This window comes from Heptranchias perlo, chromosome 11 (assembly GCF_035084215.1).
Source record: "Heptranchias perlo isolate sHepPer1 chromosome 11, sHepPer1.hap1, whole genome shotgun sequence".
Classification (NCBI taxonomy): Eukaryota; Metazoa; Chordata; class Chondrichthyes; order Hexanchiformes; family Hexanchidae; genus Heptranchias; species Heptranchias perlo.
In genome coordinates, this window is record NC_090335.1 from 75,624,234 (window position 1) to 75,767,917 (window position 143,684).

The window sequence follows — 143,684 nt, forward strand, 5'->3', positions numbered from 1 at the left end:
CCCCCATAAGTGGAAACATTTTCTCTACATCTACCCTATCGAACCCTTTCATTATCTTAAAGACCTCTATTGGGTCAACCCTCAACCTTCTCTTTTCTGGAGAAAAAAGCCTGTTCAGCCTTTCCTGATCCATATATCCTCTCAGTTCTGGTATCATCTTTGTAAATCTTTTTTGCACCTTCTCCAATGCCTCTATACCCTTTTTGTAATATGAGACCAGAACTGTGCAAGGTACTATTAAGTGTGATCTAACCAAGGTTTTATACAAGTTTAACATAACTTCACTGCTTTTCAATTCTATCCCTCTAGAAATGAACCTTGTGCTTGACTTGCCTTTTGTTATGGCTTTATTAACCTGCATTGCTAATTTTAGTGATTTGTGTATCTGTATCCTGAGATCTATTTGCTCCTCTATCCCATTTAAACTGTTATTATCTAAGCAATATGTGGTCTTCTTATTCTTCGTTCCAAAATGCACCACCTCACACTTATCTATATTGAAATTCATTTGCCAATTACACGCCCATTCTGCAAGTTTATTACTGTCTTCTTGCATTTTGACGCATTCTTCCTTTGTAATTTTGAAATTGTGCTCCCGATTCCCGAGTCCAAATCGTTAATGCAATTTTGACCAACAGTGGTCGCAACACCAATCTTTATTGATCACCACTTCCCACCTTTTGCCAGTCTGAGTAGCAACCCTATTCTCTGTTTTCTGTTTTGTAGCCAGCTTGCTATCCATTCTGCAACCTGTCCCTACTCCACATACTTTGACCTTAGTCATGAGTCTGCAACGCGGTACCTTATAAAAGGCCTTTTGAAAATCCAAATGTATTACATCTACTACATTCCCCTTGTCTACTCTTTCTGTTACTTCTTCAAAGAATTCAATAAGGTTGGTCAAGCATGATTTTCCCTTCTGAAATCCATGCTGACTATTCTTTATTATATTTTCATTTTCTAGATGTTTTCCTATTACATCTTTGAGTAAAGAATCCATTATCTTTCCTACCACCGACATTAGGCTAACTGGTCTATAGGTCCCTGGACTTGTTCTATCTCCCTTTTTAAATATAGGAATCACATCAGCTGTCCGCCAGTCCTCTGGCACTATTCCCTTTTCTAATGAATTTTTATATATATGTGACTCTACTATCTCTACACTAATTTCTTTTAATATACGCGGTTGCAATCCATCCAGACCACGGGTTTTATCCTCGAAGTTTAAGTAGCTCATCTCTTGCTCTAATGTCATGCCCACCTTGTTAGTCACCCTGGTAAATACGGAGGCAAAGTCACTGTAATATTTCTGCCATTTCACTGTCATTACATATGAGTTTATATTGTGTATCCTTTAGGGGTCTTATCCCTATTCTCATTTTTCTTCTGTTATTTATGTGTCTGTAGAATATTTTACTATTCCTTTTTATATTCCTTCATAATTTAATTTCATAGTTGTCTTTGCTTTCCTAATTGTTTTTTGGCTTCTTTCCTAACCCCTTTGCATTCCCTTTTGTCGTCCTCTCCTTTATTGTACTTAGCGTATGCCTTTTTCTTCAGTTTCAATTTTACCCTTATTTCTTTATTCATCCATGGTGTTTCATTATTGGTTAAATGGTTCTCTTCTGTCTAAACTGCAGTCCTGTGTCAGAAATGAACATACATCAGGCAGCTGGGTTGAATTGGAAGGATTTGCTGTGTGACCTAATTGAGGTCTTTAAAATTATGAAAGCATTTGATAAGATGTAAAGAAGATATTTCCACTTGTAGAGGAGACCAAAACTAAGGGCCATAAATAAAAGATAGTCACCAATAAATCCAACAGGGAATTCAAGAGAAACTTCTTTACCCAGAGAGTGGTTAGAATGTGGAACTCGCTACCTCAAGGAGTAGTTGGGACGAATAGCATAGATGCATTTAAAGGGAAGTTAGATAAACACATGAGGGAGAAAGGAATTGAAGGTTATGCTGATAGGGTGAGATGAAAAGGTATGGGAGGAGGCTCGTGTGGAGCATAAACACTAGCATAGACCAGTTGAACCATATGGTCTGTTTCTGTAAAGTAGACTCTATGTAATTCTATGTAAAACCCCTTTAAGATTTCAGTGTGAAAAAAAGGTTCAGTTTTAAATAGCAGGTTGTATTTGTCCCATGCTGCAGAATGGCATTATGGACCAGCATTAAGAGTTCCAGGTTACAAGGGACATTTTATGGCATGCCCGTCTGGGGAAAATACTCGACGTAGGACGCTGTTCTACAAACTTACCTGCAAGCTGCCTACAGACCTGCTGCCTGGTCAGTATTTGGATCTAGGTCTTCAGTTCCAGCATTGCATCATCTAATTTGCTGTCCCGTGGGTGACATGCCTCCATTTTGTGGGGATTTTGTAGTGTGATATTGTGGGTCAGAAGGCAGCTGTTTAAATGGCTGCCTGTGCCCCAACTGTTCAGATAGTGTGAACACTCAGTTTGCCGGCCTGCTGTGTGGGTGGGTGGGAGCTGGAACAAAGTATGCCTGCTGCACAAATTACGAATATCGGGGCGAACAGCTGTGAGAGTTGACTCGCAGTGCACCGCATAACCCCAATTCATGCTGGAACAGGAATTTCCAACCTATGGAGGCCTCGATTCTCCTCTTCCCACCAGAAGGGGGTCAGGGTGGGACTTTGACCCACCGCCCTGACCCCACCATGACTGTGACCCATTTTTCAAGTGTCAAAGGTCAATGTGTATGGACAGCCAGCTCGACCAGCAAACATAGAATTACATAGAATCTACTGCACAGAAACAGGCCATTCAGCCCAACAGGTCTATGCCGGTGTTTATGCTCCACATGGGCCATCTCCCTTCCTACTTCGTCTAACCCTATCAGCATATCCTTCTATTCCTTTCTCCCTCATGTCTTTATCTAACTTCCCCTTAAACCCGGGAGGAAAATTCCAGCAGGACAACGTCTGTGGCACCCGAAGAAGACGAGGCCAAGTTAAGAGGACCACATGGACCTGAAGATCGGAGGGACATTTAAGTATTAGGCCTCTGACTGAACTGAGGCCTAACAAAGGTAAGGGAACTTGGCCCAATGGGAGAGAAAGGTGCCCACAATTGAGCCCTCTGCTCCCCCAAAAAAACATAAGGGAGACTTTTTCCGCTGCCCCAGGGATTGCCACCCCCTTGTGGTCCCTGGGAGCAGCAGAAAGTTGACAAAGAAAGGGAAATAGTGTAGCCCATTGGACTGCTATCCAGGCAGATGTGAGGGCAGGGAAATTCAAGTCAGGGTGGGAAGGTGGCTGTTCTCCTCCCGTTTCCAACACTATCCCGCCAGATTTGGGGTGGAGGAAATTCCAGGTCAAAGTGTGGAAAGAGGGTAATCAGGGAGAGATCTCACTGAACTAAGTCATCCAAATTATAATTGGGGTTTTCTGCGAATGTTCTCGTCAGTGATTTCCCCCCCTCCCCCTCATGTGTGAGGACAACACAGTGTGCTGAGAGTTCGGTACGTGTGGGAGTTTGGTGAAGTGGGGGAAGGAGGTGCTGCTTTGCCTTGCTTTTCCTGCAGAGCGGTAGTGGACCTGAGAGCGGTGAGCGGCGGGAGAGAGCGAGACCAGAGCGGGGATAAAAACAGCGCGGAGAGAGCGAGAGTTCAGTCGGTGAGCGGCGGTAAAGAGCGAGACCAGAGCGGGGATAAAAACAGCGCGGAGAGAGCGAGAGTTCAGTCGGTGAGCGGCGGGAGAGAGCGAGACCAGAGCGGAGATATAAACAGCGCGGAGAGAGCGAGAGTCCAGTCGGTGAGCGGCGGGAGAGAGCGAGACCAGAGCGGAGATATAAACAGCGCGGAGAGAGCGAGACCAGAGCTTACTCTGAGAGCGAGACTCTGAGACCAGCGGCAGTTCGGGGTGACGTCACCAGTCAGAAAGTGACGCGGCACAGGGGAGGCAGCTGATTGGTGAGTAGGTTCAGGTGAGTATTTCTACCATTTTACTGTAAGTAAAGTAATAAGAAAGGGAAGATCTGCAGGTTTTATAGCAGATAGTGTTTTTTTTTAGTGAACCTAGGTCCCTAGTATAGTTAACATTTTCTAATTTCAACGTAATTTAAAAGGGGTAACTCAGCTAAGGCAAGTCATGGCAGCAGACCTCGCACCCGTGATATGCTCCTCCTGCAAGATGTGGGAAGTCATGGACACTACCAGTGTCCCTGCCGACCATGTGTGCGGGAAGTGTGTCCACCTGCAGCTACTGACCGATCGTATCTCGGAGCTGGAGCTGCGGGTGGACTCACTGTGGAGCATCCGCGATGCAGAGAAACTCATGGATAGCACGTTTAGCGAGTTGGTCACACCGCAGGTAAAGGGTATACAGGCAGGAAGTGAATGGGTGACCACCAGGAAGAGTAAGAGATGCAGGCAGGTAGTGCAGGGGTCCCCTGTGGCCATCCCCCTCTCAAACAGATATGCCACTGTGGATGCTGTTGGGGGGGATGACTTATCAGGGGAAGGCAGCAGCAGCCAACTTCCTGGCACCACGGGTAGCTCTGCTGCACAGGCTGGGAGGAAAAAGAGTGGCAGAGCTATAGTGATAGGGGACTCAATTGTAAGGGGAATAGACAGGCGTTTCTGCGGCCGCAACCGAGACTCCAGGATGGTGTGTTGCCTCCCTGGTGCAAGGATCAAGGATGTCTCGGAGCGGCTACAGAACATTTTGGAGGGGGAGGGCGAACAGCCAGCTGTCGTGGTGCACATAGGCACCAACGATATAGGTAAAAAAGGGGATGAGGTCCTAAAAGCAGAATATAGGGAGTTAGGAGGTAAATTAAAAAATAGGACCTCAAAGGTAGTAATCTCAGGATTGCTGCCAGTGCTAGTCAGAGTAGAAATAGGAGGATATTTCAAATGAATACGTGGCTAGAGGAATGGTGCAAGGGGGAGGGATTCAAATTCCTGGGACACTGGAAACGGTTCTGGGGGAGGTGGGACCAGTACAAACCGGATGGTCTGCACCTGGGCAGGGCCGGGACCGCTGTCCTAGGAGGAGTGTTTGCTAGTGCTGTTGGGGAGGGTTTAAACTAAAGTGGCAGGGGGTTGGGAACCTGAGCAGGGAGAGAGAGGAAAGCGTAACAGGAAGGGACAGAAGGTATGGAGTAATAGGTAAAGTGTTAAAAAAGGAAAAAGCAGGAACTAAGCGTCACAAAACAGATTTGAAAGTTCTTTATCTGAATGCACGTAGCATTCGTAATAAAATGGACGAGTTAACGGCACAAATAACTACGTATGGGTATGATCTTGTGGCCATTACAGAAACATGGCTGCAGGGTGACAACGACTGGGAATTAAATATGCCAGGGTATTTAACAATCAGGAAGGACAGGCAGGAAGGAAGGGGAGGTGGGGTGGCTATGTTAATAAAGGAAGGAATCACTGTAATACAGAGAAATGATATTGGGACAAAGCATCAAGATAATGAAACAGTTTGGGTGGAGATAAGGAATAATAAGGGAAAAAAAACATTAGTGGGCGTAGTATATAGGCCTCCTAATAGTTGCAACTCTGCTGGAAGAAGTATTAATCAGGAGATAGTCGGGGCATGTAATAAGGGAACAGCCATAATTATGTGGGATTTTAATTATCATATTAACTGGACAAATCAAATTGGGCAGAGCAGCCTTGAGGACGAGTTCATTGAATGCATCAGGGATGGATTTCTTGAGCAGTATGTAACTGATCCTACAAGGGGGCAGGCAACCTTGGACCTGGTCCTGTGTAATGAGTCAGGATTAATTAATAATGTCCTAGTTAAGGATCCCCTTGGAACGAGCGACCACAACATGGTTGAATTCCATATCCAATTAGAGGGTGAGAAGGTTGATTCTCAAACAAGCGTACTGAGCTTGAATAAAGGAGACTATGATGGTATGAGAGCGGAATTGATTAAAGTGGACTGGGAAAATAGATTAAAGGGTAAGACGGTACATGAGCAGTGGTGTTCATTTAGAGAGTTATTTTACAACTTTCAAAATAAATATATACCACAGAGGAAAAAAGGGTGTAAAAGAAATGACAGCCATCCGTGGCTAAGTAAAGAAATCAAGGATAGTATCCGACTAAAAACAAGGACATATAAGGTAGCCAAACTTAGTGGGAGGATAGAAGATTGGGAATTCTTCAAAAGACAGCAAAAAGTAACTAAAGGATTGATTAAGAAAGGGAAGTTAGATTATGAAAAGAAATTAGCAAAAAATATAAAAACAGATAGCAAGAGTTTCTATAGTTATATAAAAAGAAAAAGGGTGGCTAAGGCAAACATAGGTCCCTTAGAGGATGAGACCGGGAAATTAATGGTGGGAAACATGGAGATGGCAAAAATGCTGAACAAATATTTTGTTTCAGTCTTTACAGTAGAGGACACTAAGAATATCCCAACACTGGACAAACAGGGGACTCTCGGGGGGGAGGAGCTAAATACGATTAAAATCACTCAGGAGATGGTACTCAGTAAAATAATGGGACTCAAGGCGGATAAATCCCCTGGACCTGATGGCTTCCATCCTAGGGTCTTGAGGGAAGTGGCAGTAGGGATTGTGGATGCTTTGGTGATAGTTTTCCAAAATTCCCTGGACTCAGGAGAGGTCCCGGCAGATTGGAAAACTGCTAATGTAACATCGTTATTTAAAAAGGGTAGTAGGCAGAAGGCTGGAAATTATAGGCCAGTTAGCTTAACATCTGTGGTGGGTAAAATTTTGGAGTCTATTATTAAGGAGACAGTAACGGAACATTTAGATAAGCATAATTTAATAGGACAAAGTCAGCATGGCTTTATGAAGGGGAAGTCATGTCTGACAAATTTGCTTGAGTTCTTCGAGGATATAACGTATAGGGTGGATAAAGGGGAACCAGTGGACATAGTGTATTTAGACTTCCAGAAGGCATTCGACAAGGTGCCACATAAAAGATTATTACTTAAGATAAAAAATCACGGGATTGGGGGTAATATTCTGGCATGGGTGGAGGATTGGTTATCGAACAGGAAGCAGAGAGTTGGGATAAATGGTTCATTTTCGGACTGGCAACCAGTAACCAGTGGTGTTCCACAGGGGTCGGTGCTGGGTCCCCAACTCTTTACAATCTATATTAACGATTTGGAGGAGGGGACCGAGTGCAACATATCAAAATTTGCAGATGATACAAAGATGGGAGGGAAAGTAGAGAGTGAGGAGGACATAAAAAACCTGCAAGGGGATATAGACAGGCTGGGTGAGTGGGCGGAGATTTGGCAGATGCAATATAATATTGGAAAATGTGAGGTAATTCACTTTGGCAGGAAAAATCAGAGAGCAAGTTATTTTCTTAATGGCGAGAGACTGGAAAGTACTGCAGTACAAAGGGATCTGGGGGTCCTAGTGCAAGAAAATCAAAAAGTTGGTATGCAGGTGCAGCAGGTGATCAAGAAAGCCAACGGAATGTTGGCTTTTATTGCTAGGGGGATAGAATATAAAAACAAGGAGGTATTGCTGCAGTTATATAAGGTATTGGTGAGACCGCACCTGGAATACTGCATACAGTTTTGGTCTCCATACTTAAGAAAAGACATACTTGCTCTCGAGGCAGTACAAAGAAGGTTCACTCGGTTAATCCCGGGGATGAGGGGGCGGACATATGAGGAGAGGTTGAGTAGATTGGGACTCTACTCATTGGAGTTCAGAAGAATGAGAGTCGATCTTATTGAAACATATAAGATTGTGAAGGGTCTTGATCGGGTGGATGCGGTAAGGATGTTCCCAAAGATGGGTGAAACTAGAACTAGGGGGCATAATCTTAGAATAAGGGGCTGCTCTTTCAAAACTGAGATGAGGAGAAACTTCTTCACTCAGAGGGTGGTAGGTCTGTGGAATTTGCTGCCCCAGGAAGCTGTGGAAGCTACATCATTAGATAAATTTAAAACAGAAATAGACAGTTTCCTAGAAGTAAAGGGAATTAGGGGTTATGGGGAGCGGGCAGGAAATTGGACATGAAGCTGAGTTCGGATCGGTCAATGCCCTGTGGGTGGCGGAGAGGGCCCAGGGGCTATGTGGCCGGGTCCTGCTCCGACTTCTTGTGTTCTTTAGATTTGTGGTTGGGATCAGATCAGCCATGATCTTATTGAATGGCGGAGCAGGCTCGAGGGGCCGATTGGCCTACTCCTGCTCCAATTTCTTATGTTCTTATGTTCTTATGTTCTCATTTATTTTAAACAGACAGGAAAATGGTGGGCTGGCAATAGCAAACCTGGAAAGTCCCGGCCCAGTACTCCAATAAAAGAAGGAAAATTAGAATCACAGGGACCTAAATTAGTCAAAAGTAAGTTGATAAGTAGATATTGTGAAGGACTGAAGGAGAGTCTGCCAGAAGAAACAGTGGGTCAGAACAAGGTCCAGCGGGATGTTGTGTTGGGAGAGTTATGGCCTTAGGGACATGAGTTTCAATGGATTGAATGACATTTCCTTATCTGCTAATAACTAACCAGTCAGGATGTGCAACCGTTTTCTCAGAACAAAAAAGATATGGCAGATATCCTAGGCAAAACAGGGAGAAAAACAAGTTTTCTGAGAAATCACAAACAATCTCGATGAGCTGAGGCAATAAACTCCATGCACTAAGGTGCAAGTCAAAGTCAATTTTTTTCTTTACGAGAAAACAACCGTTTGCCGATCCGAAAAAAAAGCATGAAATACATTTAAAGAAATGAGAGACCAATGGGAGTGAAACTCGTCTCAGGCGGTTGTACTAAATCGGCGATAGTGAATCGGCAGCCCGTCTTACACCCGGTCCGATTTGATTTTTCATTCAATGGGATGTTCAAAGAGCTGCCGATTCGCTGTCGCGCGTTTTGCTCCACTGCCCAAGGAAAATTTCACCTCAAATTTTTTTTAATTAACTTATTTTGATAACGGCAGACATTGACTTTCATTGGATTTAAAAGGGGAAATAAAATCTACTTTTTCAAATGCAAGGACAACAAGTGGGGTGAGGAGGAGGAGGAGGACAGAGATCTTCCCCCCAGCGTGCGGGAGGAAGCAGCCTGTCTACGCCACCAAGAAGGCCTGGCTCAAGGTGGCAGAGGAGGTCACCAGCACCACCAACATATCGCCCACCTGCATACAGTGCAGGAGGCGCTTTAATCACCTAAGTAGGTCAGCCAAAGTGAGTACACTTACTCATTCCCCTCCCCTCCATCTGCCACATCACCGCCCCCACCTCACATCTCCTTCTGCACTGCCAACTCTACTCTATCGCATCACCCCTCACACCCACTCAAACCTCATCCTCATCTTACCTGCACTTACTCACCTCACCAGTAGTCATCCCGCCACTACCACTCAACCCAATCCTCATACAATCTCACGGCTCTATCTCATACTCACCCTCTCATGCATCTCTTTCACGGTCAGCCTCACTCAACCTGCCACTACCTGTGCTGCAGCCACAGGGCATGCATCACATATGTGCAGCGTAAGGCAAACGTGTCGTGCGCATGAAGGGGATGCACAAGGGTGTTTGTGGGTTTGTCATGGTGTTTACCTATATTTAATTTCTGATCAACTCACATAACATATATTGTCACCACTACTGCCACGTCCTTGCGAATCTTGTCTGGTTTGTGCAATAATGCCCTTTCCTGAGGATCACAATGAAGACCCACAACTGATGCCACCCCTTGTGTCACTGCAGAGTGGGTGTAGGTGTATTTGCAGGGCTCTTTTGTGCAGACGACTGAGAGACATCGGCGATGTCCCTAGTGATACCCTGGAAGATGCGGAGGAGAAGTTGTTGAGGGCAGTGGTGACTTTGACAGCGACAGGTAAGAAGATGGTGCTCGGGCCCAGCCGGGAGCGGCTCGGCATGAAGGAGGCTGCAGATGTCCACGACTACATGTCGAGCCTCCATGTGCACTGCTGCTCAGAAAGGTCCAGGAAGCTGAGCCTCGGTCTGTAGAACCTGTGGCGAGGGTAGTGCCCTCTGCGACGCATCTCTCTCTGCCGTTGCCCACCCTCCTGCTGTGCAGGTGGATGTGTCACAGCACTGTGTTGAGGAGCTCCACGCGTTAGAGGTGGCCGGCGAGGCTGGTGATGCTGTTCACCCTCTGAGGAGGTCATGACTGCAGCTACCGCGGCCCCCATCCGGAAGATGTACATCTGAGGGGGTCTGCAAGGTAGGTAAATGTGTCTGGACACTGGGGTAAGTGTGCAAGTTGGTGAATTTTATTGTTAGGAGGAGGGTGGTGGAGGCCAAACTTTGTCCAAAGTGACAGAGTGGCCTCCTGCAATGTGTGAGGGTCTCCCCCCCACCAGCTGTCAAATGGACCTTTGCAGCTGCCACAGGCTGGTGGCTGCAACACATCCATTTCAACTGGGAGTGTTTCCCCCAGTATGGGAAACAGTCTCAGTTCATTGCAAAATCCCAGCCCTCCTAAAATATCAGGTCAATCAGGTCTGTAAACAACTTGAAGTACCTGTTTAAGTACTTAAAGTGGCACCCCGCCGGCTTTAATTGCCGGCGGGAGTCCCACATGCGGGGGCTGCGCGCACATGTCAGCATGTCACTGGGGCACCCGGAAGTGGGCGGGTTGGAGCCGGGCTCCAGATCCGCTCCGGGAATCCCCGATTTTCGCAACCCCACCCCCCCGCCACGAACGCACCCGATCGCGGGTTCTAAAATCAAGCCCAAAAAGTCTGCAAAGGGATATAGACAGGTTAAGTGAGTGGGCGAGAAGGTAGCAGATGGTAGTAATATGGGGAAATGTGAGGATATTCACTTTGGTAGGAAAAATAGAAAAACAGAATATTTTTTAAATGGTGAGAAACTATTAAATGTTGGTATTCAGAGAGACTTGGGTGTCCTCGTACAAGAAACACAAAGGGCTCGAATTTAGCAGGCCTGCGGGTTCCCAGCGGGTGGTCCTCCGGGAGCGTCGAAAACGCGAACGGCGAAATTAGTGGGTTGCCCACGCGATCGTAGCAGGCAATCCACTAATAGGAATCAATTACCTGCTCCTCCGGGGTCCACGGCACTGGCCTGCGCGTCGGGCGGGCTGCGCATGCGCAGTACGATCTGTCAGCTGGAGGCTCTCTAGTTAAAGGGGCAGTCCTCCACTGACAGATGCTGCAACCAATGGGACAAATTGCAGCATGGAGCAGCCCAGGGGGAAGGCTGCTCCCAGTTTAATGATGCCTCACCCCAGGTATCATCAGATGGGGTGAGGAGGAGGGGGAGGACACAGATCTTCCCCCCGGCGGGCGGGAGGAAGCGGCCTGCCTCTGCCACCAAGAAGGCCTGGCTCGAGGTGGCAGAGGGGGTCACCTGCGCCACCAACATATCGCCCACCTGCATACAGTGCAGGAGGCGCTGCAATGACCGCAGTAGGTCAGCCACAGTGAGAACACGAAGTCTTTCCCCTACACTCCGTCTGCCACAACACTGCCCCCACCCCAAATCTCCTTCGGCACCGCCAACACTATTCTGTCACATCACCCTTAATGCCCACTCACACCCCATCCTCATCTTACCTCCACCTACTCACCTCGCCAGTACTCATCCTGCCACTAACACGCGACCCAATCCTCATACAATCTCATGGCTCCATCCCATACTTACCCTCTCGTGCATCTCCCTCACGGCCAGCCTCACTCAACCTGCCACCACCTGTGCTGCAGCCACAGGGCATGCATCACATATGTGCAGTAGGCAGGGTAAGGCAAACGTCTCGTCAGCATGAAGGGGGTGCACAAGGGTGTCTGAGGGTTTGTCATGGGTGTTACCCATATTGAATTTCAGAGCCACAAATAGCACACATTATATTGACACCACCACTGCCATGTCTCCGCGAATCCTGTCCATTGTGTCCAATAATGCCCGCTCCTGGGTATCACTATGAGGACCCACCACTGATGCCACCCATCGTGTTACTGCAGAGTAGGTGCAGGTGTATTTTCAGGGCTCGTCCGCGCAGACAACTGAGAGACATCGGCGGTGTTGCCGGCTGCACCCTGGAAGGATGCGGAGGAGAAGGTGTGGAGGACAGTGGTGACTTTGCCAGCGACAGGTAAGCAGTTGGTGCTGGGGCCAGCCAGGAGCAGCTCGGCATGAAAGAGGCTGCAGATCTCCACGACTACATGTCGAGCGAATCTGCGCCTCCGTGTGCACTGCTGCTCGGAGAGGTCCGGGGAGCTGCGCCTCGGTCTGTGGACCCTGTGGCGAGGGTAGTGCCCTCTGCGACGCGTCTCTCTCTGCGGTAGCCCTCCCTCCTGCTGTGCAGGTGGGCGTGCAACCACACCGTGTTGGGGGGATCCACGTCTCTGCGGCGGACGGCGTGGACTGCGAGGCTGCTGGTGGTGGTCATGCTCTTCGTCCTCCGAGGGTGTCCACACACCACCCAACTGGCAGGTGTTGGTCTGAGGGGTTGTGCAGGGTAGGTGTGTGGGTCCTCGGACTGGGGCTGCGGTTTCGTGTCGGTCTGTCCTCTGGCTTGGCCGGGGGGTGGTGGGGGGCAGGGGTTGCCCTATGTGACGCGGTGGCCTCCTGCGTGGGTGAGGGCGCTCCCCCGTGGAGCGCACCTTGGCACCTGCCACAGGCTGCTGGCTGCAACACGCCTGGTTTGAAGGGTCCTGTTTCCCCCAGTGTGGGAAACTGACTGCTTTGAACGTAAAATCCCACACTTCCTCTTTTGACAGCTGCTTCAGCTCATTAACTGACCACAACGAGCAAGTTAAGTACTCTCAAGTGGAACCCCGCTGGCTTTAATTGCCTGCGGGATTCCCACCAGCGGGGCTTGCGCGCGCAGCCCCGCACGTCAGCGCGGTACCCGGAAGTGGCCGGGATTTCGTCCGAATCCGGTCACGTGATCGGAGATCGGGATTTTCGGGGCCCCCCCGCTGGAAACCCGCCGGTAACCCGACCCTAAAATCGAGCCCAAAAAGTTAGTATGTAGGTACAGCAGGCAATCAGGAAAGCAAATGGCATGTTGGCCTTTATTGCAAGGGGGCTGGAGTACAAATGTAAGGAAGTCTCACCACAGTTGTACAGGGCTTTAGTGAGACCTCACCTGGAGTACTGCGTATAGTTTTGGTCTCCTTATCTAAGGAAGGATATACTTGCCTTGGAGACAGTACAACAAAAGTTCACTAGATTAATTCCTAGGATGAGAGGGTTGTCCTATGAGGAGAGGTTGAGTAGAATGGGCCTATTTTCTCTGGAGTTTAGAAGAATGAGAGGTGATCTGGCTAGACAGTCTAGAACTAGGGGGCATAGTCGCAGGATAAGGTGTCAGCCATTGAAGACTGAGATGTGGAGGAATTTCTTCACGCAGAGGGTTGTGAACCTTTAGGGCTGTGGATGCTGAGTCATTGAATATATTCAAGGCTGAGATGGATAGATTTTTGGATTCTAGGGGAATCAAGGGATATGGGAGTTGAGGTCGAAGATCAGCCATGATCTGATTGAATGGCGGAGCAGGCTTGAGGGGTTGTATGGCCTACTCCTGCTCCTATTTCTTATGTTCTTATGTAGTTGAGGGGCCAAAGCCAGAATCTATTTGATTAGAATTAAGAAACAATAGAGGAGTTATTGTGCTACTGGGTGTACACTATGTGAGGGGTGGATGGGGTGAGGGTGAGGGGACCACCTAGGGGTTCAAGGTGCAACTGAGGCCTTGACTCCCAAAAGGATTTGGCCAACATAATTTTTTTAAAAGTTTTATACCTGCTCCCTGTCTAAGGGGAGGCCGACTGTTTTCTTCTAGGGGGGGAATCTGGCACTGCCGGCCCACCCCATCCCTCCCCCAGCCCACGACTCTTACGCCCGATATTCAAACCCTTCAGCGGGGAGCAGAACACCCAGATGTGTCCCAAGCCCGTCAAAGACATTTACACCGCGCAACCTGCCCCTGACCCAACGACTTTGGTGGGGTCAGGGGCGGAGATCCGGGGCAGGCGTAACTGGGCACTGGTAGGGGAGGATTAACGCACGTGCCCTGAGGTTCCAGTTAAATATGGAGCCCATGGTAAAATTCACCAAAACGCAGAAGAACTGCATAGAAGCATCGCAGTGTGTAAATATCCTTAGGGCCTATTTCTGCAGGGCTATGGGGAAAGTGCAGGGAAGGGATGTGCGGGGGGAGTGCGGAGGGCCCCTGAGTGATCTTGGTGCTCAGGGCCCCAATTCGACTTTGACCACTGACACACCATCCGGATTATCAGGCAACAAAATACATTTAAATAAATCAGAGATTGATGCTGCTGCACCCACTCGCTGTCCTTGCATTTGAACAGGTAGATTTTTTTTTCCTTTTAAAACCAATGAAAGTCAGTGTCTGCCGTTATCAAAATATGTTGAAATTCATGTTGGGTGGTGGAGCAAAATGCGCAACAGTGAATCGGCAGCGCTTTGAACATCCCATTCAATGAATAATCAAATCGGACCGGGTGTAAGACAGGCTGCCGATTCACTATCGCCGATTTAGTACGACCGCCTGAGACGAGTTTCACACCCGTTGGTCTCTCGTTTCTTTAAATGTATTTCATGTGTTTTTTTTCAGATCGGCAAACGGTTGTTTTCTCGTAAAGAAGAAATTTGACTTTTGACTTGCACCTGAGTGCATGGAGTTTACTGGCTTCAGCTCATCGAATGTGTGATTTCTCAGAAAACTTGTTTCTCTCCCTGTCTTCTCTGGGATATATCTGCCATATCTTTTTTGTTCTGAGAAAACAGCTGCACATCCTGACTGGTTAGTTATCAGCAGATAAGGAAAGGTCATTCAACCTGTATACTATAGGCCACCAAATAGTGGGAAGGAGATAGAGGAGCAAATTTTCAGGCAAATTACAGAAAAATGCAAGAATATAGAGTAGTGATAATGAGGGGCTTCAATTTTCCCAATATAGACTGGGATAGTGACAGTGTCAAGGGCAAAGAGGGGGCGGAACTCCCGAAATGTGTACAAGAGAACTTTCTTAAACAGTATGTTTCCAGCCTAACAAGGAAGGAAGCAATGCTGGATCTAGTTCTGGGGAATGAAGTGGAGCATGTTTCAGTGGGGAAACATTTGGGGAACAGTGAACATAATATCATTAGATTTAGAATAGTTATGGTAAAGGAGAAGGAACAATCAAATATGAAAATACTTAACTGGAGGAGAGCAAATTTCAGTGAGTTAAAAAGGGATCTTGCCCAGGTGAATTAAAATCAAAAATTGGTAGGCAAAACAGTAATTGTACAATGGGAGGCCTTCAAAGAACAGATGGTTTGGGTGTAGAGTAGACACATTCTCACGAGGGGGAAAGGAAGGGCACCCAAGCTGGAGCTCCCTGGATGACTAAAGAAATAGACTGAGTGCAGCGGACACAGAGTGAAACAACTGAGAGTTTGGTGAGTGTGGGAGTTTAGGGGTTAATCTCTTTAAAATCTAATGTAAATTGCTATCAACTGTTTAAGTTCAATTGCTATCAACTGTTTAAGTTCAATTTTAAAGTTGAAATTTTTAAGTTTCTGTCAAGCTTCAGCAGAGAGCAGCTGCAGTTAGTTAATTGGTTAGCTGGATTAAACTGGTTCCTGAAAGAGGAGCAGGCCTGACTCATCTGACTCACAAACAGTAGAAATACAGGGGCCTGTAAGTGCAACCAGCACTGAGTGCAGCGGACACAGAGTGAGACAGCTAAGAGTTTGGTGAGTGTGGGAGTTCGTTGAGGTGGGGGAAGGAGGTGCTGCTTCGCCTTGCTTTTCCTAACTTTTTCCACAGAACGGCAGCGGACCTGAGCAGCAGAAGACTGAGAGTGGGGAATAAATGCAGCAGCAGACCTGCAACAAGAGAAAATTACTGTGCGACGTCACAGGTGAGGCATGAGAGTCCGAGAGGTGAGCGCAGTATAAAAGGAGAGACCGAGAGCAGGAGGAGAGTCTGAGAGGTGAACACAGTGTAAATCTAAGGCAAATCATGGCAGGAGAGCTCGCACCCGTAATATGCTCCTCCTCAACTATGTGGGAAGCCATGGACGCCACCGGTGTCCCTGGCGACCATGTGTGCAGGAAATGTATCCAGCTGCAGCTACTGGCTAACCGTATTTCGGAGCTGGAGCTGCGGGTGGATTCACTGTGGAGCATCCGCGATGCTGAGACTATCGTGGATAGTGAGGTGGTCACACCGCAGGTAAAGATTACGCAGGCAGAAAGGAAATGGGTGACCGCCAGGCAGAGTAAAAGGACCAGGCAGGTAGAGCAGGAGTCCCCTGGGGCCATCTCCCTCTCAAACAGATATACCGCTTTGGATACTGTTGGGGGAGATGGCTTATCAGGGAAAAGCAGCAAGAGCCAAGTTCATGGCACCACGGGTGGCTCTGTTGCACATGAGGGGAGGAAGAAGAGTGGCAGGGCTATAGTGATAGGGGATTCAATTGTAAGGGGAACAGATAGGCGTTTCTGCGGCCGCAAATGTGTCTCCCTGGTTTTGGGGTCAAGGATGTTGTGGAGCGGCTGCACGACATTCTAGAGGGGGAGGGTAAATAGCCAGTAGTCGTGGTCCATACTGGTACCAACGACATAGGTAAAAAAAGGGATGAGGTCCTGCAAGGTGAATTTAAGGAGTTAGGAGATAAATTAAAATGCAGGACTTCAAAGGTAGTGATCTCAGGATAGCGACCAGTGCCACGTGCTGGTGAGTATAGGAAAAGGAGAATAGACCGGATGAATGCATGGCTGCAGGGATGGTGCAGGAGGGAGGGATTTAGATTCCTGGGACATTGGGACCGGTTCTGGGGAAGGTGGGACCTGTACAAGCGGGACGGGTTACACCCCAGCAGGACCGGGACCGATGTCCTCGTGGGGGTGTTTGCTAGCGCTGTTGGGGAAGGTTTAAACTAGAGTGGTAGGGGGATGGGAACCTGAGCGGGGAGTCAGAAGGGAGTAAAGATGAGAATAGCAAGAGAGGGGAAGATCCAGGGGAAATTTACAATACAAATAGTACGAACAGTTGTTCAAGAACAAGTGAAAGGGAAAAGCGTAGAGCAGCAGAAAGAAAGTGTACTTTAGGCACTACAGATAAAGTGAAAACTAGAAGGCGTAAGGCGATTAACCCAGCATCAAAGCTGAAGGTCAGGCTAGGGTGTGTGGCCCAACTAAGAGTTCTATATACAAATGCACGGAGTATAAGGAATAAATTAAATGAACGACAGGTTCAAATTCAAATTGGAGGGTATGACATGATAGCTATTATTGAGACATGGCTGCAGGATGGTCAGGATTGGGAACTAAATATACCGGGTTATAAGGTCTTCAGGAGAGATACGGAAAATGGAAGAGGGGGAGGAGTAGCCTTAGTGATTAGAGATGAAATCACTTCAATGATAAAGGAGGATATAACGAGAGGTAAGCAGCCAACAGAGACCTTATGGGTTGAATTGAGAAATAGGAAAGGATCTAAGACTATAGCGGGAGTTGTATATAGGACCCCTGGCAGCAGCTGTGAAGTGCTAGATTGTATAAATGTAGAGATTAGACAAGCGTGTAACAAACGCATAGTGGTCTTAATGGGGGACTTTAACCTTCACATAGATTGGGGAAAGCAGATTAGCAACTGTCAGAAAGGTAGTGAATTTCTTGAGTGTGTCCGGGATAATTTTCTACAGCAGTATGTCCTAGAGGCAACAAGGGGCCAAGCCATACTAGATTTAGTTAGGAATAATGAACCAGATTTGGTTAACAGCTTAACTCTGCGTGAACATCTATCCAATAGCGATCATAACATGATCGAGTTCAGTGTAGTGTTTGAAAGGGAAAAAAGTGAATCAGCTGCTAAGATTCTAGACTTGGGTAAGGCCGACTTCAATGGGATGAGACAGAGACTGTCCATTGTAAACTGGGCGAATCTGTTAATGGGTAAAACGACAGATGATCAGTGGGAAATGTTTAAAGAAACATTTAACGTGATACAGAATCGGTTTATATCCCTGAGGGGCAAGAACTCTACTTGCCAAACAACTAAAGAGGTAAGGGACAGTATAAGACATAAGGAAAGGGCATAAAAAATGGCACAGATCCTGGCGAATGGGAAAGATACAAAGATCAACAAAGGGTCACAAAACAGATAGTAAGAGCTACAAAAAGAGAGTATGAAAAGAAACTTGCAAGGGATATCAAAACCAATACGAAGAACTTTTATAGTAACATTAGGAAAAAGAGGGTGGTCAGGAGCAGTGTTGGCCCCTTAAAAACTGAAAGTGGGGATATTGTCATTGACAATGGGGAAATGGCGGGCATGTTGAACAATTACTTTGTGTCAGTATTTACAGTAGAAAAAGAGGATAGCATGCCGGAAATCCCAAGAAAATTAACATTGAATCGGGGACAGGGACTCGATAAAATTAACATAAGTAAAGCAACAGTAATGAAGAAAATAATAGCACTAAAGAGTGACAAATTCCCAGGACCAGATGATTTCCATCCCAGGGTTTTAAAGGAAGTAGATGAGCAATTGCAGATGCCCTAACTATAATCTTTCAATGTTCTCTCAATTCAGGAACTGTCCCTCTAAATTGGAAAATTGCACATGTCACCCACATTTTAAGAAAGGAGAGAGAGGGAAACCAGGGAATTATGGACCAGTTAGCCTAACATCTGTTGTGGGGAAAATGTTGGAGTCTATAATTAAGGACAGGGTGACTGAACACCTCGAGAATTTTCAGTTAATCAGAGAGAGCCAGCATGGATTTGTGAAAGGGAGGTTGTGTCTGACAAACCTGATTGAATTTTTTGAAAAGGTGACTAAAGTAGTGGACAGGGGAATGTCAATGGATGTTATTTATATGGACTTCCAGAAGGCATTCGATAAGGTCCCACATAAGAGACTGTTAGCTAAGATGGAAACCCATGGAATCGAGGGAAAAGTATGGACTTGGTTAGGAAGTTGGCTGAGCGAAAGGCGACAGAGAGTAGGGATAATGGGTAGGTGCTCACATTGGCAGAATGTGACTAGTGGAGTCCCGCAGGGATCTGTCTTGGGGCCTCAATTATTCGCAATATTTATTAAGGACTTAGATGAAGGCATCGAAAGTCTCATATCTAAGTTTGCCAATGACACAATGATTGGTGGTATTGTAAGCAGTGTCGATGAAAACATAAAATTACAAAGCAATATTGATAGATTAGGTGAATGGGCAAAACTGTGGCAAATGGAATTCAATGTAGACAAATGTGAGGTCATCCACTTTGGATCAAAAAAGGATAGAACAGGGTACTTTATAAATGGTAAAAAGTTAAAAACAATGGATGTCCAAAGGGACTTAGGAGTTCAGGTACATTGATCATTGAAGTGTCATGAACAGGTGCAGAAAATAATCAATAAGGCTAATGGAATGCTGGCCTTTATATCTAGTGGACTAGAGTGCAAGGGGGCAGAAGTTATGCTGCAGCTATACAAAATCCTGGTTGCGCCGCACCTGGAGTACTGTGAGCAGTTCTGGGCACCGCACCTTCGGATGGACATATTGGCCTTGGAGGGAGTGCAGCGTAGGTTTACTAGAATGATACCCGGACTTCAAGGGTTAAGTTACGAGGAGAGATTGCACAAATTGGGGTTGTATTCTCTAGAGTTTAGAAGGTTAAGGGGTCATCTGATCGAAGTTTATAAGATATTAAGCAGAACAGATAGGGTGGATAGAGAGAAACTATTTCCGCTGGTTGGGGAGTCTAGGAGTAGGGGGCACAGTCTAAAAATTAGAGCCAGACTTTTCAGGAGTGAGATTGGAAAACATTTCTACACACAAAGGGTGGTAGAAGTTTGGAACTCTCTTCGGCAAATGGCAATTGATACTAACTCAATTGCTAAATTTAAATCTGAGATAGATAGCTTTTTGGCAACCAAAGGTATTAAGGGATATGGACCAAAGGCAGGTATATGGAGTTAGATCATAGATCAGCCATGATTTTATCAAATGGCAGAGCAGGCACGAGGGGCTGAATGGCCTACTCCTGTTCCTACGTTCCTGTGTTCCTATGATATAGACATTAAAATGAAACCAAAAATGGAGGCTTATGACAAATGTAAGGTTCATAAATACAGAAAGTGCACAGGAGATCTGAAAAGGGGAATGAGGGGCAAAGAGAATGTATGAGAATAGATTAGCGGCCAACATAAAAGGGAAGCCAAAATATTTTATACACATAGAAATAGTAAAAGGGTAGTCAAAGGAAGGTTGGGGCCAACTAGGGACAAAAATGGAGATCTTCTTGTGGAGGCAGAGGTAATGGCTGAGCGACTAAATGAATACTTCACATCTGTCTTGCTAGAGAAGAGAATGTAGCAGTAAAGGAAGAGGTATTAGCGATAGTGGATAGAATAAAGATAGATAAAGAGGAGGTACTTAAAAGATTGGTAGTGCTCAAAGTGGAAAAGTCACCCAGTCCAGATGGGATACATCCTCGGTTACTGAGGAAAGTAAGGGTGCAAATTGCGGAGGGTCTGGCGACAATCTTCCAATCCTCCTTAGATATGGGGATGGTGCCAGAGGACTGGAGGGTGGCAAATGTTACACCCCTGTTCAAAAAAGGAGAGAGGGATAAATCCGGCAATTATAGGCAACTCAGCCTAACGTCGGTGGTTGGGAAACTTTTAGAGACAATAATCCAGGACAAAATTAATTGGCACTTGGAAAAGTCTGGGTTAATAAATGAAAGCACTGATTTGTTAAAGGAAAATCGTGTTTGACTAACTTGATTGAGTTCTTTGATGAAGTAACGGAGAGGGTTGATGAGGCTCGTGTTGATGAGGTTGTGTATATGGACTTTCAAAAGGCATTTGATAAAGTACCACATAATAGACTTGTTAGCAAAATCAAAGCCCATGGGATTAAAGAGACAGTGGCAGCGTGGATACAAAATTGGCATAGGGAAAGAAAGTAGAGGGTAGTGGTGAACAGTTGTTTTTCAGATTGGAGGGAAGTATACAGTGGTGTTCCCCAGGGGTCAGTATTAGGACCACTGCTCTTTTTGATATATATTAATGACCTGGACTTGGGTATACACGGTATAATTTCAAAGTTTGAAGATGATACAAAACTCGGAAATGTAGTAAACAATGCGGGGAATAGTAACAGACTTCAGGAGGACATAGACAAACTGGTGAAATGGGCAGACACATGGCGGATGAAATTTAATGCAGAGAAGTGTGAAGTAATACGTTTTGGAAAGAAGAATGAGGAGAGGCAATATAGACTAAATAGTACAATTTTAAAGGGAGAGCAGGAACAGAGGGATCTGGGGGTGTATGGACGCAAATCTTTGAAGATGGCAGGAGAAGTTGAGAAGGCTGTTAAAAAAGCATTTGGGATCCTCGGCTTTATTAATAGAGGCACAGACAGCACTTAAACAGGCTATTCGGTCCAACAGGTCCATGCTGCTGTTTATCCTCCACACGAGCCTCCTCCCTCCCTACATCATCTAACCGTTTCAGCATATCATAGAATCATGAAATCATAGAAAATTTACAGCACAGAAGGAGGCCATTCGATCCATCGTATCTGAGCCACCCAGCCTAATCCCACTTTCCAGTACTTGGTCCGTAGCCTTGTAGGTTACGGCACTTTACGTGCATAAAAAGGTACTTTTTAAATGAGTTGAGGTTTTCCGCCTCTACCACCCTCTCAGGCAGTGAGTTCCAGATCCCCACCACCCTCTGGGTGAAAACATTTTTCCTCAGCTCTCCTCTAATCTTTCTACCAATCACTTTAAATCTATGCCCCCTGGTTATTGACCTCTCTGCTAAAGGAAATAGGTCCTTCCTATCCACTCTATATAGGCCCCTCATAATTTTATACACCTCAATTAAATCACCCCTCAGCCTCCTCTGTTCCAAAGAAAACATAGCCTATCCAACCTTCCTGCTCTTATATTCTATGCCTCGGCTAATAAAGGAATGAATCCCGTATGTCTTCTTAACCACCTTATCTACCTGTCCTGCTACATTCAGGGATCTGTGGACATGCACTCCAAGGTCCCTCACTTCCTCTACACGTCTCAGTATCCTCCCATTTATTGTTTATTCCCTTGCCTTGTTTGCCCTCCCCAAATGCATTACCTCACACTTCTCTGGATTGAATTCCATTTGCCACTTTTCTGCCCGCCTGACCAGTCCATTGATATCTTCCTGGAGTCTACAGCTTTCCTCCTCGCTATCAACCACACGGCCAATTTTTGTATCATCTGCAAATTTCTTAATCATGCTCCCGACATTTAAGTCCAAATCATGAATACATACCACAAAAAGCAAGGCTCTAGTACTGAACTCTGCGGCACCCCACTGGAAACAGCCTTCCAGTCACAAAAACACCCGTCGACCCTTACCCTTTGCTTCCTGTCACTGAGCCAATTGTGGATCCAACTTGCCACTTTCCCTTGGATCCCATGGGCTTGTACTTTTTTGACCAGTCTGCCAAGTCAAAAGCCTTGCCAAAATCCATATAGTCTACATCAAACACACTACCCTCATCGACCCTCCTTGTTACCCCCTCAAAAAATTCAATCAAATTAGTCAGACACAACCTTCTCTTAACAAATCCATGTTAACTGTCCTTGATTAGTCCATGCCTTTCCAAGTGACGGCTTATCCTGTCCCTCAGAATTGATTCCAATAATTTGCCCACCACCGAGGTTAAACTGACTGGCCTGTAATTACTCGGTCTATCCTTCTCTCCCTTTTTAAATGACGGTACAACGTTAGCAGTCCTCCAATCCTCCGGCACAATACCTGTATCCAGTGAGGATTGGAAAACGATGGTCAGAGCCTCCGCTATTTCCTCTCTTGCTTCTTTTAACAGCTTGGGATACATTTCATCCGGGCTTGGTGGTTTATTGACTTTCAAAGATGCTAATCTAGCCAAGCTGTTCCAGTACAGCTACAACACTGGCATCCACCCGACAATGTGGAAAATTGCCCAGGTATGTCCTGTCCACAAAAAGCAGGACAAATCCAATCCGGCCAATTACCGCCCCATCAGTCTACTCTCAATCATCAGCAAAGTGATGGAAGGTGTCGTCGACAGTGCTATCAAGCGGCACTTACTCACCAATAACCTGCTCACCGATGCTCAGTTTGGGTTCCGCCAGGACCACTCGGCTCCAGACCTCATTACAGCCTTGGTCCAAACATGGACAAAAGAGCTGAATTCCAGAGGTGAGGTGAGAGTGACTGTCCTTGACATCAAGGCAGCATTTGACCGAGTGTGGCACCAAGGAGCCCTAGTAAAATTGAAGTCAATGGGAATCAGGGGGAAAACTCTCCAGTGGCTGGAGTCATACCTAGCACAAAGGAAGATGGTAGTGGTTGTTGGAGGCCAAGCATCTCAGCCCCAGGGCATTGCTGCAGGAGTTCCTCAGGGCAGTGTCCTAGGCCCAACCATCTTCAGCTGCTTCATCAATGACCTTCCCTCCATCATAAGGTCAGAAATGGGGATGCTCGCTGATGACTGCACAGTGTTCAGTTCCATTCGCAACCCCTCAGATAATGAAGCAGTCCGAGCCCGCATGCAGCAAGACCTGGACAACATCCAGGCTTGGGCTGATAAGTGGCAAGTAACATTCGCGCCAGATAAGTGCCAGGCAATGACCATCTCCAACAAGAGAGAGTCTAACCACCTCCCCTTGACATTCAACGGCATTACCATCGCCGAATCCCCCACCATCAACATCCTGGGGGTCACCATTGACCAGAAACTTCACTGGACCAGCCATATAAATACTGTGGCTACGAGAGCAGGTCAGAGGCTGGGTATTCTGCGGCGAGTGACTCACCTCCTGACTCCCCAAAGCCTTTCCACCATCTACAAGGCACAAGTCAGGAGTGTGATGGAATACTCTCCACTTGCCTGGATGAGTGCAGCTCCAACAACACTCAAGAAGCTCGACACCATCCAAGATAAAGCAGCCCGCTTGATTGGCACCCCATCCACCACCCTAAACATTCACTCCCTTCACCACCGGCGCACTGTGGCTGCAGTGTGCACCATCCACAGGATGCACTGCAGCAACTCGCCAAGGCTTCTTCGACAGCACCTCCCAAACCCGCGACCTCTACCACCTAGAAGGACAAGGGCAGCAGGCGCATGGGAACAACACCACCTACACGTTCCCCTCCAAGTCACACACCATCCCGACTTGGAAATATATCGCCGTTCCTTCATTGTCACTGGGTCAAAATCTTGGAACTCCCTTCCTAACAGCACTGTGGGAGAACCGTCACCACACGGACTGCAGCAGTTCAAGAAGGCGGCTCACCACCACCTTCTCAAGGGCAATTAGGGATGGGCAATAAATGCCGGCCTTGCCAGCGACGCCCACATCTCGTGAACGAATAAAAAAAAAAGAAAAAAAATCTCCTTAATACTTCCTCTCTCGCTATGTTTATCCCATTCAATATTTCACACTCCTCCTCTTTAACTGCAATCCCTACATCATCCCTCTCTTTTGTGAAGACAGATGCAAAGTATTCATTATAAAAGATGTGATAACAGGACACTTAGAAAATAATAATAGGATTTGGCAGAGTCAACATGGATTTATGAAAGGGAAATCATGTTTGACTAACCTATTGCAGTTCTTTGAGGATGTAACTAGTAGAATAGATAAGGGGGAACCAGTAGATGTGGTGTAGTTGGATTTTCAGAAGGCTTTCAATAAGGTCCCACACAGGAGGTTGGTGAACAAAGTTAGAGCACATGGAATTGGGGGTAATATTCTGGCATGGATTGAGAATTGGTTAACAAAGAGTAGGAATAAACGGGTCTTTTTCGGGTTGGCAGACTGTGACTAGTGGGGTACCACAGGGATTGGTGCTTGGGCCCCAGCTATTCACAATCTATATCAATGAGGGGACCAAATGTAATATTTCCAAGTTTGCTGATGACACAAAACTAGGTGGGAATGTGAGTTGTGAGGCCGATGCAAAGAGGCTTCAAGGGAATATAGACAGGCTAAGTGAGTGGGCAAGAACATGGAAGATGGAATATAATGTGGAAAAATGTGAAGTTATCCACTTTGGTAGGAAAAACAGAAATGCAGAGTATTTTTTAAATGATGAGAGATTGGGAAATGTTGATGTTCAAAGAGACCTGGGTGTCCTTGTACATGAGTCACTGAAAGCTAACATGCAGGTGCAGCAAGCAATTAGGAAGGCAAATGGTATGTTCTCCTTTATTACAAGAGGATTTGAGTACAGGAGTAAAGATGTCTTACTGCAATTATATAGGGCCTTGGTGAGACCGCACCTGGAGTATTGTGTACAATTTTGGTCTCCTTACCTGAGAAAAGATATACTTGCCATAGAGGGAGTGCAACGAAGGTCCACCAGACTGATTCCTGGGATGGCGGGGTTGTTGTATGAGGAGAGATTGAGTAGACTAGGCCTGTATTCTCTAGAGTTTAGAAGAATGAGAAGTGATCTCATTGAAACATACAAAAGTCTTACAGGGCTCGACAGGGTAGATGCAAGGAGGATGTTTCCCCTGGCTGGGGAGTCTAGAATCAGGGGTCACAGTCTCAGAATAAGGGGTAGGCCATTTAGGACTGAGATGAGGAGAAATTTCTTCACTCAGAGGGTGGTGAATCTTTGGAATTCTCTACCCCAGAGGGCTGTGAAGGCTCAGTCATTGAGTACATTCAAAACAGAGATCGATAGATTTCTAGATATTAAAGGCATCAAGGGATATGGGGATGATGCAGGAAAATGGCGCTGATCTTGATCTTGTTGAATGGCGGAGCAGGCTCGAGGGGCCGGATGGCCTACTCCTGCTCCTATTTCTTACACTCTTATGTTCTTATTAAGAACCAAACCAACATCTTCCACCTCCATACATAAGTTACGTTTTGGTCTCCAATAGGCCCCACTCTTTCCTTAATTATCCTCTTGCTCTTAATGTATTTATAAAACATCTTTGGGTTTTCCTTAATTTTACTTGCCAATATTTTTTCATGCCCTCTCTTTGCTTTCCTAATTTCCTTTTTAATTTCACCCCTGCATTTTCTATACTCTTCCAGGCTTTCTGTAGTATTGAGCTCTCAGTGTCTGACATAAGCTTCCCTTTTTTGCCTCATCTTATCCTGTATGCTCTGTGTAATCCAGGGGGCTTTAGATTTGGCAGTCCCACCCTTTTTCTTTGTGGGAACATGTTTACGCTGCACCCCTTGAATTTCCCCCTTGAATGCCTCCCACTGCTCTGACACTGATTTACCTTCAAGTAGCTGTTTCCAGTCCATTTTTGCTAAATCACTTCTGAGCTTAGTAAAATTGGCCTTTCTCCAATTGAGAACTTTAACTCCTGTTCTATCTTGGTCCTTTTCCATAACTATGCTAAAACTTACTGAATTATGATCACTACCAACAAAATGCTCTCCCACTGATACTCCTTCCACCTGCCCAGCTTCATTTCCTAAAACTAAATCTAGAACTGCCCCCACTCTTGTTGGGCTTGCTACGTACTGGCCATTAAAGTTCTCCTGAATGCAATTCAAGAATTCTGTCTCCTCCATACCCTTCAAACTGTTTATGTCCCAGTTAATATTAGAGGAGTTGAAATCCCCTACTATTACTGCCCTATTGTTTTTGCACTTCTCAGAAATGTGTCTAAATATTTGCTCCTCTATCTCCCTCTGACTGTTTTGGAGTCTATAGTACACTCCCAGGAGTGTGATTGCCCCTTTTTTGTTCCTTAGCTCAACCCATATGGCCTCATTTGATGATCTTTTTAACATATCATCCCCCTTCAAAGCTGTAATTATTTCATTAACCAAAATTGCCACCCCCCTCCTTTTTTATCCCCCTCTCTTTCTTGTCTGTAAACCCTGTAACCAGGAACGTTGAGTTGCCATTCCTGCCCCTCTTTAAGCCATGTTTCTGTAATAGCTAAGATATCGTACTGCCACGTGTCTATCAGTGCCCTCAGCTCATCTGCCTTATTCACTATACTCCTTGCATTGAGGCATATACTTTTAAGCACTGCCAAACTCCCTTGTTGTTTATTTTTTAATCTTCCATTTCCAGTTCTGCTTCTTTTCCTTCTGAATCTACGGCTAGGTTTCCATCCCCCTGCCAAGCTAGTGTAAACCCTCCCCAACAGCACCAGCAAACCTCCCCACAAGGATATTAGTCCCAGGCCCTGTTGAGGTGCAACCCTCCAGCTTGTACAGGTCCCATCTCCCCCAGAACCAGTCCCAATGCCCCAGGAGTCTAAAGCCCTCCCTCCTGCACCATCTCTCCAGCCACACATTCACCTGCACTATCCTCCTATTTCTATACTCACTAGCACGTGGCACCGGGAGTAATCTGGAGATTACTATCTTTGAGGTCCTGCTTATTCATTCCTTTCCTAGCTCCTTAAAATCTGCCTGCAGGTCTACATCCCTCTTTCTACCTATGTCATTGGTACCGATATGGACCACGACATCTGGCTATTCATCCTCCCCCCTCAGAATATTCTGCAGCTGCTCAGTGATATCTTTAACCCTAGTACCAAGGAAGCAACATATCATCCGGAATCACGTCTGCGTCCGCAGAAACACCTGTCTATGCCCCTAACCATTGAATCGCCTATCACTATTGCTCTCCTGACCTTTCTCTTCCCCCCCCTGTACAGAAACATAGAAAATAGGAGCAAGAGTAGGTGGTGAATACTGGTGGGGGAGAGGGTTCTTCTGGGGAGTCCAGCCAGAGCCCAGTCCATAGCACCATGGGTGGCTCAGCTGGAGTATTGTGTGCAGTTTTGGTTATTTTGAATGGCCATGTTTCTGTAATAGCTAAGATATTCGGCTGCTGGTGGAATAGGATGTGTTTCTTGACGCTTCCTATACTTACAGAGAATTGCTATGGTACATTTGAGAGTGATTTGATAGGTATTGCCTTACGGTTGCTGTAATTTACAACAGTGTTTGAACAAGATTCCTGGCACCCATGGGTGGCCTGCTAGGACTCCTGCTGGGAACAGTACATCACTGGGACCATGCAGAGAGGCCACGCGGAGCAGGTCAAGCTGCAAGGAAAGTGATGAGAAGGCACAAGGCACTGAGCAGGAGGACATATCGAACGAGGGCCTTCAGGAACCAATTCTCTTACCTCAACATGAACGAAGATCATTGCATCTGACGGCTGCAGTTCACCAAAGAGGTTGTGATGGAGATATGTTAACTGCCGCAGCCACAACTGCAGCTTCAGTCCAGGGCAAGGACAGCTTTGCCTGTGGCTGTCAAGGGAACCGTGGCGCTGAGCTTTTACGGCTCTGGATTCTTTCAGGCCGCTGTTGGCGATCTCGACATACCATAGGCATCCTCAAGCAGTGCTTCCGCTGCCTGGACCGTTCTGGAGGAGCCCTCCAGTACTCAGCTGAGCGGGTGTCAAGATTCATCATGATATGCTGCATGCTGCACAACCTCACCATAATGAGGGAACAGCCCTTGCCACCAATTATCCGGCAAGACCTTCAACCAGAGGCTGAGGAGGAGGAAGAGGCTGAGGATGAGGGGGACAAGACGGAGGGGAAAATGGAGGGGGGCAACAAGGAACACTGGCCCTGTCTGCCAGGGCTCTGAATGCTCACCTGATCCGTGAGCGATATCAATAACGTGAACGACACCTCCCAAGTCACCAACTATCCTACAGTCCCCACCCGTCCTCTCCCATATGACCATCAAATCACCCTCCATATGATTACACATTGCTTCCACCACCAAATGCAAATTCAGATTCACATTTATAAATTAACACATGAAAGGATGCAATCAAAATGAAACTACTCACCCTTCTGCATTCCCTTAGTGCCTTTTGTTCGTGTGCCTTTACCTATCCTAGTGCTCCTACGAGATGTTTCCCCAGTGCCTGGAGCATGGGTGGTGGGAGGCTGCTGTCCTTCAATGAAGGAGCGTGCAGATGGCCTTAGGGACGACCTTGAGCAGCTCTGGGCCAGGAGGGCCCGGCTTCAGACTGCACTTTCTCAGCCTGGGCTACAGCAGTCTGGCCTGGCCAGCTGATAGGCACAGCAAGGGCACTGGCGGAGTGGCAGGGATGGGAGCAGGAATGCTGTCGTCTGGAGAGAGGACAACAGGTTCGACTGCCATGGCACCGCTGCCACTTGCACAGGGCAGTGTCTCAGCACTCCTGGCGATCAGCTGGAGAACGGATTGCTGGAGTGCTGTGATGCCTTGGAAGCCCCGTTCCATTGTGGTCCCCAGAGCCCCAGATAGCAGCAGTCTGAACTGCCATAGCATCAGGCTGAGCTTCAACTGAAGCACGCAGACCTTTGATGACATCGGTTTCTATTGCAATGGAAGCCGCGAATCAGCCATCAGACGTTGCATCATGGTGGGTTCCACAGGTGTGCTGATAGAGGTGACTACCCGTTCCACGTGGGTAAGGATGGGCTCCAAGCTCTGCACAAAGTCCTGTGCCAAGTTCGATGTGGACTCCTCCATGCCCCTTCACATTGTGCGCAGGCTTTCCCGTGCACCAAGCATTTGGTGGTGTACGCCGTCTCCTGTAGCCTGGCCCATCGAAGCCCTCATCTGACTCCTCGTCGGCAGAACCGTTGTGTGACTTCGTCCTCCGGCGAGCTGGTCCTGTGGTATCCATTTCCCCCCGCCCCAGCTCCTGCGCACTTGTACCCAGTGTCTCACCACGTGCAGATCCCTCCTCTAACCCAGCCTCTAAAGGGCAATCAATGTCAGTATCTGAGCTGGGGGATGCGAGTGTAAGATCAAATGACGGTGCGGCTTCGTTATCAGTGTCCTCCTCCTCTACCTCAGACGGTGGAAACTCCAGTTCTTGGGTACCTGCAAAGACAAAGGGAGATGGGTTGAGTTGTGGAGCGGGGATAGGAGCGAGTAAGGCGTGTGTGCTGACAACATCTGCAGCACGAGCATCAGAAAAGATTGTGCAATGAGGGAGATGTGGGAAACGAGAAGGAGGATTCGGTATTCAGAGACCCCTTTCGCCAGGACCACCAGCACCGCCAGAGGCCACGTTCACAGCGACGGTCCGCCCAATCATGCGCATCATGGTCTCCTCTGGGGGGGTGAGGACGTGCAGGCGCACCTATCCTCCCTCAGGTCTCTCCTGCTGCCGGCCGTTATGTGCCACCTTCTCCTGCAAGACGGAGGACAGTGTGTGAGTGAGTGTCCTGCAAGGTATCTGGGTGATGTGTCTGTCATGGTCGAATAACTGCCAGTATGTGTGACCTGTGAGTGGTGGTTGTGTGGCCTGCAAGTGTGCTACTGTGTGAGGGTGAGATGCAGCATCCAAAGGGCAGCGTTGTGTATGGATGGGCAGCGTTTGTTGGTGGGTGGGTGATGGGGGTGTCGTGCCTGGAGCAGTGCTGCGGTTGGTAGGACGTGCCACTCGACTCTTGCATTCACTCACCTTGACCACTCGTGTCTAATCATTGAACTTTCTCCGGCACTGCACCCATGTGCGTGTTGCCATGTTCCTGGCATTCACCTCCTGGGCCATTCCCTCCCACTGCCTGCGCAGCTGGTATCTGGAGGGTCACCTACCACCCTGCGGGTACAGGATGGCCCTCCCTTCAACCTCTCCCACCATTAGGGCCTCCAGTGCATCGTCCGAAAACCTTGGGCCACGCTGTCTTGCCGGCCGAGCAATTCTGCCTGTAATCCTGCACTGCTCTCGTTGACTGTGCACCTCCCCTTTAAGAGGTGCAAGCTGCCTTTACTTAGTGCTGGCCACACCCCATATCAGGCCTCCTGCTCGTGCGGGCAGTCTCTCAGCAGCACGGGTAACACTGGCTGCACGTACAAATCATGGTAATGATCAGGCAGCACGAATCTCACGTGGTGCCTGCATCGGAAGCACTGGGCATGGATTAATCGCAGACCGCGACACCCACTCCCGGATTGGGGCGTTATCGACTTTATCCCCCTAAGTTTTTTGGGTTTTTGTGGTAAAGTTTGTTCTGTCTTAATAAGAAATGTGGCTGGGCTCCAGAATTTCACTCGCACCTGTTTTCTCAGAGTACGCTGGCTTCAAATAGGCAGTTTCTGTGAATTTTTGTTTTCTCTGCTCTGTTTCTCGATTGCACAACACGATTGCTGAGATATAAAGCTGCTCCATCAGTCGGAATTCAATTCAATTGAGGGAGTCGCTCACAGTGACATCAGCCCCAGCAAGACCATGGTCAAGGAGCATGCAGGGTAAGATAAGGCCAAAAAGGGAAGCTTATGTCAGACACCGAGAGCTCAATATTACAGAAAGCCGAGAGGAGTATAGAAAGTGCAGGGGTGAAATTAAAAGGGAAATTAGGAAAGCAAAGAGAGGGCATGAAAAAAATACTGGCTAATAAAATCAAGGAAAACCCAAAGATGTTTTATAAATACATTAAGAGCAAGAGGATAACTGAGGAAAGAGAAGGGCCTATTAGAGACTGAAAAAGGTAACCTCCGGGTGGAGGCAGAAGATGTGGGTATGGTTCTTAATGAATACCTTGCGTCTGTCTTCATAAAAGAGGGAGACGATGCAGACATTGTAGTTAAGGAGGAGGAGTGTGAAATATTGGATGGGATAAACATTGTGAGGGAGGAAATATTAAGGGGATTAGCATCGTTGAAAGTAGATAAATCACCAGGCCTGAATGAAATGTATCTCAGGCTGTTAAGAGAAGCAAGGGAAGAAATAGCGGAGGCCCTGACCATCATTTTCCAATCCTGCCTGGCTACAGGATTGGTGCCGGAAGATTGGAAGACTGCTAACGTTGTACCGTTGTTTAAAAAGGAAGAAAGAGATAGACTGAGTAATTACAGGCCAGTCAGCCTAACCTCGGTGGTGGGCAAATTATTGAAAATAATTCTGAGGGACAGTATTATTCGTCATTTAGAAAGGCACAGATTAATCAAGGACAGTCAGCATGGATTTGTTAAGGGAGGGTCATGTCTGACTAACTTGATTGAATTTTTTGAGCAGGTAACAAGGAGGGTCAATGGGGGTAGCACGTTTGATGTAATCTACATGGATTTTAGCAAGGCTTTTAACAAGGTCCCACATGGTCAGAAAAAAACAAGCCCATGGGATCCAAGGGAAAGTGGCAAGTTGGATCCAAAATTGGCTCAGTGGCAGGAAGCAAAGGGGAATGGCTGAGGGGTGTTTTTGTGACTGGAAGGCTGTTTCCAGTGGGGTTCCGCAGGGCTCAGTACTCGGTCCCTTGCTTTTTGTGGTATGCATTAACTATTTAGACTTAAATGTAGGGGGCATGATTTCGAAGTTTGCAAATTGGCTGTGTGGTTAATAGTGAGAAGGAAATCAGTAGACTGCAGGAAGATATCAATGGACTGGTCAGGTCGGCAGAAAAGTGACAAATGGAATTCAATTCGGAGAAGTGTGAGGTAATGCATTTGGGGAGGGCAAACAAGGTAAGGGAATACACAATAAATGGGAGAATACTGAGAGGTGTAGTGGAAGTGAGGGACCTTGGAGTGCATGTCCACAGATCCCTGGGCTTTTACTTTTTTGACCAGTCTGCCATGTGGCACCTTGTCATAAGCCTTACTAAAATCCATGTAGACTACATCAAACGCTCTATCTGTAACCCTCCTGGTAACCTCCTCAAAAAATTCAATCAAGTTAGTCAGACACAACCGTCCCTTAACAAATTCATGCTGACTGTCCTTGATTAGTCCATGCCTTTCTAAGTGACGGTTTATCCTGTCCCTCAGAATTGATTCCAGTAATTTGCCCACCATCTCAGAATTGATACCAAGAATTTGCCCACCACCGAGGTAAGACTGACTGGCCTGTAATTACTCGGTCAATCGGTCTCTCCCTTTTTAAACAATAGTACAATGTTAGCAGTCCTCTAATCCTCCGGCACCACACCTGTGTCTAGTGAGGATTGGAAAATAATGGTCAGGGCCTCCGCTATTTCCTCCCTTGCTTCTTTTAACAGCCTGGGATACATTTCATCCGGGCCTGGTGATTTATCGACTTTCGAAGATGCCAAACCCCTTAATACTTCCTCCATCACAATGTTTATCCCATCCAATATTTCACACTCCTCCTCCTTAACTACAATTTCTGCATCGTCCGCCTCTTTTGTGAAAACAGACGCAAAGTATTCATTAAGAACCAGACCCACATCTTCCACTTCCACACATAGGTTACCTTTTTGGTCTCCAATAAGCCCTACTCTTTCTTTAGTTATCCCCCTTGCTCTTAATGTATTTATAAAACATCTTTGGGTTTTCCTTGATTTTCCTTGCCAATATTTTCATACCCTCTCTTTGCTTTCCTAATTTCCTTTTTAATTTTTTTTATTATTCGTTTATGGGATGTGGGCATCGCTGCGAGGCCGGCATTTATGGCCCATCCCTAATTGCCCTTGAGAAGGTGGTGGTGAGCCGCCTTCTTGAACCGCTGCAGTCCGTGTGGTGAAGGTTCTCCCACAGTGCTCCTTGGAAGGGAGTTCCAGGATTTTGACCCAGCGACGACGAAGGAACGGCGATATATTTCCAAGTCGGGATGGTTTGTGACTTGGAGGGGAACGTGCAGGTGGTGGTGTTCCCATGTGCCTGCTGCCCTTGTCCTTCTAGGTGGTAGAGGTTGTGGGTTTGGGAGGTGCTGTCGAAGAAGCCTTGGCGAGTTGCTGCAGTGCATCCTGTGGATGGTACACACTGCAGCCACGATGCGCCGGTGGTGAAGGGAGTGAATGTTTAGGGTGGTGGATGGGGTGCCAATCATGCGGGCTGCTTTGTCCTGGATGGTGTCGAGCTTCTTGAGTGTTGTTGGAACTTCACTCATCCAGGCAAGTGGAGAGTATTCCATCACACTCCTGACTTGTGCCTTGGAGATGGTGGAAAGGCTTTGGGGAGTCAGGAGGTGAGTCACTCGCCACAGAATACTCAGCCACTGACCTGCTCTTGTAGCCACAGTATTTATATGGCTGGTCCAGTTAAGTTTCTGGTCAACGGTGACCCCCAGGATGTTGATGGTGGGGGATTCGGCGATGGTAATGCCGTTGAATGTCAAGGGGAGGTGGTTAGACTCTCTCTTGTTGGAGATGGTCATTGCCTGGCACTTGTCTGGCGCGAATGTTACTTGCCACTTATCAGCCCAAGCCTGGATGTTGTCCACGTCTTGCTGCATGCAAGCTAGGACTGCTGCATTATTTGAGGGGTTGCAATTGGAACTGAACACTGTGCAATCATCAGCGAACATCCCCATTTCTGACCTTATGATGGAGGGAAGGTCATTGATGAAGCAGCTGAAGATGGTTGGGCCTAGGACACTGCATTGAGGAACTTCTACAGCAATGCCCTGGGGCTGAGATGAATGGCCTCCAACAACCACTGCCATCTTCCTTTGTGCCAGGTATGACTCCAGTCACTGGAGAGTTTTCCCCCTGATTCCCATTGACTTCAATTTTACGAGGGCTCCTTGGTGCCACACTCGGTCAAATGCTGCCTTGATATCAAAGGCAGTCACTCTCACCTCACCTCTGGAATTCAGTTCTTTTGTTCATGTTTGGACCAAGGCTATAATGAGTTCTGGAGCCGAGCAGTCCTGGCGGAACCCAAACTGAGCATCGGTGAGCAGGTTATTGGTGAGTAAGTGCCGCTTGATAGCACTGTCGACCACACCTTCCACCTTGCTGATGATTGAGAGTAGACTGATGGGGCGGTAATTGGCCGGATTGGATTTGTCCTGCTTTTTGTGGACAGGACATACTTGAGCAATTTTCCACATTGTCGGGTAGATGCCAGTATTGTAGCTGTACTGGAACAGCTTGGCGAGAGGCGCAGCTAGTTCTGGAGCACAGTCTTCAGCACTACAGCTGGGATGTTGTCGGGGCCCATAGCCTTTGCTGTATCCAGTGCACTCAGCTGTTTCTTGATATCACGTGGAGTGAATCGAATTGGCTGAAGACTGGCTTCTGTGATGGTGGGGATATCGGGAGGAGACTGAAATGGATCATCCACTCGGCACTTCTGGCTGAAGATGGTTGCAAACGCTTCAGCCTTGTCTTTTGCACTCACATGCTGGACTCCGCCATCATTGAGGATGGGGATATTTGCAGAGCCTCCTCCTCCCGTTAGTTGTTTAATTGTCCACCACCATTCACGACAGGATGTGGCAGGACTGCAGAGCTTTGATCTGATCCGTTGGTTGTGGAATCGCTTAGCTCTGTCTGTAGCATGTTGCTTCCACTGTTTAGCATGCATGTAGTCCTGAGTTGTAGCTTCACCAGGTTGGCACCTCATTTTTAGGTACGCCAGGTGCTGCTCCTGGCATGCTCTTCTATACTCCTCATTGAACTATGGTTGATCCCCTGGCTTGTTGGTTATGGTGGAGTGAGGAATATGCTGGGCCATGAGGTTACAGATTGTGCTGGAATACAATTCTGCTGCAGCTGATGGCCAACAGCGCCTCATGGATGCCTAGTTTTGAGCTGCTAGATCTGCTCTGAATCTATCCCATTTGCACTTTCTATACGCCTCTAGGCTTTCTGTAGTATTGCGTTCTCGGTGTACGATATAAGCTTTCCTTTTTTGCCTTATCTTACCCTGTATGCTCCTTGACACCCAGAGGGCTCGAGATTTGGCAGCCCCACCCTTTTTCTTTGTGGGAAGTGCTGTAGAGGTGCAACCCGTCCAGCTTGTACAGGTCCCATCTCCCCCAGAACCAGTCCCAATGCCTCAGGAGTATAAAGCACTCCCTCCTGCACCATCTCTCCAGCCACGCATTCACCTGCACTATCCTCCTATTTCTATACTCACTAGCACGTGGCACCGGGAGTAATCTGGAGATTACTATCTTTGAGGTCCTGCTTTTTAATTCCTTTCCTAGCTCCTTAAAATCTGCCTGCAGGTCTTCATCCCTCTTTCTACCTATGTCATTGGTACCGATATGGACCACGACCTCTGGCTGTTCACCCTCCCCCCACAGAATATTCTGGAGCCGCTCAGTGACATCTTTGACCCTGGTACCAAGGAAGCAACATACCGTCCGGAATCACGTCTGCGTCCGCAGAAACACTTGTCTATGCCCCTAACTATTGAATCCCCTATCACTATTGCTCTCCTGACCTTTCTCTCCCCCCCACCCTGTACAGAAACATAGAAACATAGAAAATAGGAGCAAGAGTAGGTGGTGAATACTGGTGGGGGAGAGGGTTCTTCTGGGGAGTCCAGCCAGAGCCCAGTCCATAGCACCATGGGTGGCTCAGCTGGAGTATTGTGTGCAGTTTTGGTTATTTTGAATGGCCATGTTTCTGTAATAGCTAAGATATTCGGCTGGTGGTGGAATAGGATGTGTTTCTTGATGCTTCCTATACTTACAGAGAATTGCTATGGTACATTTGAGAGTGGTTTGATAGGTACTGCCTTACGGTTGCTGTAATTTACAACAGTGTTTGAACAAGATTCCTGGCACCCATGGGTGGCCTGCTAGGACTCCTGCTGGGAACAGTACATCACTGGGACCATGCAGAGAGGCCACGCGGAGCAGGTCAAGCTGCAAGGAAAGGGAGGAGGAGGCACAGGGCACTGAGCAGGAGGCCATATCGAAGGAGGGCCTTCAGGGACCAATTCTCTTACCTCAACATGAACGAAGATCAGTGCATCTGACAGCTGCAGTTCACCAAAGAGGTTATGATGGAGATATGTTAACTGCCGCAGCCACAACTGCAGCTTCAGTCCAGGGCAAGGACAGCATTGCCTGTGGCTGTCAAGGGAACCGTGGCGCTGAGCTTTTACGGCTCTGGATTCTTTCAGGCCGCTGTTGGCGATCTGTACATACCATCGGCATCCTCAAGCAGTGCTTCCGCTGCCTGGACCGTTCTGGAGGAGCCCTCCAGTACTCAGCTGAGCGGGTGTCAAGATTCATCATGATATGCTGCATGCTGCACAACCTCACCATAATGAGGGAACAGCCCTTGCCACCAAATATCCGGCAAGACCTTCAACCAGAGGCTGAGGAGGAGGAAGAGGCTGAGGATGAGGGGGACAAGACGGAGGGGAAAATGGAGGGGGGCAACAAGGAACACTGGCCCTGTCTGCCAGGGCTCTGAATGCTCACCTGACCCGTGAGCGATATCAATAACGTGAACGACACCTCCCAAGTCACCGACTATCCTACACTCCCCGCCCGTCCTCTCCCACATGACCATCAAATCACCCTCCATATGATTACACATTGCTTCCACCACCAAATGCAAATTCAGATTCACATTTATAAATTAACACATGAAAGGACGCAAACAAAATGAAACTATTCAACCTTGTGCATTCCCTTAGTGCCTTTTGTTCGTGTGCCTTTACCTTTCCTAGTGCTCCTACGAGATGTTTCCCCAGTGCCTGGAGCATTCGTGGTGGGAGGTTGCTGGCCTTCAATGGAGGAGCGTCCAGATGGCCTTAGGGACGACCTCGAGCAGCTCTGGGCCAGGAGGGCCCGGCTTCAGACTGCACTTTCTCAGCCTGGGCTACAGCAGTCTGGCCTGGCCAGCTAATAGGCACAGCAAGGGCACTGGCGGAGTGGCAGTGGTGGGAGCAAGAATGCTGTCGTCTGGAGAGAGGACAACAGGTGCGATTGCCATGGCACCACTGCCACTTTCACAGGGCAGTGTCTCAGCAATCCTGGCGATCAGCTGGAGAACGGATTGCTGGAGTGCTGTGATGCCTTGGATGCCCCGTTCCACAGTGGTCCCCAGAGCCCCAGATAGCAGCAGTCTGAACTGCCAAAGCATCAGGCTGAGCTTCAACTGAAGCACGCAGACCTTTGATGACATCGGTTTCTATTGCAATGGAAGCCGCGAATCGGCCATCAGACGTTGCATCATGGTGGGTTCCACAGGTGTGCTGATAGAGGTGACTACCCGTTCCACGTGGGTAAGGATGGGCTCCAAGCTCTGCACAAAGTCCTGTGCCAAGTTCGATGTGGACTCCTCCATGCCCCTTCACATTGTGCGCAGGCTTTCCCGTGCACCAAGCATTTGGTGGTGTATGCCGTCTCCTGTAGCCTGGCCCAGCGAAGCCCTCATCTGACTCCTTGGCAGCAGCACCATTGTGTGACTTCGTCCTCCGGCGAGCTGGTCCTGTGGTATCCATTTCCCCCCGCCCCAGCTCCTGCGCACTTGTACCCAGTGTCTCACCACGTGCAGATCCCTCCTCTAACCCAGCCTCTAAAGGGCAATCAGTGTCAGTATCTGAGCTGGTGGATGCGAGTGTAAGATCAAATGACGGTGTGGCTTCGTTATCAGTGTCCTCCTCCTCTACCTCTGACGGTGGCAACTCCAGTTCTTGGGTACCTGCAAAGACAAAGGGAGACAGGTTGAGTTGTGGAGCGGGGATAGGAGCGAGTAAGGCGTGTGTGCTGACACCATCTGCAGCACGAGCATCAGAAAAGATTGTGCGATGAGGGAGATGTGGGAAACGAGAAGGAGGATTCGGTATTCAGAGACCCCTTTCGCCAGGACCACCAGCACCGCCAGAGGCCACGTTCACAGCGACGGTCCACCCAATCATGCGCATCATGGTCTCCTCTGGGGGGGTGAGGACGTGCAGGCGCACCTATCCTCCCTCAGGTCTCTCCTGCTGCCGGCCGTTATGTGCCACCTTCTCCTGCATGACGGAGGACAGTGTGTGAGTGAGTGTCCTGCAAGGTATCTGGGTGATGTGTCTGTCATGGTCGAATAACTGCCAGTATGTGTGACCTGTGAGTGGTGGTTGTGTGGCCTGCAAGTGTGCGACTGTGTGAGGGTGAGATGCAGCATCCAAAGGGCAGCGTTGTGTATGGATGGGCAGCGTTTGTTGGTGGGTGGGTGATGGGGGTGTCGTGCCTGGAGCAGTGCTGCGGTTGGTAGGACGTGCCACTCGACTCTTGCATTCACTCACCTTGACCACTCGTGTCTAATCATTGAACTTTCTCCGGCACTGCACCCATGTGCGTGTTGCCATGTTCCTGGCATTCACCTCCTGGGCCATTCCCTCCCACTGCCTGCGCAGCTGGTATCTGGAGGGTCACCTACCACCCTGCGGGTACAGGATGGCCCTCCCTTCAACCTCTCCCACCATTAGGGCCTCCAGTGCATCGTCCGAAAACCTTGGGCCACGCTGTCTTGCCGGCCGAGCAATTCTGCCTGTAATCCTGCACTGCTCTCGTTGACTGTGCACCTCCCCTTTAAGAGGTGCAAGCTGCCTTTACTGAGTGCTGGCCACACCCCATATCAGGCCTCCTGCTCGTGCGGGCAGTCTCTCAGCAGCACGGGTAACACTGGCTGCACGTACAAATCATGGTAATGATCAGGCAGCACGAATCTCATGTGGTGCCTGCATCGGAAGCACTGGGCATGGATTAATCGCAGACCGCGACACCCACTCCCGGATTGGGGCGTTATCGACTTTATCCCCCCAAGTTTTTTGGGTTTTTGTGGTAAAGTTTGTTCTGTCTTAATAAGAAATGTGGCTGGGCTCCAGAATTTCACTCGCACCTGTTTTCTCAGAGTACGCTGGCTTCAAATAGGCAGTTTCTGTGAATTTTTGTTTTCTCTGCTCTGTTTCTCGATTGCACAACACGATTGCTGAGATATAAAGCTGCTCCATCAGTCGGAATTCAATTCAATTGAGGGAGTCGCTCACAGTGACATCAGCCCCAGCAAGACCATGGTCAAGGAGCATGTAGGGTAAGATAAGGCCAAAAAGGGAAGCTTATGTCAGACACCGAGAGCTCAATATTACAGAAAGCCGAGAGGAGTATAGAAAGTGCAGGGGTGAAATTAAAAGGGAAATTAGGAAAGCAAAGAGAGGGCATGAAAAAAATACTGGCTAATAAAATCAAGGAAAACCCAAAGATGTTTTATAAATACATTAAGAGCAAGAGGATAACTGAGGAAAGAGAAGGGCCTATTAGAGACTGAAAAAGGTAACCTACGGGTGGAGGCAGAAGATGTGGGTATGGTTTTTAATGAATACCTTGCGTCTGTCTTCATAAAAGAGGGAGACGATGCAGACATTGTAGTTAAGGAGGAGGAGTGTGAAATATTGGATGGGATAAACATTGTGAGGGAGGAAATATTAAGGGGATTAGCATCGTTGAAAGTAGATAAATCACCAGGCCTGAATGAAATGTATCACAGGCTGTTAAGAGAAGCAAGGGAAGAAATAGCGGAGGCCCTGACCATCATTTTCCAATCCTGCCTGGCTACAGGATTGGTGCCGGAAGATTGGAAGACTGCTAACGTTGTACCGTTGTTTAAAAAGGAAGAAAGAGATAGACTGAGTAATTACAGGCCAGTCAGCCTAACCTCGGTGGTGGGCAAATTATTGAAAATAATTCTGAGGGACAGTATTATTCGTCATTTAGAAAGGCACAGATTAATCAAGGACAGTCAGCATGGATTTGTTAAGGGAGGGTCATGTCTGACTAACTTGATTGAATTTTTTGAGCAGGTAACAAGGAGGGTCAATGGGGGTAGCACGTTTGATGTAATCTACATGGATTTTAGCAAGGCTTTTAACAAGGTCCCACATGGTCAGAAAAAAACAAGCCCATGGGATCCAAGGGAAAGTGGCAAGTTGGATCCAAAATTGGCTCAGTGGCAGGAAGCAAAGGGGAATGGCTGAGGGGTGTTTTTGTGACTGGAAGGCTGTTTCCAGTGGGGTTCCGCAGGGCTCAGTACTAGGTCCCTTGCTTTTTGTGGTATGCATTAACTATTTAGACTTAAATGTAGGGGGCATGATTTCGAAGTTTGCAAATTGGCCGTGTGGTTAATAGTGAGAAGGAAATCAGTAGACTGCAGGAAGATATCAATGGACTGGTCAGGTCGGCAGAAAAGTGACAAATGGAATTCAATTCGGAGAAGTGTGAGGTAATGCATTTGGGGAGGGCAAACAAGGTAAGGGAATACACAATAAATGGGAGAATACTGAGAGGTGTAGTGGAAGTGAGGGACCTTGGAGTGCATGTCCACAGATCCCTGGGCTTTTACTTTTTTGACCAGTCTGCCATGTGGCACCTTGTCATAAGCCTTACTAAAATCCATGTAGACTACATCAAACGCTCTATCTGTAACCCTCCTGGTAACCTCCTCAAAAAATTCAATCAAGTTAGTCAGACACAACCGTCCCTTAACAAATTCATGCTGACTGTCCTTGATTAGTCCATGCCTTTCGAAGTGACGGTTTATCCTGTCCCTCAGAATTGATACCAAGAATTTGCCCACCATCGAGGTAAGACTGACTGGCCTGTAATTACTCGGTCTATCGGTCTCTCCCTTTTTAAACAATAGTACAATGTTAGCAGTCCTCTAATCCTCCGGCACCACACCTGTGTCTAGTGAGGATTGGAAAATAATGGTCAGGGCCTCCGCTATTTCCTCCCTTGCTTCTTTTAACAGCCTGGGATACATTTCATCCGGGCCTGGTGATTTATCGACTTTCGAAGATGCCAAACCCCTTAATACTTCCTCCATCACAATGTTTATCCCATCCAATATTTCACACTCCTCCTCCTTAACTACAATTTCTGCATCGTCCGCCTCTTTTGTGAAAACAGACGCAAAGTATTCATTAAGAACCAGACCCACATCTTCCACTTCCACACATAGGTTACCTTTTTGGTCTCCAATAAGCCCTACTCTTTCTTTAGTTATCCCCCTTGCTCTTAATGTATTTATAAAACATCTTTGGGTTTTCCTTGATTTTCCTTGCCAATATTTTCATACCCTTGCTTTGCTTTCCTAATTTCCTTTTTAATTTTTTTTATTATTCGTTCATGGGATGTGGGCATCGCTGCGAGGCCGGCATTTATGGCCCATCCCTAATTGCCCTTGAGAAGGTGGTGGTGAGCCGCCTTCTTGAACCGCTGCAGTCCGTGTGGTGAAGGTTCTCCCACAGTGCTCCTTGGAAGGGAGTTCCAGGATTTTGACCCAGCGACGACGAAGGAACGGCGATATATTTCCAAGTCGGAATGGTTTGTGACTTGGAGGGGAACGTGCAGGTGGTGGTGTTCCCATGTGCCTGCTGCCCTTGTCCTTCTAGGTGGTAGAGGTTGTGGGTTTGGGAGGTGCTGTCGAAGAAGCCTTGGCGAGTTGCTGCAGTGCATCCTGTGGATGGTACACACTGCAGCCACGATGCACCGGTGGTGAAGGGAGTGAACGTTTAGGGTGGTGGATGGGGTGCCAATCATGCGGGCTGCTTTGTCCTGGATGGTGTCGAGCTTCTTGAGTGTTGTTGGAACTTCACTCATCCAGGCAAGTGGAGAGTATTCCATCACACTCCTGACTTGTGCCTTGGAGATGGTGGAAAGGCTTTGGGGAGTCAGGAGGTGAGTCACTCGCCACAGAATACTCAGCCACTGACCTGCTCTTGTAGCCACAGTATTTATATGGCTGGTCCAGTTAAGTTTCTGGTCAACGGTGACCACCAGGATGTTGATGGTGGGGGATTCGGCGATGGCAATGCCGTTGAATGTCAAGGGGAGGTGGTTAGACTCTCTCTTGTTGGAGATGGTCATTGCCTGGCACTTGTCTGGCGCGAATGTTACTTGCCACTTATCAGCCCAAGCCTGGATGTTGTCCACGTCTTGCTGCATGCAAGCTAGGACTGCTGCATTATTTGAGGGGTTGCAATTGGAACTGAACACTGTGCAATCATCAGCGAACATCCCCATTTCTGACCTTATGATGGAGGGAAGGTCATTGATGAAGCAGCTGAAGATGGTTGGGCCTAGGACACTGCATTGAGGAACTTCTACAGCAATGCCCTGGGGCTGAGATGAATGGCCTCCAACAACCACTGCCATCTTCCTTTGTGCCAGGTATGACTCCAGTCACTGGAGAGTTTTCCCCCTGATTCCCATTGACTTCAATTTTACGAGGGCTCTTTGGTGCCACACTCGGTCAAATGCTACCTTGATATCAAAGGCAGTCACTCTCACCTCACCTCTGGAATTCAGTTCTTTTGTTCATGTTTGGACCAAGGCTATAATGAGTTCTGGAGCCGAGCAGTCCTGGCGGAACCCAAACTGAGCATCGGTGAGCAGGTTATTGGTGAGTAAGTGCCGCTTGATAGCACTGTCGACCACACCTTCCACCTTGCTGATGATTGAGAGTAGACTGATGGGGCGGTAATTGGCCGGATTGGATTTGTCCTGCTTTTTGTGGACAGGACATACTTGAGCAATTTTCCACATTGTCGGGTAGATGCCAGTATTGTAGCTGTACTGGAACAGCTTGGCGAGAGGCGCAGCTAGTTCTGGAGCACAGTCTTCAGCACTACAGCTGGGATGTTGTCGGGGCCCATAGCCTTTGCTGTATCCAGTGCACTCAGCTGTTTCTTGATATCACGTGGAGTGAATCGAATTGGCTGAAGACTGGCTTCTGTGATGGTGGGGATATCGGGAGGAGACTGAAATGGATCATCCACTCGGCACTTCTGGCTGAAGATGGTTGCAAACGCTTCAGCCTTGTCTTTTGCACTCACATGCTGGACTCCGCCATCATTGAGGATGGGGATATTTGCAGAGCCTCCTCCTCCCGTTAGTTGTTTAATTGTCCACCACCATTCACGACAGGATGTGGCAGGACTGCAGAGCTTTGATCTGATCCGTTGGTTGTGGAATCGCTTAGCTCTGTCTATAGCATGTTGCTTCCACTGTTTAGCATGCATGTAGTCCTGAGTTGTAGCTTCACCAGGTTGGCACCTCATTTTTAGGTACGCCAGATGCTGCTCCTGGCATGCTCTTCTATACTCCTCATTGAACTATGGTTGATCCCCTGGCTTGTTGGTTATGGTGGAGTGAGGAATATGCTGGGCCATGAGGTTACAGATTGTGCTGGAATACAATTCTGCTGCAGCTGATGGCCCACAGCGCCTCATGGATGCCTAGTTTTGAGCTGCTAGATCTGCTCTGAATCTATCCCATTTGCACTTTCTATACGCCTCTAGGCTTTCTGTAGTATTGAGTTCTCGGTGTACGATATAAGCTTTCCTTTTTTGCCTTATCTTACCCTGTATGCTCCTTGACACCCAGAGGGCTCGAGATTTGGCAGCCCCACCCTTTTTCTTTGTGGGAAGTGCTGTAGAGGTGCAACCCGTCCAGCTTGTACAGGTCCCATCTCCCCCAGAACCAGTCCCAATGCCTCAGGAGTATAAAGCACTCCCTCCTGCACCATCTCTCCAGCCACGCATTCACCTGCACTATCCTCCTATTTCTATACTCACTAGCACGTGGCACCGGGAGTAATCTGGAGATTACTATCTTTGAGGTCCTGCTTTTTAATTCCTTTCCTAGCTCCTTAAAATCTGCCTGCAGGTCTTCATCCCTCTTTCTACCTATGTCATTGGTACCGATATGGACCACGACCTCTGGCTGTTCACCCTCCCCCCACAGAATATTCTGGAGCCGCTCAGTGACATCTTTGACCCTGGTACCAAGGAAGCAACATACCGTCCGGAATCACGTCTGCGTCCGCAGAAACACTTGTCTATGCCCCTAACTATTGAATCCCCTATCACTATTGCTCTCCTGACCTTTCTCTCCCCCCCACCCTGTACAGAAACATAGAAACATAGAAAATAGGAGCAAGAGTAGGTGGTGAATACTGGTGGGGGAGAGGGTTCTTCTGGGGAGTCCAGCCAGAGCCCAGTCCATAGCACCATGGGTGGCTCAGCTGGAGTATTGTGTGCAGTTTTGGTTATTTTGAATGGCCATGTTTCTGTAATAGCTAAGATATTCGGCTGGTGGTGGAATAGGATGTGTTTCTTGATGCTTCCTATACTTACAGAGAATTGCTATGGTACATTTGAGAGTGGTTTGATAGGTACTGCCTTACGGTTGCTGTAATTTACAACAGTGTTTGAACAAGATTCCTGGCACCCATGGGTGGCCTGCTAGGACTCCTGCTGGGAACAGTACATCACTGGGACCATGCAGAGAGGCCACGCGGAGCAGGTCAAGCTGCAAGGAAAGGGAGGAGGAGGCACAGGGCACTGAGCAGGAGGCCATATCGAAGGAGGGCCTTCAGGGACCAATTCTCTTACCTCAACATAAACGAAGATCAGTGCATCTGACAGCTGCAGTTCACCAAAGAGGTTATGATGGAGATATGTTAACTGCCGCAGCCACAACTGCAGCTTCAGTCCAGGGCAAGGACAGCATTGCCTGTGGCTGTCAAGGGAACCGTGGCGCTGAGCTTTTACGGCTCTGGATTCTTTCAGGCCGCTGTTGGCGATCTGTACATACCATAGGCATCCTCAAGCAGTGCTTCCGCTGCCTGGACCGTTCTGGAGGAGCCCTCCAGTACTCAGCTGAGCGGGTGTCAAGATTCATCATGATATACTGCATGCTGCACAACCTCACCATAATGAGGGAACAGCCCTTGCCACCAAATATCCGGCAAGACCTTCAACCAGAGGCTGAGGAGGAGGAAGAGGCTGAGGATGAGGGGGACAAGACGGAGGGGAAAATGGAGGGGGGCAACAAGGAACACTGGCCCTGTCTGCCAGGGCTCTGAATGCTCACCTGATCCGTGAGCGATATCAATAACGTGAACGACACCTCCCAAGTCACCGACTATCCTACACTCCCCGCCCGTCCTCTCCCACATGACCATCAAATCACCCTCCATATGATTACACATTGCTTCCACCACCAAATGCAAATTCAGATTCACATTTATAAATTAACACATGAAAGGACGCAAACAAAATGAAACTATTCAACCTTGTGCATTCCCTTAGTGCCTTTTGTTCGTGTGCCTTTACCTTTCCTAGTGCTCCTACGAGATGTTTCCCCAGTGCCTGGAGCATGGGTGGTGGGAGGTTGCTGGCCTTCAATGGAGGAGCGTCCAGATGGCCTTAGGGACGACCTCGAGCAGCTCTGGGCCAGGAGGGCCCGGCTTCAGACTGCACTTTCTCAGCCTGGGCTACAGCAGTCTGGCCTGGCCAGCTGATAGGCACAGCAAGGGCACTGGCGGAGTGGCAGTGGTGGGAGCAGGAACGCTGTCGTCTGGAGAGAGGACAACAGGTGCGATTGCCATGGCACCACTGCCACTTTCACAGGGCAGTGTCTCAGCAATCCTGGCGATCAGCTGGAGAACGGATTGCTGGAGTGCTGTGATGCCTTGGATGCCCCGTTCCACAGTGGTCCCCAGAGCCCCAGATAGCAGCAGTCTGAACTGCCAAAGCATCAGGCTGAGCTTCAACTGAAGCACGCAGACCTTTGATGACATCGGTTTCTATTGCAATGGAAGCCGCGAATCGGCCATCAGACACTGCATCATGGTGGGTTCCACAGGTGTGCTGATAGAGGTGACTACCCGTTCCACGTGGGTAAGGATGGGCTCCAAGCTCTGCACAAAGTCCTGTGCCAAGATCGATGTGGACTCCTCCATGCCCCTTCACATTGTGCGCAGGCTTTCCCGTGCACCAAGCATTTGGTGGTGTATGCCGTCTCCTGTAGCCTGGCCCATCAAAGCCCTCATCTGACTCCTCGGCAGCAGCACCATTGTGTGACTTCGTCCTCCGGCGAGCTGGTCCTGTGGTATCCATTTCCCCCCGCCCCAGCTCCTGCGCACTTGTACCCAGTGTCTCACCACGTGCAGATCCCTCCTCTAACCCAGCCTCCAAAGGGCAATCAGTGTCAGTATCTGAGCTGGGGGATGCGAGTGTAAGATCAAATGACGGTGCGGCTTCGTTATCAGTGTCCTCCTCCTCCACCTCTGACGGTGGCAACTCCAGTTCTTGGGTACCTGCAAAGACAAAGGGAGACAGGTTGAGTTGTGGAGCGGGGATAGGAGCGAGTAAGGCGTGTGTGCTGACACCATCTGCAGCACGAGCATCAGAAAAGATTGTGCGATGAGGGAGATGTGGGAAACGAGAAGGAGGATTCGGTATTCAGAAACCCCTTTCGCCAGGACCACCAGCACCGCCAGAGGCCACGTTCACAGCGACGGTCCACCCAATCATGCGCATCATGGTCTCCTCTGGGGGGGTGAGGACGTGCAGGCGCACCTATCCTCCCTCAGGTCTCTCCTGCTGCCGGCCGTTATGTGCCACCTTCTCCTGCAAGACGGAGGACAGTGTGTGAGTGAGTGTCCTGCAAGGTATCTGGGTGATGTGTCTGTCATGGTCGAATAACTGCCAGTATGTGTGACCTGTGAGTGGTGGTTGTGTGGCCTGCAAGTGTGCTACTGTGTGAGGGTGAGATGCAGCATCCAAAGGGCAGCGTTGTGTATGGATGGGCAGCGTTTGTTGGTGGGTGGGTGATGGGGGTGTCGTGCCTGGAGCAGTGCTGCGGTTGGTAGGACGTGCCACTCGACTCTTGCATTCACTCACCTTGACCACTCGTGTCTAATCATTGAACTTTCTCCGGCACTGCACCCATGTGCGTGTTGCCATGTTCCTGGCATTCACCTCCTGGGCCATTCCCTCCCACTGCCTGCGCAGCTGGTATCTGGAGGGTCACCTACCACCCTGCGGGTACAGGATGGCCCTCCCTTCAACCTCTCCCACCATTAGGGCCTCCAGTGCATCGTCCGAAAACCTTGGGCCACGCTGTCTTGCCGGCCGAGCAATTCTGCCTGTAATCCTGCACTGCTCTCGTTGACTGTGCACCTCCCCTTTAAGAGGTGCAAGCTGCCTTTACTTAGTGCTGGCCACACCCCATATCAGGCCTCCTGCTCGTGCGGGCAGTCTCTCAGCAGCACGGGTAACACTGGCTGCACGTACAAATCATGGTAATGATCAGGCAGAACGAATCTCACGTGGTGCCTGCATCGGAAGCACTGGGCATGGATTAATCGCAGACCGCGACACCCACTCCCGGATTGGGGCGTTATCGACTTTATCCCCCTAAGTTTTTTGGGTTTTTGTGGTAAAGTTTGTTCTGTCTTAAAAAGAAATGTGGCTGGGCTCCAGAATTTCACTCGCACCTGTTTTCTCAGAGTACGCTGGCTTCAAATAGGCAGTTTCTGTGAATTTTTGTTTTCTCTGCTCTGTTTCTCGATTGCACAACACGATTGCTGAGATATAAAGCTGCTCCATCAGTCGGAATTCAATTCAATTGAGGGAGTCGCTCACAGTGACATCAGCCCCAGCAAGACCATGGTCAAGGAGCATGCAGGGTAAGATAAGGCCAAAAAGGGAAGCTTATGTCAGACACCGAGAGCTCAATATTACAGAAAGCCGAGAGGAGTATAGAAAGTGCAGGGGTGAAATTAAAATGGAAATTAGGAAAGCAAAGAGAGGGCATGAAAAAAATACTGGCTAATAAAATCAAGGAAAACCCAAAGATGTTTTATAAATACATTAAGAGCAAGAGGATAACTGAGGAAAGAGAAGGGCCTATTAGAGACTGAAAAAGGTAACCGACGGGTGGAGGCAGAAGATGTGGGTATGGTTTTTAATGAATACCTTGCGTCTGTCTTCATAAAAGAGGGAGACGATGCAGACATTGTAGTTAAGGAGGAGGAGTGTGAAATATTGGATGGGATAAACATTGTGAGGGAGGAAATATTAAGGGGATTAGCATCGTTGAAAGTAGATAAATCACCAGGCCTGAATGAAATGTATCACAGGCTGTTAAGAGAAGCAAGGGAAGAAATAACGGAGGCCCTGACCATCATTTTCCAATCCTGCCTGGCTACAGGATTGGTGCCGGAAGATTGGAAGACTGCTAACGTTGTACCGTTGTTTAAAAAGGAAGAAAGAGATAGACTGAATAATTACAGGCCAGTCAGCCTAACCTCGGTGGTGGGCAAATTATTGAAAATAATTCTGAGGGACAGTATTATTCGTCATTTAGAAAGGCACAGATTAATCAAGGACAGTCAGCATGGATTTGTTAAGGGAGGGTCATGTCTGACTAACTTGATTGAATTTTTTGAGCAGGTAACAAGGAGGGTCAATGGGGGTAGCACGTTTGATGTAATCTACATGGATTTTAGCAAGGCTTTTAACAAGGTCCCACATGGTCAGAAAAAAACAAGCCCATGGGATCCAAGGGAAAGTGGCAAGTTGGATCCAAAATTGGCTCAGTGGCAGGAAGCAAAGGGGAATGGCTGAGGGGTGTTTTTGTGACTGGAAGGCTGTTTCCAGTGGGGTTCCGCAGGGCTCAGTACTCGGTCCCTTGCTTTTTGTGGTATGCATTAACTATTTAGACTTAAATGTAGGGGGCATGATTTCGAAGTTTGCAAATTGGCCGTGTGGTTAATAGTGAGAAGGAAATCAGTAGACTGCAGGAAGATATCAATGGACTGGTCAGGTCGGCAGAAAAGTGACAAATGGAATTCAATTCGGAGAAGTGTGAGGTAATGCATTTGGGGAGGGCAAACAAGGTAAGGGAATACACAATAAATGGGAGAATACTGAGAGGTGTAGTGGAAGTGAGGGACCTTGGAGTGCATGTCCACAGATCCCTGGGCTTTTACTTTTTTGACCAGTCTGCCATGTGGCACCTTGTCATAAGCCTTACTAAAATCCATGTAGACTACATCAAACGCTCTATCTGTAACCCTCCTGGTAACCTCCTCAAAAAATTCAATCAAGTTAGTCAGACACAACCGTCCCTTAACAAATTCATGCTGACTGTCCTTGATTAGTCCATGCCTTTCTAAGTGACGGTTTATCCTGTCCCTCAGAATTGATTCCAGTAATTTGCCCACCATCTCAGAATTGATACCAATAATTTGCCCACCACCAAGGTAAGACTGACTGGCCTGTAATTACTCGGTCTATCGGTCTCTCCCTTTTTAAACAATAGTACAATGTTAGCAGTCCTCTAATCCTCCGGCACCACACCTGTGTCTAGTGAGAATTGGAAAATAATGGTCAGGGCCTCCGCTATTTCCTCCCTTGCTTCTTTTAACAGCCTGGGATACATTTCATCCGGGCCTGGTGATTTATCGACTTTCAAAGATGCCAAACCCCTTAATACTTCCTCCATGACAATGTTTATCCCATCCAATATTTCACACTCCTCCTCCTTAACTACAATTTCTGCATCGTCCGCCTCTTTTGTGAAAACAGACGCAAAGTATTCATTAAGAACCAGACCCACATCTTCCACTTCCACAAATAGGTTACCTTTTTGGTCTCCAATAAGCCCTACTCTTTCTTTAGTTATCCCCCTTGCTCTTAATGTATTCATAAAACATCTTTGGGTTTTCCTTGATTTTCCTTGCCAATATTTTCATACCCTCTCTTTGCTTTCCTAATTTCCTTTTTAATTTTTTTTATTATTCGTTCATGGGATGTGGGCATCGCTGCGAGGCCGGCATTTATGGCCCATCCCTAATTGCCCTTGAGAAGGTGGTGGTGAGCCACCTTCTTGAACCGCTGCAGTCCGTGTGGTGAAGGTTCTCCCACAGTGCTCCTCGGAAGGGAGTTCCAGGATTTTGACCCAGCGACGACGAAGGAACGGCGATATATTTCCAAGTCGGGATGGTTTGTGACTTGGAGGGGAACGTGCAGGTGGTGGTGTTCCCATGTGCCTGCTGCCCTTGTCCTTCTAGGTGGTAGAGGTTGTGGGTTTGGGAGGTGCTGTCGAAGAAGCCTTGGCGAGTTGCTGCAGTGCATCCTGTGGATGGTACACACTGCAGCCACGATGCGCCGGTGGTGAAGGGAGTGAACGTTTAGGGTGGTGGATGGGGTGCCAATCATGCGGGCTGCTTTGTCCTGGATGGTGTCGAGCTTCTTGAGTGTTGTTGGAACTTCACTCATCCAGGCAAGTGGAGAGTATTCCATCACACTCCTGACTTGTGCCTTGGAGATGGTGGAAAGGCTTTGGGGAGTCAGGAGGTGAGTCACTCGCCACAGAATACTCAGCCACTGACCTGCTCTTGTAGCCACAGTATTTATATGGCTGGTCCAGTTAAGTTTCTGGTCAACGGTGACCCCCAGGATGTTGATGGTGGGGGATTCGGCGATGGTAATGCCGTTGAATGTCAAGGGGAGGTGGTTAGACTCTCTCTTGTTGGAGATGGTCATTGCCTGGCACTTGTCTGGCGCGAATGTTACTTGCCACTTATCAGCCCAAGCCTGGATGTTGTCCAGGTCTTGCTGCATGCAAGCTAGGACTGCTGCATTATTTGAGGGGTTGCAATTGGAACTGAACACTGTGCAATCATCAGCGAACATCCCCATTTCTGACCTTATGATGGAGGGAAGGTCATTGATGAAGCAGCTGAAGATGGTTGGGCCTAGGACACTGCATTGAGGAACTTCTACAGCAATGCCCTGGGGCTGAGATGAATGGCCTCCAACAACCACTGCCATCTTCCTTTGTGCCAGGTATGACTCCAGTCACTGGAGAGTTTTCCCCCTGATTCCCATTGACTTCAATTTTACGAGGGCTCCTTGGTGCCACACTCGGTCAAATGCTGCCTTGATATCAAAGGCAGTCACTCTCACCTCACCTCTGGAATTCAGTTCTTTTGTTCATGTTTGGACCAAGGCTATAATGAGTTCTGGAGCCGAGCAGTCCTGGCGGAACCCAAACTGAGCATCGGTGAGCAGGTTATTGGTGAGTAAGTGCCGCTTGATAGCACTGTCGACCACACCTTCCACCTTGCTGATGATTGAGAGTAGACTGATGGGGCGGTAATTGGCCGGATTGGATTTGTCCTGCTTTTTGTGGACAGGACATACTTGAGCAATTTTCCACATTGTCGGGTAGATGCCAGTATTGTAGCTGTACTGGAACAGCTTGGCGAGAGGCGCAGCTAGTTCTGGAGCACAGTCTTCAGCACTACAGCTGGGATGTTGTCGGGGCCCATAGCCTTTGCTGTATCCAGTGCACTCAGCTGTTTCTTGATATCACGTGGAGTGAATCGAATTGGCTGAAGACTGGCTTCTGTGATGGTGGGGATATCGGGAGGAGACTGAAATGGATCATCCACTCGGCACTTCTGGCTGAAGATGGTTGCAAACGCTTCAGCCTTGTCTTTTGCACTCACATGCTGGACTCCGCCATCATTGAGGATGGGGATATTTGCAGAGCCTCCTCCTCCCGTTAGTTGTTTAATTGTCCACCACCATTCACGACAGGATGTGGCAGGACTGCAGAGCTTTGATCTGATCCGTTGGTTGTGGAATCGCTTAGCTCTGTCTATAGCATGTTGCTTCCACTGTTTAGCATGCATGTAGTCCTGAGTTGTAGCTTCACCGGGTTGGCACCTCATTTTTAGTTACGCCAGGTGCTGCTCCTGGCATGCTCTTCTATACGCCTCATTGAACTATGGTTGATCCCCTGGCTTGTTGGTTATGGTGGAGTGAGGAATATGCTGGGCCATGAGGTTACAGATTGTGCTGGAATACAATTCTGCTGCAGCTGATGGCCCACAGCGCCTCATGGATGCCTAGTTTTGAGCTGCTAGATCTGCTCTGAATCTATCCCATTTGCACTTTCTATACGCCTCTAGGCTTTCTGTAGTATTGCGTTCTCGGTGTACGATATAAGCTTTCCTTTTTTGCCTTATCTTACCCTGTATGCTCCTTGACACCCAGAGGGCTCGAGATTTGGCAGCCCCACCCTTTTTCTTTGTGGGAAGTGCTGTAGAGGTGCAACCCGTCCAGCTTGTACAGCTCCCATCTCCCCCAGAACCAGTCCCAATGCCTCAGGAGTATAAAGCACTCCCTCCTGCACCATCTCTCCAGCCACGCATTCACCTGCACTATCCTCCTATTTCTATACTCACTAGCACGTGGCACCGGGAGTAATCTGGAGATTACTATCTTTGAGGTCCTGCTTTTTAATTCCTTTCCTAGCTCCTTAAAATCTGCCTGCAGGTCTTCATCCCTCTTTCTACCTATGTCATTGGTACCGATATGGACCACGACCTCTGGCTGTTCACCCTCCCCCCACAGAATATTCTGGAGCCGCTCAGTGACATCTTTGACCCTGGTACCAAGGAAGCAACATACCGTCCGGAATCACGTCTGCGTCCGCAGAAACACCTGTCTATGCCCCTAACTATTGAATCCCCTATCACTATTGCTCTCCTGACCTTTCTCTCCCCCCCACCCTGTACAGAAACATAGAAACATAGAAAATAGGAGCAAGAGTAGGTGGTGAATACTGGTGGGGGAGAGGGTTCTTCTGGGGAGTCCAGCCAGAGCCCAGTCCATAGCACCATGGGTGGCTCAGCTGGAGTATTGTGTGCAGTTTTGGTTATTTTGAATGGCCATGTTTCTGTAATAGCTAAGATATTCGGCTGGTGGTGGAATAGGATGTGTTTCTTGATGCTTCCTATACTTACAGAGAATTGCTATGGTACATTTGAGAGTGGTTTGATAGGTACTGCCTTACGGTTGCTGTAATTTACAACAGTGTTTGAACAAGATTCCTGGCACCCATGGGTGGCCTGCTAGGACTCCTGCTGGGAACAGTACATCACTGGGACCATGCAGAGAGGCCACGCGGAGCAGGTCAAGCTGCAAGGAAAGGGAGGAGGAGGCACAGGGCACTGAGCAGGAGGCCATATCGAAGGAGGGCCTTCAGGGACCAATTCTCTTACCTCAACATGAACGAAGATCAGTGCATCTGACAGCTGCAGTTCACCAAAGAGGTTATGATGGAGATATGTTAACTGCCGCAGCCACAACTGCAGCTTCAGTCCAGGGCAAGGACAGCATTGCCTGTGGCTGTCAAGGGAACCGTGGCGCTGAGCTTTTATGGCTCTGGATTCTTTCAGGCCGCTGTTGGCGATCTGTACATACCATAGGCATCCTCAAGCAGTGCTTCCGCTGCCTGGACCGTTCTGGAGGAGCCCTCCAGTACTCAGCTGAGCGGGTGTCAAGATTCATCATGATATGCTGCATGCTGCACAACCTCACCATAATGAGGGAACAGCCCTTGCCACCAAATATCCGGCAAGACCTTCAACCAGAGGCTGAGGAGGAGGAAGAGGCTGAGGATGAGGGGGACAAGACGGAGGGGAAAATGGAGGGGGGCAACAAGGAACACTGGCCCTGTCTGCCAGGGCTCTGAATGCTCACCTGATCCGTGAGCGATATCAATAACGTGAACGACACCTCCCAAGTCACCGACTATCCTACACTCCCCGCCCGTCCTCTCCCACATGACCATCAAATCACCCTCCATATGATTACACATTGCTTCCACCACCAAATGCAAATTCAGATTCACATTTATAAATTAACACATGAAAGGACGCAAACAAAATGAAACTATTCAACCTTGTGCATTCCCTTAGTGCCTTTTGTTCGTGTGCCTTTACCTTTCCTAGTGCTCCTACGAGATGTTTCCCCAGTGCCTGGAGCATGGGTGGTGGGAGGTTGCTGGCCTTCAATGGAGGAGCGTCCAGATGGCCTTAGGGACGACCTCGAGCAGCTCTGGGCCAGGAGGGCCCGGCTTCAGACTGCACTTTCTCAGCCTGGGCTACAGCAGTCTGGCCTGGCCAGCTGATAGGCACAGCAAGGGCACTGGCGGAGTGGCAGTGGTGGGAGCAAGAATGCTGTGTAGCGGGGACAGGAGCGAGTAAGGCGTGTGTGCTGACACCATCTGCAGCACGAGCATCAGAAAAGATTGTGCGATGAGGGAGATGTGGGAAACGAGAAGGAGGATTCGGTATTCAGAGACCCCTTTCGCCAGGACCACCAGCGCCGCCAGAGGCCACGTTCACAGCGACGGTCCGCCCAATCATGCGCATCATGGTCTCCTCTGGGGGGGTGAGGACGTGCAGGCGCGCCTATCCTCCCTCAGGTCTCTCCTGCTGCCGGCCGTTATGTGCCACCTTCTCCTGCAAGACGGAGGAGTGAGTGTGAGTGAGTGTCCTGCAAGGTATCTGGGTGATGTGTCTGTCATGGTCGAATAACTGCCAGTATGTGTGACCTGTGAGTGGTGGTTGTGTGGCCTGCAAGTGTGCTACTGTGTGAGGGTGAGATGCAGCATCCAAAGGGCAGCGTTGTGTATGGATGGGCAGTGTTTGTTGGTGGGTGGGTGATGGGGGTGTCGTGCCTGGAGCAGTGCTGCGGTTGGTAGGACGTGCCACTCGACTCTTGCATTCACTCACCTTGACCACTCGTGTCTAATCATTGAACTTTCTCCGGCACTGCACCCATGTGCGTGTTGCCATGTTCCTGGCATTCACCTCCTGGGCCATTCCCTCCCACTGCCTGCGCAGCTGGTATCTGGAGGGTCACCTACCACCATGCGGGTACAGGATGGCCCTCCTTTCAACCTCTCCCACCATTAGGGCCTCCAGTGCATCGTCTGAAAACCTTGGGCCACGCTGTCTTGCCGGCCGAGCAATTCTGCCTGTAATCCTGCACTGCTCTCGTTGACTGTGCACCTCCCCTTTAAGAGGTGCAAGCTGCCTTTACTGAGTGCTGGCCGCACGCCATATCAGGCCTCCTGCTCGTGCGGGCAGTCTCTCAGCAGCACGGGTAACACTGGCTGCACGAAGAAATCATGGTAATGATCAGGCAGCACAAATCTCACGTGGTGCCTGCATCGGAAGCACTGAGCATGGATTAATCGCAGACCGCGACACCCACGCCCGGATTGGGGAGTTATCGACTTTATCCCCCGAAGTTTTTTGGGTTTTTGTGGTAAAGTTTGTTCTGTCTTAAAAAGAAATGTGGCTGGGCTCCAGAATTTCACTCGCACCTGTTTTCTCAGAGTACGCTGGCTTCAAATAGGCAGTTTCTGTGAATTTTTGTTTTCTCTGCTCTGTTTCTCGATTGCACAACACGATTGCTGAGATATAAAGCTGCTCCATCAGTCGGAATTCAATTCAATTGAGGGAGTCGCTCACAGTGACATCAGCCCCAGCAAGACCATGGTCAAGGAGCATGCAGGGTAAGATAAGGCCAAAAAGGGAATCTTATGTCAGACACCGAGAGCTCAATATTACAGAAAGCCGAGAGGAATATAGAAAGTGCAGGGGTGAAATTAAAATGGAAATTAGGAAAGCAAAGAGAGGGCATGAAAAAAATACTGGCTAATAAAATCAAGGAAAACCCAAAGATGTTTTATAAATACATTAAGAGCAAGAGGATAACTGAGGAAAGAGAAGGGCCTATTAGAGACTGAAAAAGGTAACCTACGGGTGGAGGCAGAAGATGTGGGTATGGTTCTTAATGAATACCTTGCGTCTGTCTTCATAAAAGAGGGAGACGATGCAGACATTGTAGTTAAGGAGGAGGAGTGTGAAATATTGGATGGGATAAACATTGTGAGGGAGGAAATATTAAGGGGATTAGCATCTTTGAAAGTAGATAAATCACCAGGCCTGAATGAAATGTATCACAGGCTGTTAAGAGAAGCAAGGGAAGAAATAGCGGAGGCCCTGACCATCATTTTCCAATCCTGCCTGGCTACAGGATTGGTGCCGGAAGATTGGAAGACTGCTAACGTTGTACCGTTGTTTAAAAAGGAAGAAAGAGATAGACTGAGTAATTACAGGCCAGTCAGCCTAACCTCGGTGGTGGGCAAATTATTGAAAACATTTCTAAGGGACAGTATTAATCGTCATTTAGAAAGGCACAGATTAATCAAGGACAGTCAGCATGGATTTGTTAAGGGAGGGTCATGTCTGACTAACTTGATTGAATTTTTTGAGCAGGTAACAAGGAGGGTCAATGGGGGTAGCACGTTTGATGTAATCTACATGGATTTTCGCAAGGCTTTTAACAAGGTCCCACATGGTCAGAAAAAAACAAGCCCATGGGATCCAAGGGAAAGTGGCAAGTTGGATCCAAAATTGGCTCAGTGGCAGGAAGCAAAGGGGAATGGCTGAGGGGTGTTTTTGTGACTGGAAGGCTGTTTCCAGTGGGGTTCCGCAGGGCTCAGTACTCGGTCCCTTGCTTTTTGTGGTATGCATTAACTATTTAGACTTAAATGTAGGGGGCATGATTTCGAAGTTTGCAAATTGGCTGTGTGGTTAATAGTGAGAAGGAAATCAGTAGACTGCAGGAAGATATCAATGGACTGGTCAGGTCGGCAGAAAAGTGACAAATGGAATTCAATTCGGAGAAGTGTGAGGTAATGCATTTGGGGAGGGCAAACAAGGTAAGGGAATACACAATAAATGGGAGAATACTGAGAGGTGTAGTGGAAGTGAGGGACCTTGGAGTGCATGTCCACAGATCCCTGAAGGTAGCAGGACAGGTAGATAAGGTGGTTAAGAAGGCCTACGGGATACTTTCCTTTATTAGCCGAGACATAGAATATAAGAGCAGCGAGGTTATGCTCGAACTATATAAAATACTAGTTGGGCACAGCTTGAGTCCTGCGTACAGTTCTGGTCAACACATTACAGGAAAGATGTGACTGCACTAGAGAGGATACAGAGGAGTTTTCTGAGGATGTTGCCAGGACTGGAGAATTTTTGCTATGAGGAAAGATTGGATAGACTGGGGTTGTTTTCTTTGGAACAGAGGAGTCTGGGGGGAGATTTAGTTGACGTGTATTAAATTATGAGGGGCCTAGATAGAGTGGGTAGCAAGGACCTATTTCCCTTAGCAGAGAGGTCAATAACCAGGGGCATAGATTTAAAGTCATTGGTAGAAGGATTAGAGGGGAGCTGAGGAGAAATTTTTTCACTCAGAGGGTGGTGGGGGTCTGGAACTCACTGCCTGAAAGGGAGGCAGAAATCCTCATCGCATTTAAAAAGCACTTGAAATGCCAAAATCTACACGGCTACAGACCAAGTACTGGAAAGTGTGATTCGGCTGGATGGTTCTTTCTCGACCGACACAGACACGATGGGCCGAATGGCCTCCTTCTGTGCCGATAATTTCTATGATTCTTTGAAGACCAGAAGTGAATCAATGTATGTTTGTTACAAATTCAGCCAAACAGGTAACTGAACCAGAGTACATTATCCAGAATTTATTTAAATGGATTTCTTCTTACAGTTAATAAGTTCGTTATATTCTCTCAATATTGTCCTTTCTAAATTCAAATTTAATGGACGACTCTTACTAGATCAGTATCCCTCTTCTCGGTGATTCTTTCATGCATTTCAGCATAGAATCATACAGCACAGAAGGAGGCCTTTGATTGAGTTCTTTGATGAAGTAACAGAAAGAGTTAATTATTTATTTTCCAAGCAGAGAGCCAGCCAGGAACAAAATGGCATAAAGAAATTCTGAATTTTGCATCCAAAGTTTAAAGTTAAGAACCAAGCAAAAAGGTCAGCAGCAAAATACCCTAAGGGCCCTGAATGGCGAAGTTTGAAATCAGCCATTTACTTGGAAGAGGCCAAGACAGGTTCAAGGCTACAGTGAGGAGAGGAGTAGTGCAACAGGGCCACAGATGGAGGACGTGTGTACTGCAAAAGAAAAAGAAGAAAGCTAGAACTTGCATTTATATAGCGCCTTTCACCACCTCAGGACATCCCACATTCTCGACGAGCTGAAGCCAGTAAACTCTGTGCACTCAGGTGCAAGTCAAAGTCAAATTTCTTCTTTACGAGAAAACAACCGTTTGCCGATCCAAAAAAACACATGAAATACATTTAAAGAAACGAGAGACCAATGGGAGTGAAACTCGTCTCAGGCGGTCGTACTAAATCGGCGATAGTGAATCGGCAGCCCGTCTGACACCCGGTCCGATTTGATTATTCATTGAATGGGACGTTCAAAGAGCTGCCGATTCGTTGTCATCCATTTTGCTCCACTGCCCAAAATAAGTTTCACCTTAGAATTTTTTTTATTAACTTATTTTGATAACGGCAGACACTGACTTTCATTGGATTTAAAAGGGGAAAAAGAAACAGCTACTTGTTCAAATGCAAGGACAGCGAGTGGGTGCAGCAGCATCAATCTCTAATTTACTAAAATGTACTTTGTTGCCTGATAATCCGGATGGTGTGTCAGTGCTCAAAGTCGAATTGGGGCCCTGAGCACCAAGATCACTCAGGGGCCCTCCGCACTCTCCCCGCACAGCCTCGTCCCATCCAAAAAAACTCAAATGTGTAGTAAAAAGCACTAAGATATCGGCCTGTCGAATGTTTACACACTGCTGCTCTTCTATGCAGTTTTTCAATGATGAGTTTTACAGTGGACCCCATATTTGGCTGGAGACCCCTCAGTAGGCTCGTGTGGTAATCATTTTATCACAGTATCATAGGAAGTACAGCATAGGAGGAGGCCATTTGGTCCATTGTGCCTGTGCTGGCTCTTTGAAAGAGCTATCCCATTAGTCCCATTGTTACTCTTGAATCTGCTTCCACCACCCTTTCAGGCAGCGCATTCCAGATCATAACTACTCGCTGCATAAGAAAGTTTTTCCTCATTTCGCCTTTGGTTCTTTTGCCATCACTTTAAATCTGTGTCATCAGCTTTTCGACCCTTCTGCCAATGGAAACAGTTTCTCATTATTTACTTTATTTAAACCTTTCATGATTTTGAACACTTCGATCAAATCTCCTCGCAACCTTCTCTGCTCTAAGGAGAACAACCCCAGCTTCTCCAGTCTATCCACGTAACTGAAGTCCCTCGTCCCTGGAATCATTCCAGTAAATCTTTTCTGCACCCTCACTAAGGCCTTCACATCCTTCCTAAAGTGTGGTGCCCAGAATTGGACACAATACTCCAGTTGTGGCCGAACCAATATTTTATAAATGTTCAACATAACTTCCTTACTTTTGTACTCCATGCCTTTATTTGTAAAGCCCAGTATCCCATATGCTTTTTTAACCACTTTCTGAACCTGTTCTGCCACCTTCAAAGATTTGTGCTTACAGACCCCCAGGTTCCTGCACTACCTTTAGAATTGTACCATACAGTTTATATAGTTTACATAACTGAACTCCCTCATCCTTGGCACCATTCTAGTAAATCACCCTCTCCTGCTCCCTCTCCTTGACATCCCTGACATCTTTACTAAAGTGAAGTGCCCAGAATTGAACACAATACTCCAGCTGATGCGTAACCAGTGTTTTATAAAGATTTAGAATAATCTCCTTACTTTTGTACTCTATGCCTCTATTAACAAAGCCCAGCATCCGATATGCCTTTTTAACCGCCTTCTCAACTTGTCCTGCCACCTTCAAAGATTTGTGTATGTGCACCCCCAGGTCTCTCCATTCCTGAACCTCTTGAAAATCGTATAATTTAGTTTATGTTGCCTCTCCTCATTCTTCCTACCAAAATGTATCACTTCACACTTCTCTGCGTTAAATTTCATCTGCCATGTGTGTGCCCATTTCACCGGTCTGTCGATGTCATCCTGAAGTCTGTTACTAGCCTCCACATTGTTTACTACAATTCCGAAGTTCGTGTCATCTGCAACCTTTGAGATTATACCCTCTATACCCAAGTACAGGTCATTAATATATATCAAAAAGAGCAGTGGTCCTAATACTGACCCCTGGGAAACACCACTGTATACTTCCCTCCAATCTGAAAAACAATCATTCACCATTACTCTCTGTCAATTTTGTATCCACGCTGCCACTGTCCCTTCAATCCCATGGGCTTTAATTTTGCTAATAAGCCTATCATGTAATACTTTATCAAATGCCTTTTGAAAGTCCATATACACATCAACCTCACTACCCTCATCAACCCTCTCCGTTACTTCATCAAAGAACTCAAGCCAGTTAGTCAAATAAGATTTTCCTTGAACAAATCCGTGCTGGCTTTCATTTATTAGCCCATACTTTTCCAAGTGCCAATTAATTTTGTCCGGATTGTTGTCTCTAATAGTTTTTCCAACACCGACGTTATGCTGACTGGCCTGTAATTGCCGGGCTTATCCCTCTCCTCATTTTTGAACAGAGGTGTAACATTTGCAATCCTCCAGTCCTCTGGCACCACTCCCATATCTAAGGAGGATTGGACGATTGTGGCCAGAGCCTCTGCAATTTCCATCCTTACTTCCCTCAGAAACCTAGGATGCATCCCATCTGGATCAGGTGGCTTTGCTATTTTGAATATCGCCAATCTTTTAAGTACCTCCTTTACCTATTTTTATCCTATCCAGTATCGCTGCCACCTCCTCCTTTACTGCTACAATGGCAGCATCCTCTTCTCTAGTGAAGACCGATGTGAAGTATTCATTTAGTGCCTCAGCCATGCCCTCTGCCTCCACAAGATGATCTCCTTTTTAGTCCCTAGTCGGACCCACCCTTCCTTTGACTACCCTTTTACGATTTATATGTTTATAAAAGACTTTAGTGTTCCCTTTTAGGTTAGTCACTAATCTATTCTCATATTCTCTCTTTGTCCCTCTTATTCCATTTTTTAGATCTCCTCTATACTTTACGTATTCAGCCTGGTTCTCTGCTGTGTTATGAGCCTTACATTCATCATAAATCTCCTTTTTCTGTTTTGTTTTAATCTCTATATCTTTAGTCATTCAGGGGGCTCTAGCTTTGGATGAACTTCCTTCCCCCCTCGTGTCTACTCTGTACCCGAACCAATTCCTCCTTGAAGGCCTCCCACTGTTCAATTACTGTTTTGCCACCAATTTTTGACACCAATCTACCTGGGCAAAGATCCCTTTTAAATTCACTGAAATTTGCTCCCGTCCAGTTAATTATTTTCACATTTGATTGTTCCTTGTCTTTTTCCATAACTGTTCTAAACCTAATGATATTATGATCACTGTTCCCCAAATGCTCCCCCACTGAAACATGCTCCACCTGCCCCACTTCATTCCCCAGAACTAGATCCAGCACTGTTTCCTTCCTAGTTGGGCTGGAAACACACTGTTCCAGAAAGTTCTCTTGAACACATTTCAGGAATTCCTCCCCCTCTTTGCCCTTTACACTGTCACTATCCCAGTCAATGTTGGGATAATTGAAGTCCCCCATTATCACCACTATATAGTTCTTGCATCTTTCTATAATTTGCCTACAAATTTGCTCCTCTATCTCCTTCCCATTATTTGGTTGCCCTTAGTATACACCCAGTAGTGTCATAGCTCCTCTATTGTTCCTCAATTCTAACCAAATAGATTCTGTCTTTGACCCCTCAACTACACCATCCCTTTCCGGTGTTATAATAGTTTATCTGATCAATATTGCCACCCACCGCCCACCCCACCCACACCAGTGCCCAGATGTGCCTGAACCTCTGCCCCTGACCCCACCAAAGTTTGTAGGGACAGGTCACAGGGTTTAAATGTCTTTGGTGGGCTTGGGACACATCTGGGTGTTCTGCTTCCCGCTGAAGAGTTTGAATATCGGGTGGAAGAGTCGTGGGCCAGAGGAGGGGCAGGGTTTGGGGGGGGTGGGCAGTGCCGGATTCCTCCCCAGAAGAAAACAATCGGCCTCTCCTTAGACAGGGAGCAGGTTAAAAACTTTAAAAAAAATTATGATGGCCAAATCCTTTTGGGGGTCCAGGCTTCAGTTGTGCCTTGGATTCCGAGATCATCCCCTCGCCCTCACCCCACCCACACCCCCTCCCCGAGGTGGGCTGAGATATATCAGGCTCTACCGGGCAAACCTCTGCCGGGTCATTCTGAAGGCCCGGGACGTAAGAAAGAAAGAATGAATTGCATTCATGCAGCACCTTTCACAACCTCAGGACGCTCCAAAGCACTTCACAGACAATGAAGTACTTCTTGAAGAAAAACCACTGTTGTAATCTAGGAAACACAGCAGCCAGTTTGCACTCAGCAAGATCCCACAAACAGCAAAGAACCAGAAAATCTGTCTTTGTGATATTGTTTACGAAACAAATATTAACCCAGGAAACCAACTATCTCAATACTGACACTGGATTATCAAACTAGATTTTTTACTTGAGGTGTCTGGAGTGAAATTTGAACCCATAAACCTGCTGATTTAGAGGTGAATAAGCTGCCCACTGAGCCACAGCTGACACCTCCCAATGTGGGCGTCTCGGCCCCCTATAATGCCATTCCAGAAAGTTCACTAGTTTCCAGGTGCACGGCCTGCAAAGTTACGACGGGCAGGTGCAGATTTTTGGTGCCTACGTTTATTGTATTTTTGGAAAAGTTTGTTCTGACTTCAAAAAAAATGTGGCCGGGCTCCAGAATTCCACTCATGCCTGTTTTCTCGGAGTACGCTGGCCTCAGATCCTTTGGAATGGGCAATTTCTGTGAATATTTGTTTTCTCTGCTCTGTTTCACAGTTGCGCAACACGATTGCTGAGATATAAAGCTGCTCCATTGGACGGAATTCAATTCCATTGAGGGAGTCGCTCGCAGTGACAGCAGTCCCGGCAAGACCAGCAGTGAATCAACGCGAGTATCTTTGTTACAAATTGTGGTAAACAGGTAAGTGAATCAGAGTACGTTAACTAGAATTTATTTGAATAGTTTTCTCCTTACAGTTAATAATTTATTTTCATTCTCCCATTATTGTTCAATCTAAATTCATATTTAATGGATGCCTCTCACTGGATCAGTACCCCTCCTCTCGGTGACTATTCCAGTGTTTCATTCCAGAATCATAGAATCATACAGCACAGAATGAAGCCTTTGATTGGGTTCTTTGATGAAGTAATGGAAACGGTTGATGAGGGTAGCACGATTGACATTTGTAAAGTATTAGGGTACGGTAGCATAGTGGTTATGTTACTGGACTAATAATCCAGAGGCTTGGACTAAAATCCAGAGTCATGAGTTCAAATCCGGCCATGGCAGCTGACGAGTTTAAATTCAATTAATTAATTTTTTTAAAAATGCAATTAATTAAATAAAAATCTGGAATTAAAATACTAGTATCAGTAATGATGGCCATGAAGCTACCGGATTGTCGTAAAAACCCATCTGGTTCACTAATGTCCTTTAGAGAAGGAAACCTGCTGTCCTTACCTGGTCTGGCCGATATGTGACTCCAGACCCACAGCAATGTGACTGATTCTTAATTGCCCTCTGAAATGGCCGAGCAAGCCACTCAGTTGTAAAATCTCGCTACGAAAAGTCATAATAAGAATAAAACCGGACGGACCACTAGGCACCGGACACGACAACGGCAAAACACCAAGCCCAGTCAACCCTGCAAGGTCGTCCTTACGAACATCCGGGGACTTGTGCCAAAATTGGGAGAGCTGTCCCACAGACGAGTCAAACATAGCCATACTCACAGAATCACACCTTTCAGCCAACGTCCCAGACTCTTCCATCACCATCTCTGGGTCTGTCCTGCCGGTGGGACAGGACATACCCAGGGTGGCGGTACAGTGATATACAGTCAGGAGGGAGTGGCCCTGGGAGTCCTCAACATTGACTCTGGGTCCCATGAAATCTCATGGCATCAGGTCAAACATGGGCAAGGAAACCTCCTGCTGATTACCACCTACCGTCCTCCCTCAGCTGATGAATCAGTCCTCTTCCATGTTGAGCACCACTTGGATGGAAGCACTGAGGGTAGCAAGGGCACAAAATGTACTCTGGGTGGGGGACTTCAATGTCCATCACCAAGGGTGGCTCGGTAGCACCACCACTGACCGAGCTGGCCGAGTCCTGAAGGATATCGCTGCGAGACTGGGCCTGCGGCAGGTGGTGAGCGAACCAACACGAGGGAAAAACTTACTTGACCTCGTCCTCACCAATCTACCTGTCGCAAATGCATCTGTCCATGACAGTATTGGTTGGAGTGACCACCGCACAGTCCTCGTGGAGATGAAGTCCCGTCTTCGCACTGAGGACACCATCCAACGTGTTGTGTGGCACTACCACCGTGCTAAATGGGATAGATTCAGAACAAATCTAGCAGCTCAAAACTGGGCATCCATGAGGCGCTGTGGGCCATCAGCAGCAGCAGAATTGTATTCCAGCACAATCTGTAACCTCATGGCCCGGCATATTCCTCACTCTACCATTACCAACAAGCCAGGGGATCAACCCTGGTTCAATGAGGAGTGTAGAAGAGCATGCCAGGAGCAGCACCAGGCGTACCTAAAAATGAGGTGCCAACCTGGTGAAGCTACAAGTCAGGACTACATGCATGCTAAACAGCGGAAGCAACATGCTATAGACAGAGCTAAGCGATTCCACAACCAACGGATCAGATCAAAGCTCTGCAGTCCTGCCACATCCAGTCGTGAATGGTGGTGGACAATTAAACAACTAACGGGAGGAGGAGGCTATGCAAATATCCCCATCCTCAATGATGGCGGAGTCCAGCACGTGAGTGCAAAAGACAAGGCTGAAGCGTTTGCAACCATCTTCAGCCAGAAGTGCCGAGTGGATGATCCATCTCAGCCTCCTCCCGATATCCCCACCATGATGGAAGCCAGTCTTCGGCCAATTCGATTCACTCCACGTGATATCAAGAAACGGCTGAGTGCACTGGATACAGCAAAGGCTATGGGCCCCGACAACATCCCAGCTGTAGTGCTCAAGACTTGTGCTCCAGAACTAGCTGCGCCTCTAGCCAAGCTGTTCCAGTACAGCTACAACACTGGCATCTACCCGACAATGTGGAAAATTGCCCAGGTATGTCCTGTCCACAAAAAGCAGGACAAATCCAATCCGGCCAATTACCGCCCCATCAGTCTACTCTCAATCATCAGCAAAGTGATGGAAGGTGTCGTCGACAGTGCTATCAAGCGGCACTTACTCACCAATAACCTGCTCACCGATGCTCAGTTTGGGTTCCGCCAGGACCACTCGGCTCCAGACCTCATTACAGCCTTGGTCCAAACATGGACAAAAGAGCTGAATTCCTGAGGTGAGGTGAGAGTGACTGCCTTTGACATCAAGGCAGCATTTGACCGAGTGTGGCACCAAGGAGCCCTAGTAAAATTGAAGTCAATGGGAATCAGGGGGAAAACTCTCCAGTGGCTGGAGTCAAACCTAGCACAAAGGAAGATGGTAGTGGTTGTTGGAGGCCAATCATCTCAGCCCCAGGACATTGCTGCAGGAGTTCCTCAGGGCAGTGTCCTAGGCCCAACCATCTTCAGCTGCTTCATCAATGACCTTCCCTCCATCATAAGGTCAGAAATGGGGATGTTCGCTGATGACTGCACAGTGTTCAGTTCCATTCGCAACCCCTCAAATAATGAAGCAGTCCGAGCCCACATGCAGCAAGACCTGGACAACATCCAGGCTTAGGCTCATAAGTGGCAAGTAACATTCGCGCCAGATAAGTGCCAGGCAATGACCATCTCCAACAAGAGAGAGTCTAACCACCTCCCCTTGACATTCAACGGCATTACCATCGCCGAATCCCCCACCATCAACGTTCTGGGGGTCACCATTGACCAGAAACTTAACTGGACCAGCCATATAAATACTGTGGCTACTAGAGCAGGTCAGAGGCTGGGTATTCTGCGGTGAGTGACTCACCTCCTGACTCCCCAAAGCCTTTCCACCATCTACAAGGCACAAGTCAGGAGTGTGATGGAATACTCTCCACTTGCCTGGATGAGTGCATCTCCAACAACTCTCAAGAAGCTCGACACCATCCAAGATAAAGCAGCCCGCTTGATTGGCACCCCATCCACCACCCTAAACATTCACTCCCTTCACCACCGACGCACTGTGGCTGCAGTGTGCACCATCCACAGGATGCACTGCAGCAACTCGCCAAGGCTTCTTCGACAGCACCTCCCAAACCCGCGACCTCTACCACCTAGAAGGACAAGAGCAGCAAGTACATGGGAACAACACCACCTGCACGTTCCCCTCCAAGTCACACACCATCCCGACTTGAAAATATATCGCCGTTCCTTCATTGCCGCTGGGTCAAAATCCTGGAACTCCCTTCCTAACAGCACTGTGGGAGAACCGTCACCACACGGACTGCAGCGGTTCAAGATGGCGGCTCACCACCACCTTCTCAAGGGCAATTAGGGACGGGCAATAAATGCTGGCCTCGCCAACGACGCCCACATCCCGTGAACGAATAAAAAAAAAAGAGTTTCTACAGTATATAAAAAGGAAGAGAGTAGCAAAAGTAAATGTTGGTCCCCTAGAAGCTGAGACAGGAGAAATTATAATGGGGAATCAGGAAATGGCAGATGCATTAAACAAATATTTTGGCCCCGATATGAGAGTGGAGGTGAGATGGCAGCAGGGGGGTGAATGGGTGCGCGGGTAACCCAACTAATAAAAAATGTCCATTTCCCACACGATCGCAATTCAACTGGTGTCACTTAAAGCGGCTTCCGGGTTTGCCGTCCGAAAGCTGCACAGTGGGCGGACTGCGCACCCGCATCACAGGCTGTCAGCTGGAGGAGCTCTATTTAAAGGGCCATAGCTCCAATGGCTTATCCTGGAGCAAACACCCACACACCACAATGGAGCAGCACAGGGGCAAGGCTGCTCCAAGGTTCAATGCTGCCTCCTCTCCAGGTGACCGAGTCTGCCCCTGCACAGGTGCAGGTGGAGCAGTCTTTGGAGGGGCCCTCATGGGCTCCAAAACCCACAGGGCAGAGGCCCAAAGCATCTAAGCAGTCAGGGCATGAACATGAGCAACCTGCCACTACCTTTGCTGCAGCCACACGGGATGCACCACGTAGAAATAGCCACAAGAGAAAGGTGAAGGGTATGTGAGCACGAAGGGTATGCACAAGGGTGTTTGACAGATGGTCATCTTTTTCATTTATATTTGTTTTTTGTTAATATCACATTAAATATTATGATTGTCACCACTACTGCCACGTCTTGGTCATTCTTGACTGGCTTTTGTGACAGGGCCCTTTCATCAGGTTCACCATGAACGACGACACTTGATGCCACCCATTGGGTCACTTTACAGTGGGCGTATGTGTAGTTGCAGGACTGTTTGGTGCAGGAAAGGGTGGGCAGCCTGGGTGTGGGCGCTGCTCTTTCCAGGTGGTCTGAAGACTGGATCTTCACACTTTCTAATGTTAGGAGAACCGTTCACATATCAGTGACTCCCTGGCCTCACGAGCAGCCAGGTGAGCCCCTGCTCTGCCCTTGGGTTCCTCCTGCTCCTCCTCCTCCTCCTCAATGTGGGTGGCAGGTGTGGATGGGGCCTCTTCAAATGGCACCCTTCCCTGTTGTGCCATGTTGTGCAGGGCACAACACTACTATAATGTATCCCACTTTGTCTGGTGCATATTGAAGCGCTCCCCCAGAACGATCAAGACACCTAAATTGTATCTTGAGCAGCCCTATAACATACTCAACTGTAGACGTGGTGGCGATGTGGCTGTCTTTATATCGACGCTGTTGCTCGGTGATGGGGTTCCTCAGAGGTGTCATGAGCCATGTGTGCAGGGGGTATCCCTTGTCCCCGAGGAGCCAGCCCTTAAGGATGTTCAGTGCATGGAAGAGGGGCGGGATCTTGGATTCCCTCAGGATGAAGGAATTGTGGCAGCTGCCAGGGAAGCTGGCGCACACGTGAAGGAATCTTTTGCGGTGGTCACAAACGAGCTGAGCGTTGATGGAGTGATACCCCTTTCTGTTGATGAACAGTCCTGGCTCATGTGGAGGTGCTCGGATTGCTATATGGGTACAGTCAATTGTACCCTGAACCCTATGCACTTGTGTGCAGACGACTGAGAGACCCTGGCGCTGTCCCCGGTGGCACCCTGGAATGATCCGGAGGCGAAGAAATTGCGGACAGTGGTGACTTTGACAGTGACAGGTAAGGAGATGCTGCTCGGCCCTGCCGGGAGCAGCTCGGTATGAAGGAGGCTGAGATGTCTGCGACCACCTGGCGACTCACTCTGAGCCTCCGTATGTCCTGCTCCTCAGAGATGTCCAGGAAGCTGAGCTTCACTCTGTAGAGCCTGTGGCGAGGGTAGTGCCACCTGCGACATCGTGATCTCTGTTGTTGCCCTGTGTGCTCTTGTGCAGGTGCCAGGGTTCAGCACTGTATTGTGGAGCTCCAAGTGGCGGAGGTGGCCTGGCGAGGCTGGTGATGTTGCTCGTCCTCAGATGTAGCGGTAAATGCAGCCATGGCACCTCCCATCCTGACGGTGTGAGTTTGAGGGGGTCGGAAAAGTAGTTAAATATATGTGAACAGAAGAATTGTGAGTGGAAAGTAAGAATTTTTAGTGAAAACACAAAGATCTTGCAGCCAAAAGTTTGTCTGAAAGAACTGAGTACCCTGCTGCAAGAACTCACCTTTTCTCCACATCTGTCAAACAAGCATTCGAATGTCCAACTGGCTGCTGGCTGAAACACGTCTGTTAGAACGTGGAGTGTGTCCTACAGCACAGGAAACACACCGAGGATGCTTCAAAATCGGACCCCTGCCTCAATGTGGAGAAAATTAAGGACTTCAAGGACTTAACTATCTAAACAACTGTGTAAAGTATCATCCCGCCGGCTTTAATTGCCAGTGGGACTTCCTCATTCGGGAGGCACGCATGCACCCAGACGCGTCAGTGGGGAACCCGGAAGTCTGCGGGTTGGAGCCGGTTTCCGAACCCGATCAGGATTTCCCCAATTTTCGGAGCCCCCCTACCCCCAACGCACATGCTACTTCCCTGCAAAATTGAGTCCTTTGTATCTGTCTTCACAGTAGAAGACACAAAAAGCATACCAGAAATAGGAGGGAACCAAGGGGCTAATGAGAGTGAGGAACTTAAAGTAATCAGTACCAGTAGAGAAAAAGTTCTTGAGAAACTAATGAGACTAAAAGCCAATAAATCCCAGGACCTGATGGCCTACATCCTCGGGTTCTAAAAGAGGTGGCTGCGGAGATAGTGGATGCATTGGTTATGATCTTCCAAAATTCCCTACATTCTAGATACTAGGTCCCAACGGATGGAAGGTGGCAAATGTAACCCTGCTATTCAAGAAAGGAGGGAGAGAGAAAACAGGGAACTACAGGCCAGTTAACCTGACATCAGTCGTCAGGAAAATGCTGGAATCCATTATTAAGGAAGTGGTAACAGGGCACTTAGAAAATCATGATATGATTAGTCAGAGTCAACATGGTTTTATGAAAGGGAAATCATGTTTGACAAAATTATTAGAGTCTTTGAGGATATAACCAACAGGGTAGATAAAGGGGAACCCAGTGGATGTCGTATATTTGGATTTTCAAAAGGCTTTCGATAAGGTGCCACATAAAAGGTTGCTATGCAAGATAAGGGCTCATGAGGTTGGGGGTAACATATTAGCATGGATAGAGGATTGGTTAAAGGACAGAAAAGAGAGAGTAGGGATAAAGGGTCATTTTCAGGTTGGTAGGCTGTAACTAGTGGGGTACCGCAAGGATCAGTGCTTGGGCCTCAGCTATTTACAATCTATATTAATCATAGAATCATAGGAAGGCTACAGAACAGAAGGAGGCCAACTGGCCCATCGAGTCTGTGCCGGCTCTATGCAAGAGCAATCCAGCTAGTCCCACTCCCCCGCCCTATCCTCGATGTCCTCTGGTTCTTGACCCTTCTGCCAATAGGAACAGTTTCTCTCTATCTACTGTGTCTAGACCCTTCATGATTTTGACTACCTCTATCAAATATCCTCGCAACCGTCTCTGTTCTAAGGAGAACAACCCCAGCTTCTCCAGTCTATCCACATAACTATAGAATCATAGAATCATAGAAGTTACAACATGGAAACAGGCCCTTCGGCCCAACATGTCCATGTCGCCCAGTTTATACCACGAAGCTAGTCCCAATTGCCTGCACTTGGCCCATATCCCTCGATACCCATCTTCCCCATGTAACTGTCCAAATGCTTTTTAAAAGACAAAATTGTACCCGCCTCTACTACTGCCTCTGGCAGCTCGTTCCAGACACTCACCACCCTTTGAGTGAAAAAATTGCCCCTCTGGATCCTTTTGTATCTCTCCCCTCTCACCTTAAATCTGTGCCCCCTCGTTATAGACTCCCCTACCTTTGGGAAAAGATTTTGACTATCGACCTTATCTATGCCCCTCATTATTTTATAGACTTCTATAAGATCACCCCTTAACCTCCTACTCTCCAGGGAAAAAAGTCCCAGTCTGTCTAACCTCTCCCTGTAAGTCAAACCATCAAGTCCCGGTAGCATCCTAGTAAATCTTTTCTGCACTCTTTCTAGTTTAATAATATCCTTTCTATAATAGGGTGACCAGAACTGTACACAGTACTCCAAGTGTGGCCTCACCAATGCCCTGTACAACTTCAACAAGACATCCCAACTCCTGCATTCAATGTTCTGACCAATGAAACCAAGCATGCTGAATGCCTTCTTCACCACCCTATCCACCTGTGACTCCACTTTCAAGGAGCTATGAATCTGTACTCCTAGATCTCTTTGTTCTATAACTCTCCCCAACGCCCTACCATTAACGGAGTAGGTCCTGGCCCGATTCGATCTACCAAAATGCATCACCTCACATTTATCTAAATTAAACTCCATCTGCCATTCATCGGCCCACTGGCCCAATTTATCAAGATCCTGTTGCAATCCTAGATAACCTTCTTCACTGTCCACAATGCCACCAATCTTGGTGTCATCTGCAAACTTACTAACCATGCCTCCTAAATTCTCATCCAAATCATTAATATAAATAACAAATAACAGCGGACCCAGCACCGATCCCTGAGGCACACCGCTGGACACAGGCATCCAGTTTGAAAAACAACCCTCGACAACCACCCTCTGTCTTCTGTCGTCAAGCCAATTTTGTATCCAATTGGCTACCTCACCTTGGATCCCATGAGATTTAACCTTATGTAACAACCTACCATGCGGTACCTTGTCAAATGCTTTGCTGAAGTCCATGTAGACCACGTCTACTGCACAGCCCTCATCTATCTTCTTGGTTACCCCTTCAAAAAACTCAATCAAATTCGTGAGACATGATTTTCCTCTCACAAAACCATGCTGACTGTTCCTAATTAGTCCCTGCCTCTCCAAATGCCTGTAGATCCTGTCCCTCAGAATACCCTCTAACAACTTACCCACTACAGATGTCAGGCTCACTGGTCTGTAGTTCCCAGGCTTTTCCCTGCCGCCCTTCTTAAACAAAGGCACAACATTTGCTACCCTCCAATCTTCAGGCACCTCACCTGTAGCGGTGGATGATTCAAATATCTCTGCTAGGGGACCCGCAATTTCCTCCCTCACCTCCCTTAACGTCCTGGGATACATTTCATCAGGTCCCGGAGATTTATCTACCTTGATGCGCGTTAAGACTTCCAGCACCTCCCTCTCTGTAATATGTACACTCCTCAAGACATCACTATTTATTTCCCCAAGTTCCCTAACATCCATGCCTTTCTCAACCGTAAATACCGATGTGAAATATTCGTTCAGGATCTCACCCATCTCTTGTGGTTCCGCACATAGATGACCTTGTTGATCCTTAAGAGGCCCTACTCTCTCCCTAGTTACCCTTTTGCCCTTTATGTATTTGTAGAAACTCTTTGGATTCACCTTTGCCTGATCTGCCAAAGCAATCTCATATCCCCTTTTTGCCCTCCTGATTTCTCTCTTAACTCTACTCCGGCAATCTCTATACTCTTCAAGGGATCCACTTGATCCCAGCTGCCTATGCATGTCATATGCCTCCTTCTTCTTTTTGACGAGTGCCTCAATCTCCCGAGTCATCCAAGGTTCCCTACTTCTACCAGCCTTGCCCTTCACTTTATAAGGAATGTGCTTACCCTGAACCCTGGTTAACACACTTTTGAAAGCCTCCCACTTACCAGACGTCCCTTTGCCTGCCAACAGACTCTCCCAATCAACTTCTGAAAGTTCCTGTCTAATACCATCAAAATTGGCCTTTCCCCAATTTAGAATTTTAACTTTAAAGTCCCTCATCCCTGGAATCATTCTAGTAAATCTTTTCTGTACCCTCTCTAAGGCCTTCACATCTTTCCTAAAGTGCAGTGCCCAGAACTGGACACAATACTCCAGTTGTGGCCTAACCAGTGTTTTATAAAGCTTCATTGTGACTTCCATATTTTTGTACTCTTTGCCTCTATTTATAAAGCCCAGGATCCCGTATGCTTTTTTAACCGCTTTCTCAACCTGCCCTGCCACCTTCAACGATTTGTGCACATATACCCCCAGATCTCTCTGTTCCTGTACCCCTTTTAGAGTTGTGACCTCTAGTTTATATTGCCTCTCCTCGTTCTTCCTACCAAAATGTATTACTTCGCATTTTTCTGGGTTAAATTTCATCTGCCACCAGTCCACCTATGCCACCAGCTTGTCTATATCCTCTTGAAGTCTATCACTATCCTCCTCACTGTTCACTACCCTTCCAAGTTTTGTGTCATCTGCAAATTTTGAAATTGTGTCCTGTACACCCAAGTCCAAGTCATTAATATATATCAAGAAAAGCAGTGGTCCCAGCACCGACCCCTGGGGAACGTCACTGTACACCTCCCTCCAGTCCGAAAAACAACCGTTCACCACGACTCTCTGTTTCCTGCCCCTTAGCTAATTCTGTACCCACGTTGCTACTGCCCCCTTTATTCCATGGGCCACAATCTTGATGATAAGCCTACCATGTGGCACTTTATCAGACCCATTTTGAAAGTCCATATCAACTGCATTGCCCTCATCAAAAATACTCTATCAGGTTAGTTAAACATAATTTGCCTTTAACAAATCCATGCTGGCTTTCCCTAATCAATCTACACTCGTCCAAGTGACTGATAATTCTGTCCCGGATTATTGTTTCTAAAGGTTTCCCCACCACTGAGGTTAATCTGACTGGCCTATAGTTGCTGGGTTTATCCTTACACCCTTTTTTGAACAAGGGTGTAACACTTGCAATTCTCCAATCTTCTGGCACCACCCCCGTATCTATGGATAACTTGGATGAAAGGACCGAGTGTAATGTATCCAAGTTTGCTGATGGTGCAAAGCTGGGTGGGAAAGTCAGCTGTGAGGAGGACACATTGAGTCTGCAAAGGGATATAGACAGGTTAAGTGAGTGGGCAAGAAGGTGGCAGATGGAGTATAATGTAGGGAAATGTGCAGTTATTCCCTTTGGTAGGAAGAATGGCAAAACAGAATATTTTTTAAATAGTGAGAAACTATTAAATGTTGGTGTCCAGAGAGACTTGGGTGTCCTGATACAAGAAACACAAAAGTTAGCATGCAGGGACAGCAGGCAATTAGGAAAGCAAATGGCATGTTGGCCTTTATTGCAAGGGGGTTGGAGTACAAGAGTAAGGAAGTCTTACTACAATTGTACAGGGCTTTGTTGAGACCTCACTTGGAGTACTGCGTACAGTTTTGATCTCCTAATCTAAGGATGGATATACTTGCCTTCGAGGCGGTGCAACGAAGGTTCGCTAGATTGATTCCTGGGATGACAAGGTTGTCCTATGAGGAGAGATTGAGTAGAATGGACTTGCACTCTCTGGAGTTTTGAAGAATGAGAGGTGACCTCATTGAAACAGATAAGATTATGAGGGGGCTTGACAGAGTAGATGCTGAGAGGTTGTTTCCCCTGGCTGGAGAATCTTGAACTAGAGGACACAGTCGCAGGATAAGGCTTCGGCCATGTAAAACTGAGATGAGGAGGAATTTCTTCACTCAGAGGGTTGTGAATCTTTGGAATTCTATATCCCAGACGGCTGTGGATGCTGAGTCGTTGAGTATATTCAAGGCTGAGATAGATAGATTTTTGGACCCTCGGAGAATGAATGGATATGGGATCGGGCAGAAAAGTGGAGTTGAGGACGAAGATCAGCCATGATCTTATTGAATGGCGGAGCAGGCTCGAGGGACAGAGTGGCCTAATCCTGCTCCTATTTCTTATGTTCTTATATGTATGTGGACTTTCAAAAGGCATTTGAGAAAGTACCACATAATTGACTTCCAAAATTAAAGCCCATATGATTAAAGGGATAGTGGCAGCGTGGATACAAAATTGGCTCAGGGACAGAAAGCAGAGAGTAGTGGTGAAGGGTTGTTTTTCAGATTGGTGGGAAATATACAGTGGTATCCCCCAGGGGTCGGTATTAGGACCACTGCTCTTTTTGATATATATTAATGACCTAGACTTGGGTATAGAGGGTATAATTTCAAAGTTTGCAGATGACACGAAACTCGGAAATATAGTAAATAACGTGGAGGATAGTAACAGACTTCAGGAGGTTATAGACTGACTGGCGAAATGGGCAGACACATGGCAGATGCAATTTAATGCAGAGAAGGGTGTCGTGATACATGTTGGTAGGAAGAATAAGGAGAGACAATATAAACTAAATGGTACAATTTTAAAGGGGGTGCAGGAACGAAGAGACCTGCGGGTGCACATACACAGATCTTTGAAGGTGGCTGAACAAGTTGAGAAGGCTGTTAAAAAAGCATATGGGACCCTGGGCTTTATTAATAGAATAATAGAGTACAAAAGCAAGGAAGTTATGTTAAACCGTTATAAAACACAGGTGAGGCACTAGCTGGAATATTGTGTTCAATTCAATTCCCATCTAATGGGCAAGTAGGGATGCCGACCTTGCCAGCAATGCCCACATCCTGAGAATGAATAAATAATAAATTACATTTTATTCCGAGTGGCAATTCCTCCCCTCACCGAACACGAGCGCCCCGTTACCCACACTAATTACATCAATTACCCTGATCCGAGCGATGAGAGGCAAAGGCAAGGGGCCAGGCGGAAGGCCCACTGAAGATCCACTGCCACTGTGGCAAAGAGGGTAATTCAGGCGGCAGCAGACGAACTTGTAAAGAACTGTCTAAAACATCGCTGCCCAGAGACTGTGAAAGAGGTGTTTTATTTGATTGGTTCCTGGAAGAGAATGAATTAACATTTTCCTCACACACTCCAGCAGTATTAACCAATCCTTACGTAAAGAACGGTTGGTTTGGAATTCTCAACATCCACCCGGGATGCCTAAAACCTTAGGCCCCATGAATTTGGCAGTGGGACCAACGCCTGCATAGATTGGGCGCAGTCCAACATCAACATGCTTTACGCCCGAGGTGTGCCCTAAAATCGAACACAACTCCGACCAATTTCTACCACAATATTTCCGGGCTGTTGAGGAGATGAACCACCAACAGATTCATGTTTGAGAAATTTCAACCCCTTTGCTACTTATCCTCATATCACATATCATTAAATCAGTATGAAGTTTAGTAATCATGGTCCAATCTTACACACTTTATTTCTCTTTTTTTGTTTTCAAATTTTATTTCAGGAGCTTTGCAAAAAAGGATAAACCCGAGAGATATTTCCAGATTAGAGCAGACTCGTTTAAAGGCTGCACTTCGAGTGATTACCAACAAGATGAAGACCTTTTTCATTCTCAGTGCCCTGCTTGCAGGCACAAGTCTTGCCTTCTTTGACAAATGCGAGCTTGCCACCTTATTACGTCTTTCTGAATTTGACGGATATCAGGGATACAGTCTGGCAGACTGTGAGTCTCATGTTCTCTGCACCAGTAAACTGTTTCTGAATGTCTTCACTTCTCCAGGCTCAAACCACGCTTTCGTTTTGTATCGATTCCTTTACACCATATTCAGTATTAAGAAAAAAAGAAAGACTTGCATTTATGTAGCTCCTATCACTACCTCTAGGACGTCCCAAAGTGTTTACAGCAAATTAAGTATTTTTGAACATAAGAACATAAGAAATAGGAGCAGGAGTAGACCATACGGCCCCTCGTGCCTGCTCCACCATTCAATAAGATCATGGCTGATCTTTGACCTCAATTCCACTTTCCTGCCCGATCCCTAGAGCTCTTGATTCCCTTAGAGTCCAAAAATCTATCGATCTCAGTCTTGAATATACTCAACGACTGAGCATCTACAGCCCTCTGGGGTAGAGAATTCCAAATATTCACGACCCTCTGAGTGAAGAAATACTTCCTCATCTCAGTCTTAAATATCCAACCCATTATCCTGAGACTATGTTCCCTAGTTCTATACTCTCCAGCCAGTGAAGTATAGTCACTATTGAAAAGTAGGTAACGTGGCAGCCAATTTGCACCCAGCAGAATCCCACAAACAGCAATGAGATAAATGACCAGACCAGATAATCTGTTTTTCATGGTGTTGGTCGAGAGATAAATATTGGCCAGGTCACCACGGAGAACTCTCCTGCCCTTCTTCAAAATAGTGCCATGGGATCTTTTAGCTCCACCTGAGAGGGCAGACATGTCATCTGAAAGACAGCACCTCTGACAATGCAGCACTCTCTCAGTATTGCACTGGAGTGTCAACCTGGATTTTGTGCTCAAGTACCTAGAGTTGGACTTGCTACTACTGAGCTACGGCTGACACCAATAAGTGCATCGTTTGTAGTTTTTCTCAATGGTTTTAGTTGTTGAGCTCACTGTTTGGTGTGAATTGAGCCACACTGACCAGGAGGTCCATGTTCCACCTCAGGACTGTGCTCAGCTGATGGTGCACTATAATTAGCCTCAGCACCCTCCGGGCTAGGGAGGGGGAAATAGAGCAAGTAGGGCACCAGCCAATGATGGCTACCAAGTGACCTCTTGCGAGAAGGTGCAAACATCCAGGGGGAAAACTGCCCATCCTGTATGCAGAGTTTGCTCCCGCACTGGAACCTCTGCAAATGACCTAGAAATGTTAAAGCCTTCCTTCTACATCATCTGTCAAGCCACTCTTTAATATGTTACACCCCTGTTCAAAAAATGGAAGAGGGATAAACCAGGCCAGTCAGGCTAACATTGGTTGTGGGGAAACTTTCAGACACAATAACCTGGTACAAAATTAATTGGCACTTGGAAAAGTATGGGCTAATAAATGAAAGCCAGCAAGGATTTGTTAAAGGAAAATCGTGTTTGACTAACTTGATTGAATTCTTTGATGAAGTAATGGAGAGGGTTGATGAGGGTAGTGCTATTGATGTTATGTATATGGACTTTCAAAAGCCATTTGATCACATAATAGACTTGTTAGCAAAATTAAAGCCCATGGGATTAAAGGGACAGTGGCAGCGTGGATACAAAATTGGCAGAGAGTAGTGGTGAATGATTGTTTTTCAGACTAGAGGGAAGTATACAGGGGTATACTATAATTATAGTGTTCACCAGGGGTCAATATTAGGACCACTGCTCTTTATGATATATATTAATGACCTGGACTTGGGTATAGAGGGTATAATCTCAAAGTTTGCAGATGACACAAAACTCAGAAATGTAGTATTCAGTGAGGAGGTTAGTAACAGATTTCAGGAGGACATAGACAGACTGGTGAAATGGGCAGACACTTGGCAGATGAAATTTAATGCAGAGAAGTGTGGATTGATACATTTTGGTAGGAAGAATGAGGAGAGGCAACTAAAATTAAGTGGTACAAATGTAAAGTGGGTGCAGGAACAGAGAGGTCTTTGAAAGTGGCAGGACAAGTTGAGCATATGGGATTCTGGGCTTTATTAATAGAGGCATAGAGCACAAAAGCAAAGAAGTTCTGCTGAACCTTTATAAAACACTGGAGTATTGTGTTCAATTCTGGGCACCACACTTCAGGAAGGATGTCAAGGACAGCAGAGACAGATTCAAGGTGATTGACAAAAGAGCCAGAGACGACATGAGGAAACATTACTTTATGCAGAGGGTTGTTTGAGAATTGTCACAACCACCTCCCTCGACCCCCACCCCCCATTGTCTCTCATTTATCACATTGCTTGTCCAAGATAGGCAAAAATTTCCTCCAACTAAATATCAGGAAGACCGAAGCCATTGTCTTTGGTCCGCGCCGCAAATTCCATTTCCTAGCCACCGACTCCATCCCTCTCCCTCGCCATTATCTGAGGCTGAACCAGACCGTTCGCAACCTTGGCTCCTATTTGACCCTGAGATGAGCTTCTGACCACATATCCGCTCCATCGCCAAGAACACCTACTTCCACCTCCGTAACATTCCCCCATCTCTGTCCCTGCCTCAGCTCATCTGCTGCTGAAACCCTCATCCATGCCTTTGTTACCTCCAGACTAGACTATTCCAATGCTCTCCTAGCTGGCCTCCCATCTTCCACCCTCCATAAACTTGAGCTCATCCAAAACTCTGCTGCCCATAACTCGCACCAAGATCCGTTCTCCCATCATCCCTGTGGCACTGACCTACATTGGCCCGCAGTCCGGGAACGCCTCGATTTTAAAATTCTCATCCTTGTTTTCAAATATCTCCACAGCCTCTACCCTCCTTATTTCTGTAACCTCCCCCAGCCCTACAACCCCTGAGATCACTGTGCCCCTCCAATTCTTGCCTCTTGCGCATCCCCGATTTTAATCGCTCCACCATTGGTGGCCATGCCTTCAGTTGCCTAGGCCCTAAGATCTGGAATTCCCTCTCTAAACATCTCTGCCTCCCTCTCCTCCTTTAAGACACTCCTTAAAACCTACCTCTTTGACCAAGCTTTTGGTCACCTGTCCTAATACCTCCTTATGTGGCTCAATGTCAAATTTTGTTTGATTACACTCCTGTGAAGCACCTTGGGACATTTTACGAAGTGCATTTTACTATATAAATGCAAGTTGTTCTTGTTGTTGTGATGATCTGCAATGCGCTGCCTGAAAGGGTGGAGGAAGCAGATTCAATAGTAACTTTCAAAATTAACTGGATTAATTGGATAGTTCTTTCAAAGATAAAAATAAAAGCAGAAAATGCTGGAGAAGTTCAGCAAGTCAGGCAGCATCGGTAGAGAAAGAAACAGAGCTAATGTTTCAGGTCGAAGACCTTTCGTCAGAACTGGAAGATGTTAAAAGAAGTTAAAAGAGCTCTTTCAAAGAGCCGGCACAGGCACGATGGGACAAATGACCTCTACTGTGCTGTAACATACTATGATGCAATGATACCATGTCTAATCTACTTCTCCCGAACTAGTTCAGAATGTAACATGGGTGTTGTCCTGAGGTAACTACCCTGGAGGTCCTGCTTTTTAATCTAATACCGAACTCCTTAAACTCTCTTTACACGCCCTCTACCCTCTTCTTGTGGTTGGTTCTAGGATTAACCAGGGCTTTAATTTGATCAGGATGCTCACTCTTCCTTTCCAGAACCTTCTCCACCGTTCTGTTATTCTGTTGTTACCTCCATCCTACATTCATGCCTTTATCACCTCCGAGTCAATTACTCCAATGCTCTCCTCGTCAGCCTCCCATCCTTTACCCTACATAAACTTCAGTTCATCCAAAATTCTGCTGCCCATGTCCCATCCCACACTGCTTGCCTATCACCTCTCCTTCAATGACCTACTTTGGCTCCCAGTGTCTCAGATTTAAAATTCTCATCCTTACATTTAAATCTCTCTATGGCCTCGCCGCTCTCTATCTCTGCAACCTCCTCCAGCTCTACAATCCGCCTGAACTGTTTGCCCTCTGACTCCAGACTTTTGTGCATCCCATCCTCTCTTTACCCCACCAATGGCAGCCTTCCACTGCCTAGTCCACATGCTCTGGAATTCCCTCTCTACACCCCTCCGTCTCTTCATCACTGTCTCCTTCTTTAAGACCTTCTTAAAACCCATCTCATTGACCAAAGCTTTTGGTCACCCTTCCTAATCTCTCCTTCTTTGGCTGTGTGTCTGTTTTTCCGAATGTCTCTGAAGTGCCTTTCTCTATGATAAAGATGCTATATAAAGACAAGTTGTTGTTGTTATGTGCCTTACCATTAAGCTTGACAGCAATAGACCAAATGGGACTCCATTCAGAGCTGCAGAAAAGACTATCTAAACCTTTAATGCCCCATTAGAATCATAGAAATTTACTGCATAGAAGGAGGCCATTTGGCCAGTCGTATCTGTGCTGGCCGAAAAAGAGCCATCCAACCTAATCCCACTTTCCAGCTCATGGTCCGTAGCCTTGTGGGTTACGGCACTTCAAGTGCATATCCAAGTACTTTTTAAATGTGATGAGGGTTTCTGCTTCTATCCTATCAGGCAGTGAGTTCCAGACCCCCACCACCCTCTGGATGAAAGAATAACTCCTCAACACCCCTCTAATCCTTGTACCAATTATTTAAAATCTATGCCCCCTGGTTATTGACCTCTCTGCTAAGGGAAATAGGCCCCTCATAATTTTATACACCTCAATTAAATCTCCCCTCAGCCTCCTCTGTTCCAAAGAAAACAACCCCAGCCTATCCAATCTTTCCTCAGAACAAAAACTCTCCATTCCTGGCAACATCCTCGTAAATCTCATCTGTACCCTCTCTAGTGCAATTACATCCTTCCTGTAATGTGGTGACCAGAATTGCACACAGTACTCTAGCTGTGGCCTAACTAGTGTTTTATACAGTTCTAGCATAACCTTCCTGTTCTTATATTCTATGCCTCAGCTAATAAAGGAAAGTATCCCGTATGCCTTCTTAACCACCTTATTTGCCTGTACTGCTACCTTCAGGCACTCCAAGGTCTCTCACTTCCTCTACACCTCTCAGTATCATATCAATTATTGTGTACTCCCTTGCCTTGTTTGCCCTCCCCAAATGCATTACCTCACACTTCTCCGAATTGAATTCCATTTGTCACTTTTCTGCCCACTTGACCATTGATATCTTCCTGCAGTCTACTGTTTTCCTTCTCACTTTCCTTCCATCAACCACACGGCCAATTTTTTGTATCATCTGCAAACTTCTTAATCATGCCCCCTACATTTAAGTCTGAATCATTGATATATACTACAAAAAGCAAGGGACCTAGTACTGAGCCCTGTGGAACCCCACTGGAAACAGCCTTCCAGTCACAAAAACGTCCATCGACCATTACCCTTTGCTTCCTGCCACTGAGCCAATTTTGGATCCAACTTGCCACTTTCCCATTGGCTTTTACTTTTCTGACCAGTCTGCCACATCAAAAGCCTTGTTAATATCCATGTAGACTACATCAAATACGCTACCCTGATCGACCCTCCTTGTTACCTGCTCAAAAAATTCAATCAGGTTAGTCAGACACGACCTTCCCTTAACAAATCCATGCTGACTGTCCTTGATTAATCCATGCCTTTCTAAATGACGATTAATATTGTCCCTCAGAATTTTAAACAACAGTACAAAGTTAGTCGTCCTCCAGTCCCCCGACACTACATCTATAGCCAGAGAGGATTGGAAAATAATGGTCAGAGCCTTTCCTATTTCCTCCCTTGCTTCTCTTAACAGCCTGGGATACATTTCATCCAGGCCTGTCGATTTATCTACTTTCAAAGATACTAAACCCCTTAATACTTCTTCTCTCACTATGTTTATCACATTCCTTCTCCTTAATTACAATGTCTGCACGTCCCCCTCTTTTGTGAAGAGAGACAGAATGTATTCATTAAGAACTTTACCCATGTCTTCTGCCTCTACACACAGGTTACCCCTTTGGTCTCTGATAGCCCCTACTCTTTCAATAGTTATCCTAAGAATATAAGAACATAAGAAATAGGAGCAGGAGTAGGCCATACAGCCCCTTGAGCCTACTCCGCCATTCAATCATGGCTGATCTTCGACCTCAACTCCACTTTCCCGCCCAATCCCCATATCCCTTGATTCCCCTAGAGTCCAAAAATCTATCTATCTCAGCCTTGAATATATTCAATGACTCAGTATCCACAGCCCTCTGGAATACAGAATGCCAAAGATTCACAACCCTCTGAGTGAAGAAATTCCTCCTCATCTCAGTCCTGAATGGCCGCCACCTTATCCTGCGATTATAAGAACATAAGAACTTAAGAAATAGGAGCAGGAGTAGGCCAATCGGCCCCTCGAGCCTGCTCTGCCATTTAATAAGATAATGGCTGATCTGATCGTAACCTCAAATCTAAATTCATGTCCAATTTCCTGCCTGCTCCCCGTAACCCCTAATTCCCTTTACTTCCAGAAAACTGTCTATTTCTGTTTTAAATTTATTCAATGATGTCGCTTCCACAGCTTCCTGGGGCAGCAAATTCCACAGACCTACCACCCTCTGAGTGAAGAAGTTTCCCTCATCTCAGTTTTGAAGGAGCAGCCCCTTATTCTAAGATTATGCCCCCTAGTTCCAGTTTCACCCATCCTTGGGAACATCCTCACAGCATCCACCCGATCAAGCCCCTTCACAATCTTATATGTTTCAATAAGATCGCCTCTCATTCTTCTGAACTCCAATGAGTAGAGTCCCAATCTACTCAACCTCTCCTCATATGTCCGCCCCCTCATCCCCGGGATTAACCGAGTGAACCTTCTTTGTACTGCCTCGAGAGCAAGTATGTCTTTTCTTAAGTATGGAGACCAAAACTGTATGCAGTATTCCAGGTGCGGTCTCACCAATACCTTATATAACTGCAGCAATACCTCCCTGTTTTTATATTCTATCCCCCTAGCAATAAATGCCAACATTCCGTTGGCCTTCTTAATCACCTGCTGCACCTGCATACTAACTTTTTGATTTTCTTGCACTAGGACCCCAGATCCCTTTGTACTGCAGTACTTTCCAGTCTCTTGCCATCAAGATAATAACTTGCTCTCCGATTTTTCCTGCCAAAGTGCATAACCTCACATTTTCCAATATTGTATTGCATCTGCCAAATCTCCGCCCACTCACCCAACCTGTCTATATCCCCTTGTAGGTTTTTTATGTCCTCCTCACTCTCTACTTTCCCTCCCATCTTTGTATCATCTGCAAACTTTGATATGTTACACTCGGTCCCCTCCTCCAAATCGTTAATATAGATTGTGAAGAGTTGGGGACCCAGCACCAACCCCTGCGGAACACCACTGGCTACTGGTTGCCAGTCCGAGAATGAACCATTTATGCCCCCTAGTTCTAGACTCGCCAGCCAGGGGAAACAATCTCTGAGCATCTACCATGTCAAACCCCCTCATAATCTTATATGTTTCAATGAGATCACCTCTCATTCTTCTAAACTCCAGAGAATATAGGCCCATTCTACTCAATCTCTCCTTATAGGGGAACCCTCTCACCCCAGGAATGAATCTAGTGAACCTTAGTTGCACCGCCTCCAAGGCAAGTATATCCTTCCTTAGATAAGGAGACCAAAACTGTAGGCAGTACTCCAAGTGAGGTCTCACTAAAGCCCTGTACAACTGTAGTAAGACTTCCTTACTCTAGTACTCCAACCCCCTTGCAATAAAGTCCAACATGCCATTTGCTTTCCTAATTGCCCGCTGTACCTGCATACTAACTTTTTGTGTTTCTTCTACGTGGACACCCAAGTCTCTCTGAACACCAACATTTAATAGTTTCCCACCATTTGAAAAAAATCTGTTTTTCTATTCTTCCTACCAAAGTGAATAACCTCACATTTCCCCACATTATACTCCATCTGCCACCTTCTTGCCCACTCACTTAACCTGTCTATATCCCTTTGCAGACTCTTTGTGTCCTCCTCACAGTTTACTTTCCCACCCAGCTTTGTATCATCAACAAACTTGGATACATTACACTTGGTCCTTTCATCCATGTCATTAATATAGATTGTAAATAGCTGAGGCCCAAGCACTGATCCTTGCAGCACGCCACTAGTTACAGCCTGCCAACCTGAGAATGACCCGTTCATCACTCCTCTCTGTTTTCTGTCCTTTAACCAATCCTCAATCCATGCTAATATGTTACCCCCAATCCCATGAGCCGTTAACTTGCATAACAACCTTTCATGTGGCACTTTATCGAAAGCCTTTTGAAAATCCAAATATACTACATCCACTGTTCCCCTTTATCTACCCTGCTAGTTATATCCTCAAAAAACTCTAATAAATTTGTCAAACACATTTTCCCTTTCATAAAACCATGTTGACTCTGCATAATCATATTGTGATTTTCTAAGTGCCCTGTTACCACTGCCTTAATAATGGATTCCGGCATTTTCCCGACGACCGATGTCAGGCTAACTGACCTGTAGTTCCTTGTTTTCTCTCTACCTCCCTTCTTGAATAGTGGGGTAACATTTGCTTCTTTCCAGTCCACTGGGACCGTTACAGAATCTGGAGAATTTTGGAAGATCATAACCAATGCATCCACTATCTCCACAACCATCTCTTTTCGAACCCTCGGATGTAGGCCATCAGGTCCAGGGGATTTGTTGGCTTTTAGTCCCATTAGTTTGTCCAGTACTTTTTCTCTAGTGATATTAATTGCTTTAAGTTCCTCGCTCTCATTTACCCCTTGGTTCCCCATTATTTTTGGGTATGCTTTTTGTGTCTTCTACTGTGAAGACAGATACAAAATATTTGTTTAACGCATCTGCGATTTCCTGATTCCCCATTATAATTTCTCCTGTCTCTGCCTCTAAGGGACCAACATTTACTTTTGCTACTCTTTCCCTTTTTACATACCTATAGATGCTCTTAAACTTCGTTTTTATATTTCTTGCTAGTTTACTTTTGTATTCTATTTTCTCCCTTTTTATCAATATTTTGGTTGTCCTTTGTTGGATTTCTAAAACTCTCCCAGTCAGCAGGGTTATTACTCTTCTTGGCAACATTATAGGCTTCTTCTTTCAATGTAATACTCTCCTTAACTTCTTTAGTTAGCCGTGGGTGGATCACTTTCCTCTTGCTCTTAATGTGTTTATGAAACATCTTTTGGTTTTCCTTGATTTTACTTTCCAATAATTTTTCATGCTCTCTCTTTGCTTTCCTCATTTCCTTTTTAATTTCACCGCTGCACTTTCTATACCCCTCTGGGCTTTCTGCAATATCGAGCTCTCAGTATCTGACATAAGCTTCCCTTTTTTGCCTTATCTTACCCTGTATGCTCCTTGACATCCAGGGGTCTCTAGATTTAGGAGTCCCGCCCTTTTTCTTTGTGGGAACATATTTGCTCTGAACCTTCACTATCTCCTTCTTAAATGCCTCCCCCTGCTCTGACACTGATTTACCTTCACTTTTGCTAAATCACATCTCAGCTTGGTAAAATTGGCCTTTCCCCAATTGAGAACTTTTACTCTTATTCTATCTTTATCATTTTCCATAACTACGCTAAATCTAACTGAATAATGATCACTACCACCTAAATGCTCTCCCACTGATACTCCTTCCACCTGCCCAGCTTCATTCTCTAAAACTAAGTCCAGAACTGCCCCCTCTCTTGTTGGGCTTGCTACGTACTGGCTAAAAAGTTCTCCTGAGTGCATTTTCAGGATTCTGCGCCCTCTATACATTTTACATTGATTTTGTCCCAGTTAATATTAGGGTAGTTGAAATCCCCTACTATTACTGCCCTATTGTTTTTGCACTTCCCAGAAACTTGCCTACAAATTTGCTCTTCTATCGCCCTCTGACTGTTTGGGGGTCTACATTACACTCGCAGCATGCGATTGCCCCTTTTTTATTCTTCAGTTCAACCCATATGGCCTCATTTGATGATCCTTCTAACATATCATCCCTCCTCACAGCTGGACCATGACCTCTGGCTGTTCACCCTCCCCCTCAAAATGTTCTGCAGCCGCTCAGTGACATACTTGACCCTGGCACCAGGGAGGCAACATACCATCCTGGAATCATGTCTGCAGCCGCAGAAACATCTGTCTGTTCCCCTAACTATTGAATCCCCTATCACGATTGCTTTCCTGACCTTCCTCCTCAATTAGCACCCCTAGTCTTTCCTCAACACTATCATTTCTTCCCCTCACTTAGCTGCCTGCTCCATGGGGCACTGGCCTTTCTTGTGATACCTTTTCTGCATGTTGCTATCCTAGTCTGGATCATGCCCATCTAGCATGGTGTATCCAAGGTAAGGAATAAAAACAGGAAATGCTGGAAACATACAGGAGGCCAGTTAGCATTTGCAAGGAGTAAGGAGAGGTTATAGGAACAGGAGTAGGCCATTCAGCCCCTCGAGCCTGTTCCGCCATTCAATTAGATAATAGCTGGTCTATATCTTAACTCCATTTACCCACCTTGGTTCTATATTCCTTAATACGCTTACCGAACAAAAATCTATCAATCTCAGTTTTGACATTTCTAATTGACACCCAGCCTCAACATCTTTTTGGGGGAGAGTGTTCCAGATTTCCACCACCCCTTGTGTGAAGACATGATGCTTTGGGTTGAAATCTCGAGTTATCCTTCCTTCGCGGCAGATGGGCATCCACTTCCCTTCCTCTACCTCAATATTTCTCGCTCGGTATCATAGAATCATAGAATCATAGAAAGGTTACAGCATGGAAGGAGGCCATTCGGCCCATCAAGTCCACACCAGCTCTATGCAAGAGCATTCCAGCTAGTCCCATTCCCCCCGCCCTATCCCCATAGCCCTGCAAATTTTTTCCTTTCAAGTACTTATCCAGATCCCTTTTGAAGGCCATGATTGAATCTGCCTCCACCACTCCCTCAGGCAGTGCATTCCAGATCCTAACCACTCGCTGTGTAAAAAAGTTTTTCCTCATGTCACCTTTGGTTCTTTTGCCAATCACCTTAAATCTATGTCCTCTTGTTCTTGACCCTTCCACTAATAGGAACAGTTTCTCTCTATCTACTCTGTCCCTTCATGATTTTGAATACCTCTATCATTCAATTGTAAGGGGAACAGATAGGCGTTTCTGCGGCCGCAAACGTGACTCCAGGATGGTATGTTGCCTCCCTGGTGCTAGGGTCAAGGATGTCACGGAGCGGCTGCAGGGCATTCTGGAGGGGGAGGGTGAACAGCCAGTGGTCGTGGTCCATATTGGTACCAACGACATAGGTAAAAAAAGGGATGAGGACCTGCAAGGTGAATTTAAGGAGTTAGGAGATAAATTAAAAAGCAGGATTCAAAGGTAGTGATCTCAGGATTACTACCAGTGCCACATGCTAGTGAGTATAGGAACAGGAGAATAGACAGGATGAATGCGTGGCTGCAGGGATGGTGTAGGAGGGAGGGATTTAGATTCCTGGGACATTGGGACCGGTTCTGGGGAAGGTGGGACCTGTACAAGCGGGACGGGTTACACCCAAGCAGGACCGGGACCAATGTCCTCGCGGGGGTGTTTGCTAGTGCTGTTGGGGAAGGTTTAAACTAGAGTGGCAGGGGGATGGGAACCTGAGCGGGGAGTCAGAAGGGAATAAAGTTGAGAGCAGCAAGAGAGGGGAAGACCCAGGGGAAATCTACAATACAAATAGTACAAACAGTTGTTCAAGAACAAGTGAAAGGGAAAAGCGTGGAGCAGCGGAAGGAAAGTGTACTTTAGGCACGACAGACAAAATAAAAACTAGAAGGCGTAAGGCGATTAACCCAGAATCAATGCTGTGGCAGGGGGTTGGGAACCTGAGCAGGGAGACAGAGGAAAGCGTGTCAGGAAGGGACAGAAGGTATGAAGTAAAAGGTAAAGTGTTATAAAAGGAAAAAGCAGGAACTAAGTGTCACAAAACATATTTGAAAGTTCTTTATCTGAATGCACGAGTTAACGGCACAAATAACTACGTATGGGTATGATCTTGTGGCCATTACAGAAACATGGCTGCAGGGTGACAACGACTGGGAATTAAATATGCCAGGGTATTTAACAATCAGGAAGGACAGGCAGGAAGGAAGGGGAGGTGGGGTGGCTATGTTAATAAAGGAAGGAATCACTGTAATACAGAGAAATGATATTGGGACAAAGGATCAGGATAATGAAACAGTTTCGGTAGAGATAAGGAATAATAAGGGGAAAAAAACACTAGTGGGCGTAGTATATAGGCCTCCTAATAGTTGCAACTCTGATGGAAGAAGTATTAATCAGGAAATAGTCAGGGCATGTAATAAGGGAACAGCTATAATTATGGGGGATTTTAACTATCATATTAACTGGACAAATCAAATTGGGCAGGGCAGCCTTGAGGAAGAGTTTATTGAGTGTATTAGGGATGGATTTCTCGAGCAGTATGTAACTGATCCTACAAGGGGGCAAGCAACCTTGGACCTGGTCCTGTGTAATGAGCCAGGATTAATTAATAATGTCCTAGTTAAGGATCCCCTTGGAATGAGTGACCATAACATGGTGAGACCGCACCTGGAATACTGCATACAGTTTTGGTCTCCATACTTAAGAAAAGAGATACTTGCTCTCGAGGCAGTACAAAGAAGGTTCACTCGGTTAATCCCGGGGATGAGGGGGTGGACATATGAGGAGAGGTTGAGTAGATTGGGACTCTACTCATTGGAGTTCAGAAGAATGAGAGTCGATCTTATTGAAACATATAAGATTGTGAAGGGGCTTGATCGGGTGGATGCGATAAGGATGTTCCCAAGGATGGGTGAAACTGGAACTAGGGGGCATAATCTTAGAATAAGGGGCTGCTCTTTCAAAACTGAGATGAGGAGAAACTTCTTCACTCAGAGGGTAGTAGGTCTGTGGAATTTGCTGCCCCAGGAAGCTGTGGAAGCTACATCATGAAATAAATTTAAAACAGAAATAGACAGTTTCCTAGAAGTAAAGGGAATTAGGGGTTACGGGGAGCAGGCAGGAAATTGGACATGAATTTAGATTTGAGGTTAGGATCAGATCAGCCATGATCTTATTGAATGGCGGAGCAGGCTCGAGGGGCCGATTGGCCTACTCCTGCTCCTATTTCTTATGTAAATCTCCTCGCAACCTTCCTCTGTTCTAAGGAGAACAACCCCAGCATCTCCAGTCTATCCATGTAACTAAAGTCCCTCATCCCTGGAATCAATCTAGTAAATCTCTATGGCCTTCACATCTTTCCTAAAGTGCAGTGCCCAGAACTGGACACACTATTCCAGTTGTGGCTGAACTAGTATTTTATAAAGGTTCATTCTGACTTCCTTACTTGTATGTTCCAGGAAGCCTTCCTCCTCTTGTTCAGTTTAGAGTATCTCTGGTTTAGAGGAACTCCCACAACATGCAAGTTCCACACCACTGGTTTCCATTATCCGGCAGTAATGAACGGACTCTTCTCAATCCTGGTGTGTCCTGAACTATCAGCCCTGCCCCTCATCTAGATTTCTCAGTTTTAAAATAAAGAGAATGTAATTGTCAATGGCATTGACAGAGACTGAATGGGTCCTTAGCACAGGAGTGTGTGGGGAGAGGGGCAGAAGAGGAAAAGTGACAGAAAGTTGTTGCAAAGCCCAAGCTACTCCAGACTCACCCCGATGGAGCTTGTCCATGAGGTGCAATGTGAGTCACATTTTCAGTGTAACTCAAAAATGGTTTTGCCTTTGTTTTAGGGACGCATCTGCTTCTAACTGAAATGAGAACTCACGGTAATTTCCGTAGCTTCAGCAGGAGACGCAGAAGGACTGTGCCGTCGGTCTACAGGCTCTTGCAGATCAACAGCAAAAGGTGGTGTGAGGATGTTCAAACTCAGAACTCAAAGCCTGCCTGTGGGACAAAGTGTGATGGTGAGCGATTCAACACATCATTAAACTCAGGGTCACTTCCCTTTCTCTCCTAGGATCCCTTTTAATAATTATTCTCAGGCTGTTCATTACTGCCGGATAATGGAAACCAGCGGTATGGAACTTGCATGTTGTGGGAGTTTCTCCAAACCAGAGATACTCCGAGCAGGAGGAGGAAGGCTTCCTGGAACATACAATCAATTGTTGACCTGAAAAGGTGGTGGTCGACCTTCTCCTTACATTGAGTTGCATTGAGTTACATTGAGTCTACAGCACAGAAACAGGCCATTCGGCCCAACTGGACTATGTCGGCATTTATGCTCCACATGAGACTCCTCCCTCCCTATTTCATCTGACCCTATCAGAACACCCTTCTATTCCTTTCTCTTTCTTGTGCTTATCTAGCTTCCCCTTAAATGCATCTATACTATTCGCCTCAACTACTCCTTGTGGTAGTGAGTTTCACATTCTTACCATTCTTTGGGTAAAGAAGTTTCTCCTGAATTCCCAATTGGATTTATTAGTGACTATCTTATATTTATGTCTTCTAATTTTGGATCCTCCACAAGTGGAAACATTTTCTCTATGTCTACCCTATCAAATCCTTTTATTATCTTAAAGATCTCTATCAGGCCACCCCTCAGCCTTTTCTTTTCTATTGTAAACAATTTTACAACACCAAGTTATAGTCCAGCAATTTTATTTTAAATTCACAAGCTTTCGGAGATTTTCTCCTTCCTCAGGTAAATGTTTCAAGATCTCCTTGAAGCCTACGCATTTATACATATTGAATAATACATGGTGTTTACAGACTGCCCCTGCAACTGCCCGTTGCCAAGGCAATCACCGTGTTCAGACAGAGAGGTGTCATCTGCAGAACCCCCGAATACACATTCAACAAAAAAACAAACAGGGAAAAAAAACAGAGAAAAAAAAACAGAGAGAGGCAGCAAATGACCCATTATATTAAAAACAGATAACATTTGTTCGCTGGTGGGGTAACGTGTAGCGTGACATGAACCCAAGATCCCGGTTGAGGCCGTCCTCATGGGTGCGGAACTTGGCTATCAATTTCTGCTCGACGATTTTGCGTTGTCGTGTGTCTCGAAGGCCGCCTTGGAGTACGCTTACCCGAAGGTCGGTGGATGAATGTCCATGACTGCTGAAGTGTTCCCCGACTGGGAGGGAACCCTCCTGTTTGGCGATTGTTGCGCGGTGTCCGTTCATCCGTTGTCGCAGCGTCTGCATGGTCTCGCCAATGTACCATGCTCTGGGGCATCCTTTCCTGCAACGTATGAGGTAGACAACGTTGGCCGAGTCACAGGAGTATGAACCATGCACCTGGTGGGTGGTGTCATCTCGTGTGATGGTGGTATCTGTGTCGATGATCTGGCATGTCTTGCAGAGGTTACCGTGGCAGGGTTGTGTGGCGTCGTGGACGCTGTTCTCTTGAAAGCTGGGTAGTTTGCTGCGAACGATGGTCTGTTTGAGGTTGGGTGGCTGTTTAAAGGCGAGTAGTGGAGGTGTGGGGATGGCCATAGCGAGGTGTTTGTCCTCATTGATGACATGTTGAAGGCTGCGGAGAACATGGCGTAGTTTCTCCGCTCCGGGGAAGTACTGGACGACAAAGGGTACTCTGTTGGTTGCGTCCCGTGTTAGTCTCCTGAGGAGGTCTATGCGATTTTTTGCTGTGGCCCGTCGGAACTGTCGATCGATGAGTCGAGCGTCATATCCCGTTCTTACTAGGGCGTCTTTCAGCGTCTGTAGGTGTCCATCGCGTTCCTCCTCGTCTGAGCAGACCCTGTGTATTCGCAGGGCCTGTCCATAGGGGATGGCCTCTTTGACGTGGTTAGGGTGGAAGCTGGAAAAGTGGAGCATCGTGAGGTTGTCCGTGGGCTTGCGGTAGAGTGAGGTGCTGAGGTGCCCGTCTTTGATGGAGATTCGTGTGTCCAAGAAAGAAACTGATTCTGAGGAGTAGTCCATGGTGAGCTTGATGGTGGGATGGAACTTGTTGATGTTATCGTGTAGTCTCTTTAGTGATTCCTTGCCGTGGGTCCATAGAAAGAAAATGTCGTCGATGTATCTGGTGTATAGTGTTGGTTGGAGGTCTTGTGCAGTGAAGAAGTCCTGCTCGAACTTGTGCATGAAAATGTTGGCGTATTGGGGTGCGAATTTGGTCCCCATGGCTGTTCCGTGTGTTTGGGTAAAGAACTGGTTATCGAAGGTGAAGACATTGTCTTCACCTTCTTTTCTTTTCTATGGAAAAGAGCCCCAGCCTTTTTAGTCTTTCCTGATAAGTATATTCTCTCATTTCTGGTATCATCCCTGTGAATCTTTTTTGCACCTTCTCCAATGTCTCTATACCTTTTTTATAATATGGACACCAGAAATGTTCACAGTTCTCCAAATGTGGTCCATCCAAGGTTCTAGACAAGTTTAACATAACTTCTCTGCTTTTCAATTCTATCCCTCTAGAGATGAACCCCAGTGCTTGGTTTGTGATTTTTATGGCCTTATTAGTCTGCGTTGCTAATTTTTGTAATTTGTGTATCCGTATTCCCTACATCAAGAAAGGAGGGAGAGAGAAAACAAGGAACTACGGCCAGTTAGCCTGATATCAGCCATCGGGAAAATGCTGGAATCCATTATTAAGAAAGTGGTAACAGGGCACTTAGAACATCATAATATGATTAGGCAGAGTCAACATGGTTTTATGAAAGGGAAATCATGTCTGACAAATTTATTAGAGTTTTTTGAGGATGTAACTGGCAGGGTAGACAAAGGGGAACCAGTGGATGTCGTATATTTGGATTTTCAAAAGGTATTCGATAAGGTGCCACATAAAAGGTTGATACGCAAGTTAACGGCTCATGGGATTGGGGGTAACATATTAGCATGGAAAGAGGATTGGTTAAAGGACAGAAAACAGAGAGTAGGGATAAAAGGGTCATTTTCAGGTTGGCAGCCTGTAACAAGCGGGGTACCGTAAGGATCAGTGCTTGGGCCTCAGCTATTTACAATCTGTATTAATGACTTAGATGAAGGGACAGAGTGTAATGTATCCAAGTTTGCTGATGATACAAAGCTGGGTGGGAAAGTAAGCTGTGAGGAGGACACAGAGTCTGCAAAGGGTTATAGACAGGTTAAGTGAGTGGGCAAGAGATGGCAGATGGAGTATAATGTGGGGAAATGTGAGGTTATTCACTTTGGTAGGAAGAATAGAAAAACAGATATTTTTTAAATGGTGAGAAACTATTAAATGTTGGAGCTCGATTTTCAAGCTGAAGTGCGTTGGGGGCGGGAGTGCTCTGAAAATCGGGGAAATCCCGAGCGGTTGAGGAAGCTGGCTCCAACCCGCCGAATTCCTGGTTCCCCACAGACGCGTCTGTGTGTGTACGGCTCACGAATGCAGAAGTCCCACCGGCAATTAAAGCCAGCGGGATGATAGTTAACAAAGTTATTTAGATAGTTTAAATATTTGAACTAGTTAATTTCATGGTGATTGAGGCAAGGGACCGATTTTCATTCAGCCTCAGCATGTTTCCCGTGCTGTGGGAAACATTCCATGTTTTAGGAGACGTGTTTCAGCCAGCAGCCAGTTGGACACTGAAATACTTGTTTAACAGATGGGGATAAAAGGTGAGTTATTGCAGCAAGGGCACTATGGTCTTTCAGACAAACTTTTGGCTGGGAGATCTTTGTGCTTACACTGAAAATTCTTAGTTTCCACTCAGAATTCTTCTGTTGACGCATATTTACCAACTTTTCGGACCACCTCAAATTGACACCATCAGGATTGAGGGGGATGATATCTGCATTCACCACTACATCCGAGGACAAGAAACATCACCAGCCTCACCAAGCATAGCGTGAACTTTTGCCTCTTGGAGTTCCATAACACAGTGCTGCGCCACAGGCACCCGCACAAGAGCACAGAGGGGAACAACAGAGAGAACGACGTCGCAGGAGGCACTACCCTCGCCACAGGGTCTACGGACTGAGGCTCAGCTTCCTGGACCTCTCTGAGGAGCAGTGCATACAGCGGCTGAGAGTGAGACGCCAGGTGGTCGCAGACATCTGCAGCCTCCTTCAAGCCAAGCTGCTCACAGCTGGGCTTGGGGGCATCCATAACCCGTCGCAGTTAAAGTTACCACCGCCCTCAACTTCTCCACCTCCGGATCTTTCCAGGGTGCCACCGGTGACATCACCAGGGTCTCTCAGTGGCCTGCACACATGTGCATAAGGCAGGTCACCGACGGCTTGTTTTGCAGGGCCTCACAATACATCAACTTCCCCAAGGATTGCACCCATATAGCGATACAAGCACTTCCACACGAGCCAGGACTGTTTATCAACAGAAAGGGGTATCACTCCATCAACGCTCAGCTCGTTTGTGACCACCGCAAAGGATTCCTTCACATGTGCGCCAGATTCCTGGCAGCTGCCACGATTCTTTCATTCTGAGGGAATCCAACATCCCGCCCCTCTTCCACGCACCAAGCACCCTTGAGGGCTGGCTCCTCGGGGACAAGGGATACCTCCTGCACACATGGCTCATGACAGCTCTGAGGAACCCCATCACCGAGCAACAGCATCGATAAAACGACAGCCACATCGCCACCAGGTCTATAATTGAACATGCGATAGGGCTGCTCAAGATGCGATTTTGGTGCCTCGATCGTTCTGGACGAGAGCTTCAATACGCACCAACTAGAGTGGGTCGCATTACAGTAGTGTGTTGTGTCCTGCACACTATGGCGCAACAGAGAGGGGTACTGGTTGAGGAAGCCCCATGCCCTCATCCACCGTCCACATCTGCCATCCACATGGAGGAGGAGCAGGAGGAGGAGGAGGAAGAAGACAAACCCATGGGCAAAGCAGCGGCTCACCTGGCTACTCGTGAGGCCAGGGAGTCACCTATATGTGAACGGTTCTCATAAGATCAGAAAGTGAGAAGACTCCAGTCCTCACACCACCTGGAAAAAACAGCACCAGCCCCACCCCCCCTGCACAAAACAGTTCTGCAACTACACATACACCCACTGTAAAGTGATCCAATTGGTGGCATCAAATGTCGCCGTTCATGGTGAACCTCATGAAAGGGCCCCAACGAAAAAGCCAGTCAAGAATGGGCAAGACGTGGCAGTAGTGGTGAGAATGATAACATTTAATGTGACTTCAACAGAAACCAAATATAAATGAAAAACATGACAGTCTGTCAGACACCCTTGTGTATACCCTTCGTGATCACAAAACCTTAGCCCTTCTCTTCCTATCGTTTCTACGTGGTGCGTCCCCTGTGGCTGCAGCAGAGGTAGTGGCAGGTTGCTCATGTCCATGGCCGGACTGCTTAGATGCTTTTGGCCTACGCCCTCTGCGCTTTGGAGCCCGTGAGGGCCTCTCCAAAGACTGCTCCACCTCACATGCAGGGGCTGAATCGGCCACCTGGAGAGGAGGCAGCATTGCGGGTACTGGTTGAGAGGGGGGCAATAGGTGAGACGTGGGAGCACTTTGAATGGCGTCGCCACTTCCATGTTCCCTTTCGCCATCATCCCTCTCCTGGACCAGGCTGACATCACTCCTACCACCCTGCTGGACAACAGTTTGGAGGACATGTTTGGTGCCTTAGAAGCCCAGTTGTAAAGTTCCTGTCTGCCTGTTTAAGGCAGCAGAATGTTGTTCACCGTGAGTCTGAATGGCTGTTGTCAGGGCCAGAATGGACTCATTTGTGAGCCATGCTTGAAGCTCAACAGAGACTAGCCTTCGCTCCATCGCAGACATTCCTGCACTTACCTGCGACACTATCTCAGACATTTCCCCACTTACCTGCGACACTATCTCAGACATTTCCCCACTTACCTGCAACACTATCTCAGACATTTCCCCACTTACCTGCGACACTATCTCAGACATTTCCCCAGTTACCTGCGACACTATCTCAGAAATTTCCCCAGTTACCTGCGACACTATCTCAGACATTTCCCCACTTACCTGCGACACTATCTCAGACATTTCCCCAGTTACCTGCGACACTATCTCAGACATTTCCCCAGTTACCTGCGACACTATCTCAGACATTTCCGCAGTTACCTGCGACACTATCTCAGACATTTCCCCACTTACCTGCGACACTATCTCAGACATTTCCCCACTTACCTGCGACACTATCTCAGACATTTCCCCAGTTACCTGCGACACTATCTCAGACATTTCCGCACTTACCTGCGACACTATCTCAGACATTTCCCCAGTTACCTGCGACACTATCTCAGACATTTCCCCAGTTACCTGCGACACTATCTCAGACATTTCCCCACTTACCTGCGACACTATCTCAGACATTTCCCCAGTTACCTGCGACACTATCTCAGACATTCCCTCCTCCTTCTCACCCCAGCCAGTCGCAGCCGAAGTGAGGCATCGCTGAATCATGGAGCAACCTTGCCCCTGTGCTGCTCCATTGGGTCTTCTTGCTCCTTGCTCCAGCAAAATCTATTGGAGCAATGGAGCAATAGCCCTTTAAACCCAGACGCTCCAGCTGAGAGCCTGTCATGCGGGTGTGCAGTCCACCCACTGCGCAGCTTTCGAATGGCAAACCCGGAAACAGATTAATGGCCACCAACTAAGTCGCAATCGCATGGGAAACGGTAAGATTTTATTATTTGGGTTTGCCCATTGACCCCCCCCCGCCCTCTGCTACCATCCCGCTGCCCTTTTAAATCAAGCCCTTGGTGTCCAGAGAGACTTGGGTGTCCTGGTACAAGAAGCACAAAAAGTTAGCATGCAGGTACAGCAAGCAATTAGGAAAACAAATGGCATGTTGGCCTTTATTACAAGGGGGTTAAGAAATCTTACTACAATTGTACAGGTGAGACCACATCTCAGAGTCTAAATGGGATAGAGGAGCAAAGGGATATATAGAGGAGCAAAGGGATATAAGACCACATCTATTAACAGTTTTGGTCTCCTTATCTAAGAAGGGATACACTTGCCTTAGAGGCGGTGCAACAAAGGGTCACTAGATTAATTCCTGGGATGAGAGGGTTGTCTTATGAGGAGACGTCGAGTAAAATGGACCTATAGGAGTTTAGAAGAATGAGAGGTGATCTCATTGAAGCATACAAGATTCTGAGGGGGTTTGACAGGGTAGATGCTGAGAGGTTGTTTCCCCTGGCTGGCGGGCCTAGAACTAGAGGACACAGATGCAGAATAAGGGGTCGGCCATTTAAGACTGAGATGAGGAGGAATTTCTTCACTCAGAGGGTTGTGAATCTTTGGAATTCTCTACCCCAGAGGGCTGTGGATGCTGAGTCATTGAGTATATTCAAGGCCAAGATAGATGGATTTTTGAACTCTAGAGGAATCAAGGGATATGGGGATTGGGTGGGAAAGTAGAGTTGAGGTCAAAGATCAGCCATGATCTGATTGAACGGTGGAGCAGGCTCGAGGGGCTGTATGGCCTACTCCTGCTCTTATTTCTTATGTTCTTATATCCCTTTGCTCCTCTATCCCATTTAGACTCTTATTATCCAAGCAGTATGTGGCCTCCTTATTCTTCCTACAAAATGCACCACCTCACACTTATCTATATTGAAATTAATTTGCCAATTTCACGTCCACTCTGCAAGTTTATTGACATCTTCTTGCATTTTAGTGCATTCTTCCTTTTATATTAACTATAACCCCCAATTACGTGTCGTCTGCAAATTTTGAAATTGTACTTCCGATTCCCGAGTACAAATCATTGAAGTAAATTCTAAACAATAGTGGTCCCAGCATCGATCCCTGTGCAACACCAATTCCCACCTTTTGCCAGTCTGAGTAGCTACCCTTAACCCCTAATCTCTGTTTTCTGTTTTGTAGCTAGCTTGTTATCCATTCTGCTACCTGTCCCCTGACTCCACATGCTCTGACCTTAGTCATGATTCTACAATGTGGTATCTTATCGAAGGCCTTTTGAAAATCTAAATATATTACATCTACTACATTACCCTTGTCTACTCTTTCTGTTACTCCATCAAAGAATTCAATAAGGTTGGTCAAGCATGATTTTCCCTTCTGAAATCCATGCTGACTATTCTTTATTATATTTTCATTTTCTAGATGTTTTTCTATTACATCTTTCAGTGAAGATTCCATTATCTTTCCTACCACCGATGTTAAGCGAACTGGTCTAAAGTTCCCTGGACTTGTTCTATCTCCCTTTTTAAATATAGGAACAATATTAGCTGTCTGCCAGTCCTCTGGCACTGTTTCCTTTTCTAATGAATTTTGATATATAACAATATAACAGTAAGAACATAAGAAATAGGAGCAGGAGTAGGCCATACGGTCCCTCGAGCCTGCTCCATCATTCAATAAGATCATGGCTGATCTTCGACCAAAACTCCACTCTCCCACCAGATCTCCATATCCCTTGATTCCCCTAGAATCCAAAATTCTATCTAACTCAGCCTTGAATAATTTCAATGACTCAGCATCCACAGCCCTCTGGGGGAGTGAATTCCAAAGATTCACAACCATCTGCGTGAAGAAATTCCTCCTCATCTCAGTCCTGAATGGCCGCCCCCTTATTCTGCGACTATGCCCCCTTGTTCTAGACTCTCTAGCCAGGTAAAACAATCTCTCAACATCCACTCTGTCAAGCACCCTCATAATCTTATATGTTTCAATAGATCACCTCTCATTCTTCTAAACTCCAGAGAGTGTAGGCCCATTCTACTCAATCTCTCCTCATAGGACAACCCTCTCATCCCAGGAATTAATCTAGTGAACCTTTGCTGTACCGTCTCCAAGGCAAGCATATCCTTCCTGAGATAAAGTCGATGTAATAGCGCCTCTGCTATCTCTTCTCTAACTTCTTTTAATATGCACGGATGCAATCCATGCAGACCAGGGATTTTATGCTCTCTAACTTTGATTAGTTTATCAATTATCTCTCCCCTTTCTATCTGAAATGTTTTAATATCTTTTTTGTCCTCCTCTTCTATGTCATGCCTATCTTGTTAGGCTCCCTGGTAAATACTGAAGCAAAGTAACTATTCAATATTTCTGCCATTTTGCTGTCATTACCTGGTGAGTTTATCTTCTGCATGCCCTGGTGGCCCTATCCCTATCCTGATTTTTCTTTTATTATATATGTGTCTGTAGAATACTTTACTATTTCTTTTTGTATTCCTCGATAATTTAATTCTGTAGTTCCTCTTTGCTTTCCTAATTGTTTTTTGACATCTTTCCTAACCTTTTCGTATTCCCTTTTGTAGAGAATGCTTTTTTTAGTTTCAATTTTACCCTTATCTCTTTATTCATCAATGGTGTTTCATTATTGGCTAGTTTGCTTTTGTTTTTTAGAGGAATATATTTCTTCTGAACGCTATTGATCACAGTTTTAAGTATTTCCCACTGCTGTTCTATTTCTTTGTCTGTCAAAATTGTTTTCCAGTTTACCTTCCCTAGTTCCCACCAAGAGTGGCTCGGTAGCACCACTACTGACCGAACTGGCCAACTCCTGAAGGACATAGCTGCCAGACTGGGCCTGCAACAGGTGGTGAGCGAAGCAACACGAGGGAAAAACCTACTTGACCTTTCCCTCACCAATCTACCCGTCTCAGATGCATCTGTCCATGACAGTATTGGTAGGAGTGACCACCTTAGAGACGAAGTCCCGTCTTCACACTGAGGACACCATCCAACATGTTGTGTGGCACGACCACCATGCTAAATGGGATAGATTCAGAACAGATCTAGCAGCTCAAAACTGGGCATCTGTCAGGCGCTGTAGGCCATCAGCAGCAGCAGAATTGTATTCCAGCACAATCTGTAATGGCCCGGCATATTCCTCACTCTGCCATTACCAACAAGCTAGGGGATCAACCCTGGTTCAATGAGGAGTGTAGAAGAGTATGCCAGGAGCAGCATCAGGTGTACCTAAAAATGAGGTGCCAACCTGGTGAAGCTTCAACACAGGACTACATGCATGCTAAACAGCGGAAGCAACATGCTATAGACAGGGCGAAGCGATTCCACAACCAACGGATCAGATCAAAGCTCTGCAGTCCTGTCACATCCAGTTGTGAATGGTGGTGGACAATCAAACAACTAACGGGAGGAGGAGGCTCCATGAACGTCCCCATCCTCATTGAGAGCAGAATCCAGCACATGAATGCAAAAGACAAGGCTGAAGCGTTTGCAACCATCTTCAGCCAGAAGTGCCAAGTGGATGATCCATCACAGCCGCCTCCCGATATCCCCACCATCACAGAAGCCAGTCTTCAGCCAATTCGATTCACTCCACGTGATATCAAGAAACGGCTGAGTGCACTGGATACAGTAAAGGCTATGGGACCCGACAACATCCCTGCTAAAGGCTTGTGCTCCAGAACTAGCCAAGCTGTTCCAGTACAGTTACAACACTGGCATCTACCCGACAATGTGGAAAATTGCCCAGATATGTCCTGTCCACAAAAAGCAGGACAAATCCAATCCGGCCAATTACCGCCCCATCAGTCCACTCTCAATCATCAGCAAGGTGATCATCCACATCATGGCTACTATGGACACCACAAACTGCCGGCTCACAGTGGAGAGAATATCCAAGAAGATCACGCATATAGACACAGACATCAAGTTTTTACAGAGCTGCAAGAAAGCAGACAAGATCCCGAAAGGACTACAGATCACGAACCCACTCAAGTCGACATACAACTCAGATTACGCTGAGAGACTCTGCCGTCGTACCTCTCGCACACTCCGCAACCATCTCGTACACCAACTCTACAGCAGACACCGCAACCTCGAAACCAAGATAGAGTCCATACTCTCAACCTGTACTCAGGACACAGCAGACCAGCTACGAGACACCGCCAATCAGACGGGGCAACGGAACTACGCTGCCTACATGAAAACCAAGAGCAGGAAGCTTGAGAAACTCGGCATCACCACCAGCGTTAACCAAGCCTCCCCCGGTACCACGGTTCCAACCACAGGCAAGTCTATGGTCAATTTATCCGACCACACCCTTCAACCAGACGAAATCGAAGTTCTCAGCCGAGGGCTCAATTTCTGCCCCACCACCAAAATGGACCCCATTGGTCTCGCGGCGGACACAGAGGAATTCATCAGGAGAATGAGGCTCCGGGAATTCTTCCACAAATCCCAAGATTTCAGCAGCGAACCCAATGAGACAATCAACGATCCGGAACAGCAGACAGAGGGATCCGCGGTACAGCAACCGAAGAAGAAAGAGTCAAACTGGACTCCTCCGGAGGGTCGCTGCCCTAAGCTTGACATTTATGCTCATGCTGTCAGGAAATGCGTCAATGCCAGATTCAACAGCCGCACTCACAAGACAGTCCAGAATGTCACCCGAGCACATCGCAACGCCATCGATGCTCTCAAGACCAACCGCAACATCGTCATCAAACCAGCGGACAAAGGAGGAGCCATCGTCATACAGAACAGAACCGACTATTGCAAAGAAGCATACCGACAACTGGACAACCAGGAACACTACAGACGGTTACCCACAGACCCGACCAAAGAACACACCCACCAGCTCAACAAACTGATCAAGACCTTCGATCCAGACCTTCAAAGCATCCTACGCACTCTCATCCCACGTTCTCCCCGCGTGGGAGAATTCTACTGCCTCCCAAAGATACACAAAGCCAACACACCCGGACGTCCTATCGTATCAGGCAACGGAACCCTGTGTGAGAACCTCTCTGGATACGTCGAGGGCATCCTGAAACCCATCGTACAGGGAACCCCCAGCTTCTGTCGCGACACTACAGACTTCCTACAAAAACTCAGCACCCACAGACCAGTTGAACCAGGAACACTTCTCACCACGATGGACGTCTCGGCACTCTACATCAGTATCCCCCACGATGACGGCATCGCTTCGACAGCCTCAGTACTCAACACCAACAACAGCCAATCTCCAGACGCCATCCTACAACTCATCCGCTTCATCCTGGATCACAATGTCTTCACCTTCGATAACCAGTTCTTTACCCAAACACACGGAACAGCCATGGGGACCAAATTCGCACCCCAATACGCCAACATTTTCATGCACAAGTTCGAGCACGACTTCTTCACTGCACAGGACCTCCAACCAACGCTTTACACCAGATACATCGACGACATTTTCTTCCTATGGACCCATGGCGAAGAATCACTGAAGAGACTACACGATAACATCAACAAGTTCCATCCCACCATCAAGCTCACCATGGACTACTCCTCAGAATCGGTTTCTTTCTTGGACACATGAATCTCCATCAAAGACGGGTACCTCAGCACCTCACTCTACCGCAAGCCCACGGACAACCTCACGATGCTCCACTTTTCCAGCTCCCACCCTAACTACGTCAAAGAGGCCATCCCCTATGGACAGGCTCTGCGAGTGCACAGGATCTGCTCAGACGAGGAGGAACGCGATGGATACCTACAGACGCTGAAAGACGCCCTCGTAAGAACAGGATATGACGCTCGACTCGTCAATCGACAGTTCCGACAGGCCACAGCGAAAAATCGCATAGACCTCCTCAGGAGACTAACACGGGACGCAACCAACAGAGTACCCTTCGTCGTCCAGTACTTCCCCGGAGCGGAGAAACTACACCATGTTCTCCGCAGCCTTCAACATGTCATCGATGACGATGAACACATCGCTAAGGCCATCCCCACACCTCCACTACTCGCCTTCAAACAGCCACCCAACCTCAAACAGACCATCGTTCGCAGCAAATTACCCAGCTTTCAGGAGAACAGCATCCACGACACCACACAACCCTGCCACGGCAACGTCTGCAAGACATGCCAGATCATCGACACAGATACCACCATCACACGAGAGGACACCAGGTACATGGCTCATACTCCTGTGACTCGGCCAACGTTGTCTACCTCATACGTTGCAGGAAAGGATGCCCCGGAGCATGGTACATCGGCGAGACCATGCAGACACTGCGACAACGGATGAACGGACACCGCGCAACAATCACCAGACAGGAGGGTTCCCTCCCAGTCGGGGAACACTTCAGCAGTCAAGGACATTCAGCCTCCGATCTTCGGGTAAGCGTTCTCCAAGGCGGCCTTCGAGACACACGACAACGCAAAACAGTCGAGCAGAAATTGATAGCCAAGTTCCGCACCCATGAGGACGGCCTCAACCGGGATCTTGGGTTCATGTCACGCTACACGTAACCCCACCAGCGAAAAAAAGTTATCTGTTTTTAATACAACGGGTCATTCTCTGTCTTTCTCTTCCTTTTGGATGTTTCTCTCTCTCTCTCTGTCTTTTGTTCTGGCCGTTTGTATATTCAGTGGTCCTGCAGGTAACATCTCTCTGTCTGAACACTTTGATTGCCTTGACAACGGGCAGTTGGAAAGATTATCTGTAATCACCAGGTATTGTTCTCTGACTATAAATGCGGTAACCTTCCATGGAATCCGACACTCATCTGACGAAGGAGAAAGCCTCCGAAAGCTTGTGATTTTCAAATAAAACAGTTGGACTATAACCTGGTGTTGTAAGATTCCTTACATTTATCAGCAAATTGATGGAAGGTGTCGTCGACAGTGCTATCAAGCGGCACCAACTCACCAATAACCTGCTCACCGATGCTCAGTTTGGGTTCCGCCAGAACTCGGATCCAGACCTCATTACAGCCTTGGTCCAAACATGGACAAAAGAGCTGAATTCCCGAGGTGAGGTGAGAGTGACTGCCCTTGACATCAAGGCAAAATTTGACCGAGTGTTGCACCAAGGAGCCCCAGTAAAATTGAAGTCAATGGGAATTGGGTAAAACTCTCCAGTGGCTGGAGTCATACCTAGCACAAAGGAAGAGGGTAGTGGTTGTTGGAGGCCAATCAACTCAGCCGAAGGACATTGCTGCAGGAGTTCCTCGGGGCAGTGTCCTCGGCCCAACCATCTTCAGCTGCTTCATCAATGACCTTCCCTCCATCATAAGGTCAGAAATGGGGATGTTTGCTGATGATTGCACATTGTTCAGTTCCATTCGCAACCCCTCAGATAATGAAGCAGTCCGTGCCCGCATGCAGCAAGACCGGGACAACATCCAGGATTGAGCTGATTAGTGGCAAGTAACATTCATGCAAAACAAGTGCCAATGACCATCTCCAACAAGAGAGTCTAACCACCTCCCCTTGACATTTAACGGCATTACCATCGCTGAATCCCCCACCATCAACATCCCGGGGGTCACCCTTGACCAGAAACTTAACTGCACCAGCCACATAAATACTGTGGCAACAAGAGCAGTTCAGAGCCTGGGTATTCTGCGGCAAGTGACTCACCTCCTGACTCCCCAAAGCCTTTCCACTATCTACAAGGCACAAGTCAGGAGTGTGATGGAATACTCTCCACTTGCCTGGATGAGTGCAGCTCCAACAACACTCAAGCAGCTAGACACCATCCAGAAAAAGCAGCCCGCTTGATTGGCACCCAATCCACCACCCTAAACATTCACTCCCTTCACCACCGGTGCACCGTGGCTGCTGTGTGTACCATCCACAGGATGCACTGCAGCAACTCGCCAAGGCTTCTTCGACAGCACCTCCCAAATCTGCAACCTCTACCAGCTAGACGGAAAAGAGCAGCAGGCACATGGGAACAACACCACCTGCACCTTCCCCTCCAAGTCACACACCATCCCAACTTGGAAATATATCGCCGTTCCTTCATCATCACTGGGTCAAAATCCTGGAATTCCCTTCCTAACAGCACTGTGGGAGAACCTTCACCACACGGACTGCAGCGGTTCCAGAAGTTGGCTCATCACCACCATCTCAAGGGCAAATAGGAATGGGCAATAAATGTTGGCCTCGCCAGCGACGCCCACATCCCATGAACAAATTTTTAAAAAGTTCCATTCTCATCCTCTCAAAATTGGCTTTTTTCCATCTATTAATTTGGTCTTTGTCTCACTTATGTCTTTCTCAATCATTATTTTAAACCTTATTATGTTATGATCGTTACTGCCTCGACGTTCCCTTATGCTTACCTCTCTTATTTTCTCCAGTTGATTTCCCATTACTAGATCCAGCAGTGATTCCTCTCTTGTTGAGTTTCTCACATACTGGGTAAGAAAGGAGTCATGTGCACACTGTAAATGCCCCATTCCCTTTTCCCTTTCCCTACCTCTTCTTTCCAGTTTATTTGTGGGTAGTTGAAATCGCCCATGATTATTATTCAATGTTTTTTACTCATTTCATAGATTTGTCTACATATTTCATTCTCCACTTCCCTTCCACTATTGGGTGGTCTGTCGAATATCCCTATTAACGTGATCGATCCCTTCTTATCCTTTGTCTCAATCCATATGGATTCTGTTTCTAAATATGATTTATGTCCCTTTTTTCTATTGCCATTATGTTGTCTCTAATTAATACAACTACTCCCCCCTCTTGTCCTTCCCTATTCTTTCTAAATATGTTATACCCTGCCTGTTCTTTATGCAGCCATGTTTCAGCTATCCGTATTACATCTGGCCTCTGGCTACAAATTATTGCCTCCAATTCCCCTGTTTTGTTTCACGTGCTTTGCACATTGCTGTACAGGCAATTTATTTTGTTCTTAACAATTGTTCCCCTCACTTTATTTTTTGCAGACATTTTGTACTCATGTTCTATAATTGTATTTGTTCCCTGACTGTACATTGCTGCACTTATTGTGCTGATGGTACTCCCATGATAAAGAAAAAATTGCATTTATACATCACCTTTCTCAACCTCAGGACGTCCTAAAGCGTTTAACAGCCAATAAAATACATTTTGAAGTGTATTCACTGTTGCAATGTAGGAAATGCAGCAGCTAATTTGCATACAGCAAGGTCACATAAACAGCAAAAATGACCAGATATTCTGTTTTCGTGATATTGGTTGAGAAAAAAATATTGGCCAGGACACCCCTACTTTTTGTTGAATAGTGCCATGGGATCTTTTATGCCCACCTGAGAGGGCAGACGGGGCCTCGGTTTAATGTTTCAGCCAAGAGACAGCATCTCCGACAGTGCAGCACAGCCTCAGTGATGCACTGGAAGTGCCCGCCTACATTTTGTACTCAAGTCCCTGGAATTGGAGTTGAATTCACAACCTTCTAACTCAGAGGTCAGAATGCTACCACTGAACCACAGCTGATACTTACGATGCTTGGTGGGGAAGGGAAGAGTAGATAATTAAATCCTACCCCTTCAAAGAGATGTGTTTCCTGCACCCAGTGGCACATCGCCTGGGCCTAGTTTCCTAAGCCTTTCTAACTCTGTCATAATATACCTCAAGTATGAACATTCAACTGATTGATTTTAATGCCACATTTTATTTTTCTTTGTAGATTTTATCAATGATAACATCGCAGATGACATTCAATGCTTGAAAAGGGTGGTGAGAGACCGCCAAGGAATGAATGCCTGGTATGTTAAAACCTGTTCACTGTTTTGCCTCTAGCCTTGTGTTTCAATACCATTTGCATTTGGGAGTAATGGAGCCCTGTCGGTTGGTGTCTGCAAACACTGCAGCCTTGCTCTAAGAACAGTCTATAAGAGCCACAGCTTCAATGCACTCGAAAAATCAGCCATCTTTCTCCATTGAACATCCTCACACACTGTCGGAGTGAAACCGAGATTGATTGGCTCATTCACTGATCAATACCTTGAGTGCTTGGTGTCTGTATGTGACACCATGCTGTGCCATACTTGCTTTCAGTTCTTGGCCGGTTCTTGATAGTTCTACTTCTGAATAGTGAATGATTAATTCACATCAAAATGAACAAATAAAGAAAGATAAAGGCAAAAGGAAGAAGGCTGTTCCTGATCAGGATTGGCCATCCCTGGACAGTTCCAAATGTTACAAAATAAGGGCACACCAAACCCGACCTACTACATCCAAGGGAGGGCTGCGTTGGGTTATTGATTGGTTATTGGGGGCCACACATACACCCCAACTGAACACCACTTTAACGTAGAAAAATGTCCCACAGTGCATCACAGAGGGCTGAGGAAAACAATGAACATCAGGTCAAAGAAGGAGCTATTAGATGGGGTGACGAAAAGCTTGGTCAAAGAAATGGGTTGTAAGGAGTTTCTTAAAGGAGGAGTAAACATTGGAACAGGAGTAGGCCATTCAGCCCTTCGAGCCTGTTCCACCATTCAATTAGATCATGGCTGATCCGTATCTTAACTCTGTTTACCTGCCTTTACTCCATATCCCTTGATACACTTAATAGCGAAAATCTATCGATCTCAGTCTTGAAAGCTCCAATTGACCCCAGCAACCACAGCCTTTTGGGGGAGAGAATTCCAGATTTCCACTACCCTTTCTGTGAAAAAGTGATTTCACTCCAGAATGGCCTAGCTCTAATTTTAACATTATGCCCTCTTAGAATTACATAGAATGTACAGCACAGAAACAGGCCATTCGGCCCAACTGGTCCATGCCGGTGTTTATGCTCCACACAAACTTCCTCCCTCCCTACTTCATCTAACCCTATCGGCATATCCACTTTTCCTTTATCCTTCATGTGTTTATCTAGCTTTCCCTTAGAGACATTTATGTTTGTTGCTTCAACTGCTCCTTGTGGTAGCGAGTTCCACATTCTAATCGCTTTCTGAGTAAAGAAGTTTCTCCTGAATTCCCTATTGGATTTATTAGTGACGATCTTATATTTATCTGGGTTTCCTAGAACATGAATCACAAAAAGTTAGTATGCAGGTACAGCAAGTGATTAGGAAGGCAAATGGAATGTTGCCATTTATTGCAAGGGGAATGGAATAGAAAAGTAGAGATGTTTTGCTACAGTTGTACAGGGCATTGGTGAGACCACAACTCAAGTACTATGTATCGTTTTGGCCTCCTTATTTAAGAAAGGACATAATTGCTTTGGAGGCGGTGCAGAGAAGGTTCACTTGACTGATTCCTGGGACGAGGGGGTTATCTTATGAGGAAAGGTTGGACAAGTTGGGCCTGTATACACTGGAGTTTAGAAGAATGAGAGGTGACCTTATTGAAACATATAAGATCCTGAGGAAACTAGAAGGGGTAGATGCTGAGAGGATGTTTCCCCTTGTGGGAGAGACTAGAACTAGGGGCCACAGTTTAAATATAAGGGGTCTCCCATTTAAGACAGAGATGAGGAGAATTTTTTTCTCTCAGAGGCTCGTGAGTCTGTGGAACTCCCTTCCCCAGAGAGCGGGGGAGGCAGGGTCATTGAATATTTTTAAGGCTGAGTTAGATAAATTCCTGATTAACAAGGAAGTCAAAGGTTATAGTAGGTAGATGGGAAAGTAGGGTTGAGGTCACAATCCGATCAGCCATGATCTTATCAAATGGCAGAGCAGGCTCGAGGGGCCGAATGGTCTACTCCTGCTCTTAATTTGTATGTTCGTATGTTATGGCCACCAGTTCTGGTCTCCTCCACAAGTGGAAACACCTTCTGTACGTCTGTCCTATCAAACCCTTTCATAATCTTAAAGACGTCTATCAGGTCACTCCTCAGTCTTCTCTTTTCGAGAGAAAAGAGCCCCAGCCTGCTCAATCTTTCCTGATAGGTGTAACCTCTCAGTTCTGATAACATCCTGGTTAATCATTTTTGCACCTTCTACAGTTTCTCTGTATCCTTTCTATAATATGGAGACCAGAACTGTTCACAGTACTCCAAGTGTGGTCTAACCAAGGTGCTATGCAAGTTTTACATAACCTCTCTGCTTTTCAATTCTATCCCTGTAGAAATGTACCCGTGCTTGGTTTGTTTTCTTCATGGTCTTATTAACCTGCATGGCTACTTTTAGCGATTTGTGTGTCTCTACCCCCAGATCCCTCTACCCCATTTACACCATTATCCAAGCAGTATGTGGCCTCCTTATTCTTCCGACCAAATGTAATGTCCCACAGTTATTTATATTGGAATTCATTTGCCAATTATACACTAATTCTGGAAATTTATTAATGTTTTCTTGTTTTTTTGTCGCAGTTCTGGTATCACCCTGGTAAATCTTTTTTGCACCTTCTCCAGTGGGTGGGTCTATCTCAGTGTTTAGCAACACGTTACACTGCTGTAATGTTTAAATATCGAGCTGTTAATGTTGGGACACAGTATTCCTTCCTGTGCAGGACGTTGAGTTAATGATAAAATGTAGAGCATTGAGTGCGTGAACCGTGTATTAGCTTCTGTGCAGGACATTGAGTTAATGATAAAATCTAGAGTATCTAGATCTGGGACAGTAACTCCCCCCATTCCTTTCTCCCCAACCACCCCACCCCAAAAGAAGGGAGTAGCTGCCAACTCCAGTGTTCAGGCAGTGGAACTGTCCCATTGGCCCAGTCCGGCAGTGGGGATGGGACATGCTCTTTGCAGTCGGGCCGGGGGGGTGATCCCATTGAAGGGAGGGAGGGAGAAAGAGGGGGGCGTAAAAAATCCTCCCATTGGTTTTAAGGAGGAATCTGCTGCTCTTTGCCACAGATAAAAGTCTGTGGGACACAGCCTGTTAACCAAGCCTGCTTTAAGAAGCCTTTCACTTCCTTCAGGCATACGGTGAGTGTGCACAATGATCCTTTTCTGGACCTGGTCTGCAGGTTGGGGAAGGAAATCCCCATGTGATTACTGTCAATGCACCTTGTTTTGTCATTTTAAAGAAACCCACGACTAACTGCGTTAATTGTTTTGCACAATTTGAATTCAGAACCTTGGGTGAAGCCAGCTCCAACTCTAATCGTGTCGAGCGGACCTCCACCTCTTGCATTGTGTGTACCTGTAGAGGGCAGGGAATGACTGCATAGCCCGATTGGTTCAAGTCCTCAATCTGATTGCTAACACTCTCCTCCATGAATCAGAAGGTTGTGGATTCAAGACCCACTCTCTTGTTCTGGATTTCCCAACCAGGGGAAACAGCTTCTTTGTATCTACCCGAGTGAATCCCTTTATCATTTTAAATATCTCAATTAAATCACCGCTCAACTTTCTGAACTCAAGGGGATACAAACCAAGTGTATGCAGGGAAATGGAAGGGCGGAAGGTGTTTGGAGAACGAATTCCGGATGTGGGGCCACGATGGCTGAAGCTGCAGCCACCATTAGTGGGAGGAGTCTGGAGTCAGAGGAAGGAAGGGTGGGAAATAGGGTTGTAGTGCTGGATGAGGTTATGGAGATAGAACGGGAGGGATTTAAATACAAGGATAAGAATTTTAAATTTGAGGCATTGGAGGACTGGAAGCCATTGTAGGTCGATGAGGATGGGTGTGCTGGGAGAATGGGTCAGGCAAGTGGGCCTCGGTACAGGATAGGATACTGGCAGCAGAGGTTTGGATGAGATTAAGTTGGTGCAGGGTGGAAGATGGGAGGAGAGCATTGGAATAATCCATGTTCAGTCCAATTACTGTTTAACAGTCAAAGTTGCTCAGCCGATTTGTTTTCACGAATCAGCGCTGGCTCCCAAATGTCTGATGCAAACTGACCTGTCAATTGGCGTCTTCGTCACCAGCAGTTGCTGGAGTGTTTAGTCTTATAATCTCACACCCAGCATGAACATAAGATCGGGCTCTTAGTGCAATGACCCTTCACACTCACTGTCTTGGTGAACAATAACTTGAGTGAATTGCTGGACACCTGCCGGCATCACCAGAACTGGACAAAAGGCCTGGTTCAATCCCTTCAGGAGAGGAGGGACAAAACTGGGGCAAGAGAAAGCCCCGAGCCCCCTGATACCAGTAAATAAATAAGAATGTTGTTGGGACTCTGGCTATTCATTGCCACAGTTTTATCGTGTCTGACGCTCTTTTCTTTTGCAGGAATGGCTGGAAGAATAATCGCAAGAGGAGAGAGCATGAAGATTATCTGGATGATTGCCATTTTTAATGGGTGAAAGAGCCGATCCATTGGACCTGCTTGCTGCATGTGTTGCTTTTACTAGTTCGCTTGGAGATGTGAAATAGGCAAAGTTATGCAATCACTTTCTGTGCCTTTGATTGGTGAAGTGATTGGAATCCACTGCCATCCATTTGTCATCTTGAAGGAACTGATTTAGTCCAGTGAAAGAAATGTTGCCCTCTGCTCTGGACATGGTCTCCACATGATCCCATGTCAGTGTGGAGTGGAGTGCCCCGTATGGGACTGAGAGATTCAGGCCAGGAAGGTCCGAGCTTCAGCCTTTCCATCTGTGCTACATTAACTGTCTTGGTCAGGGCAGGTGTGGGTGAGTGGTACTACAATTAGCAAGTGGTAATACTTCAGTGACCCTGAGCTAGAGAGGCTAACAATTAGCCACACACCCCACCCCTGATCACCATCCAGTGATCACTGCTGCAAAACTCGACATCGCCACGTTAACAGTGGGAATTTCCTTGGGGATTTTCCTGATTGGCCACCACAACTTTGGCGGAAACCCCAGATAAATTATGTAAACAGGACTTCCACCAATCTTCGACCGAAATTACGATCGAAGCAGGCAATTGAGTGAATGCCCGTGGAAATGGGGGTAGCTGAGGATCAGATGAGGCTTCCCACAGTTGAATATCCTGCCACCATCCAGTGTCTGTGGACAAGCAGGAAGAATGGTCACTTGTCCCCTCACACTGGGAAACAGTCATATCCTGTGGAACTGACTCGAGCTCAAGTCACCACCTCCAAGAGCGGAAAGGATAAAATTGCTGGGGGAGAGGGAGAGGAAACTGACTCACATTGGGTATAAATTGGAAATCCATCTTCATCAGCTCAATGTAGAGTTTGCTTCATTTCTTCAAACTCACGAGCAATCAGATCTTTCCATCTAATGCAGTAAACTTCACTTCAGTCCTCTCGAGACACTTAAGAACAGAACACTGAACAGTGAGGCAATAACAGCATCGCTGGGGTGGTGACACCATCACATTGGCAAGGACATCCACCGCTACTAATTATTTTCAAACTTGTTAATTAACAGTTGGCACAGAGAAAAGTCTAACTGAACAAGTTGTCCATGTTTGTGCAATAGTGGGTAGAGTGAATGATATCTGTTGGTCAGTGTGAGTCTATCAGGGCCTGAGGTCAAAACCTCCTTCAAGATGGCGAAATTAACACTGGAGCTTATTACAGTGAGAGGCTGCCATGGTAACCATTAACTTGCTCCAGCCTTGCACTAATTCCTTTCATTGCTTATAATCCATATTATTGTGTATTACACAGTGAATACGTTCTGCGCTGAAACGCTTCTCGCTGTGATTTAAACCGTGGGATTTCCACCTCGTGGCAGTTATTTTTCAGCTGCACGCAGTAAATAAACAAACACAACAAATATCAGGCCTCGAGTGTTTCATTTCCGTTTCGCACACATTCCTGACCCTTCCACTCTCACGGTCACTGCACCGCAGGGGTGGGAGAATGAAACAATTGACAGAAAGGAATGGTGTACTTGAGGAGTCAAAGACAGAATCGATTCGGTTAGAATTGAGGAACAAAGAGGAGCGATTATGCTGCTGGGTATATCCTCTCGGCCACCAAATAGGGGGAAGGAGATAGAGGAGCAAATTTACAGGAAGATGCAAGAACTATAGAGTAGTGATAACGGGAGGGGGGCTTCAATTATCCCAATACAGACTGGGATAGTAACAGTGTAAAGGGCAAAGAGGGGGAGGAATTCCTGAAATGTGTTCAAGGGAATTTTCTTGATCAGTGTGTTTCCAGCCCAACAAGGAAGGAAGCAGTGCTGGATCTAGTTCTGGAGAGTGAAGTGGGGCAAGTGGAGCTTGTTTCAGTGGGGGTGTTTTTGGGGAACAGTGATCATGATATAATTAGGTTTAGAATAGTTATGGAAAAGGACAAGGAACAATCAAGCGTAAAAATACTGAACTGGAAGAGGGCGAATTTCAGTGAGTTAAAAAGGTATCTTGCCCTGGTGGATTGGTACCAAAAATTGGTGGCAAAACAGTAATTGAACAATGGGAGGCCTTCAAGGAGGACATGGTTCGGGGACAGAGAAGACACTTTCCCACAAGGGGGAAAGGAAGGGCATCCAAAGCTGGAGCTCCCTGGATGACTAAAGATGACTAATGAAATACCATGGATAAATAAAGAGATAAGGGTAAAATTGAAGCTAAAGAAAAAGGCATACACTAAGTACATAGACAATAAAGGAGAGGATGACAAAAGGGAATACGAAATGATTAGGAAAGAAGTCAAGAAAACAATTAACAAAGTGAAACTATGAAATTAAATTATCAAGGTATATAAAAGGAAAAATAAACTATTCTACAGACACAAAAATAACAGAAGAAAAATCAGGATAGGGATAGGGCCACTAAGGGATGCACACAATGAACTCACAGGTAATGACAGCAAAATGGCAGAAATATAATATCATTACTTTGCTTCAGTATTTACCAGGGAGACTAACAAGGTGGGCAGGACATTAGAAGAGGAGACAAAAGAAGTATAAAGACATTTAAGATAGAAAGCGGGGAGATAATTGATAAACTAATCAAATTTAGAAAGGATAAAACCCTGGTCCGGATGGATTGCATCCGCGAATTTTAAATATGCTCGGGAAGAGATAGCAGAGGCACTATTACATATATATAACAATTCATTAGAAAAGGGAACAGCGCCAAAGGACTGGCAGACAGCTAATGTTTTCCTATATTTAAAAAGGGAGATAGAACAAGTTGAGGGAACTTTAGCGCAGTTAGCTTAACATCGGTGTTAGGAAAGATAATGGAATCCTTCCTCAAAGATGTCATCGAAAAGCGTCTAGAAAATGAAAATACAATAAAGAGAAGTCAGCACGGATTTCAGAAGGGAAAGTCATGCTTGACCAACCTTATTGAATTATTTGACAAAGTAACAGAAAGAGTAGACAAGGGGAATACAGTAGATGTAATGGGCTATAAATTCGGCCATGTAGCGCCCATTTTGCAGGCGCTATGTGGCCTCCTAAGATACCAAAATGGCATCCACAATGTGCGTACATGCTTTTAGCGTGACATGGGCCGAACAACAACTTGGTAAAGGCCTTTGCGCATGCTTAGATGACGAACGCTGGTACCATGTAAAGTAAGAAGAATATGCGTTAGACTAGTGTACAATGCTGATTTACAGGGATAGGCACCATTTTGGCACTCAATACTCCAGCCAATGCACTGTTTTAACCATGAACACTTGAACATGTCGATCAAGGCCTGGAGAACCCCCCACCAGTGCTATTTAAAGGGACCATGCAGGATTTACAGGTTAGTTGCTGGATTATTGCTTCTGGCTGCATTTGTAGCTGGTTTTGGAGGCGTCCTATGCTTAATTACTAGGACTAGGGGACATAGCCTAAAATTTAGAGCCAGGACTTACAGGAGTGAAGTTGGAAAACGCTTCTCCATGCAAAGGGTGGTAGAAGTTTGGAATGCTCTTCTGCAAACGGCAGTTGATGCCAGCTCAATTGTGAATTCTAAATCTGAGATTCATAGATTTTTGTCAACCAAAGGTATTAAGGGATATGGGGCTAAGGCGGGTATATGGAGTTAGGTCACGGATCAACCATGTTCTCATTGAATGGCGGAACAGGCTCGAGGGGTTAAATGCCGCTGCCACTTGCAGCCTCCTGTTACGCTCCACCTTCTCTTGCAAGGAAGCGGGACGTGTGTCAGTGAGTGTCCTGCAGGATGTTTGGGTGATGTGCCTGTCATGGTTGAATAGCTGCCAGTATGTGTGACCTGTGAGCTGTGGGTGTGTGGCTTGCAAGAGTGGTAATGTGAGAGGGTGAGAGGAAGCATCTGATTAGAAGAGTTGAGGACTGATGGAAAGAGTTTGTTGGTAGGTGGGTGATGGGGGATGTAGTGCGGGGAGCAGTGGATGTGATTTGTGGTGCAGTTGGTAGGAGACGCCACTTGACAGTTGACCTCATTCACCTTGACCACTCGTGTCAAAGCATTGAACTTCACCCTGCACTGCTTCCATGTTCATGGTGCTATGCGCTTGGTATTGACTTCGTCCCCTGCTGCCTCCCACTGCCTTTTGAGCAGATGTCTGGAGGGCCTCTTGCCCCCCCCGCTGCGGATACAGGATGACCCTCTTTCTGTCTACCTCTTGCACCAAGGTCTCCAGTGCATCATCAGAGACCCTTGGTGCACGCACTCTGACAGGCCTGGTACAAACTCAGAGCGACACATTGGTGAGGTCTAGCGTGCAGATTGGTGGATGTGGGATTTAGTAGTGCACAACCTTTATTTAATATTTTAACATAACTCAGCAGTTTGTAAACATAGGGACGGGACCTGCACCTGTACTTTACATGTGCGATGTCTGATCTCCGTTCAGACTCCTTGCTGACCCGTATCTTATTTTTTGCAAATAAGAGGTGCAGGCTGCCTTTATGAGTTGCAGGCTGTCTTTATGAGTTGCGAGCCACTCATGCGATGTCTGGGCCCGTCTGCTGATGAGAAGTCACTGAACACGCAGCTCGGCCTGGCTGCTCGCGCTGGAATCAGGAAAGTGAGCAGGCTGCACGAATCGCCCGTGCTGCCTGCATCGAAACGACCGGGCGCGGGTTAATCACGCACTGCGACCCCTGCACCTGGATTCGGGGGTTATCAAATTTGTTTATTCGTTCATGGGATGTGGGTGTCGCTGGCGAGGCCGGCATTTATTGCCCATCCCTAATTGCCCTTGAGAAGATGGTGGTGAGCCGCCTTCTTGAACCGCTGCAGTCCATGTGGTGAAGGTTCTCCCACAGTGCTGTTCGGGAGTACCAGGATTTTGACCCAGCGACGATGAAGGAACGGCGATATATTTCCAAGTCGGAATGGTGTGTGACTTGGAGGGGAACGTGCAGGTGGTGGTGTTCCCATGTACCTGCTGCCCTTGTCCTTCTCGGTGGTAGAGGTCGCGGGTTTGGGAGGTGCTGTCGAAGAAGCCTTGGCGAATTGCTGCAGTGCATCCTGTGGATGGTACACACAGCAGCCACATTGCGCCAGTGGTGAAGGGAATGAATGTTTAGGGTGGTGGATGGGGTGCCAATCAAGCGGGCTGCTTTGTCCTGGATGGTGTCGAGCTTCTTGAGTGTTGTTGGAGCTGCACTCATCCAGGCAAGTGGAGAGTATTCCATCACACTCCTGACTTGTGCCATGTAGATGGTGGAAAGGCTTTGGGGAATCAGGAGGTGAGTCACTCGCCGCAGAATACCCAGCCTCTGACGTGCTCTTGTAGCCATAGTATTGATGTGGCTGGTCCAGTTAAGTTTCTGGTCAATGGTGACACCCAGGATGTTGATGGTGGGGGATTCGGCGATGGTAATGCCATCGAATGTCAAGGAGAAGTGGTTCGACTCTCTCTTGTTGGAGATGGTCATTGCCTCGCACTTGTCTGGCGCGAATGTTACTTGCCACCTATCAGCCCAAGCCTGGATGTTGTCCAGGTCTTGTTGCATGCGGGCACGGACTGCTTCATGATTTGAGGGGTTGCGAATGGAACTGAACACTGTGCGATCATCAGCAAACATCCCCATTTCTGAACTTATGATGGAGGGAAGGTCATTGATGAAGCAGCTGAAGATGGTTGGGCCTAGGACACTGCCCTGAGGAACTCCTGCAGCAATGTCCTGGGGCTGAGATGATTGGCCTCCAACTTTAACCCCAATATATTTGGGTTTTCAAAAGGTCTTCGATGAGGTCCCGCACAATAGACTCATGACTAAGGTCAGAGCATGTGGAGTCAGGGGACAGGTGGTAGAATTAATAGCAAGCTGGCTACAAAACAGAAAACAGAGAGTAGGGGTGAAAGGTAGTTACTCAGAGCAGCAAAAGATGGGAAGTAGTGTTCCACAGGAATTGGTGCTGGGACCATTGTTATTCACAATTTACATTCATTATTTGGACTTGGGAATCGAAAGCACAATTTCAAAATTTGCAGATGACACCAAATTGGGGGGTATAGTTAATACAAAGGAAGAATGCGTTAAAATGCAAGAAGACATTAATAAACTTGCAGAATGGGCGTGTAATTGGCAAATGAATTTCAACATAGATAATTATGAGGTGGTGCATTTTGGTAGGAAGAATAAGGAGGCCACATGCTGCTTGGATAATAAAAGTCTAAGGAGACGAGCAGGGGGATTTAGGGGTACAGGTACACAAATCACTAAAAGTAGTGACGCAGGTTAATAAAGAAATGAAAAAGGCAAATCAAGCACTGGGGTTCATTTCTAGGGGGATCGAATTGAAAAGCAGAGAAGTTATGTTAAACTTGTACAGAACCTTGGTTCGTCCACACTTGGAGTACTGTGTACAGTTCTGGTCTCCATATTATAAAAAGGATAGAGAGGCATTGGAGAAGGTACAATAAAGATTCACAAAGATGATACCAGAACTGAGAGGATATACTTATCAGGAAAGGCTGAACAGGCTGGAGCTCTTTTCTCTAGAAATCAGAAGGCTGAGGGGTGACCTGATCAGGGTCTTTAAGATTATGAAAGGGTTTGATAGGGTAGACAAAGAGAAAATGTTTCCATTTGTGGGGGAGTCCAAAACAAGAGGTCATAAATATCAGATAGTCACAAATAAACCCAATAGGGACTTCAGGAGAAACTTCTTTACCCAAAGAGTGGTGAGAATGTGGAACTCACTACCACAAGGAATAGTTGAGACAAATCGCAGAGATGCATTTAAGGGGAAGCTGGAGAAGCACACGAGGGAGAAAGAATGGAAGGGTATGCTGATAGGGTGAGATGAAGTTGGGAGGGAGGAGGCTCATGTGGAGCATAAACACCGGCATAGGCCAGTTGGGCCAAATGGACTGTTTCCATGCTGTAGGCTCGATGTAACAGCAAGGTCCCACAAAGAGCAATGAGATAACTGACCACATTATTCTGCTTCGATGGTGCCGTTTCAGGGATAAATGTTGGCCAGAACATCAGGAGAACTCCCATACTATTCGAATAGGTTTCTTAGACTCTTTTGTGTCCACTGGTTCAGCCTAAGACCTGGGGCTGAGAAAGGGACAATATTTAGACATTTAATATTTAAATTATTGAATAAAATAATATTAATCAGCGTGGATTCATTAAGGGAAGGTCATGTCTGACTAACTTGATTAAATTTTTTGAGGAGGTAACAAGGAGGATCAATGAGAGTAACATGTTTGATGTGGTCTACATGGATTTTAGCAAGACTTTGGACAAGGTCACACATGGCTGACTGGTCAGAAAAGTAAAAGCCCATCGGATCCAAGGGAAAGTGGCAAGTTGGATCCAAAATTGGCTCAGTGGCAGGAAGCAAAGGGTAATGGCCGACGGGTGTTTTTGTGACTGGAAGGCTGTTTCCAGTGGGGTTCCACAGGGTTCAGTGCAAGGTCCCTTGCTTTTTGTGGTTTGTATTAATGATTTAGACCGAAATGTAGGGGGCATGATTCAGAAATTTACAGCTGATGCAAAAATTGGCCATGTGGTTGATAGTGAGGAAGAAAGCTCTCGACTGCAGGAAGATATCAATGGACTGGTCAGGTGGGCAGAAAAGTGGCAAATGGAATTCAATCTGGAGAAATGTGAGGTCATGCATTTGGGGAGGGAAAACAAGGCAAGGGAATACACAATAAATGGAAGGATACTGAGAGGTGTAGAGGAACAGAGGGACCATGAAATGCATGTCGATAGAACCCTGAAGGCAGCAGGACAGGTTGATAAGGTGGTTAAAAAGGCATACAGGATACTTTCCTTTATTTGCCGAGGCATAGAATATAAGAGCAGGGAGGTTTTGCTCGAACTGTATAAAACACTAATTAGGCCACAGCTGGAGAACTGCGTACAGTTCTGGTCAACACATTACAGGAAAGATGTGATTGTACGAGAGAGGGTACAGAGGAGATTGACGAGGATGTTGCCAGGATTGGAGATTTTTAGCTAAGAGGAAAGATTGGATAGGCTGGGGTTGTTTTCATTGGAACAGAGGAGGGTGAGGGGTGATTTAATTGAGGTGTATAAGGTTATCACAGGACTAGATAGAGTGGATAGGGAGGACCTAATTCCCTTAGCAGAGGGGTCAGTGATCGGAGGCATAGATTTAAAGTAATTGGTAGAAGGATTGGAGGGGAGCTGAGGAGAATCTTTTCACTCAGAGGGTGGTGGGGGTCTGGAACTCACTGCCTGAAAGGGTGGTAGAGGCAGAAACCCTCAACTCATTTAAAAAGTACTTGGATGTGCACTTGAAGTGCTGTAACCTACAAGGCTACAGACTAAATGCTGGAAAGTGGGATTAAGCTGGAAAGCTCTTTTTCGGCCAGCACTGACACGATGGGCCGAATGGCCTCCTTCTGTGCCGGAACCTTCTATGATTCTGTGAATATTGAGGGAGCGGTGACAGTTACCATAGCAAAAAGAGTAATGAGCAGCAAAGGGAATTTATTTTTTTCGACAGGGCTTGGGGGAAGTCGTGCTTTAATTATTTATTTTCCAAGCAGAGAGCCAATCAGGGGCAAAACGGAATAGAGAAATTCTGAAATTTGCTTCCAAAGTGTAAAGTTAAGAATTAAACAAAAGATCAACTTGAATTTCTTTATGTCGTTTTGCACCTTCCATCCTTCGTAAACTTGAGCTCATCCAAAACCCTTCTGCCTGTATCCCAACTCGCACCAACTCCCGTTCACCCATCACCCCTATGCTCGCTGACCTACATTGGCTCCCTGTCTGGCAATGCCTCGATTTTAAAATTCTCATCGTTGTTTTCAATTCCCTCCATGGCCTTGCACCTCCCTATCTCTGCAACCTCCTCCAGCCCTACAACCCTCCGAGATCTCTGCACTCCTCCAATTCTTGCCTCTTGCACATCCCCGCTTTTAATCGCTCCACCATTGGTGGCCGTGCCTTCAGCTGCCTAGGCCTTAACTCTGGAATTCCCTCCATAAACCTCTACGATTCTCTACCGCTCTCCCTTCCTTTAAGACGCTCCTTAAAACCTCCTCGGTGACCTGTCCTAATATCTCCTTGTGTGGCTTGGTGTCAAACTTTGTTTGATAATTGCTCGTGTGAAGTTCCTTGGGACATTTTACGACATTAAAGGCACGATATATAATAGTATCATAGTATGTTACAGCAAAGTAGGAGACCATTCGGCCCATCGTGCCTGTGCTGGCTCTTTGAAAGAGCTTTCCAATTAATCCCACTCCCCACCTCTTCCCCCATTGCCCTGTAATTTTTTTCCCTTTTAGGATTTATCCAATTCCCTTTTGAAAGTTACTATTGAATCTGCTTCCTCCACCCTCTCAGGCAGCCCATTCCAGATCATGGCAACTCTCTGTGTAAAGAAATGTTTCCTCATGTTGCCTCTGGTTCTTTTGCCAATCACCTTAAGTCTGTGACCTCTGGCCTTGACATTCTTTCTAAAGTGCGGTGCCCAGAATTGGACACAATACTCCAGCTGAGGCCTAACCGGTGTTTTATAAAAGTTTAGCTTAACTTCCTGGCTTTTAAAAATGCAAGTTGTTGTTGCTGTAGGCTTTCTGCTTGGAAAATAAATAATTAAAGCACTATTTCATGGAATCATAGAAAGTTACAGCTCAGGAGGAAGCCATTCGGCCCATCGTGTCCGTGCCGGTCGAAAAGAGCTTTCTTCCAGACCCCGTCAAAAATAAATCTCCTTTGCTGCTCTTTTCTCTTTCGCTGTGGTAACTGTCACTGCTCGCTCCATATGAAACTCATAAATATTGCCCCTTTCTCACCCCCAGGTCTTAGGCTGCACCAGTGCACATAAAAGGTTCCAACAAATTACAGTTACCAACTCTGATCGGACATATTCCTGGAGGTTTCATCACATGACATCCATCTCCAACCAACCCCACCCATTCAAACAGACTTTTTCCCACTTTATCTGCAGGTGTTTTAAGAAAATGAAAAAAAAAACACATTTTTTTAATTCTCCTATGGTTTTTCTCGAATTGCTCTCAGCAGTGTCCCGGAGATTAATCTTTAATTCCTGGGAGAATCCTGGAGGGTCAGCAAGCCTCCAAGAAACCTATTTGAAGAGTAGGGGAGTTCTCCTTATGTCCTGGCCAATATTTATCACTGAAACAACACCATCGAAACAGAACAATGTGGTCAGTTAACCCACTGCCGTCTGTGGGAGGTCCAGTGACCGTGAGAGTGGAAGGGTCAGGAATGTGAGTGAAGTGGGAATGAAACATTCGAGGACTGATATTTGCTGTGTTTGTTTATTTACAGGGTAAAGCTGTAAAATAACTGCCCCAAGGTGGCAATCCCGCTGTTTAAATCGCAGCTAGAAACGTTACAGAGCAGAACGTATTCTTGGATTCACTGTGTAATACACAATAATATGGATTATAAGCAATGAAAGGAATTTGTGCAAGGCTGGAGCAAGTTAATGGTTACCATGGCAGCCTCTCACTGTAATAAGCTCCAGTGTTAATGTCGCCATCTTGAAGGAGGTTTTGACCTCAGGCCCTGATAGACTCACACTGACCAACAGATATCATTCACTCTACCCACGATTGCACAAACATGGAAAGATCTGATTGCTCGTGAGTTTGAAGAAATGAAACAAACTCTACATTGAGCTGATGAAGATGGATTTCCAATTTATACCCAATGTGAGTCAGTTTCCTCTCCCTCTCTCCCAACAATTTTGTCCTTTCCGCTCTTGGAGGTGGTGACTTGAGCTCGAGTCAGTTCCACAGGATATGACGGTTTCCCAGTGTGAGGGGACAAGTGACCATTCTTCCTGCTTGGCCACAGACACTGGATGTTGGCAGGATATTCAACTGTGGGAAGCCTCATCCGATCCTCAGCTAACCCCCATTTCCTCGGGGATTCCCTCAATTGCCTGCTTCGATCGTAATTTTGGCGGAAGATTGGTGGAAATCATGTTTACATAGTTTATCTGGGGTTTCCGCCAAACTTGCGGTGGCCAGTCAGGAGAACCCCCAAGGAAATTCCCACTGTTAACATGGCGATGTCGAGTTTTGCAGCAGTGATCACTGGATGGTGATCAGGGGTGGGGTGTGTGGATAATTGTTAGCCTCTCTAGCTCAGGGTCACTGAAGTATTACCACTTGCTAATTGTAGTACTACCACTCACCCACACCTGCCCTGACCAAGACAGTTAATGTAGCACAGATGGAAAGGCTGAAGCTCGGACCTTCCTGGCCTGAATCTCTCAGTCCCACACGGGTCACTCCATTCCACACTGACATGGGATCATGGGGAGACCATGTCCAGAGCAGAGGGCAACATTTCTTTCACTGGACTAAATCAGTTCCTTCAAGATGGCGAATAGATGACAGTGGGTTCCAATCACTTCACCAATCAAAGGCACAGAGAGTGATTGCATAACTTTGCCTATTTCACATCTCCAAGCGAACTAGTAAAAGCAACACATGCAGCAAGCAGGTCCAATGGATCGGCTCTTTGACCCATTACAAGTTGCACTCGTGCAGAAAATTGCTCAGATTTCTCCCCTTACAAATATTCTTCCAGCCATTCCTGCAAAAGAAAAGAGCGTCAGACACGATAAAACTGTGGCAATGAATAGCCAGAGTCCCAACAACATTCTTATTTATTTACTGGTATCAGGGGGCTGAGGGCTTTCTCTTGCCCCAGTTTTGTCCCTCCTCTCCTGAAGGGATTGAACCAGGCCTTTTGTCCAGTTCTAGCTCTGAATCCTGTGGAACCCCACTGGAAACAGCCTTCCAGTCACAAAAACACCCGTCAGCCATTACCCTTTGCTTCCTGCCACTGAGCCAATTTTGGATCCAACTTGCCACTTTCCCTTGGATCCCATGGGCTTTTACTTTTCTGACCAGTCTGCCATGTGTGATGTAGGGATTCGCAAAATTTTTGTGACTGGAAGGGTGTTTCCAGTGGGGTTTTACAGGGTTCAGTGCTCTGTCCCTTGCTTTTTGTGGTCTATATTAATGATTTCGACCTAAAGGTAGGGGGCATGATTAAGAAATTTACAGCTGATGCAAAAATTGGCCATGTGGTTGATAGTGAGGAAGAAAGCTCTCGACTGCAGGAAGATATCAATGGACTGGTCAGGTGGGCAGAAAAGTGGCAAATGGAATTCAATCTGGAGAAATGTGAGGTCATGCATTTGGGGAGGGAAAACAAGGCAAGGGAATACACAATAAATGGAAGGATACTGAGAGGTGTAGAGGAACAGAGGGACCATGAAATGCATGTCGATAGAACCCTGAAGGCAGCAGGACAGGTTGATAAGGTGGTTAAAAAGGCATACAGGATACTTTCCTTTATTAGCCGAGGCATAGAATATAAGAGCAGGGAGGTTATGCTGGAACTGTATAAAACACTAATTAGGCCACAGCTGGAGAACTGCGTACAGTTCTGGTCAACACATTACAGGAAAGATGTGATTGTACGAGAGAGGATACAGAGGAGATTTACAAGGATGTTGCCAAGATTGGAGATTTTTAGCTAAGAGGAAAGATTGGATAGGCTGGAGTTGTTTTCATTGGAACAGAGGAGGGTGAGGAGTGATTTAATTGAGGTGTATAAGGTTATCACAGGACTAGATAGAGTGGATAGGGAGGACCTAATTCCCTTAGCAGAGAGGTCAGTGATCGGAGGCATAGATTTAAAGTAATTGGTAGAAGGATTAGAGGGGAGCTGAGGAGAACCTTTTCACCCAGAGGGTGGTGGGGGTCTGGAACTCACTGCCTGAAAGGGTGGTAGAGGCAGAAACCCTCAATTCATTTAAAAAGTACTTGGATGTGCACTTGAAGTGCTGTAACCTACAGGGCTACGGACTAAATGCTGGAAAGTGGGATTAAGCTGGAAAGCTCTTTTTCGGCCAGCACTGACACGATGGGCCGAACGGCCTCCTTCTGTGCCGGAACTTTCTATGATTCTATGAATATTGAGGGAGCGGTGACAGTTACCATAGCAAAAAGAGTAATGAGCAGCAAAGGGAATTTATTTTTTTCGACAGGGCTTGGGGGAAGTCGTGCTTTAATTATTTATTTTCCAAGCAGAGAGCCAATCAGGGGCAAAACGGAATAGAGAAATTCTGAAATTTGCTTCCAAAGTGTAAAGTTAAGAATTAAACAAAAGATCAACTTGAATTTCTTTATGTCGTTTTGCACCTTCCATCCTTCGTAAACTTGAGCTCATCCAAAACCCTTCTGCCTGTATCCCAACTCACACCAACTCCCGTTCACCCATCACCCCTATGCTCGCTGACCTACATTGGCTCCCTGTCTGGCAATGCCTCGATTTTAAAATTCTCATCGTTGTTTTCAATTCCCTCCATGGCCTTTCACCTCCCAATCTCTGTAACCTCCTCCAGCCCTACAACCCTCCGAGATCTCTGCACTCCTCCAATTCTTGCCTCTTGCACATCCCCGCTTTTAATCGCTCCACCATTGGTGGCCGTGCCTTCAGCTGCCTCGGCCTTAAGCTCTGGAATTCCCTCCGTAAACCTCTACGATTCTCTACCGCTCTCCCTTCCTTTAAGACGCTCCTTAAAACCTCCTCGGTGACCTGTCCTAATATCTCCTTGTGTGGCTTGGTGTCAAATTTTGTTTGATAATTGCTCGTGTGAAGTTCCTTGGGACATTTTACGACATTAAAGGCACGATATATAATAGTATCATAGTATGTTACAGCAAAGTAGGAAGCCATTCGGCCCATCGTGCCTGTGCTGGCTCTTTGAAAGAGCTGTCCAATTAATCCCACTCCCCACCTCTTCCCCCATTGCCCTGTAATTTTTTTCCCTTTTAGGATTTATCCAATTCCCTTTTGAAAGTTACGATTGAATCTGCTTCCTCCACCCTCTCAGGCAGCCCATTCCAGATCATGGCAACTCTCTGTGTAAAGAAATGTTTCCTCATGTTGCCTCTGGTTCTTTTGCCAATCACCTTAAGTCTGTGACCTCTGGACTTGACATTCTTTCTAAAGTGCGGTGCCCAGAATTGGACACAATACTCCAGCTGAGGCCTAACCGGTGTTTTATAAAAGTTTAGCTTAACTTCCTGGCTTTTAAAAATGCAAGTTGTTGTTGCTGTAGGCTTTCTGCTTGGAAAATAAATAATTAAAGCACTATTTCATGGAATCATAGAAAGTTACAGCTCAGGAGGAAGCCATTCGGCCCATCGTGTCCGTGCCGGTCGAAAAGAGCTTTCTTCCAGACCCCGTCAAAAATAAATCCCCTTTGCTGCTCTTTTCTCTTTCGCTGTGGTAACTGTCACTGCTCGCTCCATATGAAACTCATAAATATTGCCCCTTTCTCACCCCCAGGTCTTAGGCTGCACCAGTGCACATAAAAGGTTCCAACAAATTACAGTTACCAACTCTGATCGGACATATTCCTGGAGGTTTCATCACATGACATCCATCTCCAACCAACCCCACCCATTCAAACAGACTTTTTCCCACTTTATCTGCAGGTGTTTTAAGAAAATGAAAAAAAAAACACATTTTTTTAATTCTCCTATGGTTTTTCTCGAATTGCTCTCAGCAGTGTCCCGGAGATTAATCTTTAATTCCTGGGAGAATCCTGGAGGGTCAGCAAGCCTCCAAGAAACCTATTTGAAGAGTAGGGGAGTTCTCCTTATGTCCTGGCCAATATTTATCACTGAAACAACACCATCGAAACAGAACAATGTGGTCAGTTAACCCACCGCCGTCTGTGGGAGGTCCAGTGACCGTGAGAGTGGAAGGGTCAGGAATGTGAGTGAAGTGGGAATGAAACATTCGAGGACTGATATTTGCTGTGTTTGTTTATTTACAGGGTAAAGCTGTAAAATAACTGCCCCAAGGTGGCAATCCCGCTGTTTAAATCGCAGCTAGAAACGTTACAGAGCAGAACGTATTCTTGGATTCACTGTGTAATGCACAATAATATGGATTATAAGCAATGAAAGGAATTAGTGCAAGGCTGGAGCAAGTTAATGGTTACCATGGCAGCCTCTCACTGTAATAAGCTCCAGTGTTAATGTCGCCATCTTGAAGGAGGTTTTGACCTCAGGCCCTGATAGACTCACACTGACCAACAGATATCATTCACTCTACCCACGATTGCACAAACATGGAAAGATCTGATTGCTCGTGAGTTTGAAGAAATGAAACAAACTCTACATTGAGCTGATGAAGATGGATTTCCAATTTATACCCAATGTGAGTCAGTTTCCTCTCCCTTTCCCCCAACAATTTTATCCTTTCCGCTCTTGGAGGTGGTGACTTGAGCTCGAGTCAGTTCCACAGGATATGACTGTTTCCCAGTGTGAGGGGACAAGTGACCATTCATCCTGCTTGGCCACAGACACTGGATGTTGGCAGGATATTCAACTGTGGGAAGCCTCATCCGATCCTCAGCTAACCCCCATTTCTTCGGGCATTCCCTCAATTGCCTGCTTCGATCGTAATTTTGGCGGAAGATTGGTGGAAATCCTGTTTACATAGTTTATCTGGGGTTTCCGCCAAAGTTGCGGTGGCCAATCAGGAGAACCCCCAAGGGAATTCCCACTGTTAACGTGGCGATGTCGAGTTTTGCAGCAGTGATCACTGGATGGTGATCAGGGGTGGGGTGTGTGGCTAATTGTTAGCCTCTCTAGCTCAGGGTCACTGAAGTATTACCACTTGCTAATTGTAGTACTACCACTCACCCACACCTGCCCTGACCAAGACAGTTAATGTAGCACAGATGGAAAGGCTGAAGCTCGGACCTTCCTGGCCTGAATCTCTCAGTCCCACACGGGTCACTCCACTCCACACTGACATGGGATCGTGTGGAGACCATGTCCAGAGCAGAGGGCAACATTTCTTTCACTGGACTAAATCAGTTCCTTCAAGATGGCGAATAGATGACAGTGGGTTCCAATCACTTCACCAATCAAAGGCACAGAAATTGATTGCATAACTTTGCCTATTTCACATCTCCAAGCGAACTAGTAAAAGCAACACATGCAGCAAGCAGGTCCAATGGATCGGCTCTTTGACCCATTACAAGTTGCACTCGTGCAGAAAATTGCTCAGATTTCTCCCCTTACAAATATTCTTCCAGCCAAACCTGCAAAAGAAAAGAGCGTCAGACATGATAAAACTGTGGCAATGAATAGCCAGAGTCCCAACAACATTCTTATTTATTTACTGGTAACAGGGGACACGGGGCTTTCTCTTGCCCCAGTTTTGTCCCTCCTCTCCTGAAGGGATTGAACCAGGCCTTTTGTCCAGTTCTGGTGATGCCGGCAGGTGTCCAGCAATTCACTCAAGTTATTGTTCAGCAAGACAGTGAGTGTGAAGGGTCATTGCACTAAGAGCCCGATCTTATGTTCATGCTGGGTGTGAGATTATAAGACTATAAGCTGGTTTTTCGAGTGCATTATAGACTGTTCTTTGAGCAAGGCTGCAGTGTTTGCAGACACCAACCAACAGGGCTCCATTACTCCCAAATGCAAATGGTATTGAAACACAAAGCTGGAGGCAAAACAGTGAACAGGTTTTAACATACCAGGCATTCAATCCTTGGGGTGTCACCACCCTTTTCACACACTGAATGTTATCTGCGATGTTATCATTGATAAAATCTACAAAGAAAAATAAAATGTGGCATTAAAATCAATAAGTTGAATGTTCATACATGAGGTATATTATGAACATACGAATTAAGAGCAGGAGTAGGCCATTCGGCCCCTCAAGCCTGCTCTGGAATTTGATAAGATCATGGCTGATCGGATTGTGACCTTAACCCGACTTTCCCATCTACCTACTACAACCTTTGACTCCCTTGTTAATCAGGAATCTATCTAACTCAGCCTTTAAAATATTCAATGACCCTGCCTCCACCGCTCTCTGGGGAAGGGAGTTCCACAGACTCACGACCCTCTGAGAGAAAACATTTCTCCTCATCGTCGTCTTAAATGAGAGACCCCTTATTTTTAAACTGTAGCCCCTAGTTCTAGTCTCTCCCACAAGGGGAAACATCCTCTCAGCATCGACCCCTTCTCGTCCCCTCAGGATCTTATATGTTTCAATAAGATCACCTCTTATTCTTGTAAACTCCAGTGTACACAGGCCCAACTTGTCCAACCTTTCCTCATAAGATAACCCCCTCGTCCCAGGAATCAGTCGAGTGAACCTTCTCTGAACCGCCTCTAAAGCAATTATGTGCTTTCTTAAATAAGGAGACCAAGACTATACACAGTACTCGAGATGTGATCTCACCAATGCCCTTTACAACTGTAGCAAAACATCTCTACTTTTATATTCCATTCCCCTTGCAATAAATGACAACATTCCATTTGCCTTCCTAATCACTTGCTGTACCTGCATACTAACTTTTTGTGATTTACGTACGAGGTCACCCAGTTCCCTCTCTATTCAAATGATGTGCTGCTTTTCTATTCCTCCTGCCAAAGTGGACAAGTTCACATTTTCCTACATTATACTCCATCTGCCAAATTTTTGCACACTCGCTTAACCTATTTATATCCTTTTGCAGACTCCTTATGTTCTCTTCACAACTTACTTTGTGTCATCAGCAAATTTAGCCACCATACATTCAGTCACTTCATCCAAATCATTGACATTGATTGGAAATAGTTGAGGCCCCAGCACTGATCCCTGTGGCAATCCACTCATTACAAATTGCCAACCTGAAAATGACCCATTTATGCCTACTCTCTTTTTCCTGTCAGCTAACCAATCCTTTACCCATGCTAATCTGTTACCCCCAACACCATGGGCTCCTATTTTGTGTAGTATTCTTACACAGTGAGAAAGGCCGAGGATAGTAGGCCCAGGCGGTGTGCCACTGGGTGCACAAAACACATCTCTTTGAAGGGGGTAAGGATTAATGTCCCGTTCTGCTTCCAGGAGAGGTTTGTTATCTGGGGCGAGGGGCTGGGCAGTGTCTATGCTGGAAACATTCCTCAAATGGAGAATGAAAAAGCAAAAAACGTAGTGTCCCTCTTTAGCACGTTACCAAGGGCTCCTTCATGAGTGGGCCATCGGAAAAGGCCTGATACATAACCCATCTTTATGATGAAGCAGCGAGTCACTGACAACGTGCAGCTACAGCTCACTGTCAGTATCAATTTCAAGATGGCAGGCCATGCACGGAGGTATTGGGGTTCTCCTTAGTTGTAGTAAGCTTTAAAGACTCCTAATTTTAACGTGGAATACCAGTAACATGAAATATAAAGTAAGTTACAAAGAATTACATCGAATGTCCGGCACAGAAACAGGCCATTCGGCCCAACTGGTTTGTGCTGTTCCACATGAGCCTCCTCCCACCCCTCTTCATCTCACCCGATCAGCATATCCTTGTAAGTTCCTTCTTTCTTCTTCATTGCTGGCTGATCAGGTATACCTTTCTGTGAGGATACATTGCAAGGTGACCAGGTACACCTTTCTGTGAGGATACATTGCAAGGTGACCAGGTACACCTTTCTGTGAGGATACATTGCAAGGTGACCAGGTACACCTTTCTGTGAGGATACATTGCTGGCTGATCAGGTATACCTTTCTGTGAGGATACATTGCAAGGTGACCAGGTACACCTTTCTGTGAGGATACATTGCTGGCTGATCAGGTATACCTTACTGTGAGGATACATTGCTGGCTGATCAGGTATACCTTTCTGTGAGGATACATTGCTGGCTGATCAGATATACCTTTCTGTGAGGATACATTGCAAGGTGACCAGGTACACCTTTCTGTGAGGATACATTGCTGGCTGATCAGGTATACCTTACTGTGAGGATACATTGCTGGCTGATCAGGTATACCTTTCTGTGAGGATACATTGCTGGCTGATCAGATATACCTTTCTGTGAGGATACATTGCTGGCTGATCAGATATACCTTTCTGTGAGGATACATTGCTGGCAGATCAGGTATACCTTTCTGTGAGGATACATTGCAAGGTGACCAGGTACACCTTTCTGTGAGGATACATTGCTGGCTGATCAGGTATACCTTACTGTGAGGATACATTGCTGGCTGATCAGGTATACCTTTCTGTGAGGATACATTGCTGGCTGATCAGATATACCTTTCTGTGAGGATACATTGCTGGCAGATCAGGTATACCTTTCTGTGAGGATACATTGCTGGCTGATCAGGTATACCTTTCTGTGAGGATACATTGCTGGCTGATCAGGTATACCTTTCTGTGAGGATACATTGCTGGCTGATCAGGTATACCTTTCTGTGAGGATACATTGCTGGCTGATCAGGTATACCTTTCTGTAAGGATACATTGCTGGCTGATCAGGTATACCTGACTGTGAGGATACATTGCTGGCTGATCAGGTATACCTTTCTGTGAGGATACGATTAGAAAAGGTACCAAAAACACCCAATACACAAGAACCAATGATGTCTCTCCATTTATCTTCACATTATACCACTCAAAATGCTCTCTACAGACACAACCCAAGTCTGGAAGGACAGAATCTATAATTGTACTTTAAAACAAAATATTGTGGATGTTGGAAAACTGAAACACAAACAGAAAATGCTCGAAACGGTCGGCAGGCCAATGATTTACAGAACTTTTCTTTTCTTCTTTGAAATGGTTTAAGGTTCAGTGGTGAGGGTATCAGCAGACTGTCCAATAGGCCACAAGGTGCTCATTGGTATCATTCACTTCTCTCACGTAGAGACTTCATTACATTACCATGCTTGCTGGGGGTTGCACCCACTCAAAATTGAGGATGTTTCTTGCACAGAAAGAGGGTGGGAAAATTCCTCGTGCCCGAGACCCTCTCAATACTTTAATGAAAGCAGAAGAGTGGGCCGAGGTTACTAGTTGTGTATTTCCACTGGGCAATGTGTCCATTCCTGGATAGGGCACCTCCCAACTCTGTGACCTCCACCACTCAGAAGCATGGGAGCAGCAATGACACAGGAACACCATCGTCTCCATGTCCCCCTCAATATCATCGAGCATTCTGACTTGGGCATATTTTGCGATTCGTTCATCATTGATGGGTCAAAATCCTGGAATTCCCCACCTAACACCATCCAGGGAGCATCATCAGCACAAGGACTGCAGCAATATCACCCCTTGGCTCTCGGTTCGGCAACACCTCGATATTAAAATTCTCATCCTTGTTTTCAAATCCCTCCACGGCCTCGTCCCCTCCCTATCTCTGTAACCTCCACCAGCCCCACAACCCTCCGAGATCACTGCGTTCCTCCAATTCTGGTCTCTTGCGCATCACCTTCAGCTGCCTAGGCCATAAGCTCTGTAATTCTCTCCCTAAACCTCTCCACCTCTCTCCCTCTCTCTCCTCCTTTAAAACTAACGGGTAACATAAAAGTGAACACTAAAGTCTTTTATAAGCATATAAAGACTAAAAGGATAATCAATGGAAAGTTGGTCCGATTAAGGACCTAAAAGGAAATCTTCTTGTGGAGGCCGAGGCCATGACTAAGGTACTTAATACTTACTTTGCATCTGCCTTCAGAGGACTGGCAGAGGATTGGAAGGTTGTAAATGTTACACCCCTGTTTAAAAAAGGGGAAAGAGATTAACCAGGTAACTAAAGGCCAGTCAGCCTAACGTCGGTGGTGGAGAAACTTCGAGAGACCATAATCCGGGTCAAAATGAATTGTCACTTTGAAGAGCATGGGTTAATAGGGCTCATGGGATTGGGGGTAATATATTAGCATGGATTGCGCATTGGTTAACGGACATAAAACAGAGAGTAGGAATAAACGGATCATTTTCGGGTTAGCAGGTTGTCACTAGTGGGTTACGGCAGGGATCAGTGCTTGGGCCTCAGCTATTTACAATCTATATTAATGACTCAGATGAAGCGACCGAGTGTAATGTGTCCAAGTTTGCTGAGGATACAAAGCTAGAAGGGAAAGTAAGCTGTGAGGAGGACACAAGGGCCCCGATATTACCAGGGAGGCGGGATGACATCGGGGGGGTTGGGGGTTGGGGGGGGGGCCAACTGGGCACGTGGGTAACCCTCCCAGTGAAATCGGTCCGTGCCCCATGCGATCGCGGGTAAATTGAAGGCACTTACCGTGGCTGCCAGGTTTCCCGTCGTCAATTTGCTCAGCGGGCGGACTGCGCACCCGCATCACAGGCTGTCAGCTGGAGGAGCCCTATTTAAAGGGGCAGTCCTCCAATGCTGCTCCTGGAGCAAACAACCAAAATTATACAATGGAGCAGACCAGGGGAAAGGCTGGACCCAGATTTACTGACGCCTCACTCCAGGTCCTACTGGATGGGGTGAGGAGGAGGAGGGATATTTTCGACCCAGCGGACAGGAGGAAGTGGGCTGTCTCTGCCACCAAGAAGGCCTGGCTCGAGGTGGCAGAGGAGATCACCAGCAGCAGCAACGTCTCCTGCACATGGATCCAGTGCAGGAAGAGCTTCAATGACCTAACTAGGTCAGCCAAAGTGAGTACACTTACTCATTCTCCTACGTTCCGTCTTCCACATCAATGCCCCCACCCCACAACTCCTTCTGCACTGCCACCATTACTCTATCACATCACTCCTCACACCCACTCAAACCTCATCCTCAACTTACCTGCACTTGCTCACCTCCCCAGTACTCATCCCACCACTACCACTCAACCCAATCCTCATACAATGTCATGGCCCTGTCTCATACTCACCCCCTGATGCATCTCTTTCATGGTCAGCCTCACCCAAACCAATGCATTCAGCGGTTGGCCACGTCACCATCCCTCACTCACACCTCTCTACTTTCTCCCCTTATAGGAGAAGAGAGCCCAGAATGCACCGGAAAGGGCAAAGACCGGAGAGGGGCCGCAACATCTGGTCGTCCTCAAAGACACGGAGCAGGAGACTCTAGAACTAAGCCGCACCCTCGAGTGCCTGTCCGTCGGGGACACTGAGACTGGCACCCGACAAACGTCTGGTGACAGAACGTTAACATTCAGCACTCACAATAGCAAATGATGTTAACATGCTTTGCCATCTTCAGCACCTCAACATCAGTCATCATGCTCAATATTGCCTTCCGTTCTCTTACAGGGCCTTCAGCGACCGCCGTGACGGCGGAGGGCAATTCCTCAGAGAACCAGCCGGCCTCTGAGGGGACGCTGTCACATCTGAGCGAGCCATCCACCGGCGCAGATACACACACCTCGGTGGGTCCCCGTCCTCACTTATTTGGTGTCACACATGGTGAGTCACCACACACATGTGAGCATGAGCAGACACTGGTGGCAGGGGCAGTTATGGAGAGTCCACGTCGGTGGGAGAACTCTTCTCTCGGCTCTGCTCAGCTGGACGCAGATGCTGAACCCTGGGGGCCATCCATTAAAAGGAGAATGATCGAGGGGCAGCAGCGCATTTGCGAGGTGCTGGAACAAGTGCCACGCGTACTCTCCACAATCGCGCAGAGGATGGAGGAGTCCAACTCCTGCATGAAGGGAATGTTGGCACAGGTGCAGGAGGGAATCTCTGAGATACTGTCACAGGGAAGTGAGGGCATCTCTGAGATAGTGTCGCAGGCAAGTGTAGGATTGTCTGTGATGGAGGGAAGGCGAGCTTGCATCGAGCTTCAAGCACGGTTCACCAATGAGTCCATTGAGGCCCTGACAACGGCCCTTCGAACTCATGGTGAGCAACTTTCTGCCGCCATTAACAAGCAGGCAGATACTCTGGCACTGGCCTTACAAGGCTTCACACATGTCCTCCAAACTGTCGTCCAGCAGGGTGGTAGAAGTGATGTGGGCCTGGCCCAGGAGAGGGATGATGACGAAAGGGGACATGGAAGTGGGGTCGCCACTCAAAGTGACCCCACGTCTCACCCATTGCCCCCCTCTCAACCAGTACCCTCAATGCTGCCTCCTTTCCAGGTGGCGGAGTCTGCCCTGCACAGGTGCAGGTGGAGGTGGAGCAATCTTTGGAGGGGCCCTCACGGGCACCGAAACCCAGAGGACGTTGGCCCAAAGCATCTAATCGGTCAGGGCGTGAACAAGGGCAACCTGCCACGACCTCTGCTGCAGCTGCAGGGAAAGCACCACCTCGGAGTACTCGTAAGTGTAAGGCAAAGGTATTGTGAGCACAAAGGGGATGCACAAGGGTGTTTGACGGTTTGTCATGTTTTTTATTTCTCTTTGATTTTTGTCAATGGGACATGAAATATTATTATTGTCACCACTACTGCCACGTCTTGGCCATTCTTGACTGGCCTGTGTAATAAGTCCCTTTCATGAGGTTCTCCATGAACACACACACTTGATGCCACCCATTGGGTCACCCTACAGTGGGTGTATGTGTAGTTGCACGACTATTTTGTGCAGCACTGTGTTGTGGAGCTCCACGTGGCAGAGGTGGACGGCGTGCCTGGCGAGGCTGGTGATGTTGCTCGTCCTCGGATGAAGTGATGAATGCAGCTATGGCGCCCCCACCCATCCTGATGGTGTGAGTTTGAGGGGGTCCGCAAAGTAGGTAAATGTGTTTGCACAGCAGAGTTTAGGATATCAATTAAGCATTTTGAGTGGAAAGACAAAGGTGTTGCAGCCATAATTTTGTCTGAAGTGACAGAGTGCCCTGCTGCAATAAATGAGGTATTCCCCAACTGTCAAATAATCCTTTGCATCTCCCATTGGCTGCTGGCTGAAACACGTCTGCTCCAACAGGGAGTGTTTCCCACAGCACGGGAAACACCCTGAGGATCCTTTTGTATTCTATGCCTTTATTCATAAAGCCCAGGATCCCGTATGCTTTTTTAACCACTTTCTCAACCTGTTCTGCCACCTTCAAAGATTTGTGCTTATAGACCCCCAGGTTCCTGCACGACCTTTAGAATTGTACCATTTCGTTTATATAGTTTACATAACTGAACTCCCTCATCCTTGGCACCATTCTAGGAAATCACCCTCTCCTGCTCCCTCTCCTTGACATCCCTGACATCCTTCCTAAAGTGAGGTGCCCAGAATTGAACACAATACTCCAGCTGAGGCGTAACCAGTGTTTTATAAAGATTCAGAATAATCTCCTTACTTTTGTACTCTATGCCTCTATTAACAAAGCCCAGGATCCCATATGCCTTTTTAACCGCCTTCTCATCTTGTCCTGTGTACGGACACCATCAGGTCTCTCCATTCCGGAACCTCTTGAAAATTGTATAATTTTGTTTATATTGCCTCTCCTCATTCTTCCTACCAAAATGTATCACTTCACATTTCTCTGCGTTAAATTTCATCTGCCATGTGTGTGCCCATTTCACCAGTCTGTCGATGTCATCCTGAAGTCTGTTACTAGCCTCCACATTGTTTACTACAATTCCGAATTTCGTGCCATCAGCAAACTTTGAGATTATACCCTCTATACCAAGTCCAGGTCATAAATATATATCAAAAAGAGCAGTGGTCCTAATACTGACCCCTGGGAAACACCACTGTATACTTCCCTCCAATCTGAAAAACAATCATTCACCATTACTCTCTGTCAATTTTGTATCCACGCTGCCACTGTCCCTTCAATCCCATGGGCTTTAATTTTGCTAATAAGTCTATTATGTAATACTTTATCAAATGCCTTTTGAAAGTCCATATACACAACATCAACCTCACTACCCTCATCAACCCTCTCCATTACTTCATCAAAGAACTCAAGCCAGTTCGTCAAATAAGATTTTCCTTGAACAAATCTGTGCTGGCTTTCGTTTATTAGCCCATACTTTTCCAAGTGTCAATTAATTTTGTTCGGATTGTTGTCTCTAATAGGTTTTCCAGCACCGACGTTATGCTGACTGGCCTGTAATTGCTGGGCTTATCCCTCTCCTCTTTTTTGAACAGAGGTGTAACATTTGCAATCCTCCAGTCCTCTGGCACCACTGCCATATCTAAGGAGGATTGGAAGATTGTGGCCAGAGCCTCTGCAATTTCCATCCTTACTTCCCTCAGGAACCGAGAATGCATCCCATCTGGATCAGGTGACTTTTCTATTTTGAATATCGCCAATCTTTTAGGTACCTCCTTGATCTATTTTTATCCTATCCAGTATCGCTGCCACCTCCTCCTTTACTGCTACAATGGCAGCATCCTCTTCTCTAGTGAAGACCGATGTGAAGTATTCATTTAGTGCCTCAGCCATACCCTCTGCCTCCACAAGATGATCTCCTTTTTAGTCCCGAGTTGGACCCACCCTTCCTTTGACTACCCTTTTACTATTTATATGTTTATAAAAGACTTTAGTGTTCCCTTTTATGTTCGCCATGAATCTATTCTCATACTCTCTCTTTGTCCCTCTTATTCCCTTTTTTAGATCTCCTCTGTACTTTACGTATTCAGCCCGGTTCTCTACTGTGTTATGAGCGTTACATTCATCATAAATCCCCTTTTTCTGTTTTGTTTTAATCTCTATATCTTTAGTCATTCAGGGGGCTCTAGCTTTGGATGTCCTTCCTTCCCCCCTCGTAGGAATGTGTCTACTCTGTACCCGAACCAATTCCTCCTTGAAGGCCTCCCACTGTTCAATTACCGTTTTGCCACCAATTTTTGATACCAATATACCTGGGCAAAGATCCCTTTTAAATTCACTGAAATTTGCTCCCGTCCAGTTCAGTATTTTCACATTTGATTGTTCCTTGTCCTTTTCCATAACTGTTCTAAACCTAATGTCTGAACGTGACACCATGCCGTACCATACTTGCTTTCAGTTCATGGCTGGTTCTTGATACAGTGAATGATTGACATCACAATTAACAAATGAAGAGGATTGGCGATCCCTGGACAGTGCCGAATGTTACAGCATAAGGGCACACCATACCCGACCCACTGCACCCAAGGGAGGGCTGCGATGGGTTATTGATTGGGTATTGGGTCACCCACACACCACACCCTGAATGGCCGAGCTCCAATTGTAAGGTTATGGACGATCCTACCAGAGGAAATAGTAGCTACCTTATTGAATCCCTTTATCAGTTGAAATACCTCCATTACATCACCCCTCAACTGTCTCAACACAAGGGAATACAAACCAAGTGTATGCAGGGAAATGGAGAGGTGGAAGGGGTTTGGAGAGCGAATTCCGGATGTGGGGCCACGATGGCTGAAGCTGCAGTCACCGCTAGTGGGAGGAGTCCCGAGTCAGAGGAAGGAAGGGTGGGAAATGGGATTGTAGTGCTGGATGAGGTTACGGAGATAGAACGGGGGGTGTACATGGACGGATTTAAATACAAGGATGAGAATTTTAAATTTGAGGCATTGGAGGACCGGAAGCCATTGTAGATCGATGAGGATGGGTGTGCTGGGAGAGTGGGTCAGGCAAGTGGGACTCGGTATAGGATAGGATACTGGCAGCAGAGGTTTGGATGAGATTAAGTTGGTACAGGGTGGAAGTTGGGAGGAGAGCATTGGAATAATCCATGTTCAGTCCAATTGCTGTTTTACAGTCAAAGTTGCTCAGCCGATTTGTTTTCCCGAATCAGCGCTGGCTCTCAAATATTTAATGCAAACTGACCTGTCAATGGGCGTCTTTTTCACCAGCAGTTGCTGGAGTGTTTAGTCTTATAATCTCACACCCAGCATGAACATAAGATCGGGCTCTTAGTGCAATGACCCTTCACACTCACTGTCTTGGTGAACAATAACTTGAGTGAATTGCTGGACACCTGCCGGCATCACCAGAACTGGACAAAAGGCCTGGTTCAATCCCTTCAGGAGAGGAGGGACAAAACTGGGGCAAGAGAAAGCCCCGAGCCCCCTGATACCAGTAAATAAATAAGAATGTTGTTGGGACTCTGGCTATTCATTGCCACAGTTTTATCGTGTCTGACGCTCTTTTCTTTTGCAGGAATGGCTGGATGAATATTTGTAAGGGGAGAAATCTGAACAATTTTCTGCACGAGTGCCACTTGTAATGGGTGAAAGAACCGATCCATTGGACCTGCTTGCTGCATGTGTTGCTTTTACTAGTTCGCTTGGAGATGTCAAATAGGCAAAGTTATGCAATCACTTTCTGTGCCTTTGATTGGTGAAGTGATTGGAATCCACTGCCATCTATTCGCCATCTTGAAGGAACTGATTTAGTCCAGTGAAAGAAATGTTGCCCTCTGCTCTGGACATGGTCTCCACACGATCCCATGTCAGTGTGGAGTGGAGAGCCCCGTGTGGGACTGAGAGATTCAGGCCAGGAAGGTCCGAGCTTCAGCCTTTCCATCTGTGCTACATTAACTGTCTTGGTCAGGGCAGGTGTGGGTGAGTGGTAGTACTACAATTAGCAAGTGGTAATACTTCACTGACCCTGAGCTTGAGAGGCTAACAATTAGCCACACACCCCACCCCTGATCACCATCCAGTGATCACTGCTGCAAAACTCCACATCGCCACGTTAACAGTGGGAATTTCCTTGGGGGTTCTCCTGATTGGCCACCACAACTTTGGCGGAAACCCCAAATAAATTATGTAAACATGATTTCCACCAATCTTCGGCCGAAATTACGTTGGTCGATCGAGGGAATCCCTGAGGAAATGGGGGTTAGCTGAGGATCAGATGAGGCTTCCCACAGTTGAATATCCTGCCAACATCCAGTGTCTGTGGCTAAGCATGAAGAATGGTCACTTGTCCCCTCACACTGGGAAACCGTCATATCCTGTGGAACTGACTCGAGCTCAAGTCACCACCTCCAAGAGCGGAAAGGATAAAATTGTTGGGGGAGAGGGAGAGGAAACTGACTCACATTGGGTATAAATTGGAAATCCATCTTCATCAGCTCAATGTAGAGTTTGTTTCATTTCTTCAAACTCACGAGCAATCAGATCTTTCCATCTAATGCAGTAAACTTCACTTCAGTCCTCTCGAGACACTTAAGAACAGAACACTGAACAGTGAGGCAATAACAGCACCGCTGGGGTGGTGACACCATCACATTGGCAAGGACATCCACCGCTACTAATTATTTTCAAACTTGTTAATTAACAGTTGGCACAGAGAAAAGTCTAACTGAACAAGTTGTACATGTTTGTGCAATAGTGGGTAGAGTGAATGATATCTGTTGGTCAGTGTGAGTCTATCAGGGCCTGAGGTCAAAACCTCCTTCAAGATGGCGACATTAACACTGGAGCTTGTTACAGTGAGAGGCTGCCATGGTAACCATTAACTTGCTCCAGCCTTGCACTAATTCCTTTCATTGCTTATAAACTATATTATTGTGTATCACACAGTGAATCCAAGAATATGTTCTGCTCTGTAACATTTCTAGCTGCGATTTAAACCGCGAGATTGCCACCTTGGGGCAGTTATTTTACAGCTTTACCCTGTAAATAAACAAACACAGCAAATATCAGTCCTCGAATGTTTCATTCCCACTTCACTCACGTTCCACTCTCATGGTCACTGAACCTCAGGGGCTGAGATACCTAACGGCTCGTTGGAGGTAAAACCGTGGGGGCTGATCTCCTGGTGACCGGGGTTAGTGATTTGGCTGTTCGAGGGGGCAGGAAATGGCACGATGTTGAATTTAACCAGTGCTCCATTGGTTGCTCACAGCTCACTCCTTTCCATTCCTGGCTGACCACCGGTGGTGACTGCTCTCACACACAATGTGCTAGAGGTTTATTTAAATGTCTAATTTCACCTTCATCATATTTAAATAGGATCTTGATGCAATTTGTTGTTCTCAACGCCAGATTGCCCAGTGCACTCAGTCCATTCCCATCTAATGGGGGTTAAAGGCCGGTCACGTTCGAGCCTTTGAGAAATTGTCTTCTTAAAGGTGAACTGCATGGTTTTCAGATTGCTGCAACGAGACTGAGAAAAAAAGTTATTGGATTTTTTAAATTTGTTCTCGGGATGCGGGTGAAGCTGGCAAGGCTGCATTCATTGCTCAATACTAGTTGTCCTGAGAAGGTGGTGGTGGGCCGTCTCCTTGGCATAATAAGAACATAAGAAATAGGAGCAGGTGTCGGTCATACGGCCCCACGAGCCTGCTCTGCCATCCACTTTCCCGCCTGAACCCCTAAAAAATAGCTCTGTATTTGTAAAGGACTAAATTCCAGAAGTGAGATTCAAACCCATGCCTCCAGGGGAAACTGAAACCTAAACGCAGCCCCTTACACCCGCGAGGCCATCCTGGATGGTCATTTTTTTGCTTTTTTTTGGCCGATTTAGATTTGTCCTGTTGCTTTGTGGACAGGACATTCCTGGGCAATCGTCCACATTGTCGGTTTGATGCCAGTGTCAGAGCTGCACTGGGACAGCTTGGCTAATGGAGCGTCGAGCTCTGGTGCACAGTTCTTCAGCACTTTCACCTTTGCTGGTGTCCCAGGCGCTCGGCCGCTTCTTAATGGAATGAACCGAATTGGCTGCACACTGGTATCCATGACTGTGGGGATTTTGGGTGGAGGCCAAGTCGGATCATCCACTCGGCACTTCCAGCTGAAGGCGCTTGCAAGCACTTCAGCCTCGTCTCTTGCAGTCACCTGCTGGGCTCCAGCTTGGTTATGGAATGGGCTTGTTTATGGAACCTCCTCTCCCTGTTAATTGCCTGGCTGTTCACCACCATTCTCGACTGGATGTGATAGGGCTACAAAGCTTTACTGTGATCTGTTGGTTGTGGGACCGCTTAGCTCAGTCTATAGCCTGCAGCTTGTGCTGTTGAGCCTGCAGGAAGCCCTGTTTAGCAGCTTCATTAGGTTCAAGACTCATTCCAAGTAACCTATTCAAAGAATATCAGAGGAGTTTTCCAGGTGTCCTGGCCAACATTTATCCCTCAACCGATACCAGAAGAACTCCCCTGTTTACTCCATGTCAGCAATGGCTCAGTTGCTAATACTCTTGCTTCTGAGTCAGAAGGTTGCTGGTTTAAATCCCACTTCAGGGGCTTGAGCGCAAAATCTCGGCTGATATTCCAGTGCGCCACTGAGGAAGAGCTGCATTGTCGGAGGTGCCATCTTTTGAATAAGGCGTTAAACTGAGGTCTGCTCTCTCAGGTGGATGTAAAAGATCCCAGGGCACTATTTTGAAGTAGAGCAGGGGAGTTCTCCCTGGTGTCCTGGCAAAAACAGATTATTTGGTCATTATACATTGCTGTTTGTGGGACCTTGCTGTGTGCAAATTGGCAGCCGCATTTCCTACGTTACAACAGTGACTGTATTTCATCGTAAAGCGCTTTGGGATGTCGTGAAAGGCACGATATAAATGCAAGTTCTTCTTTCCTTCCAACAGACAGATAGAGCGCTGGTTTAACATCCCATCTTAAAGACACTGTTGTTAACAATTTACATTAATGATTTGGATTCGGGAATCGGAAGTCCAATTTCAAAATTTGCGAACGACACCAAATTGGGGGGTGTAGTTAATACAAAGGAAGAATGTGTCAAAATAAAAGAGGACATTAACAAATTGGCAGAATGGGTGTGTAATTGGCAAATGAATTTCAATATAGATAAGTGTGAAGTAGTGCATTTTGTTAGGAAGAATAAGGAGGCCACATACTGCTTGCACAAGAGTCTAAGTGGAATCGGGGAGCAAAGGGATCCAGGGGTACAGATACACAAATCACTAAAAGTAGCGTCACAGGTTAATAAGGTCATAAAAAAGGCAAATCAAAGACTAGGGTTCATTTCGAGAGGAATAGAATTAAAAAACAAAGAAGTTATGTTAGACTTGTATAGAACCTTGGTACTGGCCATAATCTTCCAAAAATCCTTAGATACGGGGGTGGTGCCAGACGACTGGAGAATTGCAAATGTTACACCCTTGTTCAAAAAAGGGTGTAAGGAAAAACCCAGCGACTACAGGTCAGTTAGTTTATCCTCGGTGGTGGGGAAACATTTAGAAACGATAATCCGGGACAGAATTCACAGTCACTTGGATGAGGGTGGATTGATTAGGGAAAGCCAGCATGGATTTGTTAAAGGCAATCATCTTTAACTAACCTGATAGAGTTTTTTGATGAGGTAACAGAGTGCAATGCGGTTGATGTGGTGTATATGGACATTCAAAAGGTATTTGATAAAGTGCCACATGGTAGGCTTATCAAGATTGTGGCCCATGGAATAAAGGGGACAGTAGCAACATGGATACAGAATTGGCCAAGGGACAGAAAACACAGAGTAGTGGTGAACGGTTGTTTTTCGGACTGGAGGGAGGTGTACAGTGGTGTTCCCTAGTGGTCAGTGCTGGGACCACTGCTTTTCTTAATATATATTAATAACTTGGACTTGGGTGTACAGGGCACAATTTCAAAATTTGCAGATGACACAAAACTTGGAAGGGTAGTGAACAGTGAGGAGGCTAATGATAGACTTCAAGAGGATATAGACAGGCTGGTGTCATGGGCAGACACGTGGCAGGTGAAATTTAATGCAGAAAAATACGAAGTGATACATTTCGGTAGGAAGAACATAGAAAATAGGAGCAAGAGTAGGCCAATCGGCCCTTTGGGCCTGCTCCGTCATTCAAAATGATCATGGCCGATCGTCTAACTCAGTACCTTGTTCCCGCTTTTTCCCATATCCCTTGATCCCTTTAGCATTAAGAAATATATCTATCTCCTTCTTGAATAAATCTGATGACTTGGCCTCCACTGCCTTCTGTGGTAGAGAATTCCACAGGTTCACCACCCTCTGAGTGAAGAAATTTCTCCTCATCTCGGTTCTAAATGGCATACCCCGTATCCTGAGACTGTGTTCCCTGGTTCTGGACTCCCCAGACATCGGGAACATCCTCCCTGCATCTAGTCTATCTAGTCCTGTTAGAATTTTATATGTTTCGATGAGATCACCTCTCATTCTTCTAAACTCTAGTGAATATAGGCCTAGTTGACCCAATCTCTCCTCATATGTCAGTCCTGCCATCCCAGGAATCAGTCTGGTAAACCTTTGTTGCACTCCCTCCATGGCAAGGACATCCTTCCTCAGATAAGGAGACCAAAACTGCACACAATACTCCAGATGTGGTCTCACCAAGGCCTGGTGTAACTGCAGTAAGACATCCCTGTTCCTGGACTCAAATCCTCTTGCAATGAAGGCCAAAATACCATTTGCCTTCCTAACTGCCTGCTGCACCTGTATGCTCGCTTTCAGCGACTGGTGTACAAGGACACCCAAGTCTCATTGCGCCTCCCCTTTTCCCAATCTATCACCATTCAGATAATAATCTGCCTTTCTGTTTTTACAACCAAAGTGATAACCTCACATTTAACCACGTTATACTGCATCTGCCATATTCTTGCCCACTCACCCAACTTGTCTAAATCACATTGGAGCCACTTTGCATCCTCCTCACAGCTCACATTCCACCCCAGCTTTGTGTCTTCTGCAAACTTGCAAATGTTACATTTAGTTCCCTCATCCAAATCATTGATATATATTGTGAATAGCTGGGGCCCAAGCACTGATCCCTGCGGTACCCCACTAGTCACTGCCTGCATCCCAGAAAAAGACCCATTTATTCCTACTCTCTGTTTCCTGTCTGTCAACCAATTCTCAATCCATGCCAGTATATTCCCCCAATCCCATGTGCTTTAATTTTGCACTCTAACCTCTTGTTGGGACCTTATCAAAAGCCTTCTGAAAATCCAAGTACACCACATCCACTGGTTCTCCCCTATCTATCCTACTAGTTACATCCTCAAAAAACTCCAGTAGATTTGTTAAGCTTGATTTCCCTTTCATAAACCCATGCTGACTTTGTCCAATCCTGTTAATGCCTTCCAAGTGTTCTGTTATCACATATTTTATAATAGACTCCAGCATTTTCCC

General features: G+C 46.7%; 1 protein-coding gene across 3 annotated transcripts; it reads left to right on the forward strand.

Moving 5' to 3' along the window:
* The first annotated feature begins 55,537 nt into the window (after window positions 1-55,537).
* LOC137327026 (lysozyme C-like) lies at window positions 55,538-112,325 on the forward strand. Of its 3 annotated transcripts, none has more exons than XM_067992405.1 (6): window positions 55,538-55,557; window positions 63,058-63,202; window positions 75,973-76,191; window positions 89,867-90,040; window positions 106,398-106,476; window positions 110,845-112,325. In XM_067992405.1, exons 3-6 carry the CDS (start codon window positions 76,062-76,064, stop codon window positions 110,909-110,911), a joined length of 450 nt encoding a protein of 149 aa, XP_067848506.1. In that variant the 5' UTR covers window positions 55,538-55,557; window positions 63,058-63,202; window positions 75,973-76,061; the 3' UTR covers window positions 110,912-112,325. The 3 variants fall into 3 exon arrangements, with proteins under 3 accessions (XP_067848506.1, XP_067848504.1, XP_067848505.1); XM_067992403.1 differs by lacking the exon at window positions 55,538-55,557 and adding an exon at window positions 55,704-55,807; XM_067992404.1 differs by lacking the exon at window positions 55,538-55,557 and adding an exon at window positions 62,854-62,878.
* The last annotated feature ends 31,359 nt before the right edge of the window (window positions 112,326-143,684 follow it).

Bases quoted from the DNA above. Each gene is read 5' to 3' on its own strand.
- LOC137327026 (XM_067992405.1), top strand. From the start codon at position 76,062: ATGAAGACCTTTTTCATTCTCAGTGCCCTGCTTGCAGGCACAAGTCTT. The intron at 76,192-89,866 runs GTGAGTCTCATG...CCTTTGTTTTAG, and splicing joins GGGATACAGTCTGGCAGACT to GGACGCATCTGCTTCTAACT. The intron at 90,041-106,397 runs GTGAGCGATTCA...TTTTCTTTGTAG, and splicing joins CTGTGGGACAAAGTGTGATG to ATTTTATCAATGATAACATC.